The 125,232-nt window shown below is 40.0% G+C and overlaps 8 protein-coding genes and 1 pseudogene across 11 annotated transcripts in view; 7 read left to right on the top strand and 2 right to left on the bottom strand.

The window, feature by feature from the left end:
* The first annotated feature begins 5,704 nt into the window (after positions 1-5,704).
* LOC145494206 (uncharacterized) lies at positions 5,705-11,161 on the top strand. Its single transcript, XM_081473661.1, has 2 exons — positions 5,705-7,149; positions 7,252-11,161. Exons 1-2 carry the CDS (start codon positions 5,705-5,707, stop codon positions 11,159-11,161), a joined length of 5,355 nt encoding a protein of 1,784 aa, XP_081329787.1.
* A 4,142-nt stretch (positions 11,162-15,303) lies between these two features.
* On the bottom strand, positions 15,304-18,996 carry LOC145495217 (uncharacterized). 2 transcript variants are annotated; one of them, XM_081474805.1, is made up of 8 exons: positions 18,944-18,996; positions 18,259-18,435; positions 18,034-18,141; positions 17,587-17,742; positions 17,227-17,397; positions 16,811-16,945; positions 16,041-16,186; positions 15,304-15,562 (listed from the first exon to the last, which is right to left on the bottom strand). In XM_081474805.1, exons 2-8 carry the CDS (start codon positions 18,391-18,393, stop codon positions 15,310-15,312), a joined length of 1,104 nt encoding a protein of 367 aa, XP_081330931.1. In that variant the 5' UTR covers positions 18,394-18,435; positions 18,944-18,996; the 3' UTR covers positions 15,304-15,309. The 2 variants fall into 2 exon arrangements, with proteins under 2 accessions (XP_081330931.1, XP_081330930.1); XM_081474804.1 differs by lacking the exon at positions 18,944-18,996 and having other exon boundaries at positions 18,259-18,825.
* Positions 18,997-21,633: 2,637 nt separating this feature from the next.
* On the top strand, positions 21,634-22,462 carry LOC145495246 (uncharacterized). Its single transcript, XM_081474845.1, has 2 exons — positions 21,634-21,863; positions 22,342-22,462. Exons 1-2 carry the CDS (start codon positions 21,634-21,636, stop codon positions 22,454-22,456), a joined length of 345 nt encoding a protein of 114 aa, XP_081330971.1. The 3' UTR covers positions 22,457-22,462.
* A 140-nt stretch (positions 22,463-22,602) lies between these two features.
* On the top strand, positions 22,603-59,096 carry LOC145495182 (uncharacterized). The gene is made up of 19 exons (XM_081474761.1): positions 22,603-22,719; positions 24,697-24,790; positions 25,148-25,273; positions 25,779-25,850; positions 29,927-30,130; positions 30,614-30,793; positions 31,073-31,120; positions 31,316-31,475; positions 33,307-33,493; positions 34,122-34,227; positions 35,535-35,634; positions 37,026-37,157; positions 39,900-40,333; positions 41,433-41,555; positions 48,252-48,537; positions 54,027-54,244; positions 55,551-55,679; positions 55,777-55,868; positions 56,552-59,096. The coding sequence occupies exons 1-19, from the start codon at positions 22,700-22,702 to the stop codon at positions 58,038-58,040; spliced, it is 4,200 nt and encodes a 1,399-aa protein (XP_081330887.1). The 5' UTR covers positions 22,603-22,699; the 3' UTR covers positions 58,041-59,096.
* Positions 59,097-61,838: 2,742 nt separating this feature from the next.
* Positions 61,839-78,927, top strand: LOC145495213 (coiled-coil domain-containing protein 6-like). Its single transcript, XM_081474797.1, has 9 exons — positions 61,839-62,062; positions 70,535-70,684; positions 71,237-71,365; positions 73,949-74,052; positions 74,827-74,987; positions 75,996-76,152; positions 76,605-76,699; positions 76,867-76,976; positions 78,261-78,927. Exons 1-9 carry the CDS (start codon positions 61,841-61,843, stop codon positions 78,327-78,329), a joined length of 1,197 nt encoding a protein of 398 aa, XP_081330923.1. The 5' UTR covers positions 61,839-61,840; the 3' UTR covers positions 78,330-78,927.
* A 488-nt stretch (positions 78,928-79,415) lies between these two features.
* On the bottom strand, positions 79,416-85,216 carry LOC145495212 (uncharacterized; annotated as a pseudogene).
* A 7,888-nt stretch (positions 85,217-93,104) lies between these two features.
* Positions 93,105-110,336, top strand: LOC145495205 (epoxide hydrolase 1-like). The gene is made up of 4 exons (XM_081474789.1): positions 93,105-94,407; positions 98,983-99,149; positions 108,439-108,691; positions 109,835-110,336. The coding sequence occupies exons 1-4, from the start codon at positions 93,668-93,670 to the stop codon at positions 110,082-110,084; spliced, it is 1,410 nt and encodes a 469-aa protein (XP_081330915.1). The 5' UTR covers positions 93,105-93,667; the 3' UTR covers positions 110,085-110,336.
* Positions 110,337-115,250: 4,914 nt separating this feature from the next.
* Positions 115,251-118,412, top strand: LOC145495210 (uncharacterized). Its single transcript, XM_081474796.1, has 2 exons — positions 115,251-115,435; positions 116,043-118,412. Exon 2 carries the CDS (start codon positions 117,076-117,078, stop codon positions 118,312-118,314), a length of 1,239 nt encoding a protein of 412 aa, XP_081330922.1. The 5' UTR covers positions 115,251-115,435; positions 116,043-117,075; the 3' UTR covers positions 118,315-118,412.
* A 180-nt stretch (positions 118,413-118,592) lies between these two features.
* LOC145495221 (mitochondrial coenzyme A transporter SLC25A16-like) overlaps positions 118,593-125,232 on the top strand; it is a 27,842-nt gene continuing 21,202 nt past the window's right edge. For 2 of the 3 annotated variants that reach the window (XR_014050384.1, XM_081474808.1), the window contains exons 1-4: positions 118,593-119,056; positions 121,860-121,928; positions 122,168-122,260; positions 124,295-124,354. Coding sequence is in view for 2 of the 3 variants with exons in the window: in XM_081474808.1 (XP_081330934.1) it covers positions 119,011-119,056; positions 121,860-121,928; positions 122,168-122,260; positions 124,295-124,354 (268 nt within the window). In the remaining variant the exon portion in view is untranslated. The remainder of the gene's footprint in view (positions 119,057-121,859; positions 121,929-122,167; positions 122,261-124,294; positions 124,355-125,232) is intronic. The other variant, XM_081474809.1, reaches the window with a different exon arrangement.

The raw sequence follows: 125,232 nt of genomic DNA, 5'->3' as shown, positions 1-125,232 counted from the left end.
CTATTTTGATATAAACGTACATGTTCTTTTTGCAAACCCCCTCTTTAAAATGGGGTCGATGCTACATGTTGAGTGCGTATTTTTGCTTTTTGCTCCTTGACGTTAGTTGAAGTGCCCTTCATGAACACGAGTGAAACGACAAAAAAGGAAAAAAAGATTGACTGAACAGAGAACGGCAAATGTACAAATGTCACGAACCGTAGAAGTCGTGTAGGCTAATCAACCCCATTTTACCCTCACATATGTACGAGGCGAGTTGCGTTAAAACTGGGTAAATCTCTCTGGGTTGTCCTTATCTCCGGAAAATGCTTTTCAATTCGTCAACGGAAATTTCCAGCATTTTTCACTGAATGGAGATTGCCGTAAAACCTACTGAAATCGGCGGGGATTTTTCCGACAGAGTTTTCCTCAAACACAAATCCAAAATGACCGGTGATCGTTGTGATTTTAAATTCCTCTGGTGTATTGTGGACGGAAAACGTTTGACGCGTTTTCAGAGTGAAACCTCCGTTTTCAAATTTCTCCGGCGTAGAGTGAACTGGGCCATTTAAAAAATCGACGTCCGTTTTTCAATCGTCTGTCCTGTTATTGATGATGAATTTCGTCATAACATTGTCAATGTAGCTGTGGATCCACGAGGCGATAACCGAGTGGATCGGCAGACCACTCTGACAGTGTTGTGAGGAAATTTATTGTCAACAGACGCATGAAAAACAATCGTCAATTTGTTTTCGTTTTTGTGGGATTATGCAATTGTTGCATAATCCCATATAGTCGGGGAGTTTTTTGAGAGTTTGAGGACAGGATGTCAAGTTACAAATCTTTGTGAGCATGAGTAGTCTGAGAGGTAGACTAGGTACTAGTATTTCGTGTGATTGTTTTCGAGTAAAGGCGGCCATTGCTACATTTGTTGTGCGTAGTCATTGCTAGCTCTACTCATATTGCGTTGTCAGAGAACTTCGATTCTTTGCCCCGCTTTTTGTCTGGATTTGACTGCAGTTTTCAAGGCAAGTTGTTTTCCATTTTTCAGTTGCTGTGTAGTGCTGCTTTGTTTTTGGAAATTAACTGTACTGTCCTCGAGAAAAGCTTACGAGATGCCTCGTTTATTCTTCGTTATTTCATTCAGGTGTTGCTAGCTGAGCATGTTTTCTAGGCGATTCAGGAGTTGTTTTGCTCACGCAAGCCAACATATTCAGGCTCGGCTTGTGCGGTTTGCACCGAAGCTAATACGCTTTCGCAAGCCCACATTCGTTGGCTTGAAATTCGTTGCGGGTTGTACCACACAAGCTTTCACAAGCAGGTATCTCACAAGTGTTTCACAAGTATCTCACAAGCCAGTATTTCTCGGCTTGAACTATCAGTTCGGGTTGCACCACACACTGAAAGAGTCATTGTTTGTTAGATAAAGATCTATATAGGGTCTTCTACCCTCAGATATGACAACCCTGGAACGAATGCACTATAAATTAACTGCGTAGCTTTTTTAGCTGATTTACAGGCATCAACAGTATCAACATGTAGGCAGTGAAAACCGTTGTAATGTGTTTATTTTGTGGAAAATTGTTAACGCCGCCCGAGACGATAGAAAGTTAACCAAGGTAAAAGTTCGATTTACCCTGTGATCAGGCATGGTTTAGGTCGTTAATCAAGGTCGAGATGACAGGTATATCCACTTGCAGTCGCATGGTATCTCGCATCCCGTGGTGTCGGGATTGTGTCAATCTCATTCGGTCACGTTTTCGACAACGTTTGATTTCGATCTACGTACGAGGCTTGACAAAAAAGTAAGCCAAACCTGGACCAGCCACTCGGACAATATATTCCAACGTACGTCTAGATATTCTGAAGTTTACTTTCCACCATTTTAAACGAAATTTCCATGTAAAAGGGTTTCAAACCAGAATTGGATTCTCAGCCATGACTACGCACGCACGTCTAGTGCGCCTTTTCTTTCTACGAGCAATTCGAAGCACCCTCGTACCCAGCGTCTTCGTTCCCTTTGACCAGCGGTCGGGAACGAACGAATTTTTTTAAACTTCATAATCTTCTCGTAGCAGGGACTGCAAACTTTTGATAACAATCCATCGTTTATGTCACATTTAAAACCAGTAAGTCTCTCCAGCAAAGGTAAAACTGACTCCTTCGTGGCTTTTAGTCCGTAAAGGTCAATGGGGTGCTGTCTTTGGAACACATTGTCGTTGCGGCACCTGCAGACATGGACACTAGACTTGGAGACAATTTGTTTTGGCGTTCGAATTCTGTCCGCCATATTGGGTCTCTGATTTAGTTCCCGTCATTTGCATTGTTGTTTTTGATCAACCAATCAAAACCGCCCCTCGAACGGATGTTTCGAGAGTCGCTCGTTTCGTCAAGCCAGCATGCGCAGTAAGGAACGAAGACTCGAGGTACGAGATTGAATTTGAAACATTATCAACCGCAGTCGCCTCGATTTCTTGAATTGCTTAAAAAGTAAGTGCCGCTAAAATTTTGATTCCTGAGTTCGCTACTCAAGGACCTCAAGAACAAGAAATTAAACACCAGGACTACAAGAGCCACAGCTTCTCGTTTGAACGAGCAATTTTATGCATGGATTTCAGCCGGAATTTGCAGCCAAATCGATTTGATCGTAATTTATGACAGGTTTAATCGAATGCTGCAGAAAATAGGGCTAAGTAAAGAGAGACTGTTTTGTCATGTCCCATAGGGGCTTAGAGCTAATTATTAATTAGAGGATAAAGTAAGTAAGTAAACAGTATTTTGCAATAAATTTCCCACTTAAAAGTTGTAACGACTTGTCTATGTTGATACCAGAAATCCCAAAAAATCTATGGTACATAATTCACCTATTTCTACACACTTTTCTTTTCAGTGGTTGCCTTCTCCCTTGTAGCAATTCAACTCCCAGATACTTACATTTAAAAACAGTCTCCAGCCGAATAGAGTGTTTTCACTGTCATGCAATAAAAAATAAAATCAAAAACCATTCAGTGGATAAAGTCAAGAAACTGTGATATTATAGAAGATAAATAAAGAAGACAGTTCTCCAAGTTTAAAGTGTGTGCGTAGTCCCAAAGTTGAGATATTCGTCTAATGCTCCGCGCAAATTTACAGAACCTAGTATGAAACCGCCATGTTGGTGTTGCTCTGTGGGACACCGGAAAATAGTGTTAACGTCTGGAACTTACTTTGGCTATCTAGGACACTGATTAACTGCACTGAACAAACAAATATTTAAATAAGCACTTTCCCATGTACTTTAACGTCTTAAATGGCTAAATATCACGAGATAAATACATATTTTTCAACAAACGCGATCGTAGCTTTATGTCACGTGACAGCCTGAAATTCAAAATGAGCTGGTTTCCAAACGAAGGACACTATTGAGCTGGAAAGTTGTAAACAGATATAAAATTAGTACCTCTTCTGCCTAATGAGGATAAAAACATTGGTGGCTCTTTAGTTTTGGATTTAAGAATTTGATGACGTCACGTGATGACGCTCAGTAGAATAAAACTAAGCATAAGCCCATAAATACGCATTGCAGACCTATTCATTATAATATGTCCGTTCTCAATCGCAGTTCATAATCTTGAGTGTCCTGTGGTTTCAAGTGTAACTTCTTTGAGATTTTTTCCTCGACCGTCATATGTTGGGGGGGGGGGGGGAACTCCCTTATATGGGCTATATAGGTTTGTGCGGCCCCAAAGGGTATGGTTTTTCGGCCGTTTCGGTCATTAATTATATAGCAGTCACTAAATCCAGTATTGTCAGCAAAGCTATTATCCTTTAATTTCTGGAAACTGTCCAATTTGGGATTTAATTTGGACAGTTTTCAGTAAGGACTTTTTTAGTTAAAACGCAGAATCTGTCCAGTTTGGGAAAAAATAGGACAGTTTGTCTCAGCCAATGAAATTAAGCTATTAATCTTCCGAAGATTATCGAAGGCCAGACGAAACCTTCCGAAGATTTCTGAAGATCACCCGAACAATTCCAGAGTCTTCCGAAGATCACCCGAACACTTCCGAAGATTTCCAAATATCACCCGAACATCTCCGAAGATTTCCAAAGATCACTTGAGTACTTCCGAAGATCGCCCGAAGATTTCCGAAGATCACCCGAGCACTTCCCAGAATCTCCGAAGACTTGTGACAATCTCCGGCGACCTCCGAAGATCATCGGATATTTTCGAAGCTTTCCCAAGTTTCGGAAGATCGAGGGCCCAGTCTGTTTTTCTTCAGAGACAGTTACTGTAGTAAGTTTTCCTTGCAAAGCTGTATAGCTGGTTTTCACACGACGTCAATAAAATTCGAACAACAAAACTATTGATCTTCCTGAGATTTTATTTTAATGATGTATAAGAGCAGCTGAAAGCTAATATTCATACAAATTTTCGCTCCGAATGGGTTCTTGGTTTTGTGATACACTACGCTTGAATTTCTAAGCTTTTGCATCACGCGGCATTTACATGACGGCTTAGACAGCTGTCATCATGGTTAAAAAAAGTCACTCAGTCTCGGGGAACTTGGCTATCTGAACAGTTCATGTCTTAGAAAAAGTATTATTTTAATTTTTTAGAGTTCCTCGAGGAATAAATTCACGCTTTTGTAGCAAAACTCAGTGACGGATGTTTCTGTTGGTTTCCGGCCGCCATGTTGGTGCCCATAGGGATGGGCACCAGCAAAGGTCCCTTATTTTTTCTGGGGTTCCGCCATATGTTTGCCTTGCTCGCGAAATTATTGCTCGGAATGGTTTGAGATGGTTTGAAAACGACACCGTTAGGACCACCCCCCTTCTCTCCCTGTACTGAAGTCCTTACCTAGTCGGAGGCCCCTCGTAGGCCGGCGGGGGGGGGTAGTTTGGGAATTTCTGGGTGGAGATGTGCCGCTGGGACCCTGGAACCCTTAGCCTCTACCAGAGCTACTTCAGCTGAATTTTGCTAACCTATACTAGAGTAAACTCCCCAAATCCCCCCATCTATGGACACTGTTGAGGCTGATTTGCGTAAATTTAAACTTGCCGATTTGATTTTTTTACATTTTTGGGTGGTGATTCCTGGTTTCCTTACTCAAGATAAAATTTTCAACCAAGCAGTCAGTTTTGTGAAAAATGATACCCTATTCGAGACCCAAACGCTCTGATTAAACTGCTTGAAAACCATACCCTTCACAGCGGCACATACCTATATAGCCCATATATGGCAGTGCCACCCCGAGCTCGTAGGCTAGCACTGAAATGGAAGGAAACACGGGGTTTTGTTATTACGGGATGGAACGTTTTGTAAGATCGATCTGGGAAATGGAACATTGGATAAGTTTCTCCTGCGAGTTCTAAACAGGTGAAACGTTCCCAGCAAAAATTTAAATAACCGGACTCTGTATCTCTGTATCTTGGGGACCTTGGGGTCTGTTGAAAACTGGGACCGAGCTTGTCACGTGACTTACACGATTTGACCCCCCTCGAACACTGAACTGAAAGGGAACGAATGCAAAACTAATGCGAAGTCGTTGTTCTTGAATTGTATTCTGGAGCTTTTTTGTCTTTGAATAGAGTCTTTATCTACGAAAGTGTCGTTTGAATACGTTTTCTACATTTGGTGCCGAGACCCGGGAATTGAAACTGGGATTCTAGCGTTGTGAAGAACGTCTCAAAGGAAGCTGTTGTGAAGTCAAAGCTGCACTAGCTGAAAGCACGTGGGCGACCAATTATGCCGCCGAAATTGAGGAATTTGAAAAAATTTCGCGATGGTCACCGAAAGTTCGTCCAGAAAACTATCGAACAAGCCAAAGGGCTAATCTCTGAAGGCAATTCCATCGAAGTGAAAAGGCTGAAATTTCTTCGAACCGCCCTTGAAACGAAAATGTCGGAGCTTCGATCGCTCGACCGCGAAATTGTGGAGCTGGTGGACGACGTAAAAACCATCGATACCGAAGTCTCTGAGAGCTGTGAGATAATGAGTTCCATTCAGGAGTGTATTGTTGAGTTAGAATCTGTTTTGGAAGCTCAAGAAATGCAGGGTAAGAGTCAGGAATTCCCTTCTGTGGCGCAACTTCCTCCTTCCGAAAGCGCGGGAACTTCTCAAGATCACGTTTCGAAGGCAAAGTTGCCGAAGCTCGAGCTTAAGAAGTTTCACGGAAATCCCATACACTGGTATCCCTTTTGGGAATCCTTCGAGTCTGCGGTTCATAAGAACCCAAATTTGTCTTTAGTGGATAAATTCAATTATTTGCAGTCACTTCTTACTGGCACCGCGCGTAGTACGATCGCTGGTCTGGCCCTGACGAGTGCAAACTACGAGAAGGCAGTTGGACTGCTTAAACAAAGATTCGGAAATCGACAGATAGTGATCTCCAGCCACATGGAAGTGCTCACTAAACTCCCCAAGGTGGAATCGATAAGCGAAGTAAAGAAACTCCGAAGCTTGTACGACACAGTGGAATCTCATGTTCGTGGATTGGAAAGTATGGAAATCTCATCTGAAATGTATGGTTGCCTCTTGACACCAATCGTTATGCAGAAATTACCGGAGGAATTTCGGATCGCTATCACACGAAATTTGGAATCGGAGACATGGAATCTGAAAGATATTTTGGGTGAATTTCACAAGGAACTGCAACTGAGAGAACAATGTCTTGTCAATAACAAGGATTCCAGGCCTTCACATCAGAGAGGTGAGTCGCCATTTTCTACATCAGCTTTGTACACTGACAGTTCTGAGAATAAACAGTCTCCTCGTGTTTGGTGCTCATTCTGTAATCAAAATCATCAGAGCTCTAAATGTAATGTTGTCACAAGTATTGAATCTAGAAGGGAAGTTCTTAAAAGGAAGGGCAAGTGTTTTCTCTGTCTCAAGCAAGGACATTTGGCACGTAACTGTCAAGCACCTATGAAGTGTCTTAAATGTCAAGGTGCCCATCATGTAGCAATTTGTGGTAACCCTGATCCAACCCTGGGTGGGCAAGATCGAGAACATGTGGCCAGTGTCTCTACTAGTATGTATGTGGATCAGTCTAGAGGGTCGGTGTTGTTGCAAACCGCAACCGCTGAAGTTGTGCGTCCGGATAATGACAGTTTTCCACTAAGTGTTCGTCTGGTTTTTGACTCATGCAGTCAGCGATCATACATGACTAAGGACCTTAAAGACAAACTGGGGTTATAAGTAATTGGTAGAGAGTCACTTCTAATCAAAACCTTTGGTGAGTCTGACGCCAGGCTACGAACATGTGAAATTGTTCAAGTGGGTATCAAAACCAGATGCGATGCAATTGTGTACATTCAAGCCTATGTGGTGCCAGTCATATGTGGCCCTCTGACCCAACAACCCACAGAGCTTGCTCAGTCTAGCTACGAACATCTGCATGACCTCAGTTTAGCCGACAGGTGTGGCGGCAGAGATTTGCCCATCAGCATTCTCATTGGTGCTGATTATTATTGGTCATTGGTCGAAGGTACTATTATGAGAGGTGCACCGTGGGAACCTGTTGCTCTTGCTACAAAGCTAGGATATGTCCTCTCCGGACCCACTATGATTGTGTCTAACCGTGACAATGGTAACACTGTGAATCTTACTGCGACGCATGTACTGAAAGTGGAAGCAAGTGTCGTCGGTCAAGATGAACTTGCCTCTGAACTTGGAAAATTCTGGGACTATGAGTCACTTGGCATTCGAGATAAAGGTTCGTCTCTGTATGACAAATTTGTTAGCGAAGTTGAATTCACTGAAGGAAGATATCAAGTACAGCTACCTTTCAAAGAGGACCATGAGCTGCTTCCAGATAATTTTGCTTTGTGCAAATCAAGGTTGGTCTCACTACTGAAACGTCTGAAATTAAAGCCCGAGATGTTAAAGCACCATGATGATGTCATCCAAGATCAGCAACAACAAGGAATTGTGGAACCTGTGGATCAAGGTGTCAACAATGGTGTGGGAAAAGTACATTACATTCCTCATCATGAAGTGATTCGCGTGGACAAGGACACCACAAAACTTCGTATTGTTTATGATGCCAGTGCACGATCAGGAAAGAACACATCAAGTCTCAATGACTGTTTGTATGCTGGTCCACCACTATCTCCCCTCATCTATGACATCCTCCTGAGGTTCCGGGCTCACAAGACAGCCCTCATAGGAGACATTGAGAAAGCTTTTCTAAATGTTTCAGTTCACCCCAAAGATCGTGACTATCTTCGTTTCCTGTGGGTTGATGATGTCACAAGCAGCCACCCGAACCTACAAGTTTATCGATTTGCAAGAGTTGCATTTGGCGTCTCCGCAAGTCCGTTCCTATTGAATGCAACAATTCGTCATCACTTGACTTCTGCTGACATCCCCAAAGAATTTGCTGAGAGAGTTCTGAAAAGTCTGTATTTGGATGACTTTGTTGGTGGAGATGATTCTGACAATTCTGTTTTCGAGATGTATGAGAATCTGAAGTCATCCTTCAAGAGCGGAGGCTTCAATATGAGAAAATGGGTCTCCAACTCTGAAGCCCTTCAGGAAAGAATTGAACAATCTGAAAGCCAGTCTTCTCAAGTTACAAGCAAGTCTGTCAAGGAGCACCCTGTTCAAGAGGAAGATCAAACCTTCTCGAGTTCCCTGTTTGAGACGTCAAAGAACCCCAGCACAGCAAAACTGAAAGTACTGGGAGTTGGATGGGATAGACGAAATGATTTGTTACTCTTGGATCTGGCCTCTCCACTAGAAACTAGCAATACTTGTCCAGTTACGAAGAGAGCAATTCTTGGTACAACAAGCAAGTTGTATGATCCCCTGGGACTAATTAGTCCAGTCATCATTCTACTGAAGATCATCTTTCAATCTATTTGCAAGACAAGAGTGGGTTGGGATGACCCCGTGGATTCATTCATCTATGAACAGTGGTTAAAGCTTGTTCAAGATGCTAAGAAGGTGGGGGTGGTGGAAGTGAGGAGACACTACCACCTTGGCTTGTCATCAGGAGATTTACAAAGCATTCAACTCCATGGTTTTGCGGATGCAAGTGAGAAAGCCTATGGAGCAGTTGTGTATTTACGCCTTGAAACAACTACTGGAACTGTCTTCACCCAGCTTTTATCGTCAAAAACCAGAGTTGCTCCGATAAATGGAGAAACCATACCTCGACTGGAGTTACTAGGTGCTCTTGTTCTGGCCCGACTGGTCAATACTGTGTTGACAGCATTTGACGGAGCATTGGAAGTTGATGCTGTGTTCTTCTGGTCAGATTCGCAAATTGTTCTGTGGTGGATTTGGGGTGTAAACAGAGAATTCAAGCAATTCATTCAAAACAGAGTGGTTGAGATCCGTCGACTTACAAAGCCAACTCAGTGGAATTATTGCCCCACAGAATCCAATCCAGCTGACATCTGCTCACGTGGTACGATGACCTCGAAACTGATCACCAACCAATTGTGGTGGAGTGGTCCTGAGTTCCTTAGAAAGGAAAAGCAGTGGTGGCCAAGTCTTGCAATGAACTCTGCTGAAGTCACAAGTGACGATTCAGATCCTTGCCTAGAACTGAAGAAGGGAAGCTGTAACAGCCACACAAAGCAGCATGATGGTACAGTTCTTGCAAACATTGCCTCTGGAGAGGTGACGTCAGAAAAGTCACTAAATCTTGATTGCATCATTCCCTTGGAAAGGTTCAGTAGTCTTCAAAGACTTGTGCGAGTCACTGCATATGTTGTGCGATTTGTTTCTAATCTCAAGCAAAGTAAAATGAAGAAGAGGTTAGTGGATGGAGTAATAAGGCATGAAGAGGTGGATTGTGCAAGAGAGCTTTGGATCAAGGAGGTTCAGAAATCTGTATACAACAACAAGAACTTTGACCAGGTCAAGATCTCATTATCACTGTTTACAGATGACAAGGGAATTCTGAGGTGTGGTGGTCGTCTTAAAAATGCCCCGATTCCGTATGATGCTCGTTTTCCAATATTCCTTCCAAGATGTTCACGACTAACTTACCTAGTGATAAATGATTGTCATCTCAAGGTTCTTCACAATGGTGTGAGGGACACTCTCACAGAGCTAAGGTCAAGATTCTGGGTAACAAAAGGAAGGCAGACTGTGAAAACTGCGATAGGAAAATGTTCTGTTTGTAAGAAGTTAGAGGGCAGAAGCTATGCAGTTCCTCCTCCCCCACCTCTTCCTGAATTTCGATTGAGCGATGACTTTGCTTTTACTCGAGTAGGAGTGGACTTCGCTGGGCCCATGTATGTCAAGGATGTATTCTCAAAGAATGGAGATTTGAACAAGGTCTATATAGCTTTGTTCACGTGCGCTGCAACCCGAGCTGTTCATCTGGAACTTGTCCCAAATCTGAGTGCGGAAAGTTTTATCAGAGCCCTTACTCGCTTTAAAGGGAGACGAGGAATTCCTGTCTTGATTGTCAGTGACAATGGGAAAACATTTAAGGATTCAAGAGTGCAGGCATATTGTCAGTGCGACGGTACACAGTGGAGGTTCAATGTCGAAGCGGCCCCTTGGTGGGGTGGTTTCTTTGAACGTCTAGTAAAATCAGTCAAGTTGAGTTTGAAGAAGGTCATACGAAATGCCCGGTTAAACTATGACGAGCTGTCTACTGTCCTTGTAGAAGTGGAAGCAGCCTTGAATTCACGACCCTTGACATATGTCTTCGATGAAATGGAGGAACCATTAACACCTTCACACCTGATTGTGGGCCGCAGAATTTTGTCAGTACCATCAAAGAACTCATCGAACGAAGTCGATCAAACTGAGGGAACACTTACAAGAAGAGCCAAATTCTTACAGCGAACACTGGATCATTTTTGGAACCGATGGAAGTCTGAGTATCTCACACAACTTAGAGAGTACCATCGCTACTCAAAGAGAGCAAATTCTGTCCGTAAAGTGCAAGTGGGAGATATTGTGTGTCTACATGAGAACAAAACCCCGAGACAGCAGTGGCGGCTTGGGAAGATCGAACGATTACTTCCTGGTCGAGATGGTCATGTTCGAAGTGCAGTGGTGAGAGTCAAGTCTGGTAATTCGCCAACCGCGGAATGGAGACGCCCATTGCAGAGGCTCTATCCCCTGGAAGTGAGGTTGGATAATGGAACTGCCAACCCTGTGCCCCGAGTGGCAAATGTTCCTGTTACAGTAGTGAGGGACGAGGATGTCCCAGTTGTCGTCGTGAATTCTGACTAAGATAGATGTATTGAGTTCATTCTGTTATATAGAGTTTATGCTCGTAAGATTGTTTCAACTTTAAATGAACTTTGAACTTTGATTGATGACGTCAATCAACGCGGGGGAGTGTGTTGAAAACTGGGACCGAGCTTGTCACGTGACTTACACGATTTGACCCCCCTCGAACACTGAACTGAAAGGGAACGAATGCAAAACTAATGCGAAGTCGTTGTTCTTGAATTGTATTCTGGAGTTTTTTTGTCTTTGAATAGAGTCTTTATCTACGAAAGTGTCGTCTGAATACGTTTTCTACAGGGTCTGCCTAATGTGCGAGCCAGCGAGCCATGCGAGTCATGCGAGCCAGGGTGCGAGTCATGCGAGCCACGGTTTTAACGTGAAAAAAAATATTAAATAACGAATATTACTATCCCACTGCAGCGACTACCGTCCAAATACCAGTACAAATATAAAGCGATACTACACACCAAACATCTAGTAAAGAGATTTAAATAAATTTATCAGTGAAAGAGGGAGAGTGTGACAGTATTGTGTGCGCACGCTGACCTGTACGGCAAACAGGTTTTCTACTGTACAAATAACTGTACAATATCGCTGTTTATTATATGGAGAAGAGTGTTTTACTGGGAACTAAACCACTCGTAGATTCCATACGCCACTTCATCCGGGACCCGAGTGGCGTATTTTCCGTATGTCACCTTTGTGAGTGTCGTATCGTTCAATGAAGTTACGATTCCCGCCTTTTGCCTTTGTTGAATTGGTTTCTCCATATAATAAAAAGAACATTACACGTTGGCTCGAGGATATGAATTTTATGTTCTCGTGGCAAGAACAATATCTCACGAGTGAGCGAAGCGAACGAGTGAGATATTGTTCTTGCCACTTGAACATAAAATTCATATCTTCTCACCACCGTGTAATATCCTCTATATATTTTCACTCGTTGTTTGTATTTTGACTGCCCTACAGGCTCGTCAAAATACGACACAACTTGTAAAAATATACCGCGATACTACACACCAAAACATCTTATAAGATATATATGAATAACGCTGTATAAAAAAGTAAAGCTGTATTATAATATATACATGATTCGAGTTACATTAGTTACATGTAGCGACGGTTTTAATTTCATAGATGAGTCTAAAAAGTGAATATATTTAAGTGCGTGACCGTATTTATTTCGTTTTATTTATTTATTTATCTATTTATTTAGTTTTTTAAGATTTTGAATATCATTTTTTGAAAGGAGTGCAAATTGCGAAGAAACCTAAGTAAAACGATTTATCCATTGGCATAGTCAAGGTTCAGATACTGACATCAATACTGTATTGATTAGATAACACTATCAAAGTCACGCATTCTTTGTAGCCTTTAGAACGCGGTGGAGACAGAGACGTTCTTTGTTGTTCTTTGTGTTCTTGTTATTGTTGCTGCTACTCACAGCTTGTTCACAATTTCCCTTCAATTTTAAAAAGTACAGTAGAATCCCGATGTTTTGGAGCCCCCGATTTTTAAACTTTCTATTATTCGAAGCAATCTTTTGGTCCCACTAGCAAAAGAGAGTCAAAAAAAAGTTAGGAGAAATTTACCCTCATCCCTATATATCTCGAACCATTTTTCGTTTCTCTGGGAGGTTCGAGAAATCGGGAATCCATTGTATATACAACTCGAACTGACTTACTCTCTTGACTATTTTTTAGGTTTATTTTATTTAGTTAGTTGGTTACGTACTAGCAAGGTGAGTGTCTTGCTTTGCAGAGTGTTGAAATATCTCGTTTTAAAAGTAGATAGGAATAAAAAAGATCACTTCGCAAATGCAACAGGCTTCATTTTACCGAAGAGAAGTTTTTGAACATATAAACTGAAAACCGATGAGCCCGCCGTCCTTGATGACGTTTTTGAGAGAGGAGGCGGGTGAGATCGTTTTCAAATTATGTTAAGTTTTCAAGTCTATTTCTTTCTTTTGCTGTTCAGTCAAAGGTGTTTCGATTAACAGTGTCATTCCAGTTTTGTATGGGCAAATAAAAGAATTCCTGGGCAATTTTCCCATGCACTGAAAACGAGGGCAAAAGAAGAATGCTCTTTTAATCCAGGACTTCTGTATTGTCCTGTTAGGGCCTTCTGTTGTGGCTTGGATATTACCCTCTGATAATTCTTTCTTACAGGTGGCGCATTCAGCGTCTTTTTTAGATGTTCCTTTGTTTATTGTATATTTTTGTTCATCTTCTGGGGGACAAGTCACTTTAGATAGTGGGACGTTTTCTGGGAATGCCTCAATTATTTTTTTCCGCTGTTGATCAGTGAATTTTAGCTGGTACATAATCGGCTGCTCTTTATCAAATTTGAACAGATTGTGGAAAATCCACATCAGGTGGTGACATTCCTTTCTGCACCAAGCAGATGAAGAGATGGAAGATTCCTTTTTGAGGCAAATCTCTTCTAGATACCCCATTGTATCAAGCACTTTAAAAGTGAAGCTGAACATGGAGGAATCACAATGAAGTAGATCCATGTGAACTCTTTCAACCTTGTCTTGGAATAATTTCTTTTGTTTTTGGTCACGTGTCCATCGTTTCTTTTCTTAATTTGCTTACTCTTCTGTTTTGTTTGATTTTTTCTGTCAGCCCTGTGAGTGTCTTTTGTGTTAATTTTAAACTGATGCTGTGCATTTGCGATGTCGTCAGCTTCTAATTCAAAGTCACCATCGATCATATCCTCTGCCTTCTCCACGATTTGTTGAATTGCGTCGGCCGACGCTTCCCCTGCTCTAGCCATACTAACGGATTGTTTCTCAGAGCGGTCTGCCGCGGAAGGGCCACGACCTACTGTTTTTAGGCCAAGGGATTGTCTCTTTTTTTCTGCAGCCTCCAAAACAGCGCTTGCGCATTCCGCGGTTACCACGTCCAGCAGACTTTTCCTATATCCGGAGGCATGCAAAGACTTGGCATTTGCCACCTCCGCAGAGGATGTTTCGCTGGACGACTGCGTGCGGCACCATTTCTGCCAGCGTGCTTTCCTTCGCCACCACCATGCCTTAAAAGACTTCATTTTTTTGACGTTTGTTGCTTTTTTTTCGATCAGTTTTTCGAGTCTTTTTTCCTGCAAAGAGGTAGGGGAATTGTACGCATCCATCATTATTGGTTTGAACTGATCTTTACTTTTGTGGTCGCTAAAATAAACGGAATTACGGTTGATGTCTTGTTTGAAATGAAAGAAGTCTGATATGGTCTTGTTTTTGACGTCTTCCCCCTTTGCCATGCAAAGACCTCGCCACAGAGCACCACCTTCATCACCGACGCATGATTTGGGATCCAGTCCCCATCCTAAGACCTTTTCAGTATCTCTGTCATATTCGCCAGCCACTGTTGGGAGAACTTTGTTAATGGCCGCATCAAAAGACTGCACCATTGTTTTCACGTTATCTGAATTTTCACCGGGTTTGGCTGCAAACATGCTGACTAATTTGACATTGCGTCTCAAGATGGGATCGTATGTGGTCATCTCAATTTCTGTGTAATTTTTTGCGCGGCTTTCGCAGCCATCGAGGCTTACTGGTTCGTCAACAATGCCAAGACTAATGATTGCACCTAATCGCACCTTCTGCTCAGACGAAAGAATGACATAATCGTCGCCAACACACACAATTAAATTTTCATCTAAATTTCTAGCAATAAAATCGTCCTTAAGCAATCGAACAGCTTCTATTTCCGATCCTCCAGGTCTCTTTTTCTTGTTGATGGTACTCTGTATATACTGAAGATGTCTTTTGTTGCTGTATTTTAAAGCTATCTCGTTCACCTCGTCTCCTTCTTTACCACTAAGTAAGGCCTCACGTACAATGTCCAATTGTAGTTGACCTGCTGATTTTGTAGGTTTTATACGGAGAATGTTTTCCAGTTCCTCCTTAGACGGTTAATCTTCTTCTTGCTTTGGAGAGTAATTGTGTTCCTGTAAATAGATTACTGTCATTTTTTGTGGCACCGGTCGTTTTCAATATATTTTCTTGCTGAGCAATGCTTTTTAATGGCTTCACAGTGACAGTGCACGCAACGCTTAGATCGATTAAAATCGACTTTGTTTGGAGACTTTTGAATTTTTAAATATGCGCACTTCTTGTTTGCGCATTCTAAGGAACCGAGACACAATCAAAGCGTCCTTCGCCCACCCTTACAAAACCCCGCTCTTTTGCATGGTTGTGCTCTACCCCACTTCCAGTTGTCTACAACCACCGACAAAGGCTCCGCGTCATTGTATTCCACTTCATACTTTGCAGAACCTTGAGGAGCCGGAGGAACGTTCTTCACCTGAACCGGCTTGAGTTTGTCAGTTTCGTCTTGGTTGGCATACAGTCTACGTCCCTCTCTTAAAACGCTGATGTCCATATTGTCGTGGCTATTTCTACCAATAAATACAAAAGATCATTAACACTTCAGGAAGAAAATTCTTTCAGAAGCATGGATTTTTGATAAACTACCACGACTATTTTCATATTTTATCATAATTACCCCCACTAACACATATGCAGCCATTTACTCTACCCCTCCCAAAGAACAAAATCACAACGTTTATTTTCATGCGCACTTTTGTAATGGTCTCGAGGGCATTTCTCTGATTTCAGTCACCTGACGTCTTGAACTAATTCGTTTTTTGTATTGTTTGTTTGTCAGTAAAAAAATTCAGCTTAGTTAAATGGCACCCTCAAGTCCTTAAGTCGTTACAATAACTAATGAAGAACCTAAAGCTAGTGTTTTTCTTTGGTGCGAGACGAGGTCAATCTATGCATACTTTTATCAAAACAGAACACCATTAACCTAAACCAGAAGAACTGAACATGCAGCCAACTCTCTATTACATCAAGAAAAGAATGATAACGTACTCATCGTCAGATAGCTTTTGCTTTGCGGGTGACCCGTGGGCTTGCTCTTTAGGTCTTTTAACTGGTGGTAGACGTGGCTTTTGAGGCGTGTTGTCATTGGAACTAAGTCCACTTACGCTGGCTATTAATTCTTCAATACTGTCATCCTGTTATAATAAAAAAGAACCGGCGTTTAGCTTGACTTCTGCTACTCTCTCGAACAGCGGCTCGTAATGGAGCCCAAAAGAACATATAACTCTATATTTTTGTGTGTTTAAAAATTTCGGAATCTTAGCCGACATGACAATTATACATGCTCGGCTTTAAGTTACAATTAAAAGCGGAGCTACTTATGGACATAATTAAGCGTAAGGGAAAAAGAGGATTTTTTCCTTGGATAAGAAACTGCTGGTCAGCTGTCAACTACTCATAACATGGATGTCCAATATCAAAGAGGTACCTACGGTAATGGTGCTACTCTCTTATTTTTCAAGGCATTGGGTTGGGCGCACGGACGGACGAACGGACGTACGGACAGTCACGTGACAATCAAAATTATTCATTATGGATGGGTTACCAAATTTTCTAAAGTAATGAGGCTCCACTAGCGCGCCTTCGGCGCGCTGGAGTCTGCTAATAGCATCTGGGTGAGAGGGCACAACGTAAATTAGTGATCACCTGGGTCTTACTTTAAAAGCCAATAAGAGGTACTGCGTCGCGAAAGGAATCATGGAGGAGGAACATTGGGACAGTAGTTTTGTTCTGTGTTCAGTCAGTATACAATCACTTACAGATGAAATACGCTGTCTCTTCCTAGTGGGTTGCTTAAGGGGTGAATCGACCTCAATGCCATCGTCGGAACTTATTTCAACCACACTCTGATCACTGGTATCCCCAACTGTCGTGTTTATTTCCAGCTTGCATTTCTAAATCCAAAAAAAGGCAAGGGCTGTATAGGTAAAGTGTTGCAGTTCTGTATCTTCTGGTCATAGAGTCATCTCGAGTGGTATGTCATATTATAGCACAAGGATAATTTGATTTTTGCTGTGTACGAAGTAGCCTTTGGACGAGGAGTGTTCATGCAAAAATATTAAGTCGCATAATACGAGTAACAACAAGTCATTGAACTGCAGTTTTGTGAGCGTGACTACGGACTCACATGATTTACGAGCACAGCTAAACACGTGAGTAAATTCCTCCTACATACCTTTAACAACTCGTCTTTTGGAGCCGCCTTTTCTTCAGTTATTTCAATGTCTGATCCACAAGAAGATGTGTCATCAAAGATTTTTCTTTCTCTCCATAAACTCGTTCCGAGGTTGTATTCTTCTGTAGATTCCCACCCTTCCATTTCTTGATTTTTTCCTCCCTTGGGTATCTGAAATTAGACACAACAGAATTAGCTTTTCAGTGTATATACCGCTAATGCCGTTCATTTGATCTCCACCTCGCCTCTTCCCACTTCCTCCGAGAATAAGTCCCAGCCCACCCCCCCTTCCCCCTCCAAAGAGAGGCAGAACCAAGAAGATTACGTGGCTAGAATTAGCAGTTACCCTTAAAATTGTACCTTTGTTGTCGTTGTCCTTTTGGCTTTAAAAGTTTTACTGGACGACTTTTTAGTTTCTTGAGCGCTTTCTTGCCGTTTGATTTTACGGAAAAAACTACATGTACGTTGCTCAGAATTTCCCCTGGAAGATTTCACCGCCGTTGCATAGCTTGACGCCTGAAACAAATGAGAAAAGGTTGAGTAACGCAGCAAAACCGAATGTTTACGATAAAACAGTCTTGAACATAACCCAGTGACCAACTATCACATTAAAAACTCTGTCTGAAATTTAAACAAATCTTCATGAGTGAAAACGGTGTGCTGGAAGAAATTTCAATGTTAGCCTAATTGATTGTTTGTCAGAAATTGTATATTACAGGTCAAATCTGAACATGAACCCAAGTTCTGAAATGAACCCAGGCACATCTGTTTACATTATGTATAGCACATGAAAGTAACCAACTGTACCCTTTGCTTGGGCTTCAATGCGACGTAGTGATTACCACCGTGTCCGAAGTAAAGAGTGCCGACTGAGGGACCCAGCTGAGGCTCCACAACTTTAACGAAATTGTCATCCTGTAAGATAAAGTGTAAACAAAACAACTTATTACTCCTTAGTTAAAAACTTTAAACTTTCGTTGTCTAAAAACAATGGGAACAAACAATGTGAAACATTAGATGACAACAATTTACCCCATGCACCGTAATAATCATAATTTTGTAGTGCATCACGTCTGCAAAGGCGCTAATTACTAAAGAATTAGCATAACTCTTTTGCAGGATCTTCAATGCTTCTGACCACACGGCAGGCACCTTTTTACCACCCATATCGACTTCACACAAGAAAGCCAAGCGGTCATTTCCCTGGTTCTATTAGGAAAAACAAAAAACAAAACAAAACAAACCAAATGCCACAAAACTTCGCGCAAGAGACTTTTCAGGTCGTTTTCTAAACTATAAACTATTCATTTCTCCTAAAAAATGTCTGCCTTATAGCCTTTCAGTGTGCACAGTAAGAAAAGTATGATACCCAATACGTTGCTTTTCAGATGCTTTGTCACGAACATCGTGACAATGTACACGCAGCACCTATGAATTGAACCTCTGAACTGGGAGGCAAGGAAAATTAGGCTTAAAAAAATAAATATAGATAATCATAGAGGAAAAAAATGAGCTCCAGTGTATAATGAAAAGAAAGACTGGGGCTAGGGCTCAATTAAGGAATGGAGGTTAACAAGAAAAGAATGATGTAAAAACTAATTACCAGAAAAATATTTCATTTCACTCCATTTGTGTTTAATTCTCTTGACCAGATGTCATTGATGTCATCATCTGTTGTCTGTCACGCAATCACTAAGACAATGGTAAAATAACTTACGTCAAACTAATGGCGTTCCAGATAATCAAAAATGAGGTTGTGCAAGATCCCCGACTTACATCCCAACTGAAACGCTGCAGCCCGATAGAAACAGCTTCCATCACCGGGAGGATTAAAAGCAATTTAAAAACCTTCTTCTTCTATCCTCTGCTGAAGTTCCATTTCAATTTCAATTTTCTATTAAACAAACCCCAAAAAGTAACATTTACAGTTGACAAAAGAATACTTTTACGTTTCGCAATGTTAACCTCGTCTAAGGCTGTGCTGAAAGTGTTCGAGAAATGCAACTAATACGTCAATAAAATGCTTTGTATCTGAATCTCACTTACCTCACTTGAATGATTTCAGAAGTAAATGCTACAAAAACACTTTCTACCTCTCCTGATAATTAATTCCGACTGGAACGAAAAAATCCACTTCCTTGGTTCTCTGTAATAAAAAATAAATATACATTTATATCGCGCCATTTTCCACTAATTGTCCATGGCGCTTTACAATACTTTAAAATTAAAATCCTAATTCTTTAAAAACCTAAAATCCTAAATCCTAAAAGTTAAAATCCTAAGAATTAAATACGCTATATAATACAATTAGGCTACAAATAAAAAGTAAAAACTACAAATCAAATGCACGCTTAAAAAGATAAGTCTTAAGATTAGCCTTAAAAACTGCCTCTGATGATGAAAGTCTGATCTGGAGGGGTAGTTTATTCCAGAGCCTTGGTGCCGCCACGGAAAAAGCCCTTTCACCATACGTTTTAAGATTTGCTCTAGGCTCATCAAGCAACCTGTTGTTTGAAGATCTTAGTGTCCGACCAGAAATGTTAAATCGCAGTAGGTCTCTAATGTAATCAGGGGCCAGTCCATTCAGAGCTTTGTAAGTTAACAACAATATTTTGAAAATAATCCTAAAATGAACTGGCAACCAATGTAAGCTCCTTAGTATTGGTGTGATGTGTTCCTGCCTTCTAGTCAAGGTAACAAGGCGAGCTGCTGAGTTCTGTACAAGCTGAAGTCTATTAATCAGATACTTTGGGAGACCGTACAGTAGGGCGTTACAATAGTCCAAACGCGATGTTATGTAAGCGTGAACAATAGTCTCAGTAGTACTCTGGGATAGGTATCGCCTAATTTTAGCTATACTACGAATGCGGAAAAATGCGCTCTTGCAGGTTATTTTAACGTGTTCTTTGAAATCCAAACATTGATCGAATGCAACTCCTAAATTCCTGGCCTGTTTAGTAGACTTGATTACTTCATCACCAACTCGTATATAGTCGAGGGGTGGTCGTGGACGATATTTAGAACTAATAACCAAAAGTTCAGTCTTATCCCGATTTAACTTAAGTTTGTTGCGCAGCATCCAGTCCCCAATGTCCTTAACACATAATTCTACTGCCATCTTTGAGCTTGATAGATGATTAGGACAGTTGGACGTAAACGACAAGTACAACTGTGTGTCATCTGCATAGAGATGAAACGGTATGCTATGGTTTTCTTCCTGGCAATTTTAGACGTGAATTTAGCCTGGTTGGATCTCACGTGGTTATAAGACGGCAAGAGCTCAGTAGTCTTGAAGTGTTCCAACCATGCTCAAAACAGGCTAAGCATGGGTCTACCTGTTTAGTTCTTCCCTCGAAACCTTTTGTCATGGATTTGACAGTGCATTTTGATATATCTTCAAATCTAGGACCTGAATCTAACCAAGAAATTACCTCAAGGTCGGTTGGATTATATCATCATTCGTTTCGGTCGCCACAACTTATTACATATTCAAGAAGTGAGTTGTTATCAGTGCGGCGTTTTTCGCCGGCTCGTTTGCCTTTTTATCTGGTTTCGGTCTTAAAGGATTTCAGTTTGCTTCGGACAAGAGGATGTAGAGCAGGTGTATGGGCGAAGTCACGAACGAGGCAGAGGAGCATAAGGACGGTTGTTTCAAATCGAAATGATCGTTTTTCGAAATTTGCATCTTTGCTTAATCGCGACAATCTCGTGAAGGTGCAGATCTCACAAGTTGCTAACACCCAGGATACTTCTCACGCGATCAACTTTTGTTTGCTCAATTCCAGGTCAATAAGGAATAAATCTAGCGTACTGAAAGACTTTGTTGTTGACAAGGATATTGATCTTCTTGCTTTGACGGAGACGTGGCTCAGACCTGGAAATATTGATTGTGTTGAGATTGGTGATTTATGTCCCACTGGTTATGATTTTATCCACATTCCACGGGAATCGAGAGGTGGTGGTGTCGGCTTGCTTTTCAAAGAAAGTATGGATACTGAAATGCAAAAATAGTGAGTGGAACACTTCCTTCCAGTCGTTCGAATTCTTGGATGTTCGTTTCAAGAGCTCAAAGATGATCAGGATGATAATTATTTACCGCTCACCGTCATCTGTGCCTTTGTCAACATTTTATCGTGAATTTTCTCTCCTGCTTGAGGAATTGGCCACAGCATCAGGCGAGCTTTTAATTGTCGGTGATTTTAATCTACATGTGGATTCTTCGCGTGATGTCAACGCATTGCATTTTTGTGACCTAATAGCGTCTTTCGATCTGAAACAATGGGTGACTACGCCGACTCACACAAGTGGTCATATCTTGGATTTAATCATTACTAGAAATCAGTGTAAACTTATAGACAATGTTATGGTTCATGACCCTTTGATTATGCTGAATTCAATGACACTATCATGAATTCGTCCTTGTTTGATGAATCACGGCGTGATTTGGATTCGTTAGTTGATTCCTATCATCGGGTCTTGAAGTCCACCCTTGATGTTTATGCCCCCGAAAGGACCCGTGAGGTAGTTCTTCGTCCCTGTGCGCCTTGGTATTCAACTGACATTAGTGTTCAAAAGAACATAAGGAGGAAGCTCGAACGTAACTGGCGACGTACAAGATTACCTGCAGATAGAGAACGGTATGCGTTTCAGAACAGTGTTGTCAATGACGTGATTGTCTCCGCGAAGCACACATTTTATTCATCAGTGATCCAGGAAAACTCAGGGAACTCTGGACTTCTTTTTAAGACAATAGAGAAACTTCTGCACTCCAATCCAGTCCAGCGTTATCCATCTGGAACTAATAACTGTTCTCTGTCCGAATCATTCGTTGAATATTTTAGTGACAAAATTGTTAAAATCCGCAATGATCCGTAATGTGCCAAGGAAGAACGCGGTAAAGGAATGGGGTCTAATATACACTTTTGTCCGAGAGAAACTGGGTTTGAAAACGATCAAAAATGGCGGATGGACTCATGAATAAGTAGTATGGTATGATATATCTCATATACACACTAATTTTTTTTATTTTATTTAGTTTTTCATTTTTGATTTTTGATTTTTGATTTTTCATGACTCGCATGACTCGCACCCTGGCTCGCATGGCTCACATATTAGTACAACTCGGGATCTTGGGGAGCTGAAGATGCTGAAAAGATGGCCCGCTGACCGAGTAAACCTGAGAATCGGGAGGACCGTGGAAGACTGGGAAGTGACGTCACGCGTGTGTTAGCGACACTCCGTTCCTTGACAACAAATCTTCAGTGAAATAGATGTAATATCACTTGCTAAAATCTCGTCTTATCGAAATGGGATAGTGTACATAGCAATGTGGTCTCTATGGCTTCCATTTTGACTTCAATTGATGGTCATATCTGTGTGAATTAACAGCGAGGTAACGCGGGATAGAAACGACGCCAGTGCTGATTTTCGTTGATCGAGTTTGGTTGCACTGACTGCAGAACGATTTACAATAATGAGTCACGCAGATCCAGGGTAAGTGTTTTCTTTTTTCTTTTTTTTTAAATAAAACATTTGGCGGGTTGGGGAAATCATGTAAATGCAAGAAGAAGTGTACGTTTACACTCAAACTTGGTAAGCTTCAATTAAGCTTTTTGATCTTCATTGATCAGTAGAAAACCGCATGGCTCCCTCGCACCTTCGGCAGAATTTTTACTGCGAGCAATAAACATTGGTATAAATTGGCATCTTGGATCTCATCGATCAATGGAAAAAGTTTTTTATTCTTTGAGTAACTTATACGGCGGCCGGCTTTCGTATAAGCTTGTGAAAGGTGTTAAGAATAGCCTTAGGGCATATGTGGAAACTTATATGATAATATGCAGTTTCGTTATCATTTAAATTAGGATCATACTCGCCTCATTAGTCTAAGTGAAACTTACATCTTGTTGTTGTTGCATAGGTTTGATTTTGGTTAATTTCCTCTTCTGTGTGTGAGTAGTTCAAGAGGGGTTAATGAGTTACATATCTTCGATTGTTTAGTTTCTGTTTCATCAATTTGGACGGAGTGGAGTACCATTAAGGGAGTAATCGCGCGAATAATTTCAAAATCAAATATATATTATTATAAATAGCTAACTTGTATTTCATGCATGGTATAACACAGAAAGGATATTGTATTATTGATAAAATTACTTTGAATGTATAAATTATTGTTGTAAAAATTACTACAACAAAATTCTTTCATCTTATTGGCTATTAACAGGCCCTAAGCTATTCCAGCATTTATAAACAGTTGATGTACCACACCTTTGTTATTCCTGGTAAAACTCTTTCAAGGATCCATCTTCTCGGATCTTTGAGGATATCTTCATGGATCTTATCCAGAATATCAATCAAGATCCTTAATTAATTAAAGAACCTTGCCAAGATCGTTAGGGATCTTTAGTTAGGGATCTTCATAATTCTTGCAAGAGCACTGGCAGAGCACGGCACCAGTATTGCAGAGGTCATGGGTTTGAATACCGTTCAGGCCTGAATTTTTTCGGGCTTTGATTTCACAACTGCTTTAAAGTTGTGTGCATAGCTGCAATGATCAATCATATCTTCATATCATTCTCAACAGTCTATATATAGCAACTTTCATATATTCACTTGTATTCTTCATGGTCTGTGGGTGTATTATAAACTCACAAAGTAGGCAGCTCCCAGTTGGCTTGATAGCTTAGTAGGTAGAGCACTGCACCAGTATCACAGAGGTCATGGCTTCAAATCCCGTTCAGGCCTGAATTTTTGGGGGGGTTTTAATTTCATAACTACTTAAGTTGTGTGCATAACTGTGATCATTAATCATATCTTCATGTCATTCTCCGCAGTTCAAATATATGAACTTTCACACAGTGTATATTCACTTGTAAAAAATATTAGGTCACCATGCTCATTCAAGAGAAAATGAGCATTTTTATCTGTGCTGTATGTGTATATCTCTTATTGTACATGCTCTAATGACATGAAAATTGTGTGCAGTAGGGATGCGCAATGCAATTTTGAAGAATCACCGTAAGAGGTTTCTGGAGAGCCTTTTTAAATGCTTTTGCCCAGACCCTGCTTATTTTGGGTTGAAGATACTAATACAATAATTGATTGACTGTGTTATTGAAACTCTAAGCAAAACGGATGTAAATTTTAGAGAAGGTAACCTTTAAAGATATCATGCAGAGAGCTTTTGCACAACAACATGGATCTACAAATGTACAGTACATGCATGCTGTGAATCTTGAGTCCAAAGTCGTTCTCTATCTTTTCTGGGTTCCAAACCAGGATGTTGACATGTCCACTTTTTCCTTATTTATCACTTTCATTTGCTACAGCTGTATGATTGTGTGTAGTAGAATTCTGGCAACTTGAAGAACAGTGTAGTTCAGATAACATGTACAGTAACTGAATTTAAGATAACCCAATTGTTTTGTTGGTACTTAGTGCATTTTGATGACCTGCTCTCTTGACTTCTAGTCCTTTAGCTGCCTACAACAGCTTGCAGGATAAACATCTTGCTGGATATTTTTCCAACTCTCGAATGAAGAAGCATTTGAGAAAGTCAGGATTGGTAAGATTTATTATATAGCATATGGCAAAAAGTAGGGACTGGTATAATGGGTAAAATTGTTTAGCATCCTTTGGCTCAGCAAGCCTTTTGTGAAGTTGAAAATAAAATAGGTACTAGCAAACAAACATGTATGTTGCTATGAATAGCATTTTGATTTCATGAAACACAAATTATGTAGATTACGTTTTACTTAACTGTCTAATTCATCAGACAAAAAGGCAGCTTGTAACTTCTTGACATTGCACTGTAGTTTACTCTCATGACATATGCACTGTACCATTCAATAGATCAGACAAAGTTTATTTTCCATTTTATAAATAAATTTTGAGTAGTATTGCTTTTATCCTATTCCAAAAGGTGACCAGGAAGGGGAAGATTATTGATGAGAAGACATACAGACTCAACATGGCCAAAAAAGAACACAGAAAACATGTCCGTGATCTTTTAGCAACTGCTATTGTTCACAAGACCTTAGATATGGAGGTGCATATTATATAGCACAGCTTTAGATTAAAAACTATGTTTGAGTTAAGTGTAACTCATCAAGAAGCAAACCAAAATATACATGTTATTGGCATAAGCCGAAAATGCAAATTTCATTTTAAATGTTTAAACAGTGTAAGGTTGTGGATTTGAGTGCTACCTGAAGGTCAAAGAGTTTTCAGATTTACCTCTTAATTATATTCCCCAAGTTCCCTTCAAGAGCTGTCATATTCAGAAGGGAATTTATTTCTTTGATTTGCTTTGAGCACATATTTTCTCTTATTTATTTCTTTAGATTCTACATTACTTTTCTAAGAGCTGGTCTCAATTCACTTAAATATTGCTATGTGAATCAGTGATTTTGAGTAAAGCTGAATTATTTTCAAATTGAAGTACTTTGTCTTGTGACGCTTAACAAACCTCATCTAAAAATTGTATTACATACTCATTACATATGCATGGTGGACATTTCTTGGTTGTGAATCCTGTTTGCTTTGTCTTGTAGAGGATGCGACAGTATGAGATAAGAAAAAAACTTGATGAAGTTTACAAAGTGGAATTGGTCAGAAGGGTCAAGGTACATAAAGCCTATTAATTTTATGAAAAGTAGTATTAAACAGTTCCTTTGATATTTATTATCAGCAGCGAAAATAACTAATAGATGCTGATTTCTTGATTGAAAGGATGTAATTTCTTCTTAAATTTTGCTGTCAGTAATATTAATCATTTTCAGTGAGGTCTGCAATTTATTTGTTTATTTGTTTGTACAACTTGACATCAGTCCACAATGACAGTTTGGAGCATTTGACAGTTAGTGATCATTTATATAAAATTGTGACATGTACAGCATTTACTCATAGAATTTACAAGACTGCAAGCAGCTCCTTTTGCTCTAAAATCTGCAGGGTAGAATGTAAAAACTGAGTGAACAAGCATGATATTTGACAGGGCTCGAAAAAACCCCTGTCCGGTCGTCTGGAACAAGTAGATTTTCCCTTCGGGCAAGTAACTTTCTCTCCTTACTTGCCCCATGGGCAAGGACCCAGACAAGCCGTTTGCCGACTATGTTTCTGATAACAATTTTGAGAAGAAAAGGAAAATTTTAGACTCAAGGGTAATCAAGTGTTTAGATGAAGCTTGACGAAAATTACAATTTATAGTGCTGTTTTGTTGATTGCGTGACGTGCACTCACGGCTCAGAAGTGGTTGCCTAGCATGTGATCAAAACCTGCCCCAATCAAATTTCTTTCCAGGATTAAAAGTAGCTGTGTTCGGCACAAAAACGCTGTGTCTATTTCTTAAAATTTTAGCAATTTTCTGGGAGTATTTTCCAGCTTCTTGGTACAAAACTTAACTCAACAACGATGAATTAAAGCTGTAGAAATTGTATGCAAAAAGAAGCTGCATATTTCTACTGCGAAAATGAAGCCAGCATTTTTGATGCTAAAATCCAGGTAAATCTCTGTTTTCGGCGAAACATGCAAGTTTGCTAGTGAAAACATACTTGGGCGCCGCCTCACAAAATGAAAAGTATTATATTATTAAAAAGAAATGGATAAGTTAGTCATCAAAATACTTTCAGAGTTCCTGGAAGATGACTTAAAATGCTGTTTCTTTCAAACGAAGATGTTTTCCCTTGACTGAAACTATTTTTCATTCACCGAAATTAAAAAATATGCTCTCACCGGCATTTCAAATTTGACACTGTGCCTGTGTCAAAACTGAAGTGGGAATGCGACTTGTTGTTAATTCTGTGTGTTATAAATTTTTCACGCTTCTCTTCACAATGATTTTGTGGAGCTAGACAAGATGCAGGTGAACATTCAAGGAGTCAAACGCGATCTTTGACGAATTGAACAAACTGATTCAAGATACCCAGGGTGTAATACAGGAACTAGGAAGTAAGTACATGAACAAACAACAACAACTTTGCAAACTTTGTTTCTTCAACTGGGAGGCACTGGCAAAAGATGCTGTGGGACAAAATTTAATTCCTGATAGCATTTTTTTTATCACATTCGAAAATTCCAGGGAAAGTTGAATTTGACGCCATAAAAACATCTGGTGAAGGTAACTACCTCTATCACTCTGCTTCCCTTATAATTGTTGGGAACGAAGATCTCCATTTGTTGTTAAGGCTTCTCACTGCAATCGAGTTGTTTTTACATGCATCTTACTATGCAAGGCATCCAAAATTTCACACTACTTCAATGTGATTATAACAGTTTCATCCATGTTAATTATTACAAACCATACAACTTCATAAAAGCAGAATGAAGAAGTTAAAAGTTGTTGAAGTATTACAATATAATGTATAATGGCGTAAACATGAAAGTGATCAGCACTAAGAGGACTACAGTCAAGATGGTTTTATTACATTAAAACACGCCTGTAGTTTGACTTCCATTTTTGGGTTCATGAATTATTAATGAGTTTGAAAACTTGGGCAAGTAGGGAAGTCACAGCCCCGGGCAAGCAAAATTTGAGAGTTACTTGCCTAATGGGCAAGATGGAATTCAAATATTTTTCGAGCCCTGTTTGAGGGGCATGAATTATAGGCAAGCTGCAAGCCACAAGTAGAGCAGCCATCAGAAGACCAGCAAAAAGAGCAACTGCTCTCACTAGTTTGATACTTATAATGAGTGATACGCTTACTCAATTTTTGTGTTCTTCCCCTTGGATTTTAGAGCAAACAAGAGACTGCTCACAGTCTGAAAATTTAGATTTGTGTTGGAACGCATCCAACCAATTGAATTAAAAAAAAATTATTCACAGTTCCATGAGTCATGAATTTTTGTCAAGTTTCATGGTTCTTACAGTCCCTTTTTTTTAGCAGTTAGATGAGTCCCATGGTCTCAATTTTGCTTCCTGATTCTGTGGAACTCATACTAAGCAGAATCATGATGTTAATCTACTGCAAGCTTTCACGGTGCCTTAATTTCTGAAGCTATGAAAAATATGAAATGTCACATGGTCTTTGATGACCAAAGTCATGCAATCATGTGATTAAATGTCTTAGTACTGGACCGGAAGTTCAAAATCACAGTCTTGATGTAGGGCAAGGGCCTGGCACTGGATTTCAATCCTACTCCTGATCCTTCTTCTGAGTCTGTTGTCCTCCCTTGCAATCAGCTACTTGAATGTGTTTTCCATCTTAAAAGCATGGCCTGTTTCTTTTAGATGTTTACCAACTGTGGTACATGTAATTGTTACTTGTGGTGTTGATATGTTCCTTGAGCTTGGTATTGAATGCTCTAGCTGTTTTGCCAATGTATACTTTTCCACATTCCTTGATCCAATTTGTAGATCATGCCACATTTCTTTGCCTCAGGGGAGGGTCCTTTAGATGTACTTGTTGTGATTGATGGTGTTAAACGGTAGATGGTAGGTGTTAATAAATACCCTGTCTCCTAAGATCCAAGAAGGTTTCTTTGAATTCCCTTGGACATAAGATAGTAGGACACTTAAGAGCACCTCACTTTTTGTTGGTTGGTGAACTTGGATCCCTTTGTTCATCTCTTTGTTTCTCTGGAATTTTAAACAATGATACCATGGTTTGTAAGTTATTGTTGTTGCACAAAACAACCTTCAGATGCTCAAGCTCACATATTGTATTCTCATATAATTCTCTTCTGAGATAACATTGTTAGCACAGTGGAAGAGGGTTTTAGCAACTTAATTTTCTATTTCTTCTTTTCATATCAATCCCATGTCCTGTCACACATCTCAAGGAATCAGCTGATGTTCATTTTATTGTATTCAGTCTTGGGTCATAATTTATCAAAAGAAGACTGTAATATGAACATTTATCATAAGATGTTCTGCTTGTGTACTCCACAAGATCTTTGTCACAATTTTTTTAAAGTGTGCAGGGTTCAGTCGATTTCCTCTCATCTCACTACATGTAATTTTCAAATAATTTTTTTGTGGGTTATTGACCAAACAAGCTTGGTCAATAGAGGGTAAATTTTTTATTATATGGCTTTTGGGGAAATTTTTCCTGCAGGACACAGCAGCTAGTCCATGGCCAAGTGGGAAAGAGAGCACCACCTTGCTTCCATGCTCAAGTCATCAATTATGGTGCAGGATTTGGTTTATCTTGCACTCTCACGGAGCTAGCCATAACATTGTTAATAATAGATTATGTTACTGAGAAGTAAAAACTACATGACTCTATGGGATTATTCTACCATCTTTGTCTCTAAGTTCTTTTCACTTGATTCTTTAATCATGCTCTTTCATTCTTTCTTTATTTGTGTCTTCTCTGTCATTTCCTAAGACAAAAGAACCTGAGTTAAAGGTGAGACCTCAATTCTCTGAATTAAATTTCAACATTACTAAATGTTGCAAGCTTGTGCAGCACTTTCCTGTCATATTTTGAAAGTTGATGGCTGCTGTGCAAGTCTTTCCTTTAAATGTCATATTCTGGGTACTGATTTTAATAACAACACTCTAAATAGGTAATGCTGGCTAACTTACATTGCAGGATGTGCTATCTTGACCATACAGTGCTGGAATCTTCACCAGCTATAAGTTCTACTTGCTAATACCACACCATTTAAGCCATTGAAGTGATCAATGAACTTGTATCACTATGCACAGCATATTGACCCCAGTTGAACTCATTGAGCTCTTTTAAATTTTTCGTTTTAGGAACAGAGAAATAGAAAAGGCGATGAAGACATTCTTCCCCTCCTCTCTCCCAGAGAGAGAACAGCTCAACAAATGCGTAAAGCGCAGCACAGAGAAAGACCAGCTACAGCACCAGCAGCTTTTGCTGAACAGGAGGAGGAGGAAACACATTTGAAACCCTCAGAGATTTACTATGATGATGAAACGCAGAAGATTTATTACAGGGTAATGGTGACATGTTTTATGGTTGAGTGGGACAGCCAGATTGGTCGGACTGGAAATTGGAGATAATTTCTGATCTTGAAGCTAATAATTATGCCAGCTAGTAAACAAGTCATGCACATATAGACTGACAGAGAGGCAAAGACTTTACCTGCTCTAGCTTGATCAGTTGAGAGTGAAGAAAAGTCCATAATTTAATGCTTAATTAATAATTATAGTTCCATTGTGGCCTCTTATAAGTGATGGCTTTTCAAAGTGAAAATCATGGCATGATATGGCATGGCATGGTAGATTAATAGTTGACCTGTCTGATCAGTCAGGAACAGGAAAAAAAAGTCTATATGCCAACTCTCCCAGATTATATGGGAGTCTGCAGATATATCTACCTGATGTCCTGCCCAGATACTAGTTTAAAAGTATTTTAATATGTATTCTGAGCAAGTATTATGACACGTACTTAATTTTTGCTTTCTTTGGTGGTATAAGGTTGATTCAAGTCCACCGCATATGAATGGTTATCTTAAAGATGAAACAGAGGAACTAGGTCCATCTCCATACACCAGGGCCTACCCTGCTACCTACCCTGCCCCGGCCCCTCCCCCATCAGGCACTCCTCGACGCACCAGGACCCTGAGTACACCAAGAAAAGGTGTCAGACTTCAAAGGGTATGTCAAGAAATCTTGTACCTATGAAAAACTGAACTTGATTTTCACACATGCAGAACATTAGGGTTTGAGTAATAAACAAGTGAGAGATGTATGGTCGAACTAACTTATAGACTGCATTTTATTCACTGTGGTGAGGATTAATTAGGGACACTGGTTTGATTGACTTTCTGGTCAACCTTATTTCATTAGACATTGACTATGTAACATGATATTTTCTTTTTTAGAGTGGAAACAATTTGTCACTTTTTAATTTTTTAATTTTTATTTCTATTTTAGTTTCATTATTTGGCCAGAACAGAACCTGCTGTTGCCCGCAGACTACAGGTATTTTTAATGCTAAATAGTGATATATTAAGTATTGGTGTTGTTTAAAAAGGTTTTATTAAAAAGTTCCTAAATAGATTATTTAACCTGTGCAAGCTTATTATTTTCTTTATGTTTTTATGGAAGGTGTAGCTTGGAATTGTATGGACACAGTGAGCACAAACTTGGCTGATGATTTCATATTACATTTTTTAGCTTCAGTCTATGGCAGAAGTGACAATGAAGTTTCTTGGTCCAAGCCTTGTACTCACTAACAGCATGTTTCCAGAAGACAGGTTATCAGAAGTTATGGTTCTTCAGCAGCACTGTGGAGGGAGCACTCTGTGTGTCTTCAGAGAACTACTGCCACCAAATAGTAAGAGATAATCATCAGTCAATTGAAGTCTCTGAGCTGTTTAAAGTTAAAAACCATAGACCAAGCTTTACTGCCAATAACAGTCTTTTAATACCTTCTCAAATGGACATCCTCCGTAAACTGGAGCTTGTACATGTAGATTTTTTTGCAGGGTTTGACTTGTACACCTCTGTTTAGTACATTCTCAGCCTCTGAAAAATTCCTTTCAAGCTTTTTTTTTATCAGTGCATTGAATCCTGTATACATGTACCTGAGTTTGACCTGATATGTATAATGACGACAGCAATTAGCAGGATATCACTCAGTCAAAATAGCTGGGGTTTAGGGATAAGGATTTACATGAAATATTATGGATAAAATTGATAATGAAAGAAATATTCAATTTGATAATAAACAGCCTTCGAAGTGTACTTGTCACATTGTATGCTATCTACATAGTGTGTCTTGATTGTTCCAGAGCATTTAACCTGCATTTTAACCATTTTTTATTTTTTAGCTAATTCTTGCAAAATATAAATATTATGAACAGATGTGAAATGTGAACTTAAGGTGGCTCAAAACAGTTTCCAGCACTTTCCAAGACTTAAATTTTGATGTGTCGTTATAACCACTCTTTATCAGTTAATGCTACAATCATGGTTTCGGAAAACTGCACAATCATTGGTGAGCATGTTGTTAGCATTTTTGTGACACAGTAGGTTACAACAGCAATAGTATGACCTGCTAAAAACACACTTAACTTTGGTTTTGAATATTTATTTATTTCAAAAATGGTTCAGTGAAACACATTTTTTTAGTATGGAATTTTGATAAGCAAGATGAGATGCAACTTTTTTTCAAAGTTTAGAAAAATTCTGTATATGGGGTTCAGAGCCACTTTAATTTTTCAATGTTGTCATTGTCTAAAAATGAGTAGTTGCAGTTTGAAGGAAATAAATTTTCATGGTGAGTTGATCCATGACACAGTTTGTCATGGTTAGTGATCTACGAAACAACTGTGTTACTTTATGATTTTAGCAGCTAGCCTAGCGTACTGCACCTAGTACAGCTAGCCTAGCACATCACCAATTCTTGTCCATTTGTTGAATTCACCTCAGTCTGGAAATTATACTGTCTAATGTTTCATACAAACTCTTGTAATATTGTCACAATTAGCTAGCCTAGCGCACCACCTAGCACAGCTAGCCTAGCACACCACCTAGCACACACAAGTATTAAATATACACAGTTTTTCTTAATGTGTTATTAACCATTTCCATCCATTATACAATGTGTACCTTTTTTAGCTCGGGTGGTTTATTTTGCCATTGCAGACCATATGATTTTCTCTCGAAGATTGTTCTTTTATCCAGCAAAAAATTCTTTGGGATTTCATATTTAGGCAACGGTTGGAAATTTAAAAGTAAGAATTGTCAAGGGTATCATCATACATTGTATGGTCTGAAATGGGGCAGCAACCCACCCAGGCTAAAAAGGTCTATTTTGATGTTTGATTTGTTCATTGGAAAGCAGTACAATTGCTTATTTCATGGAGTTATTAGTCAAAAGGTAGTCTCCTAATGTATGCAGCCATTATTTGGATGGCGAAGGAGGGCAAAGCCTGTGCAACAACCCAAATAATGGCTGCATAAGAGACTAGTCAAAAGGAAGTACAACTATTACTGTGTATTTAGTCAGACTTGCATCACAATGTATATTCTTGAAAGAACTTCTGATCATTGAAAGAACATATTTCTGACTTTCTAAAGGGCAAGAAACTTTTTACTAGTTTTATACAACTTACACTATTTTGGACTCATTTAATGAATTTAACAATTGTTTTCTTTTTCAGCAATCTTTACTTTTATTTCACGGCGACACAGAGGAGCTCCTTTTGGCTTGACATTTTACATTGATGGTATGCAAGACATTCGACTTAGTTCCTGCTGTGAATACAAACACAAGCCTGGCCATATCTTGGGTGGAAAAAATGGTCATTTCCAGTTTGTTGTTGTTGAGGGAGCTGCTCCATGTTACAGGTATAGTGTTTTTGGCATGGACCAATTCATGGCCTGCCAGACTTGTCTGGTACCTTTTAAAATATAAACCAGTTGGTCTTGTTGCTGAAAATCATGTTGATCAGTGGTCAGACTAATGAACTCCACTATCTGTCTTCATTATCAAAGACCTAATGTGAAGTGCTAATGAAACATGATTATATTTAACTTTCTGGATGATGAGAATTAAATGCATACTATAGACATTCTCATTTCTCAGGGCAATATAGATACAGTATTTTTCTTTTTCTGTATATATGGGTTATTGACCAAGTGTGAGGTCAAGATGGCTGGATATTGGTCAAGTTCTTTTTTTGCGAGTTTATGGACTGAGACGGAGTCGAGGTCCATAAACTGGCAAAAAAAGAACGAGGCCAATATCCAGCCATCTTGACTGAACAAGCTTGGTCAATAAAGGATTTATTATATGGCTTTCAGGGAAATTGTTCTAGCAGGACACGGCGGGTAGTCCCGAGCGGGCAAGATAGCTCCATCTTGCCCGCTCGGGTGGCCAATCACAGCACAGGATTTGATTCATCTTGCCCACTCGCGGAGCTAGCCATATAATAAATGGACTTATTTTCCTTGTTTGTTTTTCTTTGTTATTCAGATGCCAGATTGCATCCGCTCACAAACATTCCAAGTATAAACATAAAAATACTGAAGGTTGTGGAGATGGTGGAGATGATGACAGAGCAAAAACCTTTATGACTGAGGCAAGAATATTGTAACCTGTAGAAATTATTAACAATCTCTAAAACAAGCATATTATGGTATATTAAGTCAAGTCCAGACTCCTTCACACCAAGGAAAAACTCTTAAAAGTAGCTGGCTGAGGGAGAAGGTACCCACTAACAGGAATAAAGTAATTAAACAGGAGTGGTTAGCATCAGAAGATGAAATAAAGCCACCCAAATTCCAAAAAAACAGATAGCTACAAAAGTAATTGGTTGCTAATTCAGGTATTCCCTTAATTGTTGAATTACAACTTCTCAACACCATTTTGTTGACTTTCCCAACTTTTATCAATCAGATAGTCAACACCAGACCACAAATGAAGTTTGTACTTTGCTCCCTTTGTTACAGATTTGACGTTTTAAGGACGGCGCCTACTAAATACAAAGGTTTTTGCGCCGGGTTAAGAGCACGCCGAAAAAGTAGATCTTTGCAAGGGCCATTGAAATCCACAAAGAAAAATTGGGGTAGCCACGCATTTTTTCCAGATAATCAGCCTTGAATCTCAACAAAAATGCTGACATCAGCATTTTCTGAAAAAAGAAAGCAAGTGTATTTCTTCACAAATTTCCTTCGAAATCTCCTTTACAAACAGAAAAGCAAACACAGTTATAAAGGTCTTAAAACTACATGGTAAATGGTACCATAAAAACCATTTTTGGTATGTTTTTAATAACAAAATCGTTGCAACAGCGCTTTTAGCGTCTCTGACAGCCTTCCTCTGGTTCAGCCAAAATACAGTCTAAATACCTTTTGGTCACAACCAGAAACTAATCACGTGTTGAATAGGCTTGCCACTTCCATTTCATAACATAAAATGTGGGGGTAGCCACGCGTTTTTCAAAGTTATTGACCTTTTTTTGAAAACTTTTACGGTCCCCGTTACATTTTTTCCTGTCACCTCCCTAGTAAGTAAAACGTTTGCGTATTTCGCTCTTGTTTTGCGCGCGCACTACGCCATCTACAGATACTTGTTTACAGTTGGATTTCAGTATAATTTTCGCCAGATAACAGCTAGTTTTTCAGCTGAAGACGTTAACAGTTGGTGGTTGGTGATATGCTGCTATTTTGGTGTTCCTGGTTTAAGTACGGGTTCATTAAACTTGATTTGGTCACAGTAGGAAAATTCTGCTTTCTGTTAGCCGTGTACTTGGTAGCGTAGTTGACTGCGTCAATATCAACCCCAGCGCGCGTGTGGCACTTAAAAGCAGGTTAGAATTCAAGAAGGTTGTGGCCAGGCAATACACTCATGTGCATGGAATTCTGATTGATTGACTTTTATTTTTAGACTGCCAATGAACAGGAGGAGGTGGAACAAGGAGAAACTTTTGATGTAATAATAACCAAAATAAAGTCTGCTGGTGGTGAAGATGGAGATGAAGAAATAGGTACTAGATACTTTTATTAATCTACAGATCACCGGGTACTGCCTTATGTGGGATATATAGGTATGTGCTGCCCCAAAAGCTGTGGCTTTTTGGCCATTTTGGTTAGAAATAGGGTAGACTGCTGGCAGTTTGTGTTTCTCTCGAAATTCAGCAGGGGTTATGAGGATGATGCTTAAGCAGAAAGGGGAGTGGGACGAGACATGGGCGCGGCAAGCACCAGAAGGAAAACTGTCTCGCCTTCTTCCCCACTCGACCACCGTTATACTGCCCTTTTGCGTTCACGATGACCAAACACTCCTTAGAGAGAAAACGGGCTGCCAGGAGACTAGAAATAGGGTATCGATTTGGGCAAATAGGGTAAGGCTTTTGCTCTCTAATCTTGAATTGGGTATGTTGTTTAGAAGAAGCTATGCTACCTAATAAAACAGGTTTGAATACATGTAAACAGGGTATTGATTGAAGTGCCAGGTCTGAAATAGGGTATGGAATTTTTGGTCAGGTCATAAACAGGGTAGGGAAAATCTTTTGGTCTTAAATAGGGTAAGGTTTTGGGAAGAGGGCTGCACACCTCCACCTAATTTTCTGGGAGTACCCTTCCAGGCTTACCGTACATGTATACATTGTAAGTAAATTGAACTAAAATTTAAAATCTACTTTAACTATATAAATTATAAACAAATCTCTAAAATAGTCCTCATAGTGACAAGGTGATTTAATTTTAAGTTTTACTTGAATTTTAATCTTCTTAGTATAATGATTACAATTTCGGCCTTCACTTGGAAGTGTCTAATAATCTTGTGTAAAACGTGACAGCCTGAATTCATTTGATCAAGTAACCTAAAGTAACCACTAAGCTATAGGTAACTAACTTAAAGGGAAAGAATGTAACCTTGATAACTAAAATGCATACAGAGGATAAAGTAATGAGTGATATATTATGTACCGTAATACCAGTTACTCTAGCTTGAATAATTTTGCATAACTTATGACCAGGTTAAAAAATTTGCTGCTGATTTGCTATAACCATAAACGATGATTTTTAGTTGTTTAATTTATTTCTCAACTGTTTGAGTTGACGTGACAACCTCATGTATTTTCAGTTTGCGCGGTTTATGTTCTTTATGAGTGCCATTGTTGTTAATTGATTTTGGTTTCAACTGGAAATCTCCATTATTTGAGTTTATCACTCTTAAAAAAATGTGTACAATACGACATGTGTTTTGTGCTCAGTCAAAGAATGATTTTGGTCATATCTTTATTTAATCAATTTCTTTGTTCTTCTCACTTGTCAGCTCGCTAGTATACTGATATGTTAAGGAGAAATTAGACACTTACCACTGTATTTGTTTGATCATGTCATAAAAACTCATTGTGAATCATGTTTTACACAGACGCAGGGGAAATGGTGGACCATAGTACCCAGACTCCTCGTGACGAAAGAACAGAAAAACAGGAAGAACTGGGCGTTGATGGTGAAAAGACCGCTGGATCTGCTGACAGTATACCCGACGAGAGCAAACAGGGTAGAGTACTGTTATTTTGGTTAATGTCAATTGAGCTGAGCTCAGTGAGGTAAATCTCACGTGGGGTCAGGTACTGCATGTCGTACAAAATATAAATAAATGATGAGGGATTGTTGTTGCCTTATGTCCGACAGGGACGGAGAGGGTGAAGAATTAACAACGGTTTAGTGGTTTCAGTGATATGTTTGATGTCATTACGGACTTTTTTTTCGTAAGTGTTGTGGACACATGTACACCTGCTTTGTGTCTTGAACCTAAGTGTATAAACACAGGGAACAGAGGAGTCTTATTTCACCCTATTTCCAGCTAAATTCACGGCCTAAATGCAACGCAAATCGATCTGGGTGATTAAAATCATTGTACTTGATTACGGTATCCAATTAAAGGTACTAAGCGTCATGTAGTTAGTCCTGCCCAATACAGGGGTGGAACCCAGAGGAGAGAAGGCAGTGTCCATGATAACTTACATGCGCATGCTCAAAGCGAGCCAATTTGAATCAGAGTGTTTTGTGAACACACGTGCTATGATTTAAATTTCTCCTCAAATGACGAGTTCAATATGTAGTCCGGATGCCCACGCTGGGGAGTATGGGTTATTGACCAAGTGTGAGGTCAAGATGGCTGGATATTGGTCAAGTTCTTTTTTGCGTGTTTATGGACCTTGACTCCGTCTCGGTCCATAAACTCGCAAAAAAAGAACGAGGCCAATATCCAGCCATCTTGATCGAACAAGCTTGGTCAATAAAGGATTTGTTATATGGCTTTTCGGGAAAATGTTTTGTGGGGGACACGGCGGGTAGTCCCGAGCGGGCAAGATAGCTCCATCTTGCCCGCTCGGGTAGCCAATTACAGCGCAGGATGTGATTCATCTTGCCCGCTCACGGAGCTAGCCATATAATAAAGGGGGTTGAAAAATGATTTCGTTTACTCGACGAGCTGGCAGACTTTGACTCACCGAGCAATGTTCTTTAGACCTTAGGGAATAATAATGGGGTGGCACTGGAGCTGGCCAAGTGGGCCATGGTAATTTATACCTATACCTATAGCCATCAACAGATTTTGTCTAATAACACAAAACTTTCACAGGATAGAGTTCATGCCATGGATAACATGATGTTTATAACAAGTCACGTGATCAGATTATGACGTCATGAAATTGACAAAAACGGATAAAGGCAATACGGCCGAGTACATTTTATCTGTTCACGCAATCTTAAACGTTTTTTTGGAGAGGACATTTTACATTTGTTCTTACTGTTTTTGAATAAAGTTCCTTTCACTTGTCAATTAAAAACTATTGAGAAAAAAGCTGCCCGCTCGAGAGTTTCCACTGCCACCCTAGCATTAACTACCAAGGTCCAAAGAACAGTTCTAGTGAAGTTAAAATTTGCCAGCTCTCCAAGCAAACGGGACGGCCGTACTGGGTCACGGGCACCCGGACTAATGTTCGACTACGCGACAATGCACACGACTTTAAAGCAAGAAACATTGTCACAAATTGCGTCCAAATCTGATTGTAATGAAAATGTGCTAAAACTAGGTACGCTGGAAACGTCCGGAACACTCTTGAAAGTTCAACCGTAACCACACGTGACTAATTGACAAGAAAATTTACTGTCGACCGCTAAGTATAGTCTATAGCGCAGTTCACGAGTGAAATATTGGCGAGTGATTTGAACTCTAGCGAGTAAGTAAATACAACATCGTCAATAGCGCGATTTGAAGATGTTGATTAAAGTTACGATTAAAGTTTTGACCATCAGTTTTTAGCAGGTAAAGGATAGATTAAACTTTCGAGGGTTGTTCCGGTGTTCCTGCCTGTTATACATATAGAATATGACGCTCAAAAGGCACATAAAAGTGTCAAATAGTTGCTTGTTAACTAAACGTTTCGGGCTTAGCCCTTCTGCAGTACGTGTTACATAAATAGATGGTCACTAGGCGTGCACGCTTCAAAACGTTCTACCATATATGGTTGCTCTTTTCACTTTTTCGGGGGGGTGGGAGGGAGGGGTTGCGGCGTTTTGAACACGTGTAGGCAACTTATCCTAGTCTCTAACTTTTGACGCCTGGGTTCAACCGCAATATCGAGCGGGAAAGGCAGAGTTCAGGGACTGGGCTAACCTTCGCCCTGTAAAGGTTGACGTTCACTCTAACCCCGAGCTCGGTATGAGGAGAGATTTGTTTTTCACTGTTTTGAATGCGCTCAGCATGCGGCGCGGTATTCCCTGCATCAAATGCCGAGTTCTCGTCAACTTCAGTTTCCGTCACCAGTACGTCGAACGTCGTGCCTCGTCCGGTAAGCTTCGTTCCTCAACTCGGGTAACGACTTTTTTAGGCGGCTCATGTTGTGGATAGAATTTTAATAGATACGTAACGTAACATGATCGCATGACACTTTGATTGATCGCGTACAATGATATGAATCAACAAGAAATATTAGCGCTGTAATCGTACGCTGAGCGTGATTTAGCTGGAATTATGCTCAAGTAAGACTGCTGCTGCTGCTGCTTTTTCCTGCGGTATAAAGGGTACAAATATAACTACTTAGTCCGTTTACGTACATGCGCTATAACCTGCTAAACATCTGTCACATATTGGTGACATGAATGGATGTTAAAGTACTGTGGTTTTTTGTGCATCTGTTCACTGCTTGGATTCTGATTCATGCTTGGTGGTGTGTATTTTTGCTTTCAGATGGTTTTATTCTGCAGTAGTCTAAAACTAGTCTCTTTTTGGCAGATGACGACAGTGGCGAAGCTGAAGAGTCAGGAGCTGACAAATACGATGACGAAGAATTCGAAGAAGGCCCCGAGAATGACAAGGACAATGACAAGGAGAATGACAAGGAGAATGACAAGGAGAATGACAAGGAGAATGACAAGGGGAATGACAGGGAGAACGATAGTGAGAGTGAAGCAAAAGAGGACACTGATAAAGAAGGTGACGAGGATAAAAAGGAGGATGAAAAAGATGACGATTACAATGAAGATTTTGAATCTGATGAAGAGAAAGAAAGAGACAAATCAGGTGATGAAGATGGTAAGGAAAGTGAAAAAGAAGAAGATCCTGAAGATGATATTCAAGATGAAACTGAGGACAAAGAAAAGAGTGAGACTGGGGAGGAAGAGCAAGCTGAAGAGGTTGAAGATGAAACAGACAAGGAAAAGCAGGATGTGAGTGTTAATGAATACATTATCATGTCATGGGATTGAAAATCACAGCTGTATCCCAAACTCATTGCGCAATGTGTGCATTGCAGTGTATGTTTGCTAGTTCGCTTATTACTCAAAAAGAAAAACCTTACGTAGACTTGAAATCACCGGGAGTTTTGCGAGTGATATAGATTAGTACAAGCCCTGCGTGGGGGAATATTTCATTCGATAAATTTCTTTTTTGTTACAAAGTAATAACTGGATTATGTATTTATTAAGGTTTGATTTGTGACGAAGAGATGCATGATTAGCATGAAGCTTAACTTGAGATGACAGCTAAGGTTTCGTGCTGGCTTTGTTTGGTTGCATTAAGTACAACTCCTAAGCTTATAAACTTGTTGACACGGGATCGCACACTCCTGTAGATAGAATCTCAATTTTGTTATTTAAAGGATTCACAAAACATGACATTATTTGACTTGGGACAAAAAGAGGTTCATTGTAAGCAGTGATTGGCGATATTTCAATGTTCTTTCAAAACAGTAGTTAAGCACAAGATAATGTCAAAGTTCGTTAAATATCGCGGGGTTCTTTGATAGCAAAAAGCTGGCGCTTATGGGGTTCGTGGTGTATTGAAAAGTTCGTGTATTGGAACTCTGTAATGCTGGCAGGCTTTGTTCGTTATGATCTGTCTGACAAGAAATTGAGGCTCAGCGGACGACAGCTAGAATTTAGTTTTGTCGCTCGAGGTTACATAGCAAGTGATTCTTTCCACCGGAAAAGCTGGGTATTTTTATTGCATTTTGCATTTGTTCTCTTGGAAGTTACATCTGTTTGATGGTTCGGGTGGGACTGGGTCAAAAAAGGACTTTTGTTGGCGAATGCTTGGATAGCTTGAGCATCATTGTGCCAGATACGATTGCTTGTAGGTCAGTTGAAATTGCTGAGGTCGGAAAAAGGCTTTGGTAAACAACGGTTAGTCGTTGATATCTGTCGCAAGGTGTTTGTTTTACATTTGTACACCAGTTTCCAAACCATTTTCTGTATTGTTGCGTTTATTTGCATTAATTAGGTGTTTTGAGTGATCAACACAACTGTTTTTACTATCTGTTATTGATAGAACGCTGCACGACCAACCAGTGCCACGGACTCGGAAGGAAGGCAAAGCAAGAATGTGTCGTTTGATGAGGATGTAACTGTCATTGAAGATGAGCAAGAAGAAGGAGAGAAAGATGAAGAGGAGGTTTAGAGTTTGTTTTCGTATTGTACTGTGACTCATAGCTCCATAGTCATCAATTGCTAGTTTCTCTGAACCTTTTTCAAGTGTGCAGATAATGGAATCGTTACGTCAGACCAGAAACACAACATGTCTGTCTTACGATAGAACTAGTCTGAGAGACAGTAATATCACACTTAACCACATATCGACAAACCCCAAAACCCCAACCAGATTTTATTCCTCCCTTCAGGGGACGGTGTTCCGAACTGAAATTTTGTGTTCATTTTGTGTAAGGCGCGTTGCCTATTTACCGAGTGGAGACTAGGTCCGAGTGATGACATGTTGTAAACGAAAAAACGTGAGCTGGACGTTCGGGTCGAAGAGCAGATGAATATTGTTATAAATTTTGTTGCGTTTATGGAATAAATCGTTCGTTTTCAAGGTCCTTCGAGCCGGATATTGGATTTGGAGAAACAGTTTCGACGATTGGTCGAGCAAAAGGAGAGTTGGATCCGTTTATTACTGCGAAGAAGTTGGTTTTCGCATATCGGCGATTTGGCGCCAAACAAACCACATGTGTATTGCATCAGCACTTTGAACGAGAGGAACTTCTGTGAATGTGCAGACCTGTAATTGTTGCGATTATATGAGGTTAGTAAAATTTGTGGTCTTTCAAAATGTCGAAAGATTTAGAAGCTATCAAGAAAAAGAGAAAATTCCTGAGAAAATCTGTCACAGACACGTTGAAGTTAGTCGACGAAGCCCTGTCACAACAAGATAATTATGCACGAGTTCAAGTGTTGAAAGATAATGTCGCAAGTAAGTGGAGTGACTTGTAGGAAGTGCAAGCCACGATGTGCACAATGTTAGAGGATGAAGAGATCGAGGCGGAATGTGAGAGCCATAATGAATACGAAGCGCGTGTAATTGAAAGCATGGCCAAAATGACAAGTTATTTGGCAAGTAAACAAGTTCCCGAAGCACAATTGTTAGGAAGCAATCCACCCGTATCCCAGTCGTCCTCTCAAGTACAAGTTAAGCTACCCAAGATTAATCTACCAACCTTTGACGGAAATGTTTTGAGCTGGCAACCCTATTATCAGTCGATAAAAGTTTCAGTGGTTGACAATCCGTCGTTGGCAGATGTCCAAAAATTAGAGTACTTGATGAGATCGCTAAAGGGTTCGGCTGCTGAAGCGGTGAAAGGTTTTGCAGTGGTACAAGCGAATTACAAGCCAGTTTTGGAAATCTTGAAGGAAAGATTCGGGCATGCAAGGTTAATACTTGATGCACATGTAAGATCCTTGATCCATTTGCCACGTTTGAGCTCTGATGATGCAACCTCCATGCGTAAATTCTACGATGAAGTGATAGGTCACGTTCGCTCTGTTGAGTCCTTTGGTGAAAAGTTTAATTCTGAAACTTTGGCTCCAGTTCTTGTGCCTCTAATAGTTGACAAGCTGCCAAAAAAAGTTGTGGAAAAATGGGAATTGGAGCTTAATGAGGAGAAAGCTAAACAGGACTGTGTGGAAGTGAAAATACTGTTTACTTTCTTGGAGCAATTGATAAGAGCTAAAGAGTCTTCACAGCCTCCTTCTCTTGATTCCAAAGCTCCGGCAAAGGAAAATCTTGGAAATCGTGAAAACCGTTTCAAGTTTAACTGGTCACAAAAATTATCCACCTCTGCATTATGTGCAGCAACGCAAGAGGGCAAGTGTGTCATTTGCTACAAAAACCATGGTTTGAAGTCATGTGTCACTTTTCTGTCATTACCTGTGAAAGAAAGATTCAGAAAAGCAACGTCTAAAGGCCTGTGTTTCCGATGCCTTGAACCTGGTCATAGAGCCGAAGTGTGCCAGAAACCTCCATGCAAGCATTGCCAAGGTAGACATCACAGTCTCCTGCATCAGGATTCAGCTCGTCCTCCCTTGGAAGAAGTCAAGATGGAATCAGCCCCAGAATTACTACCCTTGTCGTCAGGTCCTGCTTTGCCGTCCTCAGTTGTGGCAAATTCTGTTGCAGTGAGCTCAGGTGGAAAAGTGATCCTGCAGACCATACCAGCTATTTTGTGTGGATCAAATGGGTGTTCAAAAGTTGTGAGATGTTTCTTTGATCCTGGTTCTCAAACGTCGTTTGTTCGGCAGAGTGTAATTGATGAGCTTGGTCTTGATGGGAAGAGTGTCAAAATTGCTGTTTCTGGATTTGGTGGAGAGGCCACCAAGAGCACTTTGCGGAAGAGAACTGCGTTTACTGTGGCACCTATTGACAAATCTGGACAGCCTCAATGTATTGAGGCACTTACTACACCAGTAATATGCCGGCCAGCTGAAGCTGTGGATATTCATCCAACAAGATGGTGTCACCTTCGAAACATAGCATTTCCTGAAGAATTCCCTAGAGAGGAACAAGAGATTGATGTGCTTATTGGCTTGGATTTCTATTATTCCTTTGTGACAAGAGACATTGTAAGAGGGGGTTCCCGTGAGCCAGTTGCAGTTCACACAACTTTGGGTTGGGTCTTCTGTGGGCCAACAGGTGGTCATGGCCAAGAATGCACTGTGTCTATGAATGTTCAAATTAGTGTTGAAGAACAATTGAATGAAACACTTCAAAAGTTCTGGGATTTGGAGTCCATTGGTGTCAGACTTGCTGAAAGTTCAATTTCTACTACTCATGCAGAAGATGTGGTCTTGAAGAAGTTTAAAGAGACACTAACATACAATGATGGTCGCTATGAAGTATCCTTACCATGGAAGGAAGATTGCATTTCATTGAAAGATAATTACCGGCAAGCGGAAAGTAGGTTGTACAATCTAGAAAAGAAGCTGCTCCATGAGCCAGTGAAAGCTGCATCGTACAGAGAAGCGATTAACAAGTATGTTGAGAACGGTGTTGCTGAAGAAGTACCTTGTGATGAAATTACACCAACAGATGGGCGTCCGGTGTTCTATCTCCCTCATCATGCGATCATCAGGGAAGACAAGCAGACAACCAAGACAAGAGTTGTGTTTGATGCATCAGCGAAAGATAGCAATGGTGTCTCTCTGAACAGCTGCTTAGAGCCAGGCCCAGCATTACAGCCAGATTTGGTCGGAATTCTTTTGTGTTTTCGAAAGAATTATGTTGGTATCATGGGTGACATAGAGAAGATGTTCTTGCAGATTCGGTTAAAAGAAGAAGACAGAGATTCACACCGGTATCTGTGGAGAGATTTGGACCCCAAGGCCACGCCTAAGATTTACAGAATGACAAGGGTCACATTTGGAGTTGTTTCCAGTCCATTTCTTGCCATTGGCACTATTCAAGAGCATGTGAAAAGGTGTAAAGAAACATTCCCTGTTGCATCAAATGAAATCTTGAGGAACACTTATGTTGATGACTTTGCTTCAGGGAGAGACAATGTGCAGGAAACGCTGAAATTACAGCGAAGTGCTACTGAGCTTATGCAGAAAGCTGCCTTTAATTTGACAAAATGGTCAAGCAATTCATCTGAGCTTATGGAGGCCATACCAGAGAGGGACAGAGCAGCAGTTAGTCTTGTCAGCCTGGAAAGTGATCTAGCAGAAGCACATCCAATCACAAAAGCATTAGGATTAAAGTGGAATACACTTACTGACAACCTTGTCTTTACAATTGATGTGGACATTGTTAAGTCGAGATCAAAGACAGTGTACACTAAAAGAAAGGTGGCGTCTTTAGCAGCAAAGATATTTGATCCAATTGGTCTAATCGCACCCTTTTCAGTGAGGTCAAAATTAATTCTTCAAAGCTTGTGGACCAAGGGTGTTGGATGGGATGAGGAAATTCCCATGGAGGTCTCATCGAAATGGAATCAGTGGGTTCAAGAGATTTCTGAACTTGGACACCTTCAAATTTCTAGATGTTACACTGATTTGCCATTAGGTCAGAACCCCAAAGTAGAGCTACACGCATTTGGTGATGCGTCAGAAGTTGCTTATGCCTCTGCAGTTTATCTGAGAGTTGTTTGTGAAGATGGAAGGGTATCTACCAGTCTTGTGATGTCCAAGACCCGAGTGGCTCCTGTAAGGAAGATTACCCTACCGCGCTTAGAGTTGATGGCTGCTGTAATTACTGCTAGACTTTGCACCTATGTCAAAGGTGCAATAGATTGTCCCATTAGCCGCATTGTTTGTTGGACAGACAATTCTTCAACGTTACACTGGATTAGAGGAGCAGCCTCACAGTGGAAACCATTTGTTGCTAATCGTGTTATTGAAAATCAGTCGTTGCTGGATCCCAGTGTTTGGAGGTATTGTCCAGGACCGCAGAACCCAGCTGATCTACCTACCCGAGGTTTATCTGCAAGTCAGTTACGAGAGAGTCATTTGTGGTGGAAAGGACCCTCTTGGTTGCAAGAGTCCGAAAAAGATTGGCCCGAGGATTTAAGGTCAAAACCCTCCAGTGAAATTGTTAACCCAGAGAGGAAGAGTAAAGCTAGTGTCAGTTGTGTTGTGCAACCCAAAGAGCCGTTTATTGACTTCACAAGATTCAGCAAGTATAGTCGCTTGCTAAGAACTGTTGCTTGGATCAGAAGATTCGTTAGCAACTCAAGAGTGAAAGAAGAGGAAAGAATTGACAGCCCTTTAACTGGTTTAGAGATACAAAATGTAGAAGAATGGTTGATATCTCATGTACAAGAAGCAGGTTTTCCTGAAGAAATTGCGTCATGTAAACAGCATGGTCCAGTGAAGGACAGCAACCTTGCCAATTTAAACCTGTTTATGTGTCCGACTAGTCATTTTCTTCGTGTTGGAGGAAGAATTCACAAGTCACTGTTGCCAGAAGAGGAGAAACATCCTATTATCCTGCCTTCTAACCATCCTGTTGTTAAGTTGTTAATTGATGATATTCACAGCCGTGAACTACATGCTGGAGTTGAACACACTTTGTCACTTTTGCGACAGAGATTTTGGGTGATCAAGGGACGATCGACCGTCCGTCAGACACTAAGGAACTGTCTAATTTGTCGCCATTACCAAACAAAACCCTTTGGTCAGCAGATGGCACCACTTCCTGAAGACAGAATTAAGCCTGCACCACCGTTCACTAACGTGGGTCTAGACTTTGCTGGTCCTTTGTATTTGAAAGACAGTGGTGAAAAAGTCTATATCTGTTTATTTACATGTGCAGTTACCCGTGCAATACACTTGGAGTTGGTATGTGATATGACAACTGAGCGATTTCTCCTTGCTCTTAGACGGATGATTGCAAGAAGAGGAATGTGCAGCATTATTTGGTCAGATAATGCAAAAACTTTTAAGGCTGCTAACAAGGAGCTACAGCAATGTTGGAGAGTATTGGAATCAGACCAGACCCAAAGTGCTTTGTCTGAAAGGAAGATTCAGTGGAAGTTCATTGTGGAAAAAGCCCCATGGTGGGGTGGCTTTTATGAACGTCTTGTAAAGAGTGTCAAGACGCCACTGAAGAAACTATTTGCCAAAGCAATGTTGGATGCCGAGCAGTTAACTACTATTTTAGCTGAAATTGAAGCACAGCTGAACAGTCGTCCTCTTACTTACCTTGGTGCAGACCCTGATTACTACAGTGTGATTACCCCTGCACAGATTTTGATTGGCAGGAATCTTCAAGCGTGTCCGACTAAAGACACTCATGTTTCAGAACAGACCTCAAGAGCCCTCACCAAACGTTTTCAGTATCACCAGAAGCTTGTAAATGGATTTTGGAAGCGTTGGCATGCAGAGTACCTAAAATCCCTGACACCTCTCAAGAAATGGTACAAGATTGGTCGTGAAATCTGCAAAGGTGACTTGGTCCTAGTAAGTGAGGATCGCGTAGCTCGGGGTCAGTGGTCACGTGCACGAGTGGAAGACACCCACACAGGCCGTGACGGTCTTGTCCGGTCCGTTACCCTGCGGACCTCATCTGGAAGTCTTACCCGTCGTCCAGTACAGCGGTTACACCTGTTTGAAAGCTCTGATGCTGACTTAGCTGCTGAACTTAATTGAACTTTATGAGACCTTGTTGAACATTTTAGTTGAACTCTATTGAACTTGGTTGACAAGTTACATGTAGTGATGCACTCCCTGCATCGGGCGGGAGGATGTTCCGAACTGAAATTTTGTGTTCATTTTGTGTAAGGCGCGTTGCCTATTTACCGAGTGGAGACTAGGTCCGAGTGATGACATGTTGTAAACGAAAAAACGAGCTGGACGTTCGGGTCGAAGAGCAGATGAATATTGTTATAAATTTTGTTGCGTTTATGGAATAAATCGTTCGTTTTCAGACGGCATAACAAAATACACTGGGAACAAATTATTGTGCAGGTCGTAAATATTAATAATATTGAGATCTTTAATCTTTAATCTTTAATCAGTCGTTATAGAAAAAATCATCAGGGTTTACAAATCCATTACAAGTTCATTTCCTGTATAATTAAAAAATTATGCACTAATAGCAACCTGTTTTCCATGAATGCCGTGTATCTATTTTATAAATTCGAGATTGAGTAAGCGCTTAAATTTTTTGACCGAGTTAGCCTCTGTAAGGCTACAGGGTAGGCTGTTCCAGAGGGTTGCACCAGTCCAATAAGAACTATTTTTGAGGTAGTTAGTTCGTGGAAAGGGAACAACTAGTTTGTTTTCGGAGTTTCTTAAAGAGTAGCGTGTTACATTTCGTGTGGTAAATTCTCCTTGAATTGAAATTTGTAAATTTGCCTTGATAATGAATTGTATTTTTCAGAATCCAGAAGATGTTCCAGAAGAAGTCGCAGAGCAAAACGACCAAGAAGATCGAGGAGTAGATGAAGCTGAACAGGAATCTGAGGACCTCCTTGAACAGGTTCCCTTGGAGTCCCCAAGACAGGATGACAGCAGATATCCAGAGGAGGAGCACAAGCAGGGTGATACTCAGGATGATACTCAGGAACGGGACGATACCTTCAGGTCTCCAGAGCTCAGCGACAGCAGCAGTAGCAGCAGTAGCAGCAGCAGCGAAAGCAGCGACAGCGAAGATGAAAGCAAAACAGGTACAAGATCATATTAGGGCACTGTTCAATGTGACGCTTATATTATTCTGCACGTATTAAGAGTGCATCCACGAGAGGACCAGGCAGGGGCGGCACAAGCTATCTCGCCGATTTCGATGAAACTTGGTCAGTTTGAAGGGGTTCACTCAAAACTACTCCAGTCTAAGTATAAGAAAATTTGGTCAAAAACGGGGGGGAGTTGACCACCCCCCTTGCTTTTTCAACGAAAATGACCAAAAATAACCCCCAAAATGGTAAAAAGTATAAAGCTCTACTGCTATAAGAATTCAACCAAATCTTTTCAAATTTTCAGTGAATGTTGTCCTACCCAAAGACAATCTACTGTCTACGTTTCGTTCTTCTACGACTAGTTCCTATTACACAAGTCGTCTCAGACAAGACCCCCCTCTCACCCAATAGTGAAAACTGTTAAAATAGCCAAAGTTTAGGGCAAAATATCTCCAATGCTTCAAAAAACGGAGCATACCGTCTAAAAGGTGGGAGCCTGCAAAAAAGTCTTTGGGCACTCACTGAACTATTCCACAGGAAGGCTGCCAACGCTTCGTTCACCACAGGGTACCGGCGTCAATTTTTTTCATTATAACGCGCAAATTCGGTAATTATGACACAGCAACAGACAGAAAATGTCACAAAATGGTTACACACCATACACTTGAATGAAATAGAACCATTTCTATCTAATGGCTTAAAGAAAAAAAATTCGCCCACCACAGGCTACCCACTTCATTTTTTTTTTTTAATTATAACGCCCTAATCCGGTAATAGTGACATAGCAACAGACAGAAAATGCCGCAAAATGGTTACACACCATAAACTTAAATGAAATAGAACCATTTCTATCTAATCGCTCAAAAAAAAAAAAAAAAATTCGCCCACCACAGGGTACCCACGTCAATTGTTATTTTTCATTATAACGCGCTAACTCGGTAATAATGACATAGCAACAGACAGAAAGTGCCGCAAAATGGTTACACACCATAAACCTTAATGAAATAGAACCATTTTGAAGGCTTTTGTTTGTCCTAAGCCATGAAAATAACAATCGGCGGCTTAATGATGAGCTCTATTATTGTATAAGTGAACTATGTGACAGGACTTACTCTTTGCTAAGTTAAACACGCGAGTCACAGAACACTATCAAAATGCTTACATTGTCTCTATTTGAACGTTGGAATGATTGTATAATGAAATTTGCTTTTGTTCATCTAATAAAGGAGTAATACATTTGCTTGAAGCTGGCACGACTGACATCGCATCTTGATACCATGTTGATACAGAAAACGTTATCAAAAAGACCTCGCTCTGCTGCAAATATATTGATTGGCTTACGTCTAAATGTTGGTTGCCTAATATGCCCAAAAAGAAGAAAAGCGTTTGGCTGTAAAATAATCCCACACCATAAACTTTAATGAAATAGAACCAATTTGAAGGCTTTTGTTTGTCCTAAGCCATGAAAATAACAATCGGCGGCTGAATGATGGCCTCTATTATTGTATAAGCACTCGCAGGACTTACTCTTTGCTAAGTCAAACACGCGAGTCACAGAATACTATCAAAATGCTTACATTGTCTATTTGAACGTTAGAATGATTGTATAATGAAATTTGCTTTTGCTCGTCGTGTTTAATGCGGCCAATCTACTGTAATATCTGGAAATCTGGGTAGATGTCAGCCACTCATCTTTGGTGAACACCTTCGTTTCCTCAGCGGTTCACATGGACCTCATTCGTGCTGCTATATCCTCAGCCGTTGCTTTATTCCCGGTGTCCTCCCCTTGAAGGAATACTTCACGCAAATATTGGCGCACTTTGGTGGTGAAATGAGCAGGCTTCTTGGTCTCTTTTAGTGCCCAGCCCATGTCAGCTGTTGGCGGTGCGTCTCCCAACTGGCTGTGGGAAACTGAGGCAGATGCAGATGTGTGCGGATGAGCTGCTTCCATGTAGCTACCAGAAATTGACTAGCACGTCTCTGCCCACTTTTTTCCTTATCACGTCGTACGTGGACTCTCTCTTTCTCTCTCTAACGCCAGAAGGTGTTTCCCGGTATCAAGGTGTCGCTGAAGGCTGCTGTGACTTTGGTAAACCTTTATACAACCCTCCTCTGGGCAGCGAAATACCACACTCTCTTCTTCTTCGAGCTGAAACCTTCTACGGCTATAGGCTCCATTGGAGGTACTGCAGGCTACTTTTCTCTCGTGCTAGAAAGGGCACGGAAGACACCAGTGAACATGTCAGGACTATTGAACGCCTAGTAAACTTGTAAGTTCGTGGGGCCTTGAGAAGTGGCGAGACGCGCCAGCGACGCCGCGGAAAAGATCTTTCGAGGTCCGACATTGTGGGCCCGACAAGCGATGATCTCTCCACTTTCAGTGAACACAAATTTGTTCAAAGATTGTATGCCACTAAGCAAGTGCTTGGTCATGTTTTGGGACCTTTCGTCAACCTTGCGCACCACTGAGTAGCAACCTTCGATGCCCCCATGCGAGTCGATAGCAGCTTTCATGTCACTGGCTGTCCTGACGTCATTGTCCACATTAATGTAGCACCTAATATTCAGGGCGGCAGCTCGGCGGCCACTGCTCAGCTTAGGCCTCACTGAAGTCACAACGAGCTGTGCGGACACCAACGCGCTGTGCAAGGCTTGGAAGACTGAGAAGAAGAAATGCGCAATGATAACAGCCTGCAGTATAGTCACTGTAGCTTTTGAGAGAAGTGCCCAGCCTTACGCCCCTCCTGGGAAAAATGATCGATTAGAAGCAGGAGCCTATGACCATGGGCTCCTGTTAGAAGGTAATCTAGCTAACATACAAAAAAAGAAAACAACGGAAAGGCAAATTGACTTGGAAGATTTCAAAATAGAATAAAACTCTTGTAGATCAAAATTCAATACACAATTGCCTATTTGTTTGTTTTTCTTTTCCAAAATAAATATTATACCCAATAACTTATAACTAATTTTTTACAAGATCTTCCATCCTCTCCCCCCCTTCCCACAAAAAAGAAAGAAAGAAAGAAAAAAAAAAACTCCTTTCCCACTCTAACATTGCGTATATTAATAAAACAGTTGATTAAACTATTTATTAGTCAATCATTAGCCCCATGTAAGAGAATCCGGATTCAGGAATTCGTGAAATTTTTGCTTGTGGAATCCGGAATCTTGGGCTTTGGAATCCGGAATACAGCTCAAGAAATCTGAAATCCCACTAATGATTGAAATCTGGAACCCAAGTTCCACTGACAAAGACTGGAATCCGAAATCCACTGCGTGGAATCCAGAGTCGAAAACTGTCTTGATTCCCTTACATGGGGCGAAATCATCAAGAAACCAAAGCATGCATAAGAACCGTATTTACATTTAGTGGCCATCCTTTCCTGAGCCTACGGGAACCAAAACGTCCAACGTTTCCTTTATCTCTTTCGAAATTTTCAAATTCACCCTTCTGGATACTTTACCCTTACGGCGACCATGCAGCGGATGCTGGCACTTTCTTGAAGGACATTATTTTACTCCAAGTAAAGCGCGATGCTCTGGAAAAATAACCATATCCTCACCCTCCTCATAAAACAAACCGACACAGGAAAGTATCAGCTCTCTCTCAGAGGCTACACATGATTGTGTTGTTTGTAATGCTCTCAAGTGCGCCCTTACATCACTGACGAAAGAATTCAAGGAAAAAAACTGCGAACGATATAGAACACTTTGAAATATCATCCATGCACGTGCACGCCTTTTCGCAATCAACAGTCTATTTATAGAAAGCCTGTGAATCTTTTGATGTATCTGGGCTGTTAGGTCTATTACATATCGTAAGCCCCAGTTGAACATTTAGTATTGCTAAACTGTTATACATGTACTCCAAATTTTAGAAGAAAACAAAACAAGTCGATTCGTGCGCATCAATTTGTATTTTTAGGGCGAAAGTTTGTTTTCTTTGTAGTTATTATGGAAGATCGAGTTATTATGGAAGATCGAGACTCGCGTGTTTAACTTAGCAAAGAGTAAGTCCTGTCACATAGTTCACTTATACAATAATAGAGCTCATCATTAAGCCGCCGATTGTTATTTTCATGGCTTAGGACAAACAAAAGCCTTCAAAATGGTTCTATTTCATTAAGGTTTATGGTGTGTAACCATTTTGCGGCACTTTCTGTCTGTTGCTATGTCATTATTACCGAATTAGCGCGTTATAATGAAAAAAAAAAAAAAAATTGACGTGGGTACCCTGTAGTGGGCGAATTTTTTTTTGAGCGATTAGATAGAAATGGTTCTATTTCATTAAAGTGTATGGTTTGTAACCATTTTGTGACATTTTCTGTCTGTTGCTGTGTCATAATTACCGAATTTGCGCGTTATAATGAAAAAAATTGACGCCAGTACCCTGTGGTGGACGAAGTGTTTGCAGCACTCTTGTGGAATAGTTCAGTGAGTGCCCAAAGATTTTTTTGCAGATAGTGTTAGTATGAAGTCCCACCTTTTAGACGGTATGCTCCGTTTTTTGAAGCATTGGAGATATTTTGCCCAAAACTTTGGCTATTTTAACAGTTTTCACTATTGGGTGAGAGGGGGTCTTGTCTGAGACGACTTGTGTAATAGGAACTAGTCGTAGAAGAACGAAACGTAGACAGTAGATTGTCTTTGGATAGGACAACATTCACGGAAAATTTAAAAAGATTTGGTTGAATTCTTATAACAGTAGAGCTTTATCCTTTTTACCATTTTTGGGGTTATTTTTGGTCATTTTTGTTGAAAAAACAAGGGGGGTGGTCAACTCCCCCCAGTTTTGACCAAATTTTCTTAAACTTAGACTGAAGTAGTTTTGGCTGAACCCCTTCAAATTGGCCAAGTTTCATCGAAATCGGCGAGATAGCTTGTGCCGCCCCTGCCTGGTCCTACCGTGGATGCACTCTTAAAGTTGTTGTGCGCTTACATGTGCCTAAGATAAGGGTAACTGATTTTACCGAGTTCAGATAATCAACTAGGTTAATCAAGAAATATACCACGATCGCTAAGCCAATGAAAACTCTTGAATTACATTATCCACAGGGGCGGATCTAGGGGAAGGGTGCAGGGGATGCGCACCCCCCTCCCCTCGAGATGAAGACTTCTTCTTCATATTCGCTTTTAAAATTTCTTTACCTTACCAGTCAGTTACGCCATTCCTTAATGATTCACCCCTCCTAAGAAAAATCCTGGATCCGCCCCTGATCCAATAATGCAGTTTTTAATGATGGTGTATTCATCTAACCTTTAAGTGGATTCCGCAATACGTGTTGTCGTTTAGTATCAGATTAGCTAATCACAATGCTGTGGCTGTATTAAAAAAAAGATCTATGCTTAGGCCAGAAGAATGATATTTTTTTGTGAGAACATTTCCACTTCATTCCTCGATTCTGTGTAATTATTTCATGCACCTTACCGAGGTGTTGTTGGTCGTAAGTATCAACGCTTTGTTATTCACCGCTTATTAGCTCGCAAATCCAAGAAGAAGAAAAGAGGAGAGGCAAAATCAAGACCCGGTCAAGACCCTGGAAGTGACCCAGATCTAGTTTCTTCCGGTCAGTTACCAGAGCAGGCGCTCAAGGCTATTGGCGTGCAGCCTGGTACCAAGCATGATGGCTCGGTCCAGTCTCTACTCGAAGGAAAAGAAGATGTTGAATTGGTTGGTGTTTCACTAACCAAGGAACAGGTAAATGTAACTTGCTACTGCCTTTGGAAGGGATGATAGCCCCAACTCCTAAAGGGTTTTAATGAGGTTTCCTGTGTAGACAGAGGCCCTGTGAGAATGAATTGTCTTGTGTAAGATCCGTCCTGCTCGTTAAACCACAATTCCGTCATTATATTGTTTCCATGACGGTACAAAGTTTATTCACAGATACCATGAAACTAAAACCAGTCAACCTTGCTTCCCAATATAATGACCGTTGGACAAGAAGTAGAGATATCGTTCAGCTAATTTTAACTTCGGCTCGTTATGATACATTCATAAAAGCTTGGTGTAGTAAGAAGGAGCCGTGGCTAAATCAGGGGTAGACTAACCAAATTATGTCAATTAACCAAGGTCATGTCAGCGGATCGAATTTCTACGGATGATACCAATAGTGAGTCTACTTTGACTAATCGTACCTTTGGTGTGCTCTGGACGCGGGTGTTGTTTTTCGCCGATCGTATTTAACTATAGATTTAAATTAAGTATAAGACTAAGGTTTCGTCATATAATTGTTTTATTCTTAACTGCAATATTCAATGGACATCCGACCTAGATTAGTTCTTTATTGTTATTAAGGGTGCCGTGTTAGCAACCTCTCGTATTAGATCATAAATTTTGGGAAAGACTTCTTTCTGTTCCTTTTGGCACAAATGAACTGCTGTTGTTGTTGTTGTTGTTTTTTTTTTTGTACACCGTGGGGCACTAAATTTTTGCGATTTTTGCGATTTTTTCCACGATCCGCAGAAATTTCACGCAAATACTTTCTCCCCCATAAAATTACTCCACTGGCGAAATTATACATTCAAACATAACGAGTTAAAATGTCTCTTTCGTTCAGGAACAAAACGATGAAATGAGAAACAAAACATTCAGAAGTAAAAAAAAAGGTTTACAGGAAGGATCGTCTGAAGGTACTCCATTGAAAAGAGGACCTACAACTCCGTACAAGAGGTCGATGTTATAGTGATAGAGTGATACCGATTACTGGATTAGTGCGTTTTGCATCTCTACATGTTGTTTCACTCGTCAAATGCGTTGCCATTTCAATTAAAAAAATGCAAAAATGTTGTAATTTCAATTAAACGCTACTTCCCGAAAACCGCAAAAATTAGTACCCAGCAAGAAAAATCAGTCTTTTACAATCGCAAAAATTAGTTCCCTCAAAATACGAAAAATCGCCGATTCGCAAAAATAAACTACTCCAAAAACTTAGTGCCACACGGTATCATTTTAAAAATTGTTGAAAGCTGCTGTTTTAATTCATTTCTCTTTTCATAATTTGCAGTTTGAGGAGGTTGCAAAAATAATAGATTCCAGAGAAGATCTGGGAACGGTCATTCTCCGAAATACCTCAGGAGATGACAGTGTACTAACGACGCTAGCACCTTCTTTGATAAACGCGCCCACTTTAAAGGTAAGTCTTAAACGGTTAACTTAATGCTAGTTCTGATAACTGTGAAGATCTAGAGAGGATATTTGTCTACGTGGTAAATTGTTTTTTTTTTTCCCAGATGCTGAACCTAAGTATGAATCGCATTGGACCGGAAGGTGCTAAACACTTGGCTGACGTTATCAGGCAAAAGAAGTCTCTTCGAATGCTATTGTGAGTGCGTTTTACGTTACTTTTGTTGAATTTTTTGTTTTGTTTTGTTTTGTGAAGACTAAAGGAGTAGTACTGACATAATTGTATTTCCACCAAATCCGTAGATGTGACGGATTATGATCGATTGTGACCCTCAAATAGATTATAGCACTGTAACCCTTTAGACTGACTTCTTAACAGCTCTCTCGCGAGAGTTGAGATGGAAGAGCTGATTCCGACCGATTGCAAGAATGGTGACCAGCTAAATGATAAACAGCTTCAAAAGCGTTTTACTAAACTTAATAATGTATAATTTAAACAAGGACAACTGTTTAAGTATCATGAAGATAGCTTTTTCAAGAAGTATTCGAGCTTTTCCTATTTATTTTTGTATTTCAATTTTGTTTATTTAATCTTGCTCTTGTGACACTGGTCGACCTTGCAAGAATCCAAATGTAAATGTAAATTTGATGTTCTAATAGCTTCTTCGTTGTTCGTCGGTAAACTTTTGAACTGTCAGTTTTTGTGCGGTGTTAAAGACGTAAGAAAGCTGTGGGGTTAATTAACCTGAAGCATTTCTTGTTTCTAAGGTGACATACGTTTAATGCAGGTGACACTTGAAATAAGAGATGTACTAATAAATCAGCCTTGTCGTTTGTCAAGCATTCAGTACCTAAGCGCTGTTTTTTGTTAACCTTTTTCAGATTGCATGGGAATCCTTTAACTGATGAAGGAGTACGAATAATCATTGACGCTATTGTAGAAACCACAGACACGTCAATCATGAACCTGGACTTAGGAGACTGTGGCCTAACTCAAGATGGCGCCAAACACATCGCTAAACTGATTGAGCATAACAGCACTGTTTCTGTCCTGACGATCAGCGGTAACGCCATCCAACTCAAGGGTTGGCAGAATATAAGCAAGTCCTTGTCAACCAACAGTACTCTTGAAACCTTGTCTCTTGATTTTAACAAGATTGGCGATGAAGAAGCGATTAGCATAGCTGAAGGAATACGTGGATGTAAAAGCCTTCGTTCTGTTGACTTGGAAGGAAACAAAATTGGCGATGAAGGAGGAAGAAAGTTGTTTGATGCAGTTAAAGCTAACAAGTCAATTGTCGACCTTACACTCCTACCCATGAATCAAATATCTAAGGAAATAGTTGATGAAGTGAAGGATTTTCTTAAAGAAAGAGAGAGAGGGAACGAGCCCGAGGAAACTGGCGGAGATGAAGAACAGCATGAGAATGACTTCAGCGCGCTCCAGCCACAGCAAGACAGTGGAGAACAAGGTTTAGTTACTGAAGGCGGCAGTACAGAGACTTCTCACGAGGAAACTATTAGTGAATACCCTTCAACTCAAGAGAACAGTGAAGGAAGACAAGAGCAAAAAGAAAACGAGGGAGTAAAAGAGGTCGAGCAGGGTGAGGAGCCGCCGGGTACAGTACAGGAGGAACAAGGTAGAGAAGAAAAAGATAAGGAAGCAGATGACAGAGAACAACCATCGGGTGATGACCAACAGAGTGAGAAAGAGGATTCTACTGCTGAGGAAAATGCTGCTCCTGCGGAGGGAGCTGGCCAGTTGCCTGATGCAGAACATCCCGAACATCAAGACGTTGCCCCGGCTAAAGACGACCAAGAGGGAAATGAATCCCAGCAGGACCGCCAGCAAGACCTACAGCCGGACCCTCAGCCGAACCCTCAGCAGGACCCTCAGCTGGACCCCCAGCAGGACCCCCAGCCGGACCCCCAGCCGGACCCCCAGCCGGACCCCCAGCCAGACTCTCAGCCGGACGCCCAGCCGGACGCCCAGCCGGACGCCCAGCCGGACCCCCAGCCGGACCCCCAGCCGGACCCCCAGCTGGACCCCCAGCTGGACCCTCAGCAGTCAGAAAACGAGGAGGGGCAGGAATCTCCTCAAAGAGAGCAACCGCAGATTTTGGAAGATCCAGGAGAAAGCACTGGACAAGAATCACTAGGACAGGATAAAGAAGGCAAAGCTCCTCAGGATCCTGTTTCCGTGGACCTGGGTGTTAATGATGATGAAGAGACATCTAAGAGAACGTCTTCAACAGAAGAGGAGGGTAACGATAACAAACAAGAAGGCTTGGATAATGAGGATGAACGAGTGGCAGGTGCTTCCTCTCCTGGCGAGGACGCTCAAAAGAATTCATCTGATGCTGTCTCTTAAAGAAATTAAAAACTTAGCTTGGAAACTCCAAATCGAGCTTAAATGATTCATAAGTAGTGGTGTTATTTACATAGGAATTGTCGTCATAATTTACTTTTTTAACATTATTGATTTGACAATTTTTAGATTTTATTCGTTATTTATTACTTTGATAGCATTTAGAGGCTTGATATGAAACATCCGTGTACAGAGTAGTGTGACAAAACGAGGAACGTTTGATGTGCAAGACCGTACTTTTCGTGTTACTGCGGAAGTGGACTATCCCAGAATGAACTGATACTATGAAATTGCTAATTTTGCCCACGGATGTATTACAATTGACCCTTTATCCCACCCCCTGGAGAGGGGGAGGAATTGGGGGTGGGGAAATAGAGGGTTTCGGTAGTTCCAAAATGGTCCTCGACAATATTTGTGCCAGTTTTGTGAGTTGACCCACATTACTTATGAGCGCGACCCTCAACTGCAAAGTCAGATTCATTAATGCGTGAAGAGAGCACAGCCATAGCGTTATTCTCTGATTTTAAACAACTCTAGATACTCACTGAGTGATGTCAATAAGATTTTCTCTACACAATGTGGTGTTCTTCTGTTTATTTGTTTTTCGTTGAAGTGAGAGTTGTTTATATGCGATTCTGGTTAAACGCAATGTAACCTTAGTGGGATTTGAATCTTAAAAAAAAGTGAGAATGTGTATTTAAATGAATGGCTCTTAACAGTCATGGCTGCTTCCTTAAAGTGTCTTAAGGGGCTCTTAAACGATTTGGCCCTCAATCATGAAACGTTCACCAGCAATTTAAAACAACACAAATGCAGATTGACACCTAATCGTTCATGCTATACCAGTAAAGGAACCAGACCATATTAATCAAGCAGAACATTTTCTTTCAATCCGGTGAAAATCTGGGTACCAGATTTCTCGCTGCGCTATAGTTTTAACTAATAGATCATGTGTATAATAATAAATTTACGAATTACGTTGTAAATATTGATATTTATGACAGTTACGAGGAGTTGAGTCGAGCGCCTTTGCCCTCAAATAAAGGAGTTTGTTTTGCAGTTGCCTTGTAACTCATCAGCCGCGCGCGTGTGCACGTGTTGAACTTGATATTACTAGTGTAAGTGCCACCGCTAAAACTTTGCGTAGATTCGGCGATCTTGAACGTTCAAACGTTGGAAGATCCCGGCGTCGTATTTCCAAAATTATCCCTTAAAATCGATATAATAGGCTTTAGGGATTACATGTAAAACAAAAGAAACCACACTGAAGTTGAGGCTTGAATAAACAATTTCTTTTGTTTTAATTTTTCTTTTGGATTTACCTTCGAATTTCGTAATATTCTAGATATGTTCAATTTTGCGGAGCGGCCTAAAAGCCTGCTCAAGGTAAACAGGTGTACTATAAGTGCCATCAATCAATGCCGTCATAACTCGGATTTCCCCAAATGCGCAGAATTTGGTTTTGCAAGGGACAGTATCGAAATGTACAGACGTTGATAACGCACGTGTATAGCTATTGTTCTCTGTCACGGATTTTTGCCAAATTATGACATAAAATTGCCGCCAAATATATAGAGGATATTACACGGTGGCGAGAAGATATGAATTTTATGTTCGAGTGGCAAGAACAATATCTCACTCGTTCGCTTCGCTCACTCGTGAGATATTGTTCTTGCCACGAGAACATAAAATTCATATCTTCGAGCCAACGTGTAATGTTCTTTTTATTATATGGAGAAACCAATTCAACAAAAGCAAAAGGCGGGAATCGTGAGGTCATTGAACGATACGACACTCACAAAGGTGACATACGGAAAATACGCCACTCGGGTCCCGGATGAAGTGGCGTATGGAATCTACGAGTAGTTTAGTTCCCAGTAAAACACTCTTCTCCATATAATAAAACCACACAAAACCGTGAGGGAGCATTTTAATAACACATCAGATCAGTACAAAAAAAGGTATGGCTGGACAAATATTAAAGAAGATTAAAAGGGATTGTGGTTTTGGCTTTTGAAAAACTGTTAGGCAGAACAGTTTTCAACGTTAAGCTCGTTTGTTTGTCGCCCTTATAACGCCCGGGAGATATATTTGTTTGTATTGAAGCTGTGGTTTTCTCATTTGCGGACGGTTCATTAGAAAAGCGATGGAGAAGGGGGGGAGGGGGTGGGAAAAATACAAAAAAAAATCATGCGAGGGAAGGTGACTGAAAAAAAAAAAAATCGAGCAAAGAAGAAGTGAAGAATTAAAAAATTCCTGCAGACTTAATTCCACTGTCGGGTTGAGAAACTGTACCCGTCTGAAGGGGACCTTGCCAGCCACTTTATACTGCAGTTTTTGGGTCCTGGTGGAATCCCCATTTACCAGATTTTCTCTACAATTAGAAAAACGGACATTTTTCCTTTTCCAGGCTGATACATTTTGCAAAAAACAACCTCATTATGGACACTGAATAGACATAGCTTAACAGGGATAGAACGATGTGCTATGAACAGCGATCCTGCTTGATTCATGTTTTGAAAGCCTCAACATATAAAAAGGATTTCACAACTGAAGTGTGCACAGATATGCACATACATGTCGAGTGGTAACACTTCTGCTAAGATCAAGATCAAACGTTGGAATCAAAGGCATTCATGGAGGTGTTAACACAACTTATGTGCTTAGCGTGTGCAGTTTCAAACTATTTTAGGTTTTTGGCAAAGTAAACGACGCATCATTCAAGTCCGATCGATAAATTTATCCTCTGAAAATCGTGGAAAACGCACCAAAGACGCTTCAATTTTGCAAAATTTTCAGGGGGGGGGGAAGGGTATGCCTCCAGACCCACCTAGCGCAATGAGGCCTTTGGCCCCATATTTGTTAGTGGACGGCCACTCAATAAAATTTATATTTCCCTAAACATCAAACTGCAATACAAGGCCATTTTAGACAATAGAACTACAGCACATATAAGCCATTTTCATCTTGGATATATCTCATACTTGTTCATGTTTCCCCCGGAGTATAATGTTGACAGTATAGCAGAAAGACTGAGTGAAACATAATGAAATTTGTGATAATCCGGTATTGACATAAATTAATATTTTGCCGACACGGAACGGAGAACTGGGTGGGAGAGCAGTACGCGAAGGCTCATGGGTAGTACGTTTGTAAAAAGAGACGGTTCAGAAACTTGTGACATTCTACGGTCAGCCTTGCCACTAGAACTTTCCCATAAGGTTTATTTTTATTGTGTTATTAGCGTCATATGATTTGTTTTTTCATTCTGTTGTTTATAGATCAACCTTAAAATCCCAAAGGTGGCACCACTGCATTTGGTCGGGGGTACACGGTTCCTATTTTTCCTAACAAGAGGTTTTTGGGGTTTACATGTCCGGCGTTGGCGCATGTAGGACGTCACTTGATGTACCTCTTATCCGCTTTAAATAAAACATACCTTGGGTCTGGCTGACCAACCCGCCGATGCCTCAACCTTTGAGTGTGTTCGGCTGTGTAGTGAATGCAAAATATATGTCTTTGTTTGAAGCCTGTTCCAGGCATTCAGATAGTGGAGAGTGTCAAAATTAGAGAGGCAGTGGGCATGAAAAAAAATTCTCGCAAGCTGAAAAAGTCCCACCGTCCCCCTCCCCTCTCCCCCGCCCCCCCCCCCCCGCCCCCACCACATCACTTTTGTAATGGTGTCACAGTGCTGTAACATCATGTTTCACGGCGAGTAGGTGCTCTAACGTAACATGGTATGCCTGTGTCTTGTCATGAGAAGAGTAGGGTATAGCTGTGGTGCATTGTGGTGTGTTTCCAACATGGCGGGCTCCTTGAGCTCTTCAATGGAAGGCACGGGATTTAGCGACAGTGACATGAGTGCAGACGAAAGCACCTCATCTGTTGCTCACAGAGAAAAAAATTTAATGTCCCTTTTGAAGCAGGAGAATAGAGTATTAAAAATGGAACTGGAAACATGTAAATTACGCTGTAAACAACTGCAGGAAGAAAACAGAGCTCTTCGCCAGGCGAGCGTCTCTATTGTAAGTTGAGTTCTCTTGTCATTTTCAGAATTAATGGCTAAATGCAGTACGAGAACTGGAGTTCAAGGCACTGACAACTCTATCTCGTCATGTCATCAGAAACGTGGTAGTTTCAGTATTTTCAGAAATAAGGACTAGCATGTCTGGTCGTTTAATTTTGTATTATTGACTTCATGTATACAACGTTTACTGACAAAACCGGTAAACATTGCAAGTCGTGATAGATAAAGTTCGTTGTTCATGCCATAGACTGCACATAAGGAAAGCTCGTATAAAATCACGAGTCGTTTGCTGGGGGAATGAACTGGAAGCTTTTCGAGTGCTCTCCCAACGTGCCAAGTGGTTTTGTTGCGCCCATCAAGCCGTAGAAAGTGTGGTGTATTACTTTCACGAAATAACAGTGGAACACTTTGGCCAGAGAGAGACATTTTAATTTTGTGGTCAATTTCCTCATTCTCAACACATTCATGACGCAGTAAACCAATAATGTCAGGTACAACTCTCATAAAAAAGGAAAGACAAGGGCAGAAAACAGCTTATATTCAAATCTGATTTAAAAATACTTTGACAGGAAATCCATGACATATAGCTCGCTTAAGGTTATTCCATTGAATTGTGTTGCACGTTCTTTCAGCATACATTTTGGATATAAATATTCTCAGGTTGCAAGTGTTGGAGATGTCCTTCAAGCTAAGCTTGACTGGGAAATAGTAAATGGTTGCTCTCTCCTAAATGACCATAGAAACCCCATTTTTTTAATGCATAAATTTAAATGACATGTTTTTAAGATATTTTTTTTGAATGTGGTAGAGAACATATATTTGGGAAATACTGGGTATGCATGCAGGCAGCAAACTCTTAAATTTGTTTGATAATCTGATTTTTTTTCGAATTATAATAGTTAATAATGTAAGATCAAAGTCTAATTTGTTGATCTTCCCCAATATTTTTGATGCAAGAGTGACTTTTTTCAGAAAATAATTGTTCCCATTTCTGACTGCTAAAGTTCCCAATGAAAAACCTGAGGGTCATATACATGTAGCTACCATAACAGCTATCAATAATAATCAAAAATGGTCTTGGTGACCTTTGTTTTTGTTACAAAGTTTTGTTACAATCAATTGGACTAAGTTTCAGATCATTATAAATGTTCCTTTTTCAATGGAATGTAATAAATATGTTACTTTGTTAGAAATTTTTGCCCTGATTTCTTTTAGTAGTCTTAAGGTATCAGTATAACCCATTTGGCCATCTGTGCGTGGTCCCCTCTCGCATTCGTGGTTTTAACAAAAACCCATATAAACAGTATATCTATCGGAAGCTTAATAACTACAGATTATGACCTTGTTTAAAACGGTAAAAATTTACCCTGTTTCGAAAATGTGAATATGTTTACAAAGCTTCACAAACCCATAAATCAAGGTATACGCCCGCTAAATTTAGGTCGAAAAAAAGGATTAGCATGGCGTTCGTTTCTTCACACATTGACCTCAAAAACCGTGTCTCAGATTTTTGGCACATGTGTTTGTTATTATTTTACAAGAGGATAAAGTTAAAAAAGGGAAAAAAATAGGACTGCCCGTGAAAAAAAGGCATAACTTTTTAATGAAAAGAATAATCAGAATTTGCAGACACACTTTTGTCAGTGATCGTTCTGACAGTGTTCTCTCAGAATTTCAGCCAATTTGGTCCAGGGGCTGCCAACCTGGAACTCAAAATGCACATACAACTCGCCTATTTTTTACTTTCGAGAAACAGAGAAAAAATAAAATTTGGCGGCATCCAAGTGTTATGAGATTATCGCACCAAGGGAGACACCGCAAAGGAATCAACTTTCTTTATAACAATAGGACTGTGACAGTTAACATGGAACAGGTACAAATTTCTGTGATGGCACGTGGTAAATTATTCACCAGTGAATAAACTGCTTTTTCATGTGTGAAGTCAGAATTCCAGAGCTAGTAAACATGAAATTATCTTTTGATTTACTATATTAGCATTTGAAATTTTACGTATCGGTTGACTAATCCTCAAAACTAGCAGCAGATATAATATTTTTTCGTGGAGTATTTTTTATCTTAAAGATTACCTTAAGATTTATCCAACCGCTTAAAAAAGTAAAATTATGCAAAATGGCAAATTTTCCCCTTACTGACACCTTAGCTGATCAGCCAAGCTTAGCTGTAAATCAGAAAAATTATTGTTCCAGAATTGATTTGTAAATTAATTCTACCTTTCCTTTTTCAATCTTGTATTACAAATAGACTTGACAAGCTAGGCTGGAGACTGACTGAAAACCCTAATGGTTCATTTTGCTTTCAGAATCAATGATAACTACGGTGTTGAATAATTACTTTTATTATCCAACTGCAGCCAATACGGTCCAAATATGGTGCAAAATGAGTACAAACATACAGCGATATTGTAATGTTTTTTTAATAAATTTATTTCATCTACAACAAATTACTTCAGAATAAGGTACTAAAAACAACTAAAAGAAATATGAAACTACTTACAATACGATTACACTAACAAAACGATACTAATGCTACTAAAAGCAATACTAATATTACAATACAATACAATTACTTACAAATTGATAAATTTAATTACACTTTTTACAAATGGATAGTAACAATATTTGCAGTTGCACAGCTAGCCTCCAATAATTAATTGTTTAAAAAGTTGGACCATTTTTTGTTAAAAGAAAGTAGTTTATTTGTCGTAATCACAATATATTTTTCTAATTCAATTTTTTCATTAACAAGGGTTACAAAATCTGTGAACTGGGGTCTTTTTTCATCACGTACTACGTTAATGTAAAGAAAATATTTTCCAATTGCAAGCCTGCAAATAATCTTGTCTATAGGCAGGTCATTTGTCAGGACAAAGACAAGGTTTGACCTGACAAAAAGCCAGTCTGGTCGGACAAAAAAAAACTGTTTGTCATTAGAAATTAAAAAGAGACATTTGAGACATTTTGGTATTTCAGTGTAGACTCTTCACCAAAATATTGGTTGCAAATTCGAATAGCTTAGAAGTTAACTGAGTGTAAAATCGCTACTAGCACCAGCAAGGGGACCTTTACATTACGTCTGGTATTAATTTACCTGTTGAAAATTGACAAATTTACAAACGTTTATACCCCTAGTCACACAAGCATTTCCAATGTAACAAGTTTCCCACGACGTCTAGGGACTGAACGGGAAAAGGGATGAAACAATCTCCCGCGTGGACAGCTTGTCAGTATAAAACCTCACAATAACATTCAGAGACTTGAAAATTGGCTGAAATGAATTCTTCAGCTTTTTCTGAAAGCAAGTTTCCTCTGAAAGCTTTCGAGGTCAACTGAATAAAAAATTTGCGTAATTATTTAAAATGTGGAATTGGGGGCGGTCATGACTATAAAGCATGACCAATTTGTACATTTACGCTTTTCACAAAAATATGTCTGTGGTATGGAAACTATATTTCAACCACACTGGCAGACGTAAAAAAACTGTAAAGGGTTAAAAATTAAACTGAGTTTTGATCATATGGACTAGAAAAACATTTGGTTACATTTTAGAGGTTTTAAAATTTTTGAAAGCGATTGCATTCAGATAAACGAAATGTGAGTATTTGGGCTGTGTATTCAATTTCCATAATATCTTTAATCGGGTCAATGTATTACAACTGAAAATTAATTCCACAACACTTGGTGGTAACAAACAACGAGTAATTACACAAGACCTTAGTTTTAAGTAGTTTTTCAGACGAACGTAATTCAGACTAAATGGGGCTTCACGATCTTTCACAATGCCACCGCAAAATGCGTAAATTAACACGCAGGAATAGTGGCACTGTTGTGATGTGTTTACAATTCAACGTAACATTTGAGATGGCACACTGTGCGTGGTAAAATTCTCAGAATTAGAATAAAACAAAACCGATAACAATGCTTTTTTGCGTCACATTGTGTGGCAGTATAACAAAATAACTTGTCCCATATTCGGCCACAAATTTCCAGTTAAAATATTTTTCATTTTAGCAGAAATGCCCGGTCAGAGTGTCCGACCAGGCTAAGCTTTTACCTGTCAAAACCTCAAATTTACCGGAAAATTGTCCGACGACCAACTGTTATTTGCAGGCTTGAATTATGATCAAATGATTTAGGGTTAAACTGGACAATGTGTATCTTAAAACACCATTTATAATTTTGTTTTGCTCCAAAGCAATGTTTCCTCTGCATGTAGCATTGTACCACTTTGTAAATTTATTCCAAAAGGATTTAGCGATTGGACATTCCACAATTAAATGGAGTGGTGTCTGATCAATGTCGTGACATTAAGGACAATCTGGTTGCTGTTCGTTTTTCGTCTTGTACCGAATTTTACTTGTATAGAGAATATTATGAACTATTTTATATTGAAACACAGATAATTTTACCTCATTTGTGACACGAAAAGGAAGCGAGAAGATGTTTTTGTCTTTCTTGAAAGATAAACCCACGTTCAATGAGTTTTCTCTCTGCAGTTGGAGGAGGGAAGTGCTGGTGATTGAGTAAAGTATTGTAAATTGTTTTGCATGTGAGCTTTTCGATAGCAAGTAGTATGTATTCAGTTACGGTAGAAGACATTCCTGCTTTAGCATAGTTTTCCATTCCTGTGGTATTGCAGATAGAAGACTGTAATACTGTAGAAAATTACTCTTGACGTTGCATTTCTGCATGAAGGTTGTAAAAGTCATCAAGGTGTTACTTTTGTTGTCAAAAAGGCACGAGATTTTCAATGCCGACTTTTTTCCAGCCAGGGAAAAAAACAGATGACTTGTTTACATGTACTTGAATAAAGTGATTGTTCCATATTATTTGATTTAACACATCTCCTTTTGTTTTCTGGTTAGTGCTATTAATTTTCTGCCAGTGGGAAGTTATATCTCGATAGAATGTTGGTGAGTTTTCATTCCGGGGTAAATATTGAATGTTATAGTTACACTGGAAAAGAAGGTTGCTGCCAACATTGGAAAGTAAGGATAGTGGGATGAATTTCCATGGTCTTTTATTGTTAGCTCATAAGCGCTTTACCCAGACTATCTTTAACGCTTTATCAAATAACATAAAATCCAACATATTAAGTCCTCCTCCCTTCCTTATTTTTGATTATAGTCACTTTTTTGAGTTTTGTGTTCTTGTACTTCCATATGTAATCAAATATTATGTTATTTACTTTATTGGTAAACCCTTTTTGGAGTGTCTAACATGCTGCAGATAAAAGTTGGTTTGGATATTGCCAACGTTTTGACTATATTTACTCTTCCATAATTATATGGATATGTCTTGAGACAACCAAATGTTCAGTGTCTTTTTAAGTTTATTCAACTTTTCAAAGAAGTTTCTTTCAGTGGCAAGTTGTTCATCATATGAAAAATATACACCCAAGGCATAGAGAGGCTCATCACTTAATTTTAGATTTAGAATGGAATCCTTCCTCTGATGCAATGATCCCAGCCAAAGTATTTCTGATTTAGATTGATTTCTTCAGAGACCAGAACAGTTTTCAAATTGTTGCAGCAGATCAAAGAGCCTATGAACAGACCAAATATCTTTAAGAAAAACAGTTGTGCCATTGGCGTACTGGGTTATTTGTTATATATTTATTTGGATCAATTTGAATACCGTAAATCCTCGAATTAGCGCCCCCCCCCCCCCCTCAAATATTTTTATTATCCAACTGTAGTGAATACCGTCCAAATATCATGCAAAACGAGTAGGAACGTACAGCGATATTGTACTGTTATTTGTACAGTAGCAAACCTGTTTGCCAGACAGGCCAGTGCGTGTACGCAAAACTGTCACACTCTCCCTCTTTCACTGATAAATGTATTAAGTACAGCAGTTGGATAATAAACCACTTATTAGATGTTTTGGTGTGATATTTTTACTTGTTGTTTGTATTTTGACCTGTCCTATGGGCTGGTCAAAATAGGACACAACTCGTAAAAATATATAGAGGATATTACACGGTGGCGAGAAGATATGAATTTTATGTTCGAGTGGCAAGAACAATATCACTACAATATCAATACATAAAATTCATATCTTCGAGCCAACATGTAATGTTCTTTTTATTATATGGAGAAACCAATTCAACAAAAGCAAAAGGCGGGAATCGTGAGGTCACTGAACGATACGACACTCACAAAGGTGACATACGGAAAATACGCCACTCGGGTCCTGGATGAAGTGGCGTATGGAATCTACGAGTGGTTTAGTTCCTAGTAAAACACTCTTCTCCATATAATAAACAGTGATAGTACACACCAAAACGTCTAACAAGATACGTATATACTTAACTTCTCTATCATATTAATGATCATTTCTGGGTAAATCAAGAGATACTGATATTAATTTTATTACTATTTATAATAAAGTTTCCATATAACCCACGCTCTTTATCAGAGAACAGATGTACGGTAAGCTGAATTTCAAATTTTTGCTCTGGAATTTTGACGAATTTGACCCAGATTGAATGTTCCCTGATACGCAGACAAATGCAGTGAAAAGGAGCTATTTGTCTGCAGTAAACATAGCTGCATGGAGGCTTTTGTTAAGAACAGCAGTGTTAATACTGTACTAGAATAGCAAGTTTTGCTAGATTCCAACAAGATGGTTATTGTGTAGCGAAATACACAAATCCTTAACTTAGTGAACGCTTCTAATCAATAAAAATGTTATATTCGTTATGAAGGCAGAAATTATACTTTAAAAGTAAAACAACGACAGAAAACACTGATTGAGCTGTCTCTGTGTGTGATTAGAAAATTTATTTTTGTAGAAATGCTCAAACAACACTTACATGCAGTGCAGTAATGCTTGTTTGCTCTGATCATTTCAGCAAAGTGAAACTCAACAATTACAATGCTCACCCAATGAGTGATCAGTTGAAAGCTTGCTGTGATATCCTCTCCTGTACTCAGAGAGCAGTTTAGTCTTTCCAACTTTGACTCTAGTTCGAGGAATCTTGCTACAAGTCATAAATACCTGTAGCTCCTTTCAAATACATGTCAGAATTTCGCATTTTCGTCCGAAAGCTTGAGCTATTTGTTTTGTAATTTCCATCGGAAAAGTACACGTTTTCATGAGCCACAATGTGACCAGATTCCTCTAGACTAGAAACTTTTAGATCCAGAATATGACTATGAAATATGAACTTTTAGACTCAGAATATGACTATGAAATATGAAAAAGTTAAAGGTGGCTCTGACCCCCTACTGTAGAGTACCTTAAAGCTGTTAGTCAGTGTACTTATATTTTACAATTTAATCTAGTTTTAAAGTAATTCAAATGCAGTGCCCATTCCCTTTTCATGTCGCAACTTTTACCAAGGGCCATGGGCCAGGACCCGCAATTTGTCCTGGCTACTACTGTATGAGTAAGAGCCCCCTGCTTTGATAGCTAAAAAAAAGTTACTGTATTGGCAGATATTACCGTTACTGTTATGGTACAACTATGTGCCACAATAACTTTTTTTTAAATTTGTAGTTATTGTTATTTCAACAACATTCACAACAAGCTTACAGTTAAGCTCATATGCATTGTACAAGTAAACTTTAACATGTACAGAGGGTTTGGTTGCATCAACAAATCTGGGAAATAACACTTTTCAAAAACAAGCATATAAAGAGTATACCATCTTGCTGTCATGTCCTAACCATCCTTAATGTGTTAACAACTACGAAACCTCTCTTTAAGTAATGAAGGTGTTTTGCAAGCTGGATCATGTAATAAAGAAAAATGTTATGGCGAATATTATGATATGTACAGACCTTTAAAAATGTGTCCATAAATTTTAAGAAAACCCTGTTCCTGGCAACTGTCCCTGCCTATAAATAACAATGTACATGACCACATGTACTGCAAAAATTATTGACATCCATGTAATGTTATGTTGATCCTCCATGTTTTGTCTTGAGTGCAGTCAATGTAAGGAAAACAGTATTCAACTGAGCGGTGAAGAGTAAATTGTTTGTTCAAAACCTTAAGAACCACCTTGTTAACAATATGAATATGAACATGAAGTTATTTTACATTATGTAATTTTCCAGGTAATATATTACCAAATTTGTCAGACATTTCACTGGCAGAACCACCAGAAAACAGTTTTCAACAATCTTATAATGTTATAATAGTATTTTATGTAATGTTTAAAAAACGAGCAGCAGTGTTTTATGGGATTTAAAATATGAGGTGTAGCCGAGTGTCTTTAACCTGTTAAAACACATGTTATGAGTGTTTTGAACAACTTCAAAAACGTTTGTGGTGGATCCACTCATTTGTAGAATAATCCTGGGTTTATTATTATTTTTCTGGAGAAAAATGGCTGCAAAATTGAGCCGTGTCTTTATCAAATTTAAAGACACTCATTAAACATTCATATCTTGTGTGTTTCCTTTATGAATTATTAAATGAGTTTTTGAACATTCACTCAACAGCAAGCTAAAGCAGAGCAAGAGGAAGAGTTTATATCCAACACTTTGTTGAAGAAGATTCAGTCACTTAAGAAAGAAAAAGAAACCTTGGCAATGAATTATGAACAAGAGGAAGAATTTCTTACCAATGATTTGTCACGGAAACTTATGCAGGTAGAACACAAAGAGAGTACTAATCACCTCAATCAAACTCAATCTTATTGATTTTTGTGGTAGGCCAATGCAGCTGCAGGGCTTAAACATGCATTGAATTTAATTTTAACTCATTACAACTCACATTGAAATCTTAAGCAGTTTGTGGATTGAACACTGTGTGTACTTGATTTATCTGACTTAACTATAAATAAATTTTCCTCTATAATTTATGAAGTTTCCTTTGTTCTGTGCAAGTTGACATCTAATCTCACACACAAATGGTTGCACCGTGCAAACTGTTAGGTGTAATTATTTAGTCTAGATGTACTGTAATTTGAAACCAACCTTCGCTGTTTTCAAGATTATGATCAAGCACACAGTGATGATGTGAAAGAAAGCCAAATAAGCAAATGACTTCCTCCAACAAATCTAAAATAACATGAAGAGTGGTAGCCAGCAAGTAGAATTCCTTGGACTATATAGAAAGAGTAATGACCAGTTGTAACAGTACAAATGCTTTGCATGCTTCTTTCATTAAATCTGATGTATCTTATTGTTTATTTTAATTAGTTACGTCAAGAAAAGATTCAGTTGGAACAAACATTAGAACAAGAGCAAGAATATCAAGTAAACAAACTAATGAGAAAGATTGATAAACTTGAATCAGATGTCACCTCAAAACAGACCACTCTGGAACAGGTAACTGATGAACCTTTTTTGAAAAAGGGTTAAGAGTCACAAAAAAGTGTTTGGAGGTGGTGGCCATCAATGGTTAAATATCCTTGATTTCACCAGAATCATATGGCAAAAGACCTTAGTGGTAAATGTATAAAGTTAAACAAGTTACTTGAATCATATTTTCTCTTGACAATGATGTTCTGTTGGAACTGTTAAGTCATCAAGCAAACTAATCATGCAATGTGACTGTGGTTTAGATATTTGATCTCAAATGGCATCTGTACATTTCCCTCAACTACACTTGGCTACTCTGTGGTCAGAATTCTTGAAGATGCTTTCTTGGGAATAGGCCATATTTGTATTCTCATTATGGGACTGGACCTAGCTTCTAATGGAGGCTCATGCAGGGAATATCATTAAAAAGAGATGATGTAATTTGCCTTTGAAAAGACTCCCGGCATGAGCCTCAGTTGTAGGCTAGTTCTAGTCCAATGCCGAGAATACGAATATGGTCTACTCTTGAACTGGAAGCAAGCCCAGTAGAAGTCAACAACTGCAGAAAAGATAAGAAAAGGAGAAAAAGGAAAGGCCAACAAAAATTTTAAAAAATGCAAGACATACATGTAGTCACTTTCTCATCAAAATTTGGATTTGTACACATACCCAGGCAAAAACGTCTTAAAATGTGATGCCAGTGGAAAGAAAGGTATTCTTTCGTGTTGCAAATGCCTTTTTGAGTAGACTGGAGCTCATTGAGCTCATGCTATGCTGATGGGTGAAATACTTTGATTAGATATTCTTTTCAGAGTTTAAAATGAGCATTTAAGAGTGTAAACTTATGTAATTAGATAGAAACTTTATTAAGAATGTCATCAACCACCTAGCTGGGGAAAAACTCCCCTACTAATACGGGGACATAACAAAAACGAGTTAAATTAGAAAAAAAATACTAAATTTACAATAGTAAAATTTAAATCCAAGTTAAAAGATGTTATGGGACTATGTACAATGGATTTTATAATACAATAATACATACTTAAAAAAAGTTCTTTAGGAGGAGCAGAGGGGACAGCCTCTGCAGCCATCATCTAGTAATGCATCAAGATTGTTGAGATTTCTGATGTTCGTCTTAGAAGTGCTGAGAGATGTGGCCTCTCTCATGCTTTTTGGTAATTTTGACCACAATTTGGGTCCTAGATATCTGATCGAGTGCTTACCATATTTCACCGAGTTAAACCTTGGCATTGTAAAGTCAGATTGTCTTAAGTTATACGTACTAGGGTTATTGCTGAAAAAATCACAGAGATAATAGGGGCATAACTTATGTTTAACTTTATACATCAAAGTAGAGAGGTCTTGAAGTCGTCTATTAAGTAATGTGGGCAGACCGGCCCTCGCGAGCAGTTGATTATAGCTTGAGCTGTTATCCTTAAAAACTGCTCTGAGGCCTCTTTCTTGTATTCCCTCCAGTTTTCTAGTATCGCTAGCTTTACAAAAGTGCCATACTAAGTGACAGTAGGTAACGTAGGGTAAAATGGCGCATTTGAACAATGTTAGTTTTGACTGCGTAGGAATTAGGTTTCTTAATCTCATTAAAACGCCTATTCTTTGACTAGCTTTTTTACAGCTAAGATTTATGTGGTCGGAGAAACTAAGATCGGAGTCTAGTGTCACGCCTAAAAGCTGAAGATTATCCGTGGTCTTGATTTCCTCTCCGTTTACATGGATGTTACCATTGCTCTGACTAAAGCCGATGTTCATGGCTTGGTACTTCTTGATATTCCCGGCTAAGAGATTTGAGCCGTACCAATTTGTAGCAAAATTAGCACTCTCCTTGAGTTGCGATGTAACGGCTCTCTGGTCGTCCCCGATATGATAAATTTGGTGATCATCTGCGTACATCGACAATTTCGCATTGAGGCCATAGGGTAGATCATTTTGAAAAATGTTCCATAGCAGCGGGCCAAGGGCGGAGCCTTGTGGACAGCCGCGGTTTACCAGTCGACTCGAACTGACGTGACGACCGATCTTAACTCGATATTTCCGGTCTGTGAGGTAGCTATTTAGCAGTTGTACGGTATTCTCTCGAAAACCGTATGCCCGAAACTTGCTCAATAGTAGCGGTGGGTGGAGAGAATCAAGAGGTTATTACAGAGAAAGCAATCAAACAAAATTGGAAGCGCAATCAGTTTTTTTCTCCTTGCAGACCTTTCTGGCCACCATATTGGTGTACAAAAGTGGTGCACCAGTATGACAGACCCATACTTAGCACTGTAATTAAATCCAAACGTTGTTTACCAATTGGAAAAGTCCAAGCTGACTACAGGGATCCTGTGTGACTAGTGTTGGTGGCTAGTTCAGTTCAGTTTTCAAAGAATATTGTCAGATGATTTTCACTTCTCTTCTGCTTTTAATCCTGCCATTCTAGGCTTAAAAACAGCATCAGAATAATGCTACTGCTCTGGCTGTTGTAGTCACATACAAAGTCTACAGTGCAGGACTTGACAGATTCTAAAGCTGTTCAACATTTTTAAAACAGATCCTCGAATAGAAAATTTAAGGTACGTTTAAAAGTGATCCCAGTATCTTTTCTTTTTTCATCAGCTGAGGAAAGAAAAAGTGGATCTTGAAAACACATTGGAACAAGAACAAGAATTGTTAGTCAACAGACTTTGGAAAAGGATGGACAGACTGGAGGCAGAGAAGAGGTAAGAAGAACACTTACAACATCCAACATAAATTGCAACCAGGCTCTAGAATTGTCAAGGAGTAATTTTTCCCAGCCGACCAGTACCCCCAGGGGGTCATGGCAAAAACTGAATGTGAAGTGACTTTTTCCCACGGGTGTTGAGAGTTGTTTCCAGTTTTCAGGAGTCTCCAGTTATCCAAGGTTTGAAATGATATTGTACAAGTGAGAGTGCAAATCCAAGGAGAACAAATTGAATTATCGAGAGTATGGAGAAATGAAAGTTTCCTAATATCGGGATTCCACTCCACTATATGATGTGCAATCATTGATTTTTGTACTAGGGGAAGCACAAATATATTTCAATGATTTTTGTGGCAGCTTTATCTGTAAAACCTCAATAGAAATAATAAAATTAGAGTTGTCTGACGTTTGGAAGTTGCTGACGTCATTATCAAGGTAAAAATGACAGTTTTATCGGGGTGTTAATATATTTAAATTAGTGGAACTGGTATGATAGGCATTTGCTTGTGATCTCAGTTTCGCGCGGATAGAGTCAGTTTGCACATTCAAAGTTGTCTTGAGATCTTGAATAATTAACAATTCGTGGATAAGACAATCGAATTTGTTGGGGCATTTTTTTTTTCATTTTTACCTTGATAATGATGTCGGCAACATCGAAGCACGGGACAACTCTAATTTATTTTTTATCCCTAAAGAAAGTGGCAATAAGATTATTGTAACTAGATTTATGGCTTTTTTGAGTAGTTTGGTAACACACTCGGTTTATTTCTAGAATGCTCCAAGAGAAGTTAGAAGAACCTATTTCTGAGCCGCCCTCCCCCCGACAGTTTGCAGATGGAGAGGATGCGGTGGGCGACTTAGCGTCCCACATCACATCACTGAGAGAAGAAATCAGGAAACTTAAACAACAACTGGCTAAGTCTGAAGCTGACTGTAAGTGTCGCTCCACGCACTCCTCACTACTGTTAGTGTGAAATGTTTTACTATAACAAGATTATTTATACTTCCCATGTAAGTCGTTAAAGGTATAGAAATTTGTGCTGTAGTCGCTTAATTTGACTACTGGACAATGTGACATATCCGATTATGTATAAACCGCACCCTAGTAGATAAGATAAGATAAGATAAGAACTTTATTAACGTGTCGAAGTCGCTAGCATACTATGTACACTAATTGGGGACACCTAACTACAATTACTTATCTTATCGGGCCAGGGCCCCGTTTCTCGAAAGCCCCGGAAACTTTTCGGGCCCGTAAAACCATTTTCAGTTCATCTGTGTCTACAAACGGAGTAGTGTATACGCCTGAAACTTCCTGTATGAAGGGAACCTCTGTTCATATTAAGAATACGTGAATAAAACAGCGCTGTAATCGTAAGGTTCGAGATTTTGCTATGGCTTTCCGGCCCGAAAAGTTTCCGGGGCTTTCGAGAAACGGGCCCCAGGGGTCTGTTTCTCGAAAGGCCCGGAAACTTTTCGGGCCTGCAAAGCCATTTTTGGTTGATCTTTCTCTAAAACCAGAGAGCTGTGTACGCCTGAAACCTCTTGAATGAAGAGAACCTCTGTTCATCTTAAAAATATGTGAATAACACAGCTCTGTAATCATAATGTTCGAGATTTTGCTACGGCTTTCCGGGTGCCAAAACTTTTCGGGACCTTCGAGTAACGGGCCCCAAGTCAGTGACTTGATATCGCAAGATATGAGGACAGTAGACACGTCTTCTGATTGGCTAATTGTGAATTTGAGTACAGTAAAAACAGGTATCGTCTTTTCCAGGATATGAAACCACACCTGTGAAACAAAATAGTATTAATATCGATCTTAATATGCGATTGACAACTGCCGAGCGTTTGTATATTTGCTGGAGCACTTTCCTTTGCTGTGACATTGAGAAGCGGTAGATTGTCGAAAGTCGCATGTTTCTTCCACTTTCTGTTTAGACTGTGAAAAGATGGCAGCTTATGCGAAAGAGGAACGCCATATCAAGGAAGAAAACATTAGATTACAGAGGAAACTGTTGCGAGAAATGGAGAGAAGAGAAGCGCTAAGCCGACAGCTGTCAGAGAGTGAGTCAAGTCTGGAGATGGATGATGAGAGGTAAGTCCGTCACAGCGATTCATCATCATCATCATCATCATCATCAACTTTGTTTACCCTCGAATTTCCTGATTAGAATTGCTGCTAATTTCTTCGAACTACCTGATATCACAAATTAAAAATAATAACAGAAAAATCAAAACAAAGCAGTCAAATTAATGCAATATTAAAGAAACAAGTTAATTTGTTGAAGGTGTTGAATTCTTTAACAGACATTGATTTGGAAGTGCTACCAGGATTTGGTCGATTTGCAACTAAAACAAAGTAATAAGTAGCTTGAAATTCACTGTTCGGCAGAAATCCTCATGAAAAAATTTAAGGAACCTAGTCAGCCTGGAGAGAAAAAGTAACCTCAAATAATCAACGCTTTGCCTTTTTGTGCTCTCATCGTTGGGTAGCCTGTTTACTGGCTGAAGCCACCTGGGCTCGATTTAACGTCTTCTTTCTTACAGGCACTTCAACGAGATGACCTCTCACGGGACTTCAGTGAGGGACCGCACGTCATCAAGTCCCCTTCCGTTAAGTACCAACAGACCCATATCTCCGGGTAAGTCTAATATAAGTCTAGTATAATTCCGCGATTCTTTTGGTATCATTGCGTTTGTACAGTGTACGGTGACGGTGACGGTGACGAGCACGATTACGGTGACGGTGACGATAGCAATGATCGATTTCCGCCATCGATTATCGATGTTTGTTTACCTTTGTTTTTAGGGTATGGCTTCACTCCACCATCACCGCGCATGCCTAGGTATCCTTCCAATGAGAGGTTGAGTGGATCCCATTCCTCCGCAAACTCTTCACCTCCAACTCACACAGTACAGGTAGTGTTTTACTAACTTTTACTCACAAGCTTTTTGCTTTTTCGTGTTTGACTTGATCTTTTGTGTCTTTGTTGTACCGTTTCGTTAACGACAGCTAGACAGTCCACATTAGAGAGTTTAAGCATGACGTTTACGGCAGATGGCAAACAGCAAAGATTACCTCTGATTTTTTATTCTTTTCTTCTAATCCTTAAATAAATCACGCAAAAATAGCAAAATGTCTCCTACTGTTCACCGCAAATACAAAAATTTTCACTCTACTGTACAGACAGCTGAAAACAGAGAGCAAAAGTTTCATTTTTGCCGTTTGCCGTTTGACGTAACGTCATGCTTAATCTCTCTATTGATTGAGAACCGAACCATGAGATAATAAACTTTTACAGGAACCCTTTTACAGTAAAGCTGGGTCGTCGCAGTTTCGTTTGTTTTCTCCAACGTTAATTAGGTCTTTTCTTGTGTTACTATAGGTAATCATACAGTTTCGAGTTCAATTTGGAATTAATTTGCGCGAGTGAGTTTTTTAAAAAGTTGAAATTGCACGAGCCGCTTCGGCGAGTGCAATTTCAGCTTTTTGAAAAACTCACAAGTGCCAATTAATTCCAAATTGGACAAGAAAAACCGTATGATTACCTATAGTAACATATAAACACGAAAAAATTCGCATGGAGGAAGTGTCGAAAGATCATTCTTGAAGCCATTTTTTCTCACTTGAGAAATTTTTTTTCAAATTTTCCGCACAAAATTTGCGTCATCAGTTTACCTGATATCATTGGCTTAGAAAATTTCCTATTTCCTTTCAGACAATCATAATCCACAATTACGATGTGTAATTTGTACTGGTGTTACACTTTTGCACTTGTGCTACACTTGAACTGCATTGCTCTCAGTCAATCAGAATCGAATAATTTTTTCATGTATATTATTAGGTTGGTAATAGACTACGAGTAGTCCCTTTCTGGCTTAGTCCGTCGTGCGTGACGCGAAAGAAAACCGCGAGAAAAAAATGGCTGCGCGAAATCCTGGGGGCGAGGAGCGCACGAAAGAGGGACTACTCGTAGTCTAGTAGGTTGGTCAGAATGATAATATTTTTAAAATTCACTGTGTCAGAAATGAAATGATTACCCAAACGAACGTGTTTTTGTACGAAATAGTGGTAGAGGAGGAAACTCTATCATTGGGTGACAACAAAGGAATAGTGGGACTTGAGGTAATCTCTGTGACGTTTGGAGGATTTTTTACTTAGTTAATTTATAATAGACATTTTATTGCTTCTCTCCGTGACAGAGAGGTCAGCGGACTCAGTCTTCCCCAGGTACATCATCACACGGACCCAGGCCCTCCTCAGGATCATGAGTATGAACAATGATATAGGCTCTTGCTGAGCAAATTGGCATGTATCAGTGTACCCCCGTGTAAGACAGTACATTGGCGCTTCGCTGTACTTGATGTGAACAATATCTGCCCAAAAAACTATTAGGGTACCGATTTTTATGAAAGGTCTTTAAATGGTGTAAAATTCCAATGAATCACTGATGGAGATATAGAGTAACAAGAATTGTTGGTGTATATTTGTTTGAATGTAGGTGTTACGCGAGGTAGTTAAGTTGTTTTACAGCAATAAGTGATGACAAAGTTGTGATATTTTTCAGTTGGAGTGGTTTTCCAATGTCCAGTCAAAGTGCTTGTAAAACTGATCACATTGAAGTAAACTGGCCGATCTTCTATTTTATGAGCTTTTATTTGTGGCTTTTACGACCAATTTTGTCATATATCTATCTAACAGCCTTTAGCTACTGCTTTTTTAGAGATAATTTGTTATAATCAATTTTGAACTCCAGGAAGGGAAGAACTTATCCAGTTAGTTGAAAACATCTTTTTCAAACTCATTCAAGTTAAAACAAAGAGCAAAGAAAATCACAATCGTGAATGAGGTTTGGATACCCGGTCTTAATTGGCATAGATTTTGACTATTTTACTTCTCCGTTTACTCCCTAGTTTTGTTTCGATTGAGAAGATATATCAAACCCTGGAGACAGTGTTTCTTCGGCTATCCAAACACCTCGAATTTCGTCAAAAATACTCCCCTTCGCGTCGTATTTTCAACTCTCTTCTCGGAGTTTGGATATCCCGATGAAACACTGTCTCCCGTGGTTGATGAATTACCTCAGCAGTCCTTGCTTGATTTTTCACTCGGTGGTTTTCTTGGAGACATCATTGGCTTCTTTGCCCAGTTACTGTATTCTTAGTACTTTCTGGAGTGCCTTTCATTGTAATGATTTGTACTACTTCCGTCACGCTTAGAACAAGTTACTGTTTCGGATGATTTATTCAGATTACAAATATGTTTTTATTTTGTTTCTCTTCTTTTCTAATTCATGCTGTCAAAGTCAGTTTGATAGGAATATTTTTTTTATGTTGGACCGTACTGTATTGACAGTTTTTTTTTTACTTTATATTAACGGCGTATGTTCAATTATCTTTAATTCACTCGTGTTTCACCATTGTAGTACCATTTATTTGGTAAGAGATCGAGGGAAGTTTTGTTTTTTTTGGCGCCATTTGTGCTGGTGAGTATTGGAGGATTAGCTCTCAATGTATGGTTATTTTGCTGGTTCATCATCAAACCCTGTTCTTCACACAGTTAAGAGAGCTTGACTACAAGAATAGCATTAACTGCGGCGGATGTCAAAAAACCGAATTTCTTCAAATTACCTGAAACTTATTTTATGTTAAAAGGGTCCCAGGCGCTGTATATTGATGTCATTTATTCTTAGTATTTTTTAAAAAATTGCCTCAGAAAAGGAATTAAGAGATAGCGAGGTAATACTGGCGAACATTATGATAAATTGGGTCTAATTTATGAGCAGATTTGTTGTATCAATGACAGACCAATACTACTTCCCGATGCAAATAACTTAATTCACTATCAGTAACATGCTTTAACTTTACAAATATAGCTACAAAACCAAAGACCAAGTGGTCAATTTCCATATGCAATAGTTCAAATAGCTCCTAGTAAGTTTCGCTTTACTGAAAATGGAAAAAGTCACTCGACTGTTTAAGTGTTTACGCAGGGTCCAACCCACTTCTAGAGATAAAAACTATACTGCCTTGTCGCTAGTACTTTGCCATTGATGGCCAATGTGTTAAAAGTTTGGGTTTCTGTTTTTCAAAGATTGTTAACGTGACTAGAAAATGACACTCACAGACCCCCCGCGAAGACACGAAAATATACATTTTTTACTTAAATTGAGGTTTCTACTGCTTTTGGTGAAATAGATGTTTCTATAACAAGCAGCGTAGAAGAACTGAAGCTGTAAACGTGAAATTCTTAAAAAAATCAAAATAACTTGAGATTATCTGACTTATAATTTTTCTTAAGTGCCTTGATTCATTTTATGGAATAGAGACTCCTTGTCTTGCTTTATATACTTTTCAGTTCAACTTAAATATTAGCCATTGACAATGCTGTAAATAGCTGTTATTTATTAATAACACACAACATAAACTCGCGTGACCGATTTTTCTAAACCACGTAAACACAAAAGGCTATTCAACTTTTTGGGATAATACATTCGTCATTTATTTAAAAATGTCTTGGCTTCTTTTCTCCCAGAAACAACAGCTTCTCTGGCTTAATTTCAAGCGAAAAGGTTCCATCACCTCAGATTGTCGCAATTAAGACTTGCGTGTTATGTGGAACATGAAGTCACTGGGCTGATTTTTTAAGTCATGCAACCACAATCGTTATCCAAATGGTAGTTACATACAACAAACTAAATTTCTGCAGTATCTAAGGCATGTAATGTAATCACGTACCATCTTTTTTTTTTTCGCTTTTCTCGAAACGTTTCTGAGCTTCAGTTACATAAACCAGCGTTTCTATGTAATGAACGTCTATCTTAGTAAATTTAACTGAAACAGTTACATATTGCAGCCGCAACTTCCAATAAGTTCTTTGATTTGATTAAAACCCTCCTTTCTGTTTCTGGAAACAGTGTCGATGTCTAATTCAAAATGTTCACAAATCCTTACAAGCATGTCTTTGTTGAACTTTTTCAACTTGTTTTGCTGACTTAGTTCACACAGGTTGAAGCGTTCATAACATATAGGGTGCTTCTCTGCGACCTCAGCGATGATACCTTCACGCAGCTCTTGCAACTCCGTTTCATACTGCTCTGCTTGAGTATCACTTTCTAGATCTCCTACTTCGTCCTCAATTAGATCTGCTGGGCTTTGCACGTTCTTTCTCTGTGCTACGGCAAGCCTGGAGAAAAATGAACGGATCTGCTGTGTTCGAAGGCATTTACTTGCGGCAAATAAGCGCCTACCAAGCTCATCTCTTGCACATCTCATGTCGATGGAAACTTGCACAGGATCACCTTTATGTCCTGTAGCATCACCGACGTCAAATTTCTCTTGGAGGAAATTTCTGACCTTGTCAGGAAAACGTGTTGCCCGCTTAGGTACCTTCAAAGCCCAGCCTTTCTGAAGAACTTGACTTGTGGTCACGCTGAGGTCTTCTGTGAGACGCAGTGCAGAGAGTTTGTTTTCCAGTTGGGATGAAAGATTCTCTGACGTTACCTGTTGAAACTGTTCGGCCCATCTCTTGATTACTTTATCACCAAGAGGTTCAGAAACGTCTTGAAAGGCGTGTTTCTCTGTAGCGATGTACTTTTCAAGCTTGCCCATTGTAATGTACTACTTGACACACCCTGGTTCAGGGCAGCTGAACAGACCGCAATCTCTCTCCTCGTCTCCAGATTCTTCGGGTGACCTTACAGGTTTCACCAGACCAGGCAGTTCTGCCGCCAAGCAAGTATTATCTTTCTTAACAGATTCACTATTCCCCAGTGATCCGCTCTCAGTGATTCTAAGTTCAGAAGGTAGTATCTTGCCAACCTTATCAAGATTCTCCCATGCAACCAGTTTTCCGGTGCCAATATTGTATGCTTTCCATACCCTTAGGCCGTCGTTACAATACTGGTAGTTATGAAGAAGACGTACGTCTGGAATACGCGGTGTGGGGCACTTACCGGCTGACTCTGGATACTCTACCACATACAGAACAACACTTTGTACGCCGCCATGTGACTCCAAAGCTTTTTTGACTTGCTCTGCTGACATAACATCATTTCCTTCATGAAGAATCCGGTTAACATGGAATTTTTGGTGGGCGGAGCTCCTGTCACACGGTCCCTTGCCTGCTTGTGGCTCTGAGAAATCATAGCGTTTGATGGAGATACCAGTCAACCTACCGATATGCCGTATGGGAACAAGTAGTCCACCTGATGCATACGATCCTGCGCAGTCGCTTCGATAAAATGCTTCATTAATCTCTGGGTGTCTTGCCTTTTCTTCTTGGAGGGTGTGACAAATAACTGCAGCAACAACTTCACTGTTCTGGCTGATTGACTGACGAAATAAGTGCGAGTACAGAGAGACTTCACATTCGTTTGAGCTGGTGCGACGTACACAGTGCGAGATGTGCCAACTTATTTCACGTTTACCGAACCATTATATCTGTGTTTCTTTGAAACGGCGTGGCAAGAATTTCATTGCAAAATCTTGCGTGATAAAAATCTTGCTTCAATCGACGTCATCCAAGACTTTTTGTCTTGCTCTGTCCTGGTGTACCGCCCTTAGCAGATGACGTCTCCAGGCATAGATTGACTCCAGAGAAACTTGCACATCGTGGAGTTTATCTTCTTTTTCGTCATTGCTGTAAAAAACAAATTCAGGGTCTGAGAAAGCATTCTTCATCAAACTTTCTAGATGGTAAAGACGTTCACAGTCATTGCACACCAAATCATGGGAGTGATCACATTTTTCAGAAAATTCTGGCTCTGATGGATCACTCAAGGCAAACATACTGCAGTGGTCTGGACACCTCGAGGAGGTGGAGACGTACAGACGATAGCTGTCCTTCAGGTAACTTTTGAAAGCCATCAAAAGGTTGATCACTCCAGTTACCCATTCAGAACTCTTGCCCCTTTCTCCAAGCTTCCTGATAACATTTTCAAGCTTCTCAACTCCACGCAGTCCATCAGCGCTAATGTTGTCCAGGCCCTGTAGTGCTTTTTTCTGTTGGGCGGGACAATACTTTAAAATCCTGTACAACTCTCTTTCACTTAAATGGCTGAATGCGATTTCCTTTCAATATACGTATTGCTTGATTATCCTCGCTGCAACCATATTGCGTACAACATTAGGCGTACTGATTGTCTCTTCCGAAGATAACTTCAGCGTGCGCGTACCGTGGGCAACATCTTGAACAAAGTGAGGACTTGATATGAACCCAATGAAGTGGTCTATTTTGGGCAAAGTTACGCTAACGCGGTATTTAGGAACAGCTGGTAAGGGTTGCCCTCTTCCACATGAAATTAAATGTTTTTTTAGCTTGAAACAGTTGGTATTTTGTAACTTCAGGGAGTAGATCTTGAATTTGCCGTTGCGGGAATATATCTACAATAATTGACAAAATCTGCAACTTAGTAACTCTTGCCTCAGATTGGCGGTAAGCAGCAACTAGCGCATGTATTGAATGGTCCGCTTCTATATGCACTCTCCCCATCTTTCTAGCATTAAATTGAGCATCCAAGACACCAGACCGTGTCAGTTCTGCCCAGGTTTCATCTTTCTGTCCAGGTACAATTGTTTCTACGACAGCAACAATACCTTGCCTAACTTTTCTTAGATATTCTCTTTTAGTGCGTTCTGCTACCTCGGACAACATACCTCTAACACGGTGCCGCACTGGACTATATTCACGACTCACCAAAAAGTCATTCAGCTTCTTAAGAGACTCGTCTTCTTCTTTGCTCTGAGCCTGATCACGATGAAGTGCAAAGGGTTGACAACCAGGAGTCTCGGGGATTTCATCCAGAGATAACTCTTGGCCAAATGGCCACGTCATTTGGTGTGAACTTCCAAGCGTCATTTCTTCCCAAATAAAACCCCCATGACCTCCATATTGCAGGTATTGCTTTTTCTCTAGAACCTCAACCCGCAAAATGTTTTTGACTGAGAAAATTGGAAAAAAAATTATTTTTGCCATCCGCCGCAAAAAGGCTTTTTTTCTCGATTTTTACAGTCAAGCTCTCTTAATTAAGGTCCCAAAGGCTCAGGCATATAACACTTACCTTGATTGTTCAGGGTATCACGAAAAAACCTCATTTAATAATTGTTTAATTACACATTGATGCAAAGAGCTTGTCAACATAAGGTCTGCTGTGAAGGGATCAAATTTCCGTCTTTCCCCACTCGTTTCCTTTTCAATCATTTTCGTCTCCAGATACTCTTTTAATACTTCCTTAGCTACTTCCATGCTTTTTTTCGTATTTTCCCCATCAACATTTTCGCGTTATATGATCGAAACGAAAACAATTTGTAGTTATGCGACCGCTCTCTGCAGGTGACACATTAATGCCACTACAGTATATTCGTGACATTACACCACAACAATCTGCAACTTGCAGAATACTTAACAATTATTGGACGAGATTGAGCAAAATATCGTGATTTGTCAATGGAGAGCAGATCAAATAATTGATCTGCGAGACACTGACAAATAACGATATTTTGCGATAACTGGGTTTAATCACCAGAGATCATGGTTACAATTACGCATGAGCAGAATATTATTTGCAGCAAAACACATTTAGACCGTACTACGCATGAGCAGACCATTATTTTATAGGCGTTTATTTGCAGGTCATGTGGTTGGCTCTCGGCCAATGATTAACAAATAAAGAAGCCTCGACTGTGCTCTGTTCTGTTAAAAAGCACGCAGGAAGCGGTAGAGCACGAAAGAAGTGTAGGGGAAAACACGAAACGTAGTCGAGTGTTTTTCCCCACTTCTTGAGTGCTCTACCGCTTCCTAAGTGCTTTACAACAGAACAGAGCACAGTCGAGGCTTCTTTATTTGTTTTATGATAAAGAATCCGATAATTTCCCCACGCATTTGGCTGAATTTTCAAACCAAACTGTATTTTCCAAACGAGCAAAAGTGGCGTCAGCCGTGCACTATTCTCTGATAAAGCACGCTAAAACAAGCCAATCACAATCCTTGTTAGAATTGTTCAAATGATTTGATTGGCTAACGAAGCGACAGCTGTCAATCACAAACTGGACTTCAGCTAAGCTTTCAGTTTCGAGTAGTTTAGCGGCTTTCGAGAGAAGAACGATGCCTTCGAAGTTCGCTTTTCAGTTAAATTTTAAATACGGATCTAAAGGCAGGTGAAGGTTTATAGTCCAGAGGAATCCGGCCGTATTGTGGCCCATGGAAACGTGCACTTTTCCAGTGGAAATTACGAAACGCGGAGCTCAAAGCTTGCGGATGAAAATGCAAAATGCCGAGTTGAATTTGAAAGGAGCTACAGTTATTTACGGCTTGTAGCCGCATGCAGCAAGATTGCCCGAACTAGCGTAAAAGTTAGAAAGACTAAATGGCTCCCACTGGTTCTACTCCGAGCACAGAAGAGAATATCGGAGCAAGCTTTGCACTGACCACTCGTCGGTTCACTTCGCTGAGATGATCGGAGAACGAGCGTTACTACACTACATGTAAGTGTTGTTTGAGCAATTGAGCATTTTTACAAAAATAAAGCTTCTATCGTAAACAGAGACAGTTCAGTTGTTGTTTTCTGTCGTTGTTTTACTTCTAAATTCTTAAGTATAATTTCTGCCTTCGTAACAAATATAATGAAGCACTGTGTAGGTTGAGAGTTTGTTTATTTCGCTACGTGTTGGCGGGAATCTAGCAAAATTCTTTATTTTAGTACAGTCTGAACACTACTGTTGCTAACAATGGTCTCTGTGAGCCATATTTACCACAGACAAATAGCTCGTTTCCACTGCGTTTGTCTGAATCACAGGGGATGTTTAATTTGGGGCAAATTTGTCAAAATTCCGAAGCAAAAATTTGAAAGCCAACTTACCGTCATCAACCCGTGCTCTGTTCTCTGATAAAGCACGCTCTTTCAGCCAATCAGAGCGCGCGTTATATGGAAACTTTATTATAAAAAGGAACAAAAAATGCATCGAGTGATAAGATAATTATTTAATAAAAATAACTCGTGCGGAGTTCATTATCCGGCAGAGGTTCACAGATAGAAATTAAACACGATTAAACGTTCGAGTAGAGCTAAAGATTTAAAGGTTATGCTCTTGATTTAAGATAACGAATATTTGGATTTTTCCATCTTGTTGTAATGTACTTGCTGTTTGAAGAAAGCAAGAAAACATGCTCAATCAGCGAAAAGAGTAGTATAGAAATCTAACCTTTGACCAGTATTTGTTCTTTTTTTGTTTTTTGTTTTTTCACCGATGTAGGTGAGCAGATCATCAGCTGTTTTTGCTAATATTCACGTAGGTCCAGCATTTAAGTTCACAAGTTCATTAGGTCTGATTAAATGAACCTGATCTCGGAACTTTTCTACAGACTGAGCGGATTGACTAATAGCACGGTTAACAGGTAGGAGCCAACATCCAGTCAAGCTGGTTTCGCTGTCTCTGGGGTGCATTTAGTACTCTTCGAATGGAATGCTACTATTTCCAAAACTTTGGTTTTAGATTGTTCTCTAGGCAACTCACCGGCTTTTAAAACAGCGGCATTGCTTTCACCCAACATGTAAAAAGCAGCTTGATGTATAATTTGTTTTAATTAAAGTTTGTGATGAAATTAGAATTGTTGAGATTTGTGGAATGTTCTAATTGTTGTTGTGCTTAGTCGGTTTTAGGGAAGAGTACTGACAGGTCCTTCTTTCCACATTGCTCTCTTACCTATTTATATCATAATTTCAATAGTTTTCGAAATTTTAGTTTAAAACGTTCGGTTTAAGTTAGCTTACGGGGTAATGTTACTACTAAATAGAATGTCTACAAAGTGAATGTTTGGACTTTCAGTGCGGAACGTTTACAGCGTGGTTTGGTGAACTAACTCTAAGAAGCTTTTACAACGATAGCGAATTGTTAAAAATTTATTCTCTCAGCGGGCGACTTACCTTGTGAGTTCGAGTCTCTTCTTCAGGACGTATGTATACTATGAAACGAAGTCTTACCCTGTTCCAGTCCAAAACAGCGCTGATTTACTAAAAATCTTCGATACTAAAATGCAGCCATTTTTATATTTTTTCCACTATGGCTTGAAGCAAGGTAATCGGACAGCACTAAAACATCAAAATGCTTTGGTAAATGGTTGATCCTGGTTGTAGGTAGGTAAACTCTATATACGAGCCACGTGGCCCATCAGGCCGGCGCTTATCTTCGATTTCTGTAGCATGAAACGACTAGGGGTATTTCTACTCCCCCCTGGATGGGATGCTGGTCCAACGCAGGGTTACCCCTCAGCATTAAAATCGCCGGTATCCATTTATTCACCTGGGTTGAGAGAGGCACTGTGAGAGTGAAGTGTCTTGCCCAAGAACACAACACAATGTCCCCTGGCAGGGCTCGAACCCGGACCGCTCGATCCGGAGACGAGCAGATGCCACCGTCCTGGTTGTACGGGGGATTTTTGATCTTATCCTTCAATTTATGTTTTACATGCAACGTTCTCAACAAAACAAAGAACACCTAGATTGACCTGATAGAATCGTTTCGCGAATCGAATCTCTGGCAAAATGAATTTATGGGTAAAGTCATCATATCTAATTACAGCAATTACAATGGCTTTTTAATTATTTGAATGCACTCTGTCGCGTAATCGACAAGGTGCTAATCGATGAACAAGCTCTTGGACTTTGAATGCAGTGTCAGACCAAGAACAATTTCAGTTAGACGATGCACAATGTCCATTACACCTATTTGTCTCGCAGCTTGGATGGCTGGGTTTTGATCCTCGTACAAATTACTCTTATTTTGATGGTCCGCGCCTGGTGGGCGGGATAGAAAAAATACTCAATACCCGGTTAATTGCTTTGGTTGCTATGGTAATGTCACTAAAAAGGATTTGAGTGTTATTGTTGTTTGTACAGGTAATTGACTAAAAATGAAAAGATTTAAGAGCATTATTTCGGAATGGGTTAGACCAAAGCAGAGACGATTAATCTCTTCCGTCTTCAATGAAAGTTGATGCTATGACAACAGTATGTAAAGATTTTCACTAGGGAGGATCGCATGGCCTCAAAATTGAATCCGCAAAGTACAGAACGCAACGAGAAATCTAGGATAGTACTGCCATGTATAGGTGAAGATGAACTTCTGAATCAGCCCGCCCCATCTTCGCGAGGTTCAGTACCAAAGACTCCTCAACAAAGGCTTCGCGTTAACTCTGAACCGTTTACCTCAAACGCGGTGAAGAACACTTCGGTGAAAAGTAAAGATGCGGTAGACGATGCGACAGGGAAAAGCAAGATGACCACTAATCATAGAAAGGTGACAAGACGTTCGTCTGTTCCAGTTCGAGTTTCCACAGAGAAAGATTGTTATCACGGCAATGCAAAGACGACAAAAGGTTCAAGAAATGCGAAGCGACGGGTCAAACTGAATACGCCATCGCCAGACGTGATTGATCTCAGTAACGAAGATGTTGTAAAAGAATTAATGATAAGATTGTACAAAACTCTTAGAGTACAAGACAATAGCACTTACGACAAGTTTCCTATGGATGACTGCACAATAGAAGTAGAGGAAACGAGCAAACAGACTAAGCCTAACGCCGGGAGGAGAAAACCTGACAGCGAAATCAATTTATTTCGGCATCACACGACAAGATTTCCGCACGTTAGTAAAGCTACTTCAGGTTTAGAAGTGTTTTACTCAAAACCTGCGAGTTGGAAATCCGTGATATCAAGCCAGCAGCTCCAACCAAGAATACGGGCCAAACATTTCTTGGCCTTTCAAGAACGCTCTACCGAGAGGAATCAAGAGAAAATGGTACAAATGAATTATCGTCAGTTAACATGGCCGTTTAAAGAGAACTCTGCCCGTCCTGGCAGATCAACATCGGTTTTTCGTAAAAGAGGCCTTAGCGTGCCCTTCATAGTGACAAATGGCAGCGCTTTCGTTTCTTCTGGTATTTTTAAAGCGTCACGCAAGTCTGTCACGTTCGCTGAGTAATATACATAATATACGTGGAGTTTCTGTTCGGTCGGAAAAAATACGTCTTTACAGAATGAAAACACTACACCTTTACGGAATGCCTCCCACCCACCTTTTATGATTTGATTGACCCGGACACTAATAGCCGATGAAAACTTTTCCGATACACCACCTTCATACAACACATCGTCGGAAGTGCAAAGTAGATATTTTTCCTCTAACATACTATAAAAACTGCATCCGTTCGTGAACTAAAATCGTAATGTTCATTACGAGATACTGGAAATTACGAAGGAACGACAAAAGAATTATGCGCCAGTCATTTGAAACCCTCGCAGCCCCACCCCCCATTGGGGATACCCGGGACAAAACATGGGTTTTCACTTCGTTTTCACTCGAGTTAGGTTCCCCTTTAGTCGGGGAATGCACCTTTTTTCCCGACTTCGCTATGCAATGCGGGGGCTGAGCGGGATTTCACTCGTGCTTCGCGACCTCTTTTAGAAGACTGGGTTCAAGTTACGTGTTCAAAGAAAACATGGAGGCTGAACAACTGACGAAGAAGGTATGATTTCAATCGCTTAATATTATGCTTTGACTTGACTTCAGTGGTATGAAAAAAAAAAAAAAATCGTGCCAAAGCTCCAGTTATTAAAAAAAAATAATTTTTTTTAATGAATTGTGCTTGATGTTTAGAGGGCGGGGGAGTTCACTCTGAATTTTTCCCTGGAAGGCGGGGCTTTCGCTGCAATTCGCTGACAGTAAAAGTGAATGCTCCGGGTATCCCCCAGTTGGGGAGGGGGGTGGGGTGCGGGGGTTTCAAATGACTGGTGTATTATGACTCCGTAGAACCTAAAACTTTATCATACATCGTCAGACCGATATTCCACGACAGCAGATGCATTTTACCAAAGTAAACGAAAACCCGGTGACTTGAAGCCTATGATTTATGGTTTATTCTCCAGCCTACCAAAGCAAAATTGTTAAAACACCAAGACTGAAATGCATGCTCGACCTCATTCTAAGTTATGGATCAGTAAGACATCACAGCTGTAGTATTTGCTTTACGTAAATAACGCGTCATGAAAAAAATAATTGTCGGGAAGAAGCAGTGTGAAAGCAAATCGCCATTATTCAGTATTTTGACCCAAAATGGTTTTACAATGTAAACCTTTTCCATGTAGACCAAGGAAAAAAATTATCTCGGGGACTATATGGGTACAAAGTGCATTGAACACCAAACTCAGTTTACATGGTATTTATTTGTCAAAGCTAAGTAACAGGATAATCGAATAGGAAATGATTATGCAAGCTGATAATTCGCGTTTGTTAAGGTGTGCAGGTTCTGGTGTGATTCCTCACTGGATGTGAAATAACTGTAATAGGAATAGGAGTAATTTTTCCAGTGGTATTAGTAACTTCAACTTCAACTTCAATTTCACTTTATTTTGCACGTACAGTTTTGAAATTACAATTATATTAGCATAAAAAAAGAAAAAAGATACATATATAGCAATTAACGGTGACAATGGTATATAGGTTGTACATGGAGGCTAATAGAACCGCTAGGTTATCGAGTTAGCCTCCATCTCGTTTGAGTGAACATGAAAAACATGGAAGTAAAAGGACGGATTACTAAAGGAAAGAGCTAGAAGAATTGTGGAAACTTACGTTTGATATTGCTGAGATAGAACATAGTTTTAACACTTTTGGAATTGTGGAAACTTATACTAGTAGTAATTAAAGCCGGATTAGAGCAGTGCATTCACGCGCGTACTTTGCGATGGTGACTAGAACACCACAGTAGTACATACGAGTAACATACGAGTAACATACGAGTAACATACGAGTAACATACGAGTAACATACGAGTAACATACGGGTAACATGCGTGTACATACGAGTAACTTAAGAGTACATACGAGTAACATACGAAAAACATGCGAGCACATACGAGTAACAAACGAGTACATACACACACACGGTGATATACAGGTTGTAACTAGTATTAATCAAAGATTGAGTGCGTTCGACGCCATCATTTTAATATATATGCCTTAAATGATTTCACTAGCTGACTTTCAACCTCTGTCTATTGCTAAAATCAACATTTTTAACCACCAACCGAGGTTTTTACAGATAGATATATCATAGTGTCAAAGTCCATGCCAGTGAAGAGGTCCCCTTTATAAACTACGATTTGTTGATACGTTGCGTGACGGCGCCAGTCTCCGTAGACTCGCAGAAATATTTTCATTATTCCGTGCTAAATCTTTTCACATTAACAGTAAAAGTAAATGCTTTTTACGTACATTATTCTAAGCTGGGAGCACAAATATAAGCAAACATTTGCAATCGCGTGCTTGTTTATCGTCAACAAACTCCGCGCGACTGATTCGAATATTTCCCCTGATGAACAAAAGTAGACAGTATTTTTTACATTGCCGTTCCTTGGTTCAGGCTTAATCTTATGGATCTTGCCTTCAGAGTACTTACAATATTCGACCCGATAAAGACTGAGTTATCTGTCGCGACTGGAGCTAATCAACAAATGCAATCAAGCTACAGACAATGAAATATAGCTGTTCACATGGTTAACATTCCCAAAGCCAAGGCGATTCAAAGTCGTGTTCGTGAACACATAAAATAAACTATAAACCACGAGGTAGTCTCCAGCTCAAGAAATTCGCTTTACAATGCTCAGACTTGCTCAGACTACTACGCATTCTCTTCCCTAGAGGCCGCGCTCCTTTTGGTCAGCACCAAGAAATGTGACCTCTGGGAAGGTCGAACACCGGAAGCCCGCGATTCACGGACTTCCCGTCAGTCAGCGTATGCTCAGAGTCAAGTCTGACAAATCTGATTGGTTGGGAATACGCAACGTTTACTCTGCGTATGCTCAGAAAATTGGACCTTCCCAGAGTTCGTTATTCTTGGTGCTGACCAAAAGGAGCGCAGCCTCTGGGGACGAAAATGACTACTACCCATTCTCGTCCCCATAGCCCTTTTCGCTCCTCTTAGCCGGCAGGGCCTTGGCACGAGCCAAAGCCCTACCGGCTAAGAGGAGCGAAAAGGACTATGGGGACGAGAGTGACTACTACCCAAATCTCGTTCCCAAAGCCTTCGGTACCCTTGTCCAGCGGAACGGGACAAGGGTAACGAAGGCTCTGGGAACGAGATTGACGAAAACCATGAGGTGCACGATAGTCTTTGCGCATATGACGTATGACATATGGCGTCATTCAAAATGGCGCAGAAAATGCAGACGTTCGACGACAATCTCGTTCCCAGAGCCCACGTGTCTTTTGGTTGGCGCTGACCAAAAGAAACGTGGGCTCTGGGAACGAGATTGTTTGACGAAAAGTCTCAAAAGAAGTCACCCTTGAAACTACAGGACACCCAAGATTATGAACTGCGTTCTGCGAGCGCAATTATACGAATACATTGGTTACATACGAATACATGTACGTAGGAGCAACATACGATGGCAAGAGGGTAATAAACATGAAATGTACCATTTTTCTCTTTACATTTCATTTTTCACTTCGCTCGTCGTTCGCCGACGGCTTTTCTTGTGTCGCTAACGATGAGAGCCTGCTCGCAGGCTATTTAAAGTTGAAGCCTGCAGTAAAAGTGTTTTTAATTAATTAATATAAGTATTAACTTGTACTGGACAAAATATTTTCAAGGAAAGGCATTTGAACTGTTGGCGACACTTGGAATTCAGTTTCAGATTGCCAACACTTTACTCTCCCACGCAGACTCCTTAGGGCGTGGGAAGCTACCAACACTTGCATTGTAACAAATATATCTTGAGAAAATAAACTTTTGACCAGCGACCCTGCAAGGCAACCCGTCGCCAAATGTTTTTTAATTCTGTGTTTGTATTTGTTTACATTGCTCGAATTTACATCTTGTTTTCACAAATGAAAAAGGTGATTTGACCATTTTGACCACAAAACACGGCCTTTTGGCGAGTTACACAACACGGAAAGTTTGTTTTCTGGGGTTTTCTGACAATCAATTATGGCCACAACGAATTTGCTGAGCTACAAATCGGAAAATTTATTTTCTGACCACAGATCTGAGGGTCATCGTGACCATTTGCCAAGCTACTCGGAAAATTCGCATTCAACCAAAATTTCCGGGCTGAGGAATATTTCTTGGTGGCGAATGGATCACGACGGGTAAGGACGGTCTTGCTCTTTTCCACTCGCAAAACGAGTTTCGCGCTTATTTAAAATGTAGGATGTTGGATCACTGTTGCCTGTATTATATTAGAGCTAGACGACGATTTCGACGGTGATATCAATGGTATTGTGTGAGCTGTTTCATGCTTTTGAGCATGATACACACACTTCGAATCTTTACGGCGAATACGTGACTGCGAGCATGCGTTAATGATGTAATTTGCCCCTGCTGTGGGGTGGGTGGGGAGGGGGGGGGGGGGGCAAATCGGTGAACAAATCCTTCCCAAAACTTCTCGATACACTGGATTAGGATTGCGTTACACTATGTGAACGCAATGATCTGGGTCGAGCTAGCTGTGACCTGCACCAAGCTGACTGCGGCGTAAGGGAACTGTTTATTTAGGCTGTGATAACTTGTCATTGAAAATTCTTACCGCAGAAGTTAGACCAGGTCGCCCATAAATGGATTGTAAGACGAACTGTGCAGTTTTCGTAGTTATTGCCAGTGTTTCAGTGGCAGTTATTCCCACTCTTGTTAGTCGATTCTTGTTTTCTGTTGGTGAACCCCCGCGTTTAGAACTCAAACAATGGTGGGGCATAGGACAAGAAACAGACCACGAACTTGAGGTGACCACTATTAAAGAATTCTCCATCAGCTTGTCAAACGAAGTTCTGAATGATCTCAAGGAAAGATTATCCAAGACTTACTTCTTTGAAAACCTGGAAGGAATCGATTGGGAATACGGTATCAACCCGGACTACGTGAAAGAGTTAGTGGAATACTGGAGAACGAAGTACGACTGGCGCAGACAAGAAGAAATTCTCAACACTTACAAACATTACAAGACCAAAATAAGTGGACTGGATGTTCACTTTCTGCACTATAAACCTGAGGTGAAAGAAGGTCAACGACTGCTGCCTATTATGTTGGTACATGGGTGGCCAGGGTCGTTTTATGAATTCTACAAAGTCATCCCAAAGCTGATAGCCGCTTCAACAGATGATTATGCATTTTCGGTCATTTGTCCATCGATTCCAGGCTATGGTTTATCAGAGGCACCGCATAAGCCAGGCTTTGAGGCATTTGCAGCTGGCCGCATTTTTTGCAAGCTGATGAAGCGCCTTGGATACGAGTCTTACTACATTCAGGGTGGTGATTGGGGCAGTGCGATTACAAGAGCGATGGCGCTAATGAATCCAAGGTGAGATCGGTGTTGAGAATCACCCATTACACAGTCAAACCTCCATTATTAAGGGGAAGCTTGAAAAGGGGCCACTTAACCAATAATTAAGGGTTAATTATTAATTAATACATCTGGCAAGGCTGGCAATACCTTAGCCTTTGAACTTTCGAAGTTTTGATTGTGCAAACTCCATGTTAGTCACATGGCCATCCCGATGAAATGTTTCATTTCTCATCCATCGCCCCACCGAACCACTTTTTGTAGAAAAGTGAAAAAAAATTTCCAGATATGCTGTCTGACAGGCAGAATTTTTAATTACGGTTGAACCTTATTAAGTGGCCACCCTCTGGGAAATGGCAGGTGTTGGGCTCAAGAGGGTTCTTTGAGAATTAATATGGTCGATTTATGCACTATGTCTGCTGAATAAAGCTACAACTTGGCTATCAATGCAGAGCTCTGTTTGCGAGGCAAAATAATAATAATAACAATAATAACAGTAACAGTAACAGTAACAGTAACATTAACAGTAACAGCAACAGTAACAGTGGCAGTGGCAGTGGCAGTGGCAGTGGCAGTGGCAGTGGCAGTGGCAGTGGCAGTAGCAGTAGCAGTAACAGTGACAGTAACAGTAATAATAATAACAAATAGTGTGGTGGCCCATCAGTTTATTAAACACTGTTATCAGAGGGGTCCTGTAACAGAAACTATAGTGAAAATAAGGTAAAAAAAGGTAAAAATGTTCACTTAAACTTTTGCTAAATAGAAATCTTGAAGTTATGGATCTAAATTCGATTGGTAGTTCATTAAAAATCTTGGCTCCTTGATGATGAAAGCTCTTCTTCCCAAATTCAAGGCAAACTTTAGGTAGTTTCACTGATAAATCATTGTTCCTTGTGTTCTTAGCTTCAAGTGATCTTTCAAAGTAGGTCTTAAGGGGTGCAAACATTATTTTGAAGACAGTCAAAGACAAACTGACTGCTTTTGCACATAATTAAGTTCTCTGCTGATGGTAGTTTTAGATTGCTGTTACCAATAATATTCAAACTTCGTTGTTCAATGTTCTTAATCAGACTTTTTTGGGTGTCTGACCAACCAAGACCAAGTGATCTGCAGTATGTAAAAATGGGCAAGATCATTGTTTTATAGATTGTTTCAGCACATTTTTGGTCTATTGCCGACCTTAAGAGGTTAGCTCTGCCTTTTGCTTTCTTGTGAATGCTATCAAAGTGTGATGTAAGGTTCAAATTTGGGTCTAGGTCAATGCCCAAGTACTTGTAAACAAACATATTGTTGACACATGTCTCATTAATGGAAATATCAAGCTCATTTCCTCCAAGATTGATTCTTTTTGCAGTTCCGAAGAGCATAGCCTCAGTCTTCTCTTAAATTGACTATCAGTTTGTTTTCTTTGAACCAACGACATAAGTTGTTAATGTCTTCACTGAGGTTTCTTTGGATCGTGACAATGTCTTTGGATGAAGAAGATATTTGTTTACAAACGTTGTTTTTGTTATTTAAATGTTCAAAATGTTAAACAAAAGAATTCTTTGTTTCATTAGCCAATACTTCTCTGGTTGGCATATTTATAACAATAGGTGAAGTCACTAATGCATTGTTGTTTCTGCAGCTCAAAATGGCGATTTTGAGCAATTTGGTGGGTTTTGCGTTGACTGTTACTATTCGCAGAAACAATAATACACAAACAGCTGAGGTAGGTTTATGTTTATTTTGAGCTTTAACATAGACATGACTCGATATAAGAGTACGATATTAAAACTCTTCAATATTCCCATACATTTCTTTATATTTCAAACATACAAACAGACATGTCGCTTGTATGGGTCCCTGTGGTAAAAGAAAATACAATAAGAAGAACAGGATACTTGTGAAGAAATAAGATGCTCATATGGGGTTCATAATAGATAAATAGAATAGAATATTGTCTAGGTAATGGTTTCGAAGCATGCGGGGATGGGGGCTAGGGTTTGCGAGTGAAGCAAGCAAGAAGAAGAAATTTTTCTCGATACCCACCCCCCACCAGTCAAGTCTTCGGTTTTGTGCTGGCATCCAGTTCTCTCATGATCCTATCCACGTGTTAAACGATCAAATAAAAAGAGGAGAAAACAGAGGGCTGTGAACAGTCTATAAATAGAGTGGCCATTTGACCATGCATGAGTGGCAATGTTTGAAGCGTTTTTGTAGGTTTTCTTGTTCCTAATATGTTATTCTTTCTTGTTTGTAAATACCTTCCAGTTTCACCTATATAGTTCCACGGACAATCTGCACAGGGATCGTAGATCGGCCGGCAGTCTTGACTTGGGGGAAATAAATTCCCGTCGTAAGGTCTTGAAAGGTCTACTCGTAGCCCAAATTCCATTCAAATTCTCTTTTATGAAAACCATGCTGATTGGTGATTTTTGTAATGAACCTACTCAACTGCAAAGGAATGCAAAAAAAAAAAAAGCTATAGAACAAATATTTCTTCAAACAGCATTATCCTGGACTCAGGCTCCCTCTGTCAGTTTTCTCTCTTTTTTTGCCTGACTGACCCACTTTCATGGGAAGTAAGGTGATGGAAATTGAAACATTTTATGGGAATGGCCCAGTAAATTTGGGGTGGGAGATTAGTACATTTTATCCCTTGCTCTGCGTGATGTCCAATGCCTTGCCTGAGCAGGGAGGAGTAACATGAAGGGCACTTTAATAACTCGGTATGAAAGTGGTCTGAAATGAGAGTCTGGTAGCAGGTGCTTTGCCTTATTTTTTTATTTTTATTTTTTTGAAATTTTTTGAATAATTACTATTGCGCAGCTTACAGCAGGAGAGCTTTATTTTCTCCCACTGGTTTTGTCTGATAACAGCGACTTTGTCAGGGAGTTTGAACAAGGTGGCTAAAGGGAACTTATTTTATACCTAATCTTTAGAGTACAAAGACAACAATGAACAGTAGAAAAACACCTACAGAACATTACATGCAGGAGATGACTAAAATCCTGTGGAATGTACAATGTTTAGTTTTAGGGTTCACAGATTTAAAATTAAATCGGGTCAGAGAAAATAAAGCAAGTTGACAAGATCTGTTGCTGTGTGCTGCTCACTAGTACTTATTTAAAAAATATATTTCAAAAAAAAATTGTCAGAAACATGAGGGCACGTGACAGTTTGCATTGCGGTGTGAAGTTGTATTATTTTTCATGTGCAAGGATTGTTAGAAAGAATGTGCTAGAGGGAGAATGGCTGGACATTTCCTGTTGGAAAAGTTAAAGTACTAAAAAATGAATATCAATCACACTTCCGAAAGTAATGCTGTGAGTTTAGAATTTAGGTCCCTTGTGTGTGGGGCATTATCCTCATGTTGGTAGGGGTTAGACCCGAAAACCTCTCCGCTATATGTAGGGCATTATCCTTGGTGGGTTTTGCTCTGTGGCTAATACCCCATGTTTCCCTAGGGTGTGGTGGAAGGGGGGGGGGGGGGGACTGGGAGGGTTTTCAATGACAGGTGCATAACCGTTTCATCAAATGACCCTCTCTACTGGCTGCTGTCAATGCAATGAAACATTCAGACTCATTATGCCCTAAACCTTAGCCATACCTTGTTTTCTTTTGGGTTTCAAGGGAAAAAATCGTTAGTTCTCTTCATTTCTCTTACAGTCAAATATTCTGATAGGCTACGAGTAGTCCCCCTTTCGCTATTATTACTGTGCTTCTTGCCCCCAGGATTTTGCGCGGCCATGCTTTTCTCGCCGTTTTCTTTCGCGCGCGACGGACTAAGCAAAAGAGAGACTACTCGTAGTCTAATATTCTGCTTGATAAGCAAAAAAATATGGCTAATATGGCGGTTTTGAAGTATTGACTGGAATTGCTTATTTTGTTATCCTCTAGTACGTAAGTTCATAAGATGCTAAGTCAAAAAGAAAAAAAATCTGAAATTTGTTATCAAGTTACCGGACATGAAATGTAAAACAACCGGATCCGAAAAAACATCGCGGAACATCGGGGCTCCAGCCTCTAAACAAAAACCCTGCTTGAATACCCAACAAGTTGAACTTCTGCAATGTCCCAAGTGTTGGTTTGCAGTATGGAAATGTACAGTGGAACCTCGATTTATCGAAGGACTTGGGTACTGGCAAAATATGTTCGCCATAACGAGGTTTCGTTGTATCGAGGTTCTTTTCCATATATTTCACTATTACTGGGGGACGAATATCGTTAAAATTCCCCACTACCCCTACTCCCAAGTGGTACTACATTCCCCACCACCATAGCAAGCACTTAATTCCTGTGGTGACTCCTCGATGTACCCATGGAGGTATGCCTTCTTGAGGGGTTCAAATTACAAACGTGCCATGTACATTTGTGGTACGTTGTGAAAAAGGTGTCCAGCAAACGAAGTTTAAAAAAACAAAAAAACAAAAAAACAGTGGAATGGTTGTTCCAGACGTTTTTTTACATATATAGCTGATGTATGAAACTCAGAAAATTAAGAGAACTTGCTTGTCAAGACTCACTCGTCCATGGTATGCAGAGTTTACTTTATGTTATCACTGATCTGTCAATTAAGTTACTTGTTTTATTTTTGATGTCTTTTTGCAGTCAAATCCGTGGGCTTCATCTGAACATGTTCGGTATAATCTTCCGTGGACCATTGTCATTTATTCAGGCCAAACTCTTCTTCCCAGAGAAGGAACAAAAGAAGGTTTTCCCTGTAATGAATTTGCTAATTAAAATGCTACGTGAAGGAGGTTATTTCCACATACAAGGTACATGTCCATGTAAATAGTTCTATTGTAAGTTACGAATGAATTTTAATTCTTAAAAGGCCAAAGGTTAGAAAGGAATCTGTACTGTGTGAATTTTTGGGTGTTGTACTGCTATGAATCGGAAACCTTACCTTATACCTCACCTCACCGTGTTGAGCGGCACCTTGTACTATTCCAGTGCTTCCCCAATCCTAAAAAAATATCTACTCACTGGCACAGTTTGTTACTATTTTAATATAAGGTTCATGGTTGAATATGCAAGCTTTTATTACATCCAATTTTCAGTTTCCAGTATGGGCTACTTATAACACAGGTATCATAGCTCACTGGTGAACCTTAAATACGATTTTATAACTCGCAGCTCAGCGGAATTCGCTAGAGTAACTCGCTAAAAAGACCCTTAACTGCGGCTTGAATTGCTTTTAGCTATGATGAGGCCCATCGTCGTATACTCTTTTTGAATCGTTGGACACAACATGCCGCTGAACCGCCAGTTACATTATAATATAATGGAGGGGGACATCGGGGGGTTCTAAACACCGCAACAACGCAAAAAAAAACTAACGAACACCGCATCACCGCAAGAAAAGTCAACGAAACACCGTCACCGCAACACGTATTTTTAGCGCCGTGATTAGTTCATCAACACTTTAAATAATACTTTTGTACCTCAACAATTTTCCACTAAATAAACACATTGTTTCTGTCCTCGCTCCTCCACGTGTCCACCGAACATTGAACTCCGGGTGGCAGAGGTCGAGTTACTTGTCAAGTTACGTATAAATGAAAACAGCTTCGGATTGGCAGCCGAAGCATATTGAAGATAATAATAATAATAATAATTTATTGATTTATAGTGCGCTTTTTAACATACCAGGTGATCAAAAGCGCATTACAACGATAAATAACCTAAAACTATACAAGATTAAATTTGGAAATACAGTTAACAATAAAGATTAGCGAAAAAACTGAGCAACGACGTTTCGGTGTCATCCTGGCACCATTTTCAAGTTAAAAAATATTTGTGCGAAAAGTAAACTAATTTATACCAATGGTAGAGGTGCGAAATTGAATAAATTAAGATTAAGATAGCTGTTCAATGTTCATGTTCATTCCAATGAGGTGTCAAACACTGGTAATGAGTTCAGTGTCTGTTCAAAGCCTAAACAAATACTTTTGCGCGAATGGAGTCTGACTGTGTGTTAAGGCTCGGTTTCTTCTTGTGAATCCACAACATTTCGTGGATCAAGCAATCGAACTTTCCCTGACATTTCTTTAGGATCTTAAAGTTGTTAGTCAGGTCACCAACTGTATCAACTCGGTGTTCATTTTGAAGGTGTTTTCCGATGGCGGTAAATCGGTGTTCCTCAATGCGCTTGTAAAGATGACGGCTAGTGTAACCGACGTATTCTGCATCACACAGATCACATATATAGTTATAAACAACGCACTGTTGATTGATCAAAGGTGGTTTTGGCTCTTGTACTTTGAGATCATCGCCAATTTTACGGCTTCTGAACACCGGCTGTAGTTTGTGATCAAGTTTATTACTCAAGTCCGAGAGATGTTTCTTTACTATGTCCGCTGATTTCTGTTCTTTAAAAGGCAGGACAATGCGGTAGATATTCTCTGTTGGAGGCGTCGATCTTGTGTCTGGTGACATCACTGAATTAACGAAACGGGTGATGGTGGAGTTCACAAGAGAATCTGAGTACTTGAGGTTAGAAAAGATCAGTTTAAGGCGTTCGCATTCTGTTGAGAATAGTTCCCATGTTGAGGACAAGCGGTAAGCACGGTTTAACATGGTTTTAACTAAAGATCTTTTATAGCGGTTGTCGACATGACTTTGGTGCTGTAAGAGGAGACCAGTGTTTGTGGGTTTACGGTAAACACTTGTTACCAGCTTGCAGCCCTTCTTGCATATTTCAATGTCGACAAATGGTAGCTTACCGTTAGATGCGATCTCCATGGTGAAGGATATGGATGGATGACAGTTGTTCAAAGTCTTCAGAAAGGCTTCTGCGGTTGGTATGTCTTTCATTGTGGCTAGTGTATCGTCCACGTAGCGTCTGTAGAAGTCTGGCAACTTGTTCTCGTTTTGTAGCTTTTCCTCGATAGAACAAAGAAAAGTATTGGCCATTAGGGGACCCAAGGGAGAGCCCATCGCTACTCCATCAATTTGTTGGTAGAGTTGACCGTTAACTTGAAATAGCTGGTCCTTTGTTGCTACTGACAACAGTTCAATTAGATCAGCTTTGCTGATGTTTAGATGGTGTGTTTTGTTGAACCAGTTGTCAACAAAAGCTCTATCAGCAAGGATCTCGATGGTTTCTTGTAGTGGGACGTTCGTAAATAGCGAAGAGACATCATAAGATACTAGGATGTCAGATTTTCCTTCGCTGATGAGATTCGCAATCTGAGCCTCAACGAATCTGACATCCTAGTATCTTATGATGTCTCTTCGCTATTTACGAACGTCCCACTACAAGAAACCATCGAGATCCTTGCTGATAGAGCTTTTGTTGACAACTGGTTCAACAAAACACACCATCTAAACATCAGCAAAGCTGATCTAATTGAACTGTTGTCAGTAGCAACAAAGGACCAGCTATTTCAATTTAACGGTCAACTCTACCAACAAATTGATGGAGTAGCGATGGGCTCTCCCTTGGGTCCCCTAATGGCCAATACTTTTCTTTGTTCTATCGAGGAAAAGCTACAAAACGAGAACAAGTTGCCAGACTTCTACAGACGCCACGTGGACGATACACTAGCCACAATGAAAGACATACCAACCGCAGAAGCCTTTCTGAAGACTTTGAACAACTGTCATCCATCCATATCCTTCACCATGGAGATCGCATCTAACGGTAAGCTACCATTTGTCGACATTGAAATATGCAAGAAGGGCTGCAAGCTGGTAACAAGTGTTTACCGTAAACCCACAAACACTGGTCTCCTCTTACAGCACCAAAGTCATGTCGACAACCGCTATAAAAGATCTTTAGTTAAAACCATGTTAAACCGTGCTTACCGCTTGTCCTCAACATGGGAACTATTCTCAACAGAATGCGAACGCCTTAAACTGATCTTTTCTAACCTCAAGTACTCAGATTCTCTTGTGAACTCCACCATCACCCGTTTCGTTAATTCAGTGATGTCACCAGACACAAGATCGACGCCTCCAACAGAGAATATCTACCGCATTGTCCTGCCTTTTAAAGAACAGAAATCAGCGGACATAGTAAAGAAACATCTCTCGGACTTGAGTAATAAACTTGATCACAAACTACAGCCGGTGTTCAGAAGCCGTAAAATTGGCGATGATCTCAAAGTACAAGAGCCAAAACCACCTTTGATCAATCAACAGTGCGTTGTTTATAACTATATATGTGATCTGTGTGATGCAGAATACGTCGGTTACACTAGCCGTCATCTTTACAAGCGCATTGAGGAACACCGATTTACCGCCATCGGAAAACACCTTCAAAATGAACACCGAGTTGATACAGTTGGTGACCTGACTAACAACTTTAAGATCCTAAAGAAATGTCAGGGAAAGTTCGATTGCTTGATCCACGAAATGTTGTGGATTCACAAGAAGAAACCGAGCCTTAACACACAGTCAGACTCCATTCGCGCAAAAGTATTTGTTTAGGCTTTGAACAGACACTGAACTCATTACCAGTGTTTGACACCTCATTGGAATGAACATGAACATTGAACAGCTATCTTAATCTTAATTTATTCAATTTCGCACCTCTACCATTGGTATAAATTAGTTTACTTTTCGCACAAATATTTTTTAACTTGAAAATGGTGCCAGGATGACACCGAAACGTCGTTGCTCAGTTTTTTCGCTAATCTTTATTGTTAAAACTATACAAGTATTAAAAATCTACAATAAAATTAAAAAAAAATAATAATAATAATTAAAAAAACACACTACATCATTTATTTATATATACATATTTAAGAAATATTAAAAGCTAATTTAAAAAGGTACGTTTTAAGATTAGACTTAAAAGTGGAAATACATTTGATCATGCGGAGGCTAACAGGAAGAGCGTTCCACAGAGGGGGCGCAGCCACACTGAAGGATCTGTCACCAGATGACTTTTTCATTCTCCCCGAAGGATGCTTTAATAAAACACCTTCAGTAGAGCGCAGCGAATAGCGTGTAATAGTCTTAATATGAATTAAATCAATGATGTAACTAGGTGTCATGCCATAGAGGGCTTTGAAAGTGAGTAATAAAATTTTAAAATTAATTCTATATCTTACTGGTAACCAGTGTAAATTTATCAAAATGGGCGTAATATGGTCATACTTTTTACATGACACGAGCAGCCTAGCTGCAGCGTTTTGTACTCTTTACAATTTAGCTATTTCACAGTCCGGTAGTCCATACAATAATCAATTCTACTTGTGACGAAGGCATGCAATACCATTTCTAATTTATCCCTAGGCAGAAAGTGGCTTATTCTCTTGATATTATGTAACCAGAAAAATGCCGCACTACAAGACTTAGAAATATGGGTCGACATAGAAAAATGCGAGTCGAACCAGGCGCCTAGATTACGCACTACCTTAACAGGCTTAATATCGATCATGCCAACACGGACTGAACTGTGATTAAGTTTCAGCAACTGTTGTCTCGATCCGATAACAAGAAATTCAGTCTTATCATCGTTGATCTTTAATTTGTCCCGGTACATCCATTTACGTAAGTCACTAATGCATCGCTCCATAGCTTCCAATGCCTTCACTTGATCCATAGGCCTGTTAGGATTAAAAGACAAGTAAAGTTGCGTGTCGTTCGGCAGGTGGACTTGTACTATCTCAAAAAGCTTGGAGGCGTAAACCACAAACAGAAGCGGGCCGAGACAGCTGCTTTGTGGGACACCAAAACGCAGATCGAAGCTATCAGATGTAGCCCCCTCAAACAAAACACGCTGGCTGCGTCCCGACAAATACGACGAGAACCACTCTAAAGCCTTCCCGCCTATACCAAAATCAGTGGTCGAGCGTTTTAGCAAAATCGCGTGGTCCAAGGTGTCAAAAGCAGCGCTTAAGTCTAAGAGGACAAGTAGTATAACACGCTGCGAGTTCATATTCAATAGAATATCATTAGCAACTTTCACCAACGCTGTCTCCGTACTGTGATACCGGCGATATGCCGATTGTAATAGCGGATAGAGACCGGACCGGACCGGACCGGACAAGGTGGTCGTATGTCTGATTGAATACTGCGCGCTCAGTGAGCTTGGAAATATAAGCCAAGTTGCTTACAGGACGCAAGTTCTTGAAGAGAGATTCGAGTCCCAGTTTCTTTAACAGTGGTATGACCACAGCCTCTTTCCAGCTGTCAGGAAAAATTCCCGATTCCAACGAGCTGTTAATTATGTTGGTGATCACCGGAATAAGTGGTTCACTACAGGACTTCAGTAAGTGCGTGGGTATGGGATCGAGGCAACAGGATGTTGATTTAGAGTTCACAATGAGCATACGCACATCATCCTCGGCTAAGGATATATTCTGTTCCGCTGTAAGTTTCCATTCTGTTTGTATCTTTATATTTGTGAGTGTGTGTGTAAGTGTGTTACCGACCGATAACTGTATAAATAATCTATGTAACTCAATGTTTGCCCATTCTTTTTAGCCCTTATGGTTATTTTGGGCAGGCAGTACTCTATACTAATTTAATGTTTATTGTAATTATTTTATAAATTGTGAGTACAAATAAATGGTTGTTGTTGTTGTTGTTGTTGTTACGAGTCGGAGGAATTATAGAGTCACTATTTACAACACTGTCATCCATGACATAATCCTGATCATTTGAGACATAACCCTGGTCAGGCTCTTCGCACAGTCGGCTGATTTTTTGCACAAAGTACTTCCCAATGTCATTTGCAAGCGCTGATTTGTCCGTATAGTCCGAGAAGCATAACGAGTTCTTTTCCACTAGAAGGTTTTTCTCAGCACGAAATAACTTGCCTTGGTTATCAGAATTCTGGCTGATAAAATCCGTTTGAAAAGCTGATTTTGCTTCTTTCAAATGCATAACATGGTGTTTCTGTCGTTTGAATAAAACGAGATCAGCGACAGACCTGGTAGTTCTCCATCTCCTTTCGGCGCGCCTGCGTGCTCTCTTAACCTCACGGATTTCCTCCGAGTACCAAGGTACTTGGGGTCTAACCGTGACAGTTTTGGTTTTTAGCGGCGCATGACGATCGAGTAATCCAGCAAGCGTGGTGTTATAACAGTCTATCAATTTCGCAGGCTCAGACGGTGGGTCCTGGTACAATCCTGAAGCAGACAAATCCTCCATAAATGCTGTTATGTCAGTAGCCTTCTTTCTTGAGAGTTGAGGTATCGAAATATTTATAGTGAAAAGTGCTAAACAGTGGTCAGAGAAATAGGCACCAGGTCGGACATCTTGTATAAGATTAGACTTCAAAGTTCCGGATATCAGCAAATCCAAAGTGTTCCCAGAGATATGAGAAGGAAAGTCAATATGCTGATGTAAGCCCATCGATGACAGTAGGTCTAAAAAGTTAGCCGCGTCGTTGTCAGTCTTGATATTAACATGGATATTAAAATCACCAGCCATCACAAGAGGCTCAGTTGTCATGACAAACGATTCTAGGAACTCGGCGAATTCTGTGGCGAACATACCCACAGTACGCGGATGACTTGATGAGTAGGGCGGCCTGTAGATGACAACTAGGCGGAGACGCGCAGAGCCGGACACAATAATCCACTCAGAGTACTCGAAGGTATCACAAATACCCGCTCTAGCTTGTTTAACAACAAGCGAGTCCCGAGCCAAAATACCAGTGCCACCACCATTTCTGTCTGGGCGAGGATGATCAAAAGGCCGATATCCTGGCGGTGTAGCAGCAATCCTAGCAGCGGAATCAGCAGATTTCAACCAGGTTTCGGTAATAACAGCAATGTCGACTTTAGAATCACAAACATAGTCAACAAAGTCAGGCCCTTTGTTTCTAATTGACTGGGCATTCAAGACACAACACCTTATTAGCTGTGGTCTATTGTTGTAAACAATTGCCGGTGCAGTCAATGGAACTTGAACCAAATTTGAATAATGGCGCGACCGATCTTTTGGTTTCGTCTTTGTACTGTTTGTAGGTAAAGACTCGATCTTATTCCCGTATTGTGGGCCAGGATTCGTAGGCGCATCTGAGTAGATAGTAATGTCGATGGGTGGGTCGTGTCCAGCCACTAGTAACGTTGTCTGGCCATGCTTCGACCATTTTGGAAAACCCACACGAGATCTTCGGAGTCCGTGCTTCGCCAAAGAGGCTCTTATGAGATGACCAAGTTGAATAACAACTTTTCGCTCAGAGCACGATGATGGAGAAGTCTGGTTTTCCATAAATGGCCGTGCAGTGATCTTAGTGAGCTGTTGGTGTAGGTCAGAAAATATAAGATGACAAAATACCACAGTAAACGCCACAAAGACTGGAGACCCGAAGCTCCTAGCAGCCGCCATCTTGGCGTTTATAGTATCAAGGGAAGACCTATCGTAAAAACGCGAACGGTCTATAGAAAGTGATGGTCTGTCTTTTTTACAAATTATTTACCTCAATGGTACGTGTTTGTCATAAATTAGCATCGATTAACGAAGTTTACTTACCCAATTTTAGGTCAAATTTAGGTTTGAGGAAGGTAGATCAAAAAAACTTAGCACCGCAAACAATTTCATTTCACCGAACACCGCAGCCTGAAAAACACAAACATCGCACACCGTAGGGTTTGAGATCACCGCAACACCGCAAATTGAGATTTTATTCACCGCATCACCGCATTGAAAAAAACATCAACACCGCAACACCGCAAATCCCCATGTCCCCCTCTATAATGGAAAGAGCGAATGGTGTTTTCTCGCCACATGTAAAGGAATCCAAGAGAGTCTTGGATTGCGGATTCCCAAGCGTTGGATTCAACTGTTTGGCTAGAGTAATGCTATTAACGTTTATCAAGGAGCGTTGTGATGGAAACCTGAACATTTCGGCGTGCAATGTCGATACAATGGATACGCCATTGTTTGTGTGAATTTTACCAAGTGTGGTGACTGAGTTGTCTCTGTCACCTCTACTACGGTCGATATTCGCACGTTCATTTGTTAAGTGCACTTCGTGCTCTCAGGGCAAACTTTAATGAGAGAAAAATGGTTAAATAACGAAGAAAACTCAAGGTGCAGAAACTGGAGTTAGGATAGCCTGCGTAGCTTGGCGGTTTTGAAGCAATTAAGCGCTAAGAAAGCGGCGAAGCCGCGATAACGAGCGCCACACAGCAGCCTGGGAGAAAGACAACTGAGAAACCGCCTGCACGGATGACCGGCATTTTTTGTTAGTCCAGTACGCTGGCGCACGGACCATTGCCATTGGATCAGAAGACTAACACATCAATCAATTATCGTCTCGATTCCTCCCTTGACCTTTGCCCTTCGCCGCCATCGAGCACCACATCGGATAGTTTTGTTTTGACCGGTGTTTTGATAGACTCTACAGTATCACAGTGACTTCTCCCTGCCAAGTTGGCTGGAAGTTTCCTATTACGATCTATGCTCTGATCAGCTGTGTTAATACGATTCACAAAACCTGTCATCGGGTTGTCCAATTATGTAATAGGGGGCGGCAATAAAAAATGCGGGTAATCCAGGCAGGCGGTTCCTCGCGGTTTCGCCGCTCGTTTTCGCGGCTTCGCCGCTTTGTGCGCTCCCCCGGGGAGGGGTACTCCCTTATATGGGCTATATAGGTATGTGCAGCCCCAAAGGGTAGGGTTCTTCAGCCGTTTTGGTCATAAATAAGGTATCGATTTTGGCCATTTTGGTTTTAAATAGGGTATGTTTCTTAGAAGAAGCTACCTTTTCATCTTTATCGATAAAACCGTCAAAAAAAGCCCCTCATAACTTTTGTTTGGGGCAACTGTGTCAGCCGCAACGGTCAACAATAGGCTATCGAATTTTTGGACAGGTCATAAATGAGGTAGCAAAAAACGCAGATTTTGGTCATAAATAGGGTAAGGGCTTTGGGAAGAGGGCCGCACACCCCCACCCAACGTTTCTGGAAGTACCCCACCCCCGGGGTGTGCTTGAGTTCAAATCGCTTAAACTGCTTTGTGCGCTCGCACTCAAATTGTTTAAAAAATTGCTTAAGCCGCCAAGCTACGCAGGCTGGAGTTAGGAGAGAACACTAGTCACTGATATGATGTGAAATGACACCAGAGATATCATATGATGTGTTGTCCTGTTTGTTTTCAGCAACGCGCCCTCATTCCGTTGCGTTAGCAACCAATGACTCCCCTGCTGGCCTAGCTGCATACATAGTGGAGAAGTTTGCAATGTGGAGTGGCTGTAATTTGACTAGTGACACTGCATTCTGTTTGGAATCCTGCTTTACAAAGGATGAACTGTTGACAAATGTGATGATCTACTGGATAACACATTCAATTGCTTCTTCAATGAGGCTCTATTATGAAGCTATGCACAGACATGAACTTCGTTCTGCATTAAGGTGAAAACTGAAATTTTCTCTATTAAAATAGCGTTAGTTTTTGTTGGGACTAGGTATTCTTCGAGTTGGTGTTACGAGTTGCGTGTAGGAAGTGTCGAACCTTGAGATGTGAGTTTCTACGTTCGTTGATCAACACTGGATTTACTGCATGTTGAATTTGGCAACATGTCCGGCTTTACTCAAATGCTAATAGCAAAACTATCCGTGGAAAAAAATTGCGTGTAGCTGAACCAAACAAACCAGCGTAAAATATGATTTCTTCAAACAAACTGTTCTCGAAAATTTGGTGAAGCCTGTGTTGAGGTCTGGTCAAACGCATGTAACATCTTGAGATAACGTATTGCAGCACTGTTGCTCATAACTTGTTGCCTACGTTTGGCACCCTGTTACACTATATCTTGCAACATATTGCAACAGGCTGGTCAAACGCGTGCAACATGCTATGCGCAACAATTTTGCAATGTCTGCAATCTGTTGCGTTGAAATGTTGAGTTTGTTTGGCCGGGCATGCATGTGCAGCTTGTGCACCCGGTTACCGAACGTAATTGGTTAGTAGAGCCGCATTCCAACGGAAGCGGCTTCCAGTATTTTCCACAGCTCATGAAACTGCAACACGGTACGCTTGTACGTGCTACGCATCTTGATCTGGATTCGAATATAATAACTACAGCGCATTGTGGAGGCTGAATAGTGGCACGAGACTGGCCCTGGGCTTTCTCCTTATGCTCGATAACAATTCATTTGAAAATGCGCTGTCTTTGTTATCGATATGCTTCTTTAAATGGAGGCTTGTTGTTAGGATTATATTTGTTACAATGTTCACCAAATCACCTAACGTTTTCTTACTCTTCAGGGTGAATCTTCACTCAAAAGATGACTAAAAATTACTAAATAGTGTCCTTGTCGTGTGCCACTTACATGCGTTGGAGCTTTTCAACGTAGCAGCCCTGACATTGCTGATGGTCTTTGGCAAGGCACTCTGATCACAGTCTCTTGTCTCTAGCTATAGACTGGGAATAATTGGGTATTTTTGAAGAGTGGTCGCGTACCAGAGGTTGCCGGCTGACACACAGGGTGGTTTAGGTTTGCTTGAAACGTCGGTATTTGTGGTCCGTTATTGATGTTTTCTTTTGTTGTTTATAGGATTCCCATTACGGTTCCAGTAGGATTTGCTGACTTTCCACATGAACTTTTTCCCGTCCCAGAACCCTGGATTCACAATTCATTCCTTGATGTGGTTCAGTACACAGAGATGCCTCGCGGTGGGCACTTTGCTGCCTTTGAAGAACCTGAGATCTTTAGTAACGATGTCATTCAGTTTGTTGAAAAGGTAGAAAAGCGCATTGCAGCAAAAAAACAAGAGCAGCCATTGAAGCAAGCTACAAGTCATTAAAGAGTCAACAAGGAAACAATCCTGAGCTGCCTATTGTGATTTTTATTACCTGTATAGTTACATGACATTACTGAGTCTCTGAATTTGCTACACTTACCATTCATTCTGTATAATGTTCTCTTGAGAATATATTTGCAGAAAATCGCTTCGGCTTTCATTGAAACAGTGAAATTTCAGGCTTGTGTAGGAGTAAATCCTAGATTATCTTTAGTTCCTACAATGATCAACTCTAATAAAGTCCTACTGAAAAGAAATTTTTATGTCCTGTTTTGTTTGCCCAATTTTATGCTTTCAAACAACAATAACAACAACAAGCTTTATTAACAGATTAATAGTTTAAAAACAACATGCCCATAATTATGTCACTCTGCCGTGGGGGTTTTGGACCTATCCTTCCTGAATAAACTGACCCTGTCCGTCTGGCGAATGATTTTGGAGAGTTTTTCATCAAGAAGATTAATTTGACTATGGAGAACATTGATGGTATTTGCGTTGAGGCTCCTTCACGTGTTGATCGCCCAAGTCCTTCAGTCAAATTGGAACAATTCACTGCGCTGTCTAAAAACAAAGTTATGCAGTTAATTGAAAGATCCTCTGACGCGACCTGTAAGCTTGATCCTCTACCGACGTGGCTTTTGAAATCGTGTATTGACGCTTTTGTTGCTATGATCACAGCTATTGTTAATTATTCTTTATCTGAGGGGTATTTCCCTGATCAGTGGAAGACCGCCCAAGTGATTCCTTTGCAGAAGAAGAAAGGATCCGATTTTGACTTTAAGAGCTACAGACCAGCGAGTAACCTTCCGTTTATTTCAAAGATTATCGAGAAGGCTGTTGTCGATCAATTTCTTTGTCACTGTGATGAAAATGCATTGTTACCTGATTACCAGTCTGCATATCGCCGGTTTTCTTCCACTGAATCTGTGCTTCTTAAAGTTCAAAGCGATATTTTGTTGAATATGGATAAACAGGAAGTTACGCTTCTTGTACTTTTGGGTCTTAGTGCCGCCTTCGATACAGTCAATCACTCTCTTCTCTTGAATATCTTGGGAAATGGCTTTGGCGTTACGGACAGTGCTCTTAAGTGATTTCAGTCATACTTATCTGGAAGGAAACAACGTATCCTTATCGACAATAGTCTATCAGATGTATTTAACTTGACTTGTGGAGTGCCTCAAGGTAGTTACTTGGGTCCAGTTTTATTTCTCCTTTATGCGTCTAAGTTATTTGATGTTGTTAAAAACCACTTTCCCTCCGCCCACGCCTTCGCGGATGACACTAAGATCTACTTCTCGTTCAAACCAGATTCGCAGCACAGCCAGGACAGGGCAGTTCATGTTATCGAAAAGTGCATTGCTGATATTCGTACATGGATGGTCACTCATCGTCTTATGATAAACGATTCTAAAACTGAATTCTTGATTATTGGCTCTCGTGGTCAACTTTCGAAGATAAATGTAAATTCCATCACGGTTGGTGACTCATCTATCGAGCCTGTTAAGAGTGTTAGAAATCTAGGATCTTGGTTCGATGAGCATATGGCAATGGATATTCTTATTGGGAACATTTGCAGCAAAGCTTTTAAGGGTCTCTACAACATCAGGCAACGTAGGAAGTTCATTTCAACTGAGGCTTCTAAAATTTTAGTTCACGCCTTTGTGACGTTGCACCTAGATTACTGTAACTCACTGCTCTCTGGAGTGCCACAATATCAACTGAACCGCCTACAAAAAATTCTTAATATTGCAGCAAGACTTGTATGCCTAGTATCTAAATTTGATCATATCACCCACTACTTAATTGACCTTCATTGGCTACCTGTTGCGTTTGGAATAAAGTTTAAGGTTTTAATATTTGTGTTCAAGGCGTTAAACGGTGTGGCTCCTCGTTATATCTCAGATCTTATCAGGAAAAAGTCAGATGGCGCCAAACATTTACTAGTTTAAAAAACAGCCGGCTAAAAACATATTTGTTCAGGAAAGACTATAACATTCAGTAATAAGTTTTATTACTTTTATCTATTTTTTTTATTTGTAACGCTACTTTTTATATTTTAAATTTTTATAAATATGTATATTTAATATTTTTATATTTTAAAATGTAAAGTGCTTATGAATATTTTATATAATTAGCGCTATATAAATTTAATTGAAACAAAACACAAACCGCGGTGATAAACATGGAACCAATTTAAAGCCAGCCTTGAATGAAAACGTTGGCAGTGAAAAACTTTTTCTTTACTAACATTTTGTATTGTTATTATTATTATGGTAATTTTTTTCTCTCTCTCCGGCAGACTCATCTGTTTGTTATTAACTATTAGTCTTGTTACATGTTATTAGATACCAGTCTTTTTCTTTTTCTTCGCGTTTAAATTTCGATTGTAATCTAGTTAACGGTCACTTCCGAAGATGTATGTTGTACATACGAAACGTCAAGGAAATTAACTTTGTTTAACATGCGTTTTGGTTCCATGTTTATCACCGCGGTTTGTGTTTTGTTTCTTCTAAAGCTACGATGGCCAAGGAAAAAGAGTGTTTATAAATTTTATTATTATTATTATTATTATTATTATTATTATCATTATGGCTTGATGTTTGCTAATACTTACGGAAAATACGCTTTTTTGCTGCTGAAATTGACTTTTTCAAGCCAAAAACTGTTCGAGCCCTGGAACCGAGTTTAATTACGTTGGGACGCCACTGGTCGTATGTTTAGCCGTATATGGTAGATTCCACCTTGTCACCCCAGAGGGATCACGTGAGATGGCACTGCGCCTGCCTGATCTCAGTACGTTGTTGCTTTCGTGGTGAACGGATTGTCTTGTCTCTCCTGCAAAAACTTGGTTTTTGCACACATAATGCCGCCTGTTTCGCCTAGTAAAACATCGAAAGAAATTCATGTGCTGGTGCACCCGGTACCAGGAGAGAAACGCTCCAAGCCTTCGAAACGCGGCAATGACAAAGATGGGAAAAAGGCCATAATTGACTCCCGCCAAAACGATGAAGACATGGTGAGCGCTCAGGTCATTGCTTTGCAAAAATCTATGGAACAAGGCTATTCTCGGCTATTCCCCAACCCAAACTCTTGAGAGGTATGTGTGTGAGGAGGAGGTCACCGAGGGTGATTTTAACGACGATAAACCGTCAAACCTCTCACAAGACAAACCTAGCCAAGCGGCGGGAATATCATCTTCATCGAGAGAGCAGATGGATGTTGATGCCTCGGTCAATGACCTTTTATCTGATGACAAAAAAACATGGCACTGGAAAGCAAACCACGGTAGTCAATTCCAGCCGGTCGATTTAAACATGTCTAAATATAAACTTGCATAAACCATTAATAAACCTGATGCAGATGAAATATAAGCTCGGGCTTATGTCAACGAAACTTGAAATCATTTTGCATTGCTGTAAATCAAATTCAATTCAGAATACTTGGCTGATCGGTCATGTGACAGAAATACTTTTTAACATCCAAAATACCGCACAAAGACGAAAATAAATTACCTCCAAATTCAGTGTCTTCCAAGTTCATCCACCGTCCATGTGATATTTTAGTGCTCGACGTATTCTAGCATGACTCGTTCCCCCAACTACGTTACCGAACTCATTCAAAGTTTATACACTTCACCTGTACTCATTAGACTACGAGTGGTTCCTCTTTCGCTTAATCGGTCGTGCGTCCGAGACGCGAAAGAAAACCGCGAGAAAAAAAATAGCCGCGCGAAATCCTACGCCTGCGCCTAAGCCAGGGAGTTTGAATTATGTGTTGCTCTCACAACGCAAAAATATGATTGGCTTATTTAGGAGTGTTAACAACGCGTTGTCAACATTCGAGATACGTGCGACGTCTTACAAGAATGTTTTGGAACTGGAGCAAATCGAAGCGTTGGAATCGCGCTTCGCAAGCCGTGATGTTCTTGCGATTCTGCCAACAGGCTTTGGAAAGATTTATATTTATCCAGTGTTTTGTTTGACAAAGCTCTCCACCACCAACCCGACTGCGAGCGTGTTAGTGATTTCGCCGCTCAACAGCATCGTCCAAGAACAATTCAGTGAATATGAATTCACTTAGCTTGGTCTTTCTGCCGTTCCAGGGCGTCCATTTGAAAGATTGAACCGGAATTTCGCTTGAAACCGGACATTCACCAGAAACCGGACTTCTTTGATAGTTTCGCTGAACGAAGATATACTTCTCACGACATGTTTTTACCTCGCTACTTGAAGAGTAGAGTAGATCCCAGGGTAGAGCAATTTTATTTAGGATATCACCCGGGAATATTGACAACAGGCGATAACAAGAGGACTTCAAGATGAGAAAACATACACCGAAAAATCACTCGGCCGTGAAAGGTCAAATTTCCTGGCTTAGGCGGTAGTCCCTCCTTTCACGCGCTCCTCGCCCCCAGGATTTCGCGCGAAAGAGGGACTACTCGTAATCTAAGAGATCAGAGCAGGCTAACTTTCTCTCAATTTCGCGCTCGCAGCTACGCCGCGAGCGCTTTTGCTCCAATGCGCGCTTGTGCTCCAATGTGAGCCAGCTCGCAGGCTAGTAAGAAAAGACCGTTTTCGAAATATAAAAATTCAGCCTGGCAGTGAGGTTCAGAGGACACAAACAAAGGAAATCGAATGACCATGTTTATTCATTTGCTGAATTTTACTACAGTCAAACCCGATTAAGCAAACCCCATAGTAAGCGGACACCTCCTATTAAGCGGCAAGTCCCATTTTTTTCTTTTCCCACATTTACTGTAAAAAAAAAATACCTGTATTCAACGGACACCTATACTTAGCGGACGCGGACAGGTTAAACTTGGTTTTGTGGTCATTTTTATTGTTAGAAACCTGTATCAAACGGACACTGGAAAAAGGATGCATTTTTTCTTTTTGTCCACGTTTTAATAGATCGGTAATTTAAGTTTGCCGACTAAGAGCTGTCACAGAAATAGGATAATTTATTATTCGGTTTTTTTTTAACAAAACTTTTGTTCTTGTTTGATTTTGTGAACCTTCCCATAATCCGATCGATATAGATACTGTTACCTCAGATACTTGACATTGTTCATGGAAATACGATATTTTAGAGGTTTCGACCGTTTAGGAGAATGCCATTTCACCCTTTCAAGACGAATTCTGAGGGAACCTGCTTTCAACGGACACCCTGTATTAAGCGGACTCTAGCGCGGGTCCCGTGAGTGTGAGCCTGCGAACGCAGACGTATTTCCGGCTGTCACTTGGTTCCGCCGAAAAATAACGTCTGCAAACCCGAGCCAGAAAACGATTTCTCTGACGTGGGAATTCTAAGCCAATCACAGTTTAGCTCAAATAACCCCAGAACTACTGCGCGAGGTATAGCTGGTTTTCACATGACGTCACTAAAATTCGAACTACAAAACTATTGATCTTCCTCAGATTTTACTTTAATGATGTATAGGAGCGGCTAAAAACTAATATTCATACAAATTTTGGCTCCGAATGGGTTCTTGGTTTTGTGATACACTAAGCTAGAATTTCTAAGCGTTTGCGTGACGCGGCATTTACATGACGGCCTAGAGACCTGACATGATGGTTAAAAAAGTGACTTATTTCGGGGAACTTGGCTATCTGAACAGTTCATGTCTTAGAAAAAGTATTATTTTAGTATTTTAGAGTTCCTCGAGGGATAAATTCACGGTTTTGTAGCAAAACTCAGTGACAGATGTTTCTGTTGGTTTCCGGCCGCCATGTTGGTGCCCATACGGATGGGCACCAGCATGGCGTCTCCATACAAATCTCTATAAATTTGGGTAAAAAATTTCTCCGCGTATCTCGCATAAGAAAAATTTCTGTGACCAGAATTTTGGCGAAAGTCTTTGCATATTTACCTTCTTTCATTTCCCAGATTCTGGACTTAATCTATTGACCGGTTTTGATTTTTATTTTGATCTATTTTGAATTGCGTGACACTGAAAACCAGCAATTCGCTGTGAGGAGCACTCGAGTTTCATTCTATCATGGAATCTGATTGGCCAAGGAAGAACAAAAGTCATTACGTCACAGAAATCGTTTCCTGGCTCGGGTTCGCAGACGTTATTTTTCGGCGGAACTAAGTGACAGCCGGAAACACGTCTGCGTCCGCTTCATGTAGGTTTGACTGTATGTCGAATCAGGCAAAGGCGTTGCATTCAAAAGTAGGCTCTCAGAGCTCTTTGAGTTTTAGTCGGTTCGGAAACTCTGTTGACCAATTAGGCTCGATTTCCGCCGCTCTCTCGTGTCCGGTCTACGTTCCTCCCCGCGGGGGAGGAGCGCGGGCTCCTTTCCCGAACAGCGGCTGGTAATCGAACCAAGCGACCAATCAGAGTGCGCGTAGTATCTCAGTTACAAAACGTGATGAATCTCCTTCAACAGGCAACACCATCCTTCAACAGGCACAACCTCCCACGCCCAACATCACGAAGGAACAGCAGGAGGCTCTTAAAAGCTTAAAAGAGGACAACTCAATCATGGTCCTTCCGGCCGACAAAGGACGCGCTAGCGTAATCCTGGACGCTGACACATGCCACGCAAAAATGTCAGCGCTAATTGATTCCGGACCGTACCAGCTGCTCAACAAAGATTCGACAGACCGCTTGACCCGGAAGCTATCTGAGAAGCTGCTAACCCTGAAACGGACTGGACACATATCAGAGGCGGATTATAATAAGATCAGACCTCGACACAAACAACCACCTAGGATCTATGGTTTGCCGAAGATCCACAAGGCCGACACACCGCTTAGGCCAATTGTGTCGTGTGTCAACACCTTTGCATACGATCTGTCTGCTTTCTTGGCTAACGTATTATCTCCTCTTGCAGGTAACTCGAACTTCACAGTGAAGAACTCAACTGACTTCGCCTCCACCATCGCCAGTGAAGAGATCCAGGACCACGAGATCATGGTGTCTTTCGACGTAGAGTCACTGTTTACCAACGTACCGATCGAGGGCGCCGTATAAGCCGCGCTACAAAAAATGGAGAACGACGCAGGCCTGGCTGACCGCACGACACTTACACCAGTTCAAATCGCGGACCTCTTGAATTTCGTATTAAGATCTACGTACTTCCAGTACAACGGATCGATTTACGAACAACGAGACGGCACAGCCATGGGGAGCCCTGTATCCGCGGTTATTGCTAATCTCTACATGGAGATATTTGAAGAGCAAGCAATAGAGTCCGCACCTTGCAAGCCTAAGATCTGGAAACGCTACGTAGATGATACTTTCACCATCCTGGATCGGGATAGAGTTGACGTCTTCCTACAACACCTGAACAGTCAACAACCATCAATCCGTTTCACCATGGAGATCGAGAACAACAACAAGATCGCCTTTCTCGACACGTCAGTTTACAGAGAACCTGATGGCCGCCTTACCACCAGTGTCTACAGGAAACCAACACATACTGATCAGTACCTAGCGTATGATTCACACCACCCTCGTTCAGTAAAGCGCGGTATTGTGAAGTGTCTGTACGACCGGGCTAAACGTCTCGTCACCAAACCATCAGTAATCGCTGGAGAGAAGAAACATGTGTCATCTGTACTTGTTTCTAACGGATATCCCTCCTCTTTTGTACAGAAGATCACAAAGGCACGAACAACCCCAAGAAGAGAGCCTGTCGCGGAATTTAAATCCACCGCCGTTTTACCTTATGTCCAAGGAGTTTCGGAGTCTCTCCGCCGCTGCCTAGAACAACAAGGCATTCGCACCGTCTTTAAGTCCGACACGACACTTCGGTCACACTTAGTGCGACCAAAGGACACCGTCAACCCGGCTAAACAAGATGGTGTTGTCTACAGGATTCCCTGTGAGTGCGGCAAAGTCTACATCGGGGAAACAGGGAGATCTATGCAGGAGAGGATCAAAGAACACGACAGGGATATACGACTCGCCCGAACCCAGACCTCCGCCGTTTCTGAACACACCCACGAGACCGGCCACTATCCTATCTGGAATGAGGTCAAGTTTATTGATCGAGATCCTCACTGGTACACACGTAGGGTCAAGGAAGCTATTCACATAAGACTTCACCCTAACAACATCAACAGGGATAGTGGAATTGAAATTCCTGAAGCATGGATACCCACGATCAAGAAACACAACAACAGGAGAACGGTACAACAGCGGACCACTGAGGGAACAGCTACTCGCCGGAATAATGGAACAATAGGAGGATCGAAATGCACCAATCACAGCCGACCTTTGTGATATAAATGATACCGTGCAATCAGTCGACCTTATCGCCTGAAGAAGACTAGCAGTAAGCAGTCGAAACGTCGCGATCTACATCTCAAGTGACTACATCGTGAGACAAACGATAACACACTTTATTATTGCATCTACCACGATGAATAACAACAACCTTTTCCTCGTGATGAATCTCGTTCCCAGGGTCTTCGTTCCCCTTAACCAGCGGTCGGAAAACGAGAGCTCTGGAAGCAACCATTTTGAAATAACCGAATTCTGGTGATTCTGCCTGGTTTCACTTCGCAGTCTGCATCTATGGCGCATGCCTGAAATGGTTGCTCCCAGAGCTCTCGTTTTCCGACCGCTGGTTAAGGGGAACGAAGACTCTGAGAACGAGTTTCAAACGTGATATGCATTCAAGAAATCACGTGTCCAACATACGTGATGTTCGGACGTGCTCAGCCGTGCGTGCTTTGTATCATGATCCACTCACTGGTCATGATCAGTGTTTTGGTTATTTGCCAATATATTCTTGAGGAAAAGGAAACTGAACATTTTGGACAGTCGAAGGCGTACAGATGAATTCTTCGAAGTTTTTCTCTGCTTGAAGAATTGAAGCTTTTATGCCAAGATGTGAAAACTGAGTTCTGTTGTGAAAATTGACGTAGCCGTCTTGGTTTGCTCCTTTGGTCACGTTTTTGGCTTTTCTGCGTGAAGATGGAATCAAGGGCTGACCACGTACTTCTAACATTCGTAGCTGGAGGTTAGTTTTAGTTACACACTCCTTTTGCTTTAGCTGATCCCAAAATGCATCTTTAAATCGCAATCTCTTTTTTCTCAATCGCTTGGTGTTACCGCCGAAGACTGAAAGTCTAAAAGGTCATGAAAGGTAATTCAGCCACGGGATGGTCTATGGTTTTGTTTATATTCATGCATGCCAGACTATTTTATTGCTTTGAATGAGGAGAGAATTAGTGGAGTTATGCTTACTGTCAAAGCCATGGTTGGTTTGCTTTTTACGCTTTAGAATTCTTCGCAATTCGCTTCAATTCTTGGATGAAGATCTTACTTTGGTCACGTTTTAGGTATTCAAAGTAAAACAAATAAACCACAGTGTATTAACCTGCGATCAAGCGTTCTTTTTTTAACAGCAGGGAGAAGGAGAAAAAAAAAACGCCTGATACGAATACTTTTATTGCTACATTTTAGTTAAGTTTAATGTTTATTCCTTATAAATTTCTATGGTTATTTTTGTTGCAATTTTTTTGAGGTCCTTCTTAAAGGCTGGGGTTTAATCAAGTAAATACGGCAACTATGTATCGTAACTCTATACGCACATTTGTTCATGTTACAAAAAGAATTATTGTGCTCACTGTTGGAACAAAGATGAAGGGTTAAAAAATACTTTTTTGTTTGCTGGCATTTCTTTTTCGAAAAAGATATAATTACATGTAATTTCATTTATTTCAAGTAGTTTATGTTTTCTTTACAGAATACCGTGGACAGGCGCGTTATGTTGCTTTGTGCTTTTATTTTTATTTCATTTAAAGCAAATGTTCAGAATCACATTGTTTTCAGTTAGAATGATTTTCGTTTGAAACTGATCAGTAAAGAATTGTTGTGTTTAAACTAAGTAAAGAATTAATTACCAGCATTATTAAGGGTATGCTTTTCATTTGCTACGCGAAACGAACGCGGAACTAAACACAGTAACTCACTTTCGAACCACATGTTTGGGATCAGGCAGTTTATTTTAATCCTACACATACAAGCAACACGGAAAATGATTCTGCTAATTACAATCTTCGAATAAACTACGATAAAACTAGAGGCCCATCGAGAGCCTGTACAAGATAATAACAAATACATTAATTACAAAGATTATAAACACAACGAAAATCATTACTACCATGGAAGTGGGTGGGCGGGAAAGCTAATGCTGGTAACTTGAGAAAGCGTGAATAACAGATAGCTGTTGCACTATTGCTAGAATGATACTGATGTATGCTAGATCCTAATCTAGGTTACACACTAGGTATTAAGCAGTACTAGTTATTTTACTCTAAAGTACGTAGTGGAATTTTATTGGCTTGCTATAGTCTTATGACTTTGCTAAAAGTTGCTCAATCAACTAAAATTAGGCTGTAACATTTCCCTGAACCCAGCTGTGACACTAATTAGTGGTTGTCATGTCTAGATTCATATTAATGGTATTAATATTCAAGGTAAATTTTGGTTTTGCAGCCCAATGTTAAACGTTCCAGATTGGCGATTTTACTGAAGTAGGTAATAATTGAATAGCAATTAATCTTGAATGTTTGCAATCAGAACAGTTTTCGAGCTATGTTCCTAACCTGGAGGTTACGATATGTTGTGTTGTAATAGAGCTTACTCGCTTTGCCATTTTCTTTTTGCTTCATTTATTACAGACCATGTTATGATACTCCTGAGAATTCTTTCTTTCAAATTTTCAGTCATGTGTGAATGAATGAACAGTTTGCCTTAATTGGATAAAGGAACAACTCTTTAAAGAATGCAATGCATCACATGGTCTTTAATGAGAGAACAAACCACCCAAGTGATTTTTTTCGTTTTTCATTAACTTTAATGACAGTTTAAATAATTAGCAACATGGTTTATTCTTCACTTCTGCAAACAGTGATGAGTACTTTTAATTGGAGGGGTGTGTGCATTAGAATGACATGGTCGTGAACGCAGGGAGGCAGGGGAGTGAAGTGTGCTCCCCCACAGATAGCATTTTGACTATATAAAACCCGGCAAACAGCCAAAAGTAAAATTAAATTAAGTTTTTGACTTTTCACAGTATGTCAAAAGTGCCCAGACAAAGTTTTTTCGGTTGTAATTGGAAAGTCCAAAATATGTCACTTAAATGAATTGGTAAAAGTTCAATTGAGGCCTTACACTACTGTACTTTTACAGTAGTGTAAGACCTCAATTGTACATTGTTCTTTTACCAATTCATTCAAAATGTTACTGAAGGACAACATCCAACGATTATGTCACTTAAGAAAACGATGTCCACTTAGAATGCATGACACGTTGACTCTAGAATGTTTTTTCCTCACAAAATGTTTAATTTGCTTTTTTGATTGAGAAGCACATTTCTCTCCAGGATCCTCAGAATTGATTTTTATTGTTGTTTAAGCTAACAAAATTTCAACTTCTCTTTTTGGTAAGGAAAATTTATATTTTGGTGGAAAGTAGTGGTACCCCGTGTTTTCCATGCAGACCCCATGTTTTCTACCCTTGAGTTACCACAAAAAATGAAATTGACATTGCAGGGATTGCAATATTGCACACACTTTACATGCATATTACATGCAGTGATCATGCATTAATGTTGTGGACACGCATTACATGAAGTGGACTTGATATTGTGTGTAAAATTACATGCAGCCATTCAACTACATGTAATGAGAACAAAACATTAACTGTGTGTGTAATGAAAACAAAACATTTACCTTTAAACATTTACTGTAATGGACTTTAGTGGGACATAGTATAGTCTTTCACCTTCTTGCTTTCTGTTGTTAATGTTCTGACAGAATCAACCGGTTTACAGTTTTTCTCCATTGTGGTTACAACAAATGACACCAGGCAGCAGCAACTAACAGGTTGAGGATTCACGTGAAATAACAGAACATAAACACATAATGTCGCTTTTGTTTTTCATTAAATTTTTAAATTACAGTAATCCCTGTAGTTTAGAACAAACTGAAGATTTATTAAAAATACTTCATACTCTGAAGCATTGGCATTTCTGAAATGGTTAACTAATTTCTCTTCATTTTTATGGAATATGACTGCTCCTACCCAGGTACTACACAAAGCTCTTGTCTCTTTTTGTTTACAGGCATTTCTTCATGCTGTGCTAAGACATCTACAGCTCCTTTGGAAAGACTGAAAATACTGTTTCAGGCTCAGAACCGTCATTACAAGGACATGGGTAAGAGAGCATTCAGAGTGCACACTTCAGCTTCAGCTCAAACATGCGTAAGCTTACTTACAATAACACAATTTATTTTTCCAGAAAAATTTTATTCACAAGATTCACCAGTTTTAAATTGAAAGGAAAAAAAGATACAAAAATGCCCCTTAATGAACCTTTAACTTCTTTTAGAGCATAAAAATTGCGCCCAAAATATGGCAAGTTGACCTCTGGTCAGGCCCTCTGATAGGGTGCGATGAAAAAATGCAAATTACGCGAAATTTGTGGGGCAGATTATGCGATTAGAAAGACCAATTATGCGATAAATAATGTAAATTATGCTATTTTTTTCTGAGCAATTTTAAGCTTGTTTTATGAGGTTTCAGGATAAGAAAAACACTTTTTGCTGCCCTAAAGACATTTTGAACACAAACAGTAATTATGCATCTTGATCGACATTAGTTGGGAGAAATAAAAAAAATGAGGTCTTCTGCACTATCGGTGTACCACATTAAAAGTTGAAAGGACACAGTTAACACGCCAAATGAATGATCAATAATTATTGATATTCTTGCGTGCTTGACGATTAGCTTCTTACGCTTTGTTTTTATTTGCAGTATTATATTTCTGAATACAACAAACCAACTTTTTAAAATTTATTTTGCAAGGATCATCAGTAAAACCACCATTGAATTTTCAGTTTTTAAACACTTCATACTGCTTCACAATTAAAATATTATTCAATCCATAATTAAGCAGGCAGATGATAAACTTATATAAAACCCTACAGTACATGTAGGTTAATTTATAACATATGACAGTCTGTCAAACTCACATCTGATCTCATAATAGTATTGTATAACAAAACTAGCTTGAACATAACAAAACAGTCTTTCTCCCTGTAGACAGTAGTTGATAATCAAAGGGGACTCTTTGAGTCACGACTGAAATTTTGGTCAAATCCAGGGGAAATTGGAGTAAACCGACTTGAGTTAGCGGGGTTCTACTGTACAAGTTGACTGTGGGAAATTTTGTCATGAACAAAAGTTTCTTAAAAAATCTCACTGGTTAAAGTTTGCGAGGTGACGAAAACACACCGCAACCAAATGTCTACAAAGATAATGTAGCCAGTAAAACAAGCCATTTGGTTAAAACTGTTGAACCATTTCCAGCTAAACAACAAACCATATTTCCAATCGAACATATAAACTCCATCGAGTCCGAATGTGTATATATCAGCCATTGAGATTGGCTAATCTGAACAAAGGGCGTGTTTGTGTTTCACCAATAGGCGACTCTTTAAGAATAAAACTCGTACCAGGCCCCCGACATGCAAAATAACACTTTGTAGTTTCGAATGTTTACAAAATCGAAGGTGACAAAGGTTTCTTAGGCTTTTTCCAAGGTTAATCATCTTAAAAATTGCGTATTTATGCAGGAATTCCTAAGAAACTTGTTGATTTATGTTTTATTTTATGAATGTTGTGCGTTCTTTTGTGAATTATGCAATTTTTCCTGAATTGTGCAATTGGATGCGATTTGAGGTCGATTGAGCCAAATCGCACCATTACGTAATATCAGAAGGCGTGTCTGGTAGGTACAGTGGAACCCCGCCTTACGGTCACCTCGTTATTACAGCCACCTTTTTTTGTCCAAGCGAAGCACCCATACATTTTCTTATAAGAGAGCCCCGTTAATGAGACCACCCCATTAATATGGCCAACGGCCACATTCTGAAATCCCAACCTGTATGTTCCTTTATAATTTTACCCCGTTTATACTGCCACTCAAACCAGTCATGTGCATCTTTCCATTGTTAATATTTTATGCACGGATTCAAGTTAAATTATATCTGCATTCCAGATGCTTGTCAAGGGATAGTGGTTTAGAAGTGTATTGTGATACATCTGACTCAATTTAGACCCGTCATGCAGTTTGACCCTACACATTAATATGGCCACCCTGGCCGTTACTGTGGCTAAATTTTTATGGCCCATTGGCGGCCGTATTAATGGGGTTCCACTGTTTGTCACTGTTTGTCTTGATTTTCAGGTGTTCTAAGAGCTTTAAGAGTCATTTACCAGAAGGAAGGAGCTTTGGGTTATTACAGAGGTATAGAAGATAATTCAGAATATAATGTGAGTTGTTTTGATCTGGAGAAGCCAAAGAAAGAGGCAGCTGTCAACATAAAATTGTGTCCTATTGCTTAGTTTTCTCTGCCCCTTAGCTGCCAACCCTACTAAAATGTCCTGAGCCAAAACTGATCACCTCATTATCAACTTTAAACCAGAATGCACTCAATAAAAATGGGAATAACTCTTATTAGTATATACCAAAGCAGTGGATAGTGCTTTTTGCGCATTCTGATTGGTTACTCAAACTCAGAATGGTGTTTGCTATTCCGAGCTGGTGCCGCGATGGTCTTAAGCAAAATGGCTTCCCGGTTTGCTACTGTGACAGAAGAGCAAATTTTAGCAGTAAATGAGGCAGCTGTGCCTGAGAACACCAAGAAGGCAACAAAATTCGGCCTGGCGGGTTTTACAGGTACGGTTTTATTATTTTTAGCCTTGAAGTTATCACCTAAACTGAGCCAAAACAATTTGTTTACAATTGCTAAGTTAAGTAAAAGTTATTGTTTTGAGGTAGCGAATTTAGGAATGCAAAATTAAAACAATTTCAATGATGAAATTCCATAAAATATCTCACAGAATGGTTTCAACTGCAGGAAGAATTCACAACTCCTTTTGAAGAAATGTTGGCAGAGCAACTCAACAAGTGCCTTCAAAAGTTTTACCTGCCTGCAAGAAAATTATGTCTCTTGAGATAGTAAACTTTATCAACTCTGATATTCGGAATGTGGTGGTTCCTCAAACGGCTGGTGCTTCTTCATCAAGCCAAGTAACAACAACATCAAGTACAACTACGGCTGGAAATTTTTCCTTCAGTGGCATTCAAGATGAACCGCAGCATCTGGTCGAAGACTTTGATCC

This window comes from Orbicella franksi, chromosome 8 (genome assembly GCF_964199315.1).
Source record: "Orbicella franksi chromosome 8, jaOrbFran1.1, whole genome shotgun sequence".
NCBI classification, from domain to species: Eukaryota; Metazoa; Cnidaria; class Anthozoa; order Scleractinia; family Merulinidae; genus Orbicella; species Orbicella franksi.
Note: the sequence above shows the minus strand (reverse complement) of the source record. Positions and strands in the feature narration are given on the sequence as shown.

Coding starts and splice junctions, on each gene's coding strand:
- LOC145494206 (XM_081473661.1), top strand. CDS start 5,705: ATGCCGCCGAAATTGAGGAATTTGAAAAAATTTCGCGATGGTCACCGA. Junction 7,150..7,251: donor GACCTTAAAGACAAACTGGG/GTTATAAGTAAT, acceptor TATCAAAACCAG/ATGCGATGCAATTGTGTACA.
- LOC145495217 (XM_081474805.1), bottom strand. CDS start 18,393: ATGGGTGGTAAAAAGGTGCCTGCCGTGTGGTCAGAAGCATTGAAGATC. Junction 17,743..18,033: donor CATTGAAGCCCAAGCAAAGG/GTACAGTTGGTT, acceptor CATTTGTTTCAG/GCGTCAAGCTATGCAACGGC. Junction 16,946..17,226: donor CAAAAGACGAGTTGTTAAAG/GTATGTAGGAGG, acceptor TTTTGGATTTAG/AAATGCAAGCTGGAAATAAA.
- LOC145495246 (XM_081474845.1), top strand. CDS start 21,634: ATGAATTCGTCCTTGTTTGATGAATCACGGCGTGATTTGGATTCGTTA. Junction 21,864..22,341: donor TTACCTGCAGATAGAGAACG/GTATGCGTTTCA, acceptor CTCACATATTAG/TACAACTCGGGATCTTGGGG.
- LOC145495182 (XM_081474761.1), top strand. CDS start 22,700: ATGAGTCACGCAGATCCAGG. Junction 31,121..31,315: donor CTGTTGCCCGCAGACTACAG/GTATTTTTAATG, acceptor TACATTTTTTAG/CTTCAGTCTATGGCAGAAGT. Junction 34,228..35,534: donor CAAAAACCTTTATGACTGAG/GCAAGAATATTG, acceptor TTTTATTTTTAG/ACTGCCAATGAACAGGAGGA.
- LOC145495213 (XM_081474797.1), top strand. CDS start 61,841: ATGGCGGGCTCCTTGAGCTCTTCAATGGAAGGCACGGGATTTAGCGAC. Junction 62,063..70,534: donor GCCAGGCGAGCGTCTCTATT/GTAAGTTGAGTT, acceptor TTCACTCAACAG/CAAGCTAAAGCAGAGCAAGA. Junction 74,988..75,995: donor GGCTAAGTCTGAAGCTGACT/GTAAGTGTCGCT, acceptor CTTTCTGTTTAG/ACTGTGAAAAGATGGCAGCT.
- LOC145495205 (XM_081474789.1), top strand. CDS start 93,668: ATGGATTGTAAGACGAACTGTGCAGTTTTCGTAGTTATTGCCAGTGTT. Junction 99,150..108,438: donor AGGTTATTTCCACATACAAG/GTACATGTCCAT, acceptor GTTTGTTTTCAG/CAACGCGCCCTCATTCCGTT. Junction 108,692..109,834: donor GAACTTCGTTCTGCATTAAG/GTGAAAACTGAA, acceptor TGTTGTTTATAG/GATTCCCATTACGGTTCCAG.
- LOC145495210 (XM_081474796.1), top strand. CDS start 117,076: ATGGAGAACGACGCAGGCCTGGCTGACCGCACGACACTTACACCAGTT.